A 137763-nucleotide genomic window follows, 5' to 3' on the forward strand; every position below is an offset into this window, starting at 1 on the left:
GTTTTACTAGCCAAGACGCTGGGCTATCCCCCTTCTGCTGGCTGAGAGACCTCTGCTAGCCCCCCGCCCCGACTCCGTGCCTCAGTCACTTAGGAAAGGGTTGGATTAGCTATTTCTGGAAATGGAATGCACCCTCAGGCTGGAGTTAGCAATAATAATGTTAATACCTGTATAGCATTAAGGGCTGTGTATCGAGGGCGGTGACTGGCACCTTCTAACCACTTATCACGGCTCACTTACTGTTTTGACATTCAAGATTCGCAGGCAAGCCTTACAACTACCTAACAAGGTAAGTCCCCTTTTGTAGACGGGAATACTGATGCCCAGAAAGGTTACGTCATTCGCCTAACATCACAAGCAAGCAAAGGGCGGAGCTGGGATCCCACCCCAGGTCTGTATGACTTCATGGTCGGTTTTTTCTTATTCCCAGTAAGGGCTCTAACCTGCGGGGAAAGTGCATTTGGGACTCATTAGCCCTAATCAGGACTAATTAAGAGACTCCTTTAAGCGGGGAAGCCACCTAAGTACAAGACGTCACGAAAGAACACGGTGACAACAGCCAAAGCGGGCGTGGGAACCCAACCACGCTCCCGCGAGCGGCAGTTTAACGGCTCCGCCCCCTGACCCGCCTCACTTCCGCTTCTTATTTGCATACTCAACGAACGGACGTCAAGCGTCAGCGTCGACGCGGTGACATCAGGGGGCGCCCCTACAGTGCCCCCTCCCCGAGCGTACGCACGTACGCACGCACGCACGGAGACGGACGGGCGGGGGAGGAGGGAGAGATCGGAGGCGCCCCGCCCAGTCCGCAAGGTTGCGCGTGCCCCGTGCGACCGCCAAGATGGTGGTAGGCGCGTTCCCTATGGCGAAGCTGCTATACCTGGGAATTCGGCAGGTCAGCAAGCCGCTTGCCAACCGCATTAAGGAGGCCGCCCGCCGAAGCGAGTTCTTCAAGACCTATATCTGCCTCCCGCCCGCTCAGCGTGAGTTTGACCCCACATCTCTCCAACCTTTCCATTCTCCAACCCCTCTCTGGTGGTTGCTCAGGGGATGGACTTCTGTTTCCAACCAATCACAGCCCGAACCGGCAAAGCTCTACAGCCAATAAGGAGGGTTCTTGGAAGAGGGGCATGCGGGTAGCCCAATAGTAAGAACGGCCGTGGGGCAGGGGGCAGGGCAGGGCGCCCTCGCCCGTGTTAGGAATATCAGCCAATAGAGGAAGAGAGCACGTGAAGACTGACGTCTAGACGAGCCCATAGTGTAGGGGGCAGTAGTAATATGGGCGGGACATTCTGGGACTGAGAGGAACTAGGGGCGGGGCCAAGGAGAGACTTGATCGGGTCGTTTGCCAGGCCGTCCTTATAAGTTTGGGTACCTAAAGTTTGCTTTCCAGGGCCTAGAATTCTTGGTGCTTTGGTATTTTGTGAGGCCTCTGCCAGAGGTGCAGATCTTAGAATGGAAAAGCGTCGGGTTTCACAGCTACCAGAGTGCTCCCCTATCACTTCTCTCATTTGACCCTCGCACTGTTACATCCCCATGTCAGGGAAGGGAGATGACTCCCCCAGTTTACAGCAGAGAACATTGAGGCCTCGAGACCAGAAGGGAACTGCCGAGGTCACACATGGGAGTTTGGGCCAGAGTCAGGACTTAAAAAACCCTGCCCTCTGGATTGCCAGCGCTAGTTTCTGGGTTCTCCCACTGCCTTTCTCCCCAACACTGTGTCTTAGCACCGTGGTTTAGGAAGTGGCTTCTTGGGTCAGACTGACATCGCTTCTAATCTGGGCCCCACGCCTTCCCGGCCAGGTCACTCAGAGCTTCAGTCTTCTGTGCAGTGGGCATTATATAATAGCAACATTTAATGGGCACTCACTTTGTGCCAGGCTCTATGCTGAGCACTTCACAGGCCTCCTGGCATTAAATCCTCACAAAATTATTCCCATTTTGTGGGTACGCTACGTGTTCATTTATGCTGTCAAGAACACTTCGGTTGTGAGGAGTAAATGGCTGTTAAATGTTAAGTCAGTCTGTGGTACTGAGAAAAGGCTGTTGTGTAGATGTTATGGATACAGAAAAGAAGAAAAGGCACAGAATCTTGGCCTTGGGGATTTTGCATTCTTGGGGCGGGGGCAGGGGGAGCCAGATCGTAAAATAAGTAGTTAAACTATGAATTCTAGTAGATAGCAGTACTTGCTCTGGGAGGAAGCATCAGGGCTGCAAAAGGAGAACTGTCTGGGGGAACGGTTGTAAGTTTAGAGAGGGCAGCAGGGAGACCTCAGTGAGAATATGGGGAGAGGAGGGAGCCAGCAGTGCAGGTATCTGGAGAAAGAACATTCCTGCACTTGCAAAGGCCCTGAGGTGAGAGTTTGCCTGATAACGTTTGACAAGCAGTGAGGAAGCCAGTGTGGCTGAGCAAAGAGACAGGGTAGAGAGGAAACTGAGGGTGGAAAGGTGGGGGCAAGTTGCTCAGGGCCCGTGGGCCACTGCAGTGCTTTGGTTTTCCTTTTGAGTGGGTGGGACTCCCTGGAAGGTATCAGCAAAGGAGGGGACAGGATCTGAGTTATATTTTAACAGGAGCCTTTTGGCAATCTTAGGGTAAAGGTGGCTGCAGGGAGGAGTTGACCACAGTACTCTAGGTAGAAGGTGAGTGGGGAGGAGGACTCCGTTTCTGGAGATGTTTCTTCACCTGGCAAACCCAGGGGCGCCCGGGTGGCTTAATGGGTTGGCCGTCCGACTTCGGCTCAGGTCGTGATCTCACAGTTCGTGGGTTCGAGCCCCGTGTCGGGCTCTGTGCTGCCCACTCAGAGCCTGCAGCCTGCTTCGGATTCTGTTGTCTCCCTCTCTCTCTGCCCCTCCCCCGCTCACGCTCTGTCTCTCTCCCTCAAAAGTAAATTAAAAAGAAAACAAAAACACTTTAAAAATGTCACACCCGCAGAGCAGTTGAAAGAGAGAATGGTGTAGGGGCACCTGGCTGGTGCTTCAGATGCTGGTCTCAGGATTGTGAGTCCTTCCGTGTTGGGTGTAGAGATCACTGAAAATAAGGAAATACACTTACAAAACAAAAAGCTTAAGTTATTTAAGAAAAAAAGGAAGAATGGTATGATCATCAGTTATATACCCTTTACCATCTAGTTCATCAGTTATTAGCTTTCCACAAGTTTGCCTTGTTTTGCTCTCATATATATATGCGTGTGCATATGTATACACACGCTTCTTTTTCTAAACAATTTGAAAATAAGTTGCGGACATAAATATTTTAGTCTGTGTTTCCTAACAACAAAGACATTCTTGTATATAACGCAGCACCGATGTCACAAATTTAACATTGATAACAATGATATTGATAGCAATATTACTTAATATGTAGCTAATATTTAATACGTAGCTCATTTTCTGATTTCTCCAGTCATCCCCAAAACGTCCTTTTTAGTGGTTTATTATTATTTTTAATCTAGGGTCTGCTCAAGGATCACGCACTGTGCCTGATTGTCATGCCTCCTTAGTCTCCTTTAATCTGCGACGTGGTTTAGCAATCCAGCCCACTGCCTGTCTTTGTAAATAAAGTTTTATTGGCACACAGCCACACTTTGCATATTGCCTGTGGCTGCAGAGTTGGGTTTTAGGGCCCACAGGTCTAAAATATTTATGCCGTGGCCTTTTCAGAAAAAGTTTGCTGATCCTGCTCTATAATGGCATTCTTTTCTTTTTTCTTTTCTTTTCTTTTCTTTTCTTTTCTTTTCTTTTTTTGTTTTCTTTCTCTCTTTCTCTCTTTCTCTCTTTCTCTCTTTCCTTTTTTCATGACGTTGACATTTGGAAGAATCCAAGCCAGTTGTCCCAGAGTGCCTCACAGTCTGGAGTTTTCTGATTGCTTCCTCTGATTTGATTCACACTGAGCATCTTTGGCAGGAACACCACAGACATGACAGTGTGCCCTAAGGACATCACCTCAGGGGGCTCCTGATGTCTGTTTGTTCCGTCATTTGTGATGGTAACTTGGATCCCTTGGTTAAGGTGGTGACCACTAAAAGAACCTTTCCTCTTCCTCTTAGTAATGAATAAATACCCAGTAGATTTGTTTGGAAGGCGGCGCTGGCACGATCTCCCCTGGATCGGGTGTGACATGACTGCAAGAGGGGGCAGGTTGGACAGAAAAGACCAGGAATTCAGCTTGGGATAGATTTAGTTAGAGGTGCTATTAGGTGTTAGAGTGCACGGACTTCTTCTATATTTACACTCTAAAAATCATGTCGTTTGGTATTTTCCCTTTGCTGTTTTCCCCTTGCCGTGGCCCCCCCAGCCTGTGTGAGCAGAATTTTCCAGATCCTGTGGCAGCTGTGCGTTCTCCTGGGTCAGGCCTCCGGGCGCTGACCAGCACATCCAGCATCTGCGCCTTTGGCTGAGATGCTTTGGACTCAGCAGGGTGGGCCTGGCTGTGTTCTCACAACGGAGGCCGGAGTGGTAGATGCGTACTTCTGAGGAAAGAACAGTAAATACAAGAAGCATAAGTCATCGATGATACGCTGTGTTGGGGAGGCAAGGATCTTTTTACTTTATGATTTTTTTACTTACTTACTTGGGGAGATAGAAGTTTATCGGACACACTGTAAGGGAGCAGCAAAAGAGACACCGTCTTCTCCGAGGCAGTGGTCGGGGGCTATAGCTAAGGGGGGAGAGGGAGGAGGTATGGGAAGGTATGGAATTTCCCTTTTTCGATACGGGTGCCCAGTTAAGTAGCCCATCGGTCAGCTGGGGCCTGTGGATGTTCTGAGGTGGGTCACCTCGTGAGCCTGTGTGCATTCAGTCCAATGGTCCCTGCGGGCCCTTTTCGCTTACTTGCTTTTCTACTGCTCAAGCCCGTTGCCTAAAAGCGGCCTCTCCATTCCCCGCTGACAGATCCACAATGACAGGTCTTTGGCATTTAGGGGAGAGGCCTCATCCTCAGTAGCTGCTTCAAGCTGAAGCGGGGTTGGGGGGCGCCGTCCCTGCCTACACTTGTCGGCCCATCAGGGGTTCTGTGCCGTTATGGACCAGAGCATGGTATTCGGTTAACATGCTGATAGGCGATTGGAGTGAAATTCCTCGGTGGCCAGGTCCACGGGATTTAGGGGGAGGGGACCCTCCAATGGTATGAGCCAGAATCCTTGTTGAACCGTGCCTTGTACATGGAATTGTTGGATTCACTCAGACGTGTAGCAACATGCTTTTCCCATAGATCAAGATGGTGGCCGGATCCACAGGAACAAAGGAAAAAAAGGGGGGGACCCAAAAGAAGCAAGGTGGCTGAAGTCAGCCCGGGTCAGAGACGGGTCCCCACCAGCCCATAATGTGTGTGGATTTGCCCTGGACGAGGTGCCACTGCAGTTGTGCTGGTCGTCGGGACTGGAGGCCTCGGGGAGCGGGAGAGCAGAGGAAAGGGGTCTTTTGCCCTCATAGGCGCGGACGGTCCAACCTGTCATCCCTCGGACGTTCCGACCACACGCGGGAGCCACCCTGGTCAGAGTTCTTCAGTTGTCTGAGGAGCACTAGGGTTAGGCCGCCGAAGGGCCAAAGAGAGAAAGGAGATGGAGGGAAGGATCCCTCTGAAGGGACAAAGGGGAAATCCCTCACCCTTTCGGGCAAGGGCAGCGTGGCTGGTTCCCCCTGGGGCTTCGGATCCTCACTGACCGTCAGTCAGTTCCCCAAGGAGGGTAGAATCGGTCCACGAGGGAATGTCCCAAGAAATTCCTGGAAAATCTGGATGGCAGAGGGTTCCCATGAGGGCCAGCAAATGTGGGGCAACCCGGTTGGGTGGAGGCCAGCAGCACCAGCGATGAAAGAGTTCACGCAAGTGGAACAGAGGAGATAGAGGTTTATTGAATACACTGCACAGGAGCAGAGGGCAGGACAGCAAAGGAAAGACTGTCTGCTAGCAAGGATCTTTTTATTTATTTATTTATATTAAAAAAAATTTTTTTTAAATGTTTGTTTATTTTCGAGAGAAAGAGAGAGCATGAGCAGGGGAGGGGCAGAGAGAGAGGGAGACACAGAATCCAAAGCAGGCTGCAGGCTCTGAGCTGTCAGCACAGAGCCTGACTCGGGGCTCAAACCCACGAACCATGAGATCATGACCTGAGCCGAAGTCGGTCACTTAACTGGCTGAGCCACCCAGGTGCCCCAAGGATCTTTTCAAGCAAAGATTTCTGCGGTGGGGTGAGGGAGAGGTCGAGATACGTACGTTTGGTGATTGGTGATGCCAGGCATGTTGGGAGCACTCTTGCAAAGTGTTCTGCTGACACTTCTGGGGGGGCCGCGGGGCGTCCCTGGGCAGTGGGAGAATCCCGGTTTGTTTGTGTTTATTCCTAAAATACTGGTCATTTTTCCTGGCTTACTACTCACAGTAGGCGGGATAACTGTCCCCTAAAGATGTCCACATCCTAATCCCAGGAACCTGTCGAATGGGTTAACTTCCGTGACAGAGGGGACTTTACAGGTGTGATTGAAATCAAGGGTGTGGGGACAGGGAGAGAGGGTCCTGCATCATCCAGGTGTGCCAGTGTAATCATAAGTGTCCTTATAGGTGAGAGAGGGAGACGGGAGAGGGAACGATTTGAATATGCTGCCTTGCTGGTCTTGAACACGGAGGAGGGGCCGTGAGCCAAGACATGCAGGCAGTCTCTAGAAGCTGAAAGAGTCAAGGAAAGGTACTCTCCCCTGCCGACACCTTGAGTTCAGCCTCCTGAGATGTGTTTCAGACTCCTTACCTCATAGGTCTGATGGGGAGGGTCTGCTGCATGCAGGAACACCCCTAGCAAAGGCCTGGCACGTTCTAAGTTCAATAAACAGCAGTGTGGCTCAGTGACCAAGCACCCGTCCTCTGCAGCTGGGCTGCCGGTGGGTGAGTCCCAGTTCTGCCACTTTCTTTGTGACCCCTGGCAAGTTATTTAGCTTCTCTGGGCCTCAGTTTTGTTGTCTGTATGTTGTATTGTTACAGCGGTGCCATGAGTTCATATCCACAGAGCATTAAACAGTGCCTGGCCCTCAAGCACTGCATAAACGTTTGTCGAGCGTATTGCTGTTTTTCCCGTCGCCATCATCATCATCATCCTAATGCTAAGCCTTCTGGTGGGATCCTTCTCACTGTGCGCTCCTGGCCCGCTGTCGTAGCCGAACAGAACGGTCAGGACTTCCTGCCTCGAGATGGTAGTGATCCCCCTTCCTCAGCCAGCTCTCACAGGCTTACCACGGGCAGAAGGATCTGGGCTTTCCCCTGCACGTTTCTAACTAGCACGGAGCAGTTATTATGTGTGTCTGGTTAGGAGCTGGGATCAGAGTTATCTGAGTAACGAAAAGTGAGTCAAATAGAGAGAGGGCTGTGTGGCTCAGGAGAGGGCCTCCTACTACCTAATGCTTCACAGAATGTTTAAAGCATTCTTTGAAATGCATGGGGTACTTGCAAGGAAGGAAATGGACTCCTCCCAGAGCAAGGAGCCAAGGAGGGGAGTTAAGTACTGAAGCCGCCTTATACTCTGGGGACATTGACAGAGTCCCGTGGCCCTGGGGACAGGAGCTATCCTGTGGGAACTCTGGGCAGGGGACCATCTTGTGCAAAACCAGATCCCAGGAAAGGAGTACCTTGAGGGAAAGGGTGAACTAGGAAAAACCCACCCTGCAGAGGAAGGCACAGCCTTAGGGCTAGAGGGAGATTTTAAAAAGTCTCCTGTGAGAATTTGTGGCCACTGATGGTCCCTCATGTGGGTTTGGGGCCTGAATCATACTCCTTGAAAGGCCCTGGAAACAGCAAGCTGAGAATGAACCCAGGCTGTGTGCGCCTGACAAGGACAAACGAGCCCTCCCTGGAGGAGTCCCCTTTCTGCCTGAGCCTTGGAGAATCCCTTCAGGTGGCGTCCTGGCACATCTGATAAAAAGTTACGTACTGTGTGGAGAACCAGGCACCACGAGCGAGATCTGGAAACATTGTGGATATCAGAACGATCAGATGTGGCTGTAACATACCTGTGTTTGTATATGAAAGGGACGCATTAGGAGGGATGTGAAAACATGAGTGCCATCAGAAATTACCAGGCAGTTGGAAAAAGAGCCAAATAGAGCTTTGAGAAATGACCCATACAGTGGACGTTCAGAATTCAATGCAGGCACTAACCAATCGCCAGATTAAACACAGCTGCCGAGAGGACTGGTATGCTGAAAGACATCTCAAGGGAAAAAAGTGAGTGGTGTGGAGTGCTCCCCTTAGCTGCCCAGGAGTGCCACCTGCAGGTCCTGAGTGGGTCCATCTGGGGAAGGAAGGGCTGGACATTTTTATTGTTACCGCTGTCCAGAGAGGATCCTCCTGTGCCAGAGAACATTTGAAAATCACTTCCCTGGGGTCTATTTATAATCTCCAGAGCACCACATGAGTTATGTTGCATGACAGCCAGGCTGCTACTGGTGACCTCCAGCTGCCGCTTTTATTATGCTGTCCCATTAAGGAAACATGTTGCACGTTCTCCGTGTGTGTGTGTGTGTGTGTGTGTGTGCGTGTGCAGTTACCTAGTCATGCATAGTGCTGACATATAATACTGTGAACATATACTGTGTGCACTTAAAAATGTTAAAAACTTGGAAGGTGTGAACTTAATATTTAAAAAATAAAATTTTTAGGGACACCTGGGTGGCCCATCGGTTGAGCGTCCAACTTCGGCTCCGGTCATGATCTCGCTGTTTGTGAGTTCCAGCCCCACTTGGGCTCGCTGCTGTTAGCGTGGAGCCTGTTTGGATCCCCCCTCTCTCTCTCTCTCTGTCTCTCTGCCCCTGCCCCCTTTGCACTGGCATCCCCCCAAATAAATAAGCATTAAAAAAATAAAAAGCAAAATAAAAATGTTTAGTTTATTCATGCCCCCCCCAAATATTTTTCCTCTTGCTAAAAATATTTTCCCTCTTGCTAAAAATATTTTTTTATACAGGCGTTGTTAAATACGTTTGGAAACTCTCTGTGAGAGTGTACTTTTGACATTCTTTGTGTGGGGCGGTCAGAGCTGGCAAAGACCTAACAGAAACACAGAGAGCCGAACGAGAGAAGTGTGCCGTCAGCTCTATTTAATCCCACTGCTCATCTTTCAGCCCCACCCTTCCTATGCAGAGGCATTTGTTGGATTATGCTTGCGCTCACATTGTTAAGTTTTTAGTCCATGGCTTCTGATCAGGAGTCTTTTTTAAGAAGCCGTTTTGTGAGGGCTGGTTGATTTGCAACCCGGGAATATTCCCGGGAATCCATTTGCCCGGGCTGCAATACGCTGAGTGGACAGGAGAGGGCGCCTGTGTCACCCTTTCAGCATCCGGGGTTGCTGACGGCACCTGCCTGCTGAGAGGGTAGCTCCTATAGCTGTCTACGCCTACAAAAGCCCAATTTCTTCTCCTTTTCCTCCTCCCCTTCCTTCATCTTGTTACTCTTCCTTTTCCTTCCTCCCTTTTCCCTCCTCCTCCTTCAAAACATAAACATGACCAGAAGTCCTGACATTTTCTTCCTATGCCCCAAAGAAACCTTACCTACTCTTTGTTCACCCCTCCTTGAGACTCTCTAGTCATTTCCTGAGAGGCCTATCCTGATGTCTCCGCCCCCCAGGATGTGCCTCTGCCCCTCACTGGAGTCTTACCCCGCTTCCAGCTTCTTGGCTTCTCCTCTTTTCCTGCTCTCCAGCTCCAGTTGGCCCCACTTCAGACCCCTAAGCCCCCATATAGCTGGTGATTTCCTCGGGAGCCCCCTTTTAAACAGTTTTTTAATATTTATGTATTTTTGAGAGACCGAGCGTGAGCGGGGGAGAGGCAGAAACGGAGGGAGACACAGAATCCGAAGCAGGCTCCAGGCTCTGAGCTGTCAGCACAGAGCCCGACGTGGGGCCCGAACCCACTAACTGCAAGATCATGACCCGAGCTGAGGTCGGATACCTAACCGGCTGAGCCACCCAGGCGCCCCGCTTCAGGAGCCCCCTCGCTCCCCCTCTGTACTAAGCTATCCTTCGGCTGCCAAACCCACCTCGGTCTTGCGCCCCGAGAAGATATTGTTAATAAGACAGTAAAGAATAACATAGGGGCACCTGGGTGGCTCAGTCGGTTAAACGTCTGACTTTGGCTCAGGTCATGATCTCACAGTCCCATGAGTTCGAGCCCTGCGTCGGGCTCTGTGCTGACAGCTCAGAGCCTGCTTCAGATCCTCTGTCTCTCTCTCTCTGCCCCTCCTCTCTTCAAAAAGAAATATACAAAAATAAATAAAGTAAAACACAAAATCTCATTCAAAAAAAAAAAAAGAGTAATATAAAGTAGGGGCGCCTGGCTGGCTCAGTTGGTAGAGCATGCGACCCTTGATCTTGGGGTTTTGAGTTCAAGCCCCACGTTGGGTGTAGAGGTTACTTGAAAACAAAACAAAAATCTTAAAAAAGAAAGAATAATGTAAAATAGCATTACTTATCACGAGCACTAAGGCTTAAACATGAACACTACCTTAGTGGATGAAGAAACTGAGCAGAGCTGCTCAGTAACCTGATGTCAGTTCATGCACAAGACTTGAATGCACCAGGTTCCCTGCTAGCCAGGAAGAGAAAGAGGAAATGGAGATGCGGAGAGGTTGAGAAACGTGCCCAAGGTCCCACAGCAAGTAAGTAGCAGAGGCAGGACTTGAATCCGGGACCACCCGACTCCAGATGGCATCCCTAGAGCGCTCTTAGTCCCTTTATTAGCTGCTTCCCTTGTGCCTCTGACACTCCCAGGCGCTGTCTGTACTAAGCTGAGGTGGTCTCTCCAGGCATCGGTGGGATCTAGAGGTGGGATTGTTTTCTGGGACAAGGACAGGCTTGTATAGTTCACTCAACAAATCTTTGCCTAGTACCTGCTGTACGCCAGGAACTATTCTAGCAGGTTTGACTAACTCAGCAGTCGACAGAGCAGACAAAAATCCCTGCTCTCTGGGAGCTGACATCTGAGGCTATTAATTACCTGCCTGGTGACTCCAGGGGTGCAGAGAGGTCCTTCTTCGCAGCAGTTCCGCCCAAATTCCCAGGCTGAATCGGTGGTTCAGGTTCGGTCACACCCCCATCCTTGAGCCAATCACCGCAGTCCGAGGAAGGCAGTCTGATTGGCCAGTCTGAAGGGCGGGGTTCACCACTACTGAATCCTTTGGACCCCGTGTTGGGGAGGTGGGATTCCCCCAGTCGCTTGGTAGACAGAGCCAGTCGTGTTTCCTCCGGTGACAGGTGCAGTGTGCGTCCCTGCGGGCCCCAGAGGCAGTGGTAGAGGATGGGGTCAGTCCGTGGGAGGAAGGTGCCGCCCCGCTTGAGGCACCACAAATCCCGTAACCCCTGGAGCAGTGTTGGGGTGGGCTTTCAGCTGGCTGGAACACATCCAGGGAAGGGCGTCCAGGGCAGGGACCGGCTCGAAGCTATTTACTCTTTATAATAATTTCTTAACCAATAGCAGTTTTCATTTATTATGCTTTCTGTGATCTCAACAAATGATATTAGCCACTTTATTAGGGAGTTTATATGATCATTCTGGTTTTATGAGTAGGGAAATGTCTCAGAGAGAGAAAGAAACAAGTCCCCTGGGGCAATACAGAATAAGAAATCAGCCCCTGGCCTCCCAAACTCCTCCTCTTACGTTTCATTATTTTAGTTTTTGCATGTTCTTTGTTAATACCGTCTCTGTAAATGCAGTGTACAGATCTGAAATGCGTAGTTTAATTAGCACCGATAAATGCATGTACCTATATAACCAGCTTCCAAGATCTAAAACAGTTCCGGGGGGCGCCTGGGTGGCGCAGTCGGTTAAGCGTCCGACTTCAGCCAGGTCACGATCTCGCGGTCCGGGAGTTCGAGCCCCGCGTCAGGCTCTGGGCTGAAGGCTCGGAGCCTGGAGCCTGTTTCGGATTCTGTGTCTCCCTCTCTCTCTGCCCCTCCCCCGTTCATGCTCTGTCTCTCTCTGTCCCAAAAATAAATAAACGTTGAAAAAAATAAAACAGTTCCGGGGCGCCTGGATGGCTCAGTCGGTTAAACGTCCGACTTCGGCTCAGGTCATGATCTCACACGGGGTTCACGAGTTCGAGCCCCCCGTCAGGCTCTGTGCTGACAGCTCAGAGCCTGGAGCCTTCCTCGGATTCTGTCTCCCTCTCTGTCTGCCCTTCCCCCGCTCATACTCTGTCTCTCTCAAAAATAAATAAAACATTAAAAAAAAAAAAGAGTTTCCATCACCCCTGGAAGTTCTTTCCTTTCCTGTTCTGTCACCCTGTATGACTTCTCTCACGATCATCATTAGCTTCATCTAAATGGAATCAGGTAATAGGAACTTAGTGTCTAGCTTTTACCCACATGATGCTTGAGCGATCTTTCAGCTGCGTGTATCAGTGATTTGTTTCTTTTCCTGCTGTTTTATGTATTCCTTTATTCCAATATATAAACATGCTGCACTTTATCCACTCTCTTAGTGATGGGCACTTGGATGTCCCTTTTTTGTTGTTGCTGTTACCAGGAAAGCGACTGTAAACCTTCTTGAACGAGTCTCCATAGGAGTATGTTTGCATTCCTTTCGGGGAGATACCCAGGAGTGAGATGTCTGAGTCGTATGATAAAGATAAAGGTATTCTTAACTTTATACGAAGCTGCCAAAGAGTTTTCCCGCGTGGGTCTAGCCGTTCCACACCCTTGCCAATAATCATTGTTTGCACTGCTTTAATATTAGCCAGCCCAGTGGGCGTCAAACTTTTCTCTGATGAACTGTGATGTCGAGTACTTTTTCATGCGGTAATAAACCCTTATTATTAGCGCACCCAGTTCCTGAGAATCGGGGAATTGGGGTGGGGCCTCGTTGAGTGCTTCTGGCTCTGAGTCTCTCAAGCGGAAGGCTGGCCAGGTGCTGGAAGGTGGGCTTCCTAGCTGACTCACTCACGCGGCCGCTGGTAGGTCTGTTTCTCACTTGCTGTTGGCCCAAGAGCTCAGTTGCTCTGCACATGGACCTCTCCTCAGGGCGACCCGTGATCTGGCAGCTGGCTGCCCCCAGAGAGAGTGATCCAAGAGTGAGCGCGTCCCAGACTGAAGAGTCAGTGTCTGTATAACGTAATTGTGGTTATAAAAGTGATCCACCACCAGCTGCGTCATATTCGGCTGGGCGCACAGACCGACCCTAGTGTCATGTGGGAAGGGACACTACGGGGGTGTAAATGCCAGGAGACAGAGATTATTGGGGGCTATCTTGGCGGCTGGCAACCACGATTCTATTACCACTGCGAATTAAAATATTGATTTTTAAATTTTTATTATTTTTTTAAAGTTTTTTGTTTTGAGAGAGGGAGAGCGCGCACACACAAGTGGGGGAGGGGCAGGGAGAGAGAGAGAGAGAGAGAGAGAGAGAGAGAGAGAGAGAGAGACGGAATCCCAAGCAGGCTCTGCACTGTCAGCACAGAGCCCAGTGTGGGGCTCAAACCCACAAACCACAAGATCATGACCCGAGCTGAAGTCAGATACTTAACCGACCGAGCCACCCAGTCTCCCCACAAATTATTGACTTTTTAAAAGACTGTTAAATCAATCTTATAGTCCTGGATAAATATGCCACTTGGTCATGGTGTGTTATCCTTTTTATATATTGCTGGCTTTGATTTGCCAAAATTTTCCTAAAGATTTTTTTTTTTTTTTTTACATCTGTGGTCATGAGTAATGTATTATGTAATTTTATTTTCTTGTAATGTCTTTGACAGGTTTTAATATCATGGTTTTGCCTACCTCATTAAACAATTGGGAAAATGTTCCCTTATTCTCTATTTTCTGCAAGATTTTGTGTAAAATTGGAATGATTTCCTCCTTAAATATTTGATATAAACGTCCATGTTGGTTTTCATTTTTCTTTAAGGGAAGGTTTTTAATAACATTCAGTTCCCTTACTAGTTATAGGACTATTCAGGTTTTCTACTTCTTTGTGTCAATTTTCATAAATTATGGGTTTTTTGTTTTGTTTTTGCTTTTATTTTAGAGAGTGAGAGAGTGTGTGTGAATGGGGGAGAGGGGCAGAAGGGGAGAGAGAGAGAGAGAGAGAGAGAGAGAGAGAGAGAGAGAGAGAATCTTAAGCAGGCTTCATGCTCAGCTCTGAGCTTGACAAATCTCCTCTTTCATCCTGGACAGTGGTATTTTATGTTTTTGTTTTTCTTTACTCTTGATCACTTGTCCTGCTAGTGGTTTATAAACATATATATCGGGGTGCCTGGGTGGCGCAGTCGGTTAAGCATCCGACTTCAGCCAGGTCACGATCTCTCAGTCCGTGAGTTCGAGCCCCGCGTCGGGCTCTGGGCTGAAGGCTCGGAGCCTGGAGCCTGTTTCCGATTCTGTGTCTCCCTCTCTCTCTGCCCCTCCCCCGTTCATGCTCTCTCTCTCTCTCTCTGTCCCAAAAATAAATAAACGTTAAAAAAAAAAATTGTATTATAAACATATATATCAAAAAAATCACCTTTGGTCTTGTTATTTTCCTCTCACTTGCCTGTTTTCTATTTCATTGATTTCTTCTGTTATCCTTATTGTCTTCTATCTATTTGCTTTGGGTTTAATTTGCCCTTTTTTAACCTTACATTATTGTATAAACATTTTTTAATGCATATTTATTTTTGAGAGAGAGAGACAGATACAGAGCGTGCATTGGGGGAGGGGCAGAGAGAGAGGGAGACACAGAATCCGAAGGAGGTTCCAGGCTCTGAGCTGTCAGCACAGAGCCCAACATGGGGCTCGAACCCACAAGCTGTGAGCTCATGACCTGAGCTGAAGTCAGTTGCTTAACCAACTGGACCGCCCAGGTGTCCCTAGATTATTGTTTTTAAACTTTCTTCTTTTTTTTTTTTTTTTAACGTTTATTTATTTTTGAGACAGAGAGAGACAGAGCATGAACGGGAGAGGGGCAGAGAGAGAGGGAGACACAGAATGGGAAGCAGGCTCCAGGCTCCGAGCCATCAGCCCAGAGCCCGACGCGGGGCTCGAACCCACGGACCGCGAGATCGTGACCTGAGTTGAAGTCGGCCGCTTAACCGACTGAGCCACCCAGGCGCCCCTAAACTTTCTTCTTTTCTATGTAAGTATTTAAATATAAATTTCCCTAGGGGCGCTTGGGTGGCTCGGTTGTGTGTCCGATGTGTCCAATATCAGCTCAGGTCATGATCCCCTGGTTTGTGGGTTTGAGCCTTGCGTTGGGCTCCGTGCCGACAGCTTGAAGCCTGGAGCCTGCTTCAGATTCTGTGTCTCCCTCTCTCTATGCCCCTACCCTGCTCATGCTGTTTCATTCTCTCTCAAAAATGAATGAATGAATGAATGAATGAATGAATAAAATTTCCCTCTAAGCACTACTTGAGATGCATCCAATAAAATTTGATGTGTTGTATCTACATTGTCATTCGGTTCTGTATATTTTCCAGTTTCTCCAGTGATTCCTTCTTTGACCCGTGGGTTATTTAGAAGTGGCTGTCTAGTTTCCAAATATTGGGGCCCTTTTAGATTGCTTTCTGTTATTGACTTCTGACTTCATCCCATCATGATCATCATTAATGCACATGATAGAAAAATTCAGGTGGACAGAAGGATCGAATATGGTGGAAAGTACACACGTTTCCCATCCCTGTCTGCCTGCCTGTCGCCTGTCTGTCTTGCTTCTCTCCTTTGTTCATTAGGAAATACTCGCTGAATCCTTACTACTTGGCAGGCCCTAGGGGCTGTATCCGTTTAGTAAGAGACCCAAGTCTCTGCCGCCCTATAGAGTTGAGATTCTGCCAGGAAACAGATACTAAACAAGATAAGAAAGTAAAATCTATTCTGTGTCAGGAGGGACTAAGTAGGAAAGAGTGAAGCAGGGAAGAAGGATTAGGTGCAACGGGAGAAGGTACACATGAGGTTGGGTTTAGGAAAGCCTCTCTGAGGAGGTGAATGTTTGATTAGAGGCTTGAGTAACGTGAAGACGTGTGAATATTTGGAGAAGTGTGTTTCAGGCGTAAGTCACAGGGAGTGCAAAGACCCTGAGGCCAGAGCATGCCGAGGGGGTTTCAGGAATAATGTGGCCGTGTCTGTAGCTGGGCCAGAGGGTGAATGGAAGAGTAGGAGGTCAGAGGTCAGAGAGGAGACACCAGAGGTCACAGCCACCTTCCAGAGGTATTGTGCGCACAACCCAGCCCAGTCTAGGTATGTGTGTGTTTAATTCACATAACTGGCAGTATATTAATTCGCCCTGTTTTGTGCCCAATTTTGTCCTTGTTTACAGCCTACTTTGAAAATCTATCCCACACTTTTCCTCACAGCAGTTAGTACATAGTGTGGATGTCCCAGGCCCCGTTGGTGGACATTTAGGTTATCTCTGGGTTATGCTTATCCAAAGAATGCTGCCATCAGCATTTTTAAGCCATTCCGGCTTATGTGGCACTTGGCAGGCAGACTCCGAGCCAAGGGACACGTATCCCTCATCCACCCCACCCCCACTCTCCTTCTAGAAATTCTTTCTAGATCTCCACAGTCTCACCCGACTTGCCTGATGAATATGCTCGGTTTTCCTTCCTTTCTTCCCTTTCCAATGACCCTGCTCTCCAGAAGATAGGGGAGAAGTAAAGTATGAACACAAGTGTCTTCTGATACATCACTAGATTCTACTCTTGAAAACAATGCTACGCTATATGTTAACTAACTTAAATTTAAATAAAATCTTGGAATGGGGCTCTTGGGTGGCTCAGTCAGTTAAGCATCCGACTGGTTTTTATTTATTTATTTATTTATTTATTTATTTATTTATTTGGGGGGTGGGGAGGGGCGGAGAACGGAGAGAGAGAGAGAATCCCAGGCAGGCTCTGCATTGTCAGCAGCACAAAGCACAATGCGGGGCTCAAACTCACGAACCACGAGATCATGACCAGAGCTGAGATCAAGAGTTGGATGCTTAACCAACAGAGCCATCCAGGCGCCCTGAGCATCTGACTCTTGATTTCGGCTCAGGTCATGATCTCACGGTTCGTTTCGTGGGATCGAGCCCCTGACGGGCTCTGTGCTGATGGTGCAGAGGCTGCTTGGGATTCTCTCTCCATCTCTCTCTGCCCTTCCCCCACAGGCGCTCGCACTCTCTCTCAAAATAAATAAACTTAAAAAGAAAATGATTTCACTTTAAATAAATAAACAAAGCTTTGGAAAGAAAAAAAAAAAAAGTCTTCCCCCTTTCTGATCACACGATGATGCTGATGCGTTACTCCACGTGTAGAAACCTCCAGGATCACAAGAGAACAATTTGAAATATCAATGACAGAAACACATTTCCCAGCCCACTGTAGTAGGGCGTGCATCTTTGGTCAAGAAAAAGAATTTGGGGGTGGGGGTGCCTGGTAGGCTTAGTTGGTATAGCTTGCGACTCTTGATCTCAGGGTCGTGAGTTCACGCCCCATGTTGGGCATCGAGCCTACCTAAAAAGATAAAAATAAATACATTTTTTTAATAACTGTAAGTTTGTACCTTTTGACTCCCTTAACCCATTTACTCTTAAAAAAATTTGTTTTTAATGTCTATTAATTTTGAGAGAGAGAAAGAGACAGAGCGTGAGCAGGCGAGAGGCAGGGAAAGAGGGAGACACAGAATCCAAAGCAGGCTCCAGGCTCCGAGCTGCCAGCGGGGCCTGACACGGGGCTTGAACCCACGAACTGTCGGAGCATAACCTGAGCGGATGTCGGTCACTTAACCAACTGAGTCACCCAGGCGCCCCCCAGATTTACTCTTTATGTTTAATAATTATGCATCAAATTGTGTAACACATGCTGTTTTGATCGCTGGTATACCAATGGTAATTATAATGATACCTCAGTGTGAGAGAAAAGTTTTCATTAATATCACGTTTTGATTCTAAGTTATAGACACATTTTTTGTTTGTTTCAGAGGAATTTAATAGGACATCTGAGCATAAAAACATGTTAGGAGAAAATTTTGTAGAGAAAGCGGAATACAGTGTAGACTGAACTTTCCAGGACAACAAGGAACTGTGTGAGCACAGCTGAAAAGCAGCTAGTTGGCGGATTTTAAGATGACCGATGGTGGCTGTTAAGGTTTCCGTGGGTTTATTAGTCCTCTGCCTGTGCTAAAAAGAACAGTGTAACAGATTTGTTTTAAAATGTCAATATCTTGGGGGGCGCCTGGGTGGCTCAGTCGGTTGAGCGTCCAACTTCGGCTCAGGTCATGATCTCACAGCTCGTGGGTTCGAGCCCCGCGTCGGGCTCTGTGCTGACCGCTCGGAGCGTGGAGCCTGCTTTGGATTCTGTGTCTCCCTCTCCCTCTGCCCCTAACCCACTTGCATCCTCTGTCTCTCTCAAAAATAAACGTTAAAAAAATTCTTTTTCATATAAAATAAAATACAATGCCAATTTCTCTCACATCCTGAGCCAGAAGTTCATGCTCTTCGCGGTTATTTTAGCCTAGGATGGAAAAATGGATATGACAGTCTTCAAAGGATGTCAAGAGTGTGCTAAGTTTTTTCTTTTTTTTTTTTTTTTTTAATTTTTTTTAACGTTTTATTCATTTTTGAGACAGAGACAGAGCATGAACGGGGGAGGGGCAGAGAGAGAGGGAGACACAGAATTGGAAGCAGGCTCCAGGCTCTGAGCCATCAGCCCAGAGCCCGACGCGGGGCTCGAACTCACGGACCGTGAGATCGTGACCTGAGCCGAAGTCGGCCGCCCAACCGACTGAGCCACCCAGGCGCCCCTGTGCTAAGTTTTTTCAAAAGTTGTTATGAGTATACAGGAGCAGCAAGACGCGAGGGTCGCTAGTTTGGCTACCCACGCAAGGGTGTCTCCCTGTGGTTATTCCTGGGCGTGGGTCTGTGGGAATGTGAGCTGGGATCCTGCTTTTCCACCCGGAGTCACCTCCTCGTCCAGTGGCAAGATCCCCTCCCCCTGCTCCACACACAGGGCTAGGACACTTGATCTTCTCCAATCCAAGAGTTGGAAATCAGTTTCTCATTTGTAGTTTTTTTTTTTTAATGTTTTATTGATTTATTTTGAGAGAGAGAGTGTGCACACACGCAAGTGAGCGAGGGGCAGAGAGAGAGGGAGAGAGAATCCCAAGCAGGCTCCGCACTATCAGCGTGGAGCCCGACGTGGGGCTCGAACCCACGAACCGTGAGATCATGACCTGAGCCGAAATCAAGAGCTGGACGCTTCACGGACTGAGCCCCCCAGGCAGCCCTCTCGTGTGTACTTTTAATATTTACTTCGTCGTGAACAAAGTTATGCGTCTTCTCACCTGGTTAAAAGTCATTTGAATTTTTCGGTAATCAGTCTCGTAGTATTGGCCCGTTTTTCTAGCAAGTGGTTGGGGTCTTTGTCTAATTAATTTGTAGGAGCTCTTTCTGTATGAAAGTTAGCAAATCTTTTTTTTCCAACACTGTCATTTGACTTTGTGTATTTTGTCTTTTTGTTGTTGTTGTTTACTGTGTAAAACTTTTGTGTTTTTTTTTTTAACCTTAGTGAAATCTATTCATTTTTTCTTTTATAACCTTTAGGTTTTGTGGCATACGTAGAAAGATTATTTGTTTCTAGATTGTCAGTGATTTCTCTTAAGTTTTCTTCTAGTAGTTTTATAGTCTTATTTGTGTACATACATGTTTAAGTTTTCAATGCATCTTGCAGTTTATTTGGGTATTAGGTGTGAGGTAGGGATCCTTCCTATTTTCTCTCATAGTTGGCTGTCCAGTTGTCCCAACAGCATTGATTGAATAATGCATCTTTTTCTCATGGAGCTGGTATCTTTCTATATCTCAGACTTTTCACTTTCGGTCTCATTCTTTCAGCGTACCTCCTGTGAACACTTTTTTATTCCATGCTGTGTGCTAGGTGCTAGGGACCCAGAAGTGAAACAGACCCTGTCCATACCTTGTTTAGTCATCTCTGTCTCATTCGTCCACCCCGCACTTCCTGGAATCTCCTCCGTCTTGGGTCCTGTGCTAGGTATTAGTCCTCAGGCAGTGATGATCCAAAGTGGTCAGTGCTGGACCAGGGGAGCCTGGGGCGGGAGGGTCCTTAGCCAGTCTGGGGTTTGGGGAGGGCGTCCAGGAGAAGCAGATGGCTCAGAGCTCAAGGAAGAGCGAGCCAGACAAAGTGGCAAGATGGAGGCACAGGTAACAGCACGTGCCAGGGTCAAGGTGTGAACAAGGGGAACTTCCAGGAGGCTGGCATGGCTGAAATGTAGGTGGTGGAACCCAAAGTGTCAAGGGAAGAGATTGGATGGCTCTGCAGGGACAGCTCCCTCAGGGCCCCATTAACACGTGTAGGCTTGACCCTGAGGGCGGCAAGGGCCCCCTGTGTCATGGTCACAAAAGAAACTGAGGACAAAAAGGAGTTAAAAGGAACTTGCTTTATTTTTCAAAGAAAGCTGGTTTCTGTGACGGTCGTTCCGTGTAGAAGGCCTATCTGTGTATGTCCTTCCAGCCTTTTTTCTGTGATGCTGGTGTCTCGTTCCACATATGCATGTTCATACCTTCATACCTCTTCTCTGCACTTGCCCTGGCGGGCTGCCTGCAGCCCCTGTCTCTTGCTGTTTGTCAAGAAGCCTCGCTCTTGTTTGCAAGCAACAGAATCGTGCTCGAACGGACAGATACCCAAACGCTCCGGAAGTAGATGGCTTCAAGCTCAGCTAGATTCAGGAACTCAGACAATGCCTGGAAGTCACTGTCCCATTCCCTGGGCCCTGTGTTTCTTTGTGCTGTCCTCTTTCTCAAGCGAGCTCTCTCATTCTGGGGAGGAGATGGCCTCAGTAGCTCAAGGTTCGTGTCCCATTCACGAAGCAAAGGAAAGAGAGGACCCCTTTTTCTGAAATGCTGGGGAAAATCTCTGGGCTCAATGCCAGCACCTAAAACTGGGAGTGGGTTTGGGCTTCTCCCAGAGGGAGTCAGGGGCAGTTTCCAGAGAAAGGGGAGTGAATGCCAGGCCAGCAAAACCAGCGAATACTCAGTTCATTGTGGCTTTGGAGGGAGAGAGGGGCGGGCATCTCTGTGTTCCTGAAGAGGGGAATAAGGGTCTAGAAGCCACTGGGATGGTCCTTGGCCCCCGGTCGTTCCCAGCTTCTGGGATGACCTAGGCTCACAGTTGAGGAGAACCCCTTTCTGTACCGCACTGGAACGTGTGGTTTCGCCCCTGGCAAATCCATGCAGGGTCACTGAGGTTCAAGGCCAAGGTCTAGCAGACCCTTGACCTCTGTGCATTAGCCACCAGCCCCATGCCAGAGGGCCCGGCCTGTGTTCAATATGGATCCCACCCTGAGCTGTTCCTGGAGTCCCCCTGTTTCACCCTCTGAAGTCTCCTATCAGGTTCAAGGGGTCCTGGGGGTCCTCAGCTTATCCCCACTCTCAGAGTGAACTGGTGCCTGCTGTCCTAGTCTCTCCATTCAGCTGCCTCTCGTCGCCTCCCCCAACCCCTCCATGGGTGCCTAGGTGGGCCTCGCTTCTGGCTCAGTCACCTCACGGCCATCTGCGTCCCCTAGGCGTGTCTGGGTTCCCTCTTCTTCACTTCCCTCCTGTTCCTTCTGTTCTTGTGGCTTCTAGCCTCTTTCTACCCGACCGCCGTCTTTGTGGGCTCGAGGAGAAAGCAGAGTGTTCACTCTAACAGGCTTGACCAGGGATCCTGGGTGCGGGGATGGCTTGTTTGTTGATTTTTTTTTTTTTTTTAACAACAGTCTTTTAAAAGGTAATAAGTTCACATGGCTTAAGGTTCAAAAGAGTCTAGGGCGCCTGGGTGGCGCAGTCGGTTAAGCGTCCGACTTCAGCCAGGTCACGATCTTGCGGTCCGTGAGTTCGAGCCCCGCGTCGGGCTCTGTGCTGACAGCTCGGAGCCTGGAGCCTGTTTCCGATTCTGTGTCTCCCTCTCTCTCTGCCCCTCCCCCGTTCATGCTCTGTCTCTCTCTGTCCCAAAAATAAATAAACGTTGAAAAAAAAAAAAAAGTCTGTAGGGTAAAGTCTCCCTCCAAACTTCCGTTCTCTAGGCACCTGTTCCCCCTCCATGGAGACAACCGCTCTTCTCTTCTGCCTTTCTGGAAAAAACCCAAAAACTGCATTTCCAAGCAAATGCTCATATGCACCCCCTCTTTTTTTTTTCTCCATGAGTGTAGCGAACAGTCTACAGTGTGCTAGACCTCACTGCTTCTCAGTGACCTCGTTATCCCGGAGAGAGTATCTGTCAGCACATGAAATAGGTCCTCACTCTGTACTTCAGCTGCTCACAGAATTACTGTAATTTCTGAGGCCATAGGTAGTCTTATAGCGTTTTTGCCAGCTTTTTTTTTTATTGTTGGTATGAATAATACTGTAGGTGTAACGTGCCAGGCAAGCCTCTCCCACCTGTGCAGGTAAATCTGGCTTCAGTTCCCGCAAACAGAATTACTGACTCGAGTGTGTGCAACACATTTACACTGACAGCAGCGAGTTTGAGAGGGTCCGTGTCCTCAACGTCTTGCCACCTGGAGGCTATTTCTTCTTTCTTTCTTTCTTTCTTTCTTTCTTTCTTTCTTTCTTTCTTTCTTTCTTTCTTTAAGTTTATTTATTTTGAGAGAGAGAATGCGGGTGTGGGAGGGGCAGAGAGAGAGGGAGAGAGAGAATCCCAAGCAAGCTCTGCACCGTCAGTACGGAGCCCGACGTGGGGCTCGAACTCACGAACCCTGAGATCATGACCTGACCCGAAATCAAGAGTCGGAAGCTCGAGGCGCCTAGGTGGTTCAGTTGGTTAAGCGTCCGACTTCTGCTCAGGTCACGATCTCGCGGTTCGTGGGTTCGAGCCCCGTGTTGGGCTCTGTGCTGACGGCTCAGAGCCTGGAGCCTGCTTCGGATTCTGTGTCTCCCTCTCTCTCTCTGCCCCTCCCTACTTGTGTGCTGCCTCTCTTCCTCTCAAAAATAAACAAACATTAAAAACAAAATTAAAAAAAAAAAAGAGTCAGAAGCTCAACCTCAACTGGCTAAGCCTCCTAGGTGCCTCAAGCCTATTTCTTTTTTAATCTTTTTACTTCAGACTAAATTTAGATTTACAGAAAAGCCGTAAAACCAGCACAAATGATTTGCGTTTCCCTGATAAGTGGTATCGAGCATCTTTTCATGTGTCTGTTGGCCATCGGTATGTCTTCTTTGGAGAAATGTCTGCCCATGTCTTCTGCCCATTTTTAAATTGGATTATTTGGTTTTTGGCTGTTGAGGGTTTCTGTTTTGTTTTTTAACAAAAGAAAAGACTTATTTTATATGCACACAGGAAGTGCCTCAGAATAGAAGTGAAAAACTCCAAGGAGCAGGTAGACCTGGAGGCTTATATACAATTTTAACAAAAGACGATAAATTGTGGAGAAGTAACTAGAAAAGTGGGGGAATTGGAGCTTGCAGAGGTACTGAATTGTGGGAAGGTGACTATATAGTGGAAACTAACAGGAGATAAGAATTATTTAATAAGGTTTGTTATTCAGACTCAAATAGTGCCTTCTCCAATGATGAGAATCTTCTTTAGTGATTAGAAGTCTTTGTCCTCGGGCGCCTGGGTGGCTCAGTCGGTTGAACGTCCGACTTCGGCTCAGGTCACAATCTCGCGGTCCGTGAGTTCGAGCCCCGCGTCGGGCTCTGGGCTGATGGCTCAGAGCCTGGAGCCTGCTTCCGATTCTGTGTCTCCCTCTCTCTCTGCCCCTCCCCCGTTCATGCTCTGTCTCTCTCTGTCTCAAAAATAAATAAACGTTAAAAAAAAAAAATTAAAAAAAAAAAGAAGTCTTTGTCCTCTTCCAAATATAGGAGGAGACACCTTCTGACATTCTCCCTTTCAAAAGTAGGATGTGGAGAATACTAGGTTGAGAATTAAGACTTGGCATTCTACAGCAGTGTTGTCCAGTAAGAATATACTGGAAAGCATACATGTAATTAAAAATTTCCTAGTAGCCACAAGTTTGGGAAGCTGGAAATCCAAGACCAAGGTGTCCACGGGGTTGGTGTCTGATGAGAGCTTTCCCTTCAGGTTGTAGGCAGCCATCATCTTGCTGTGTGCTCAAAGGATCTCACTGTGAGCTCCTGAGGGAGGGCAAGTTGTAGAAGTTCTTTATGTATTTTGGATACTAACCCTTTATTGGATATATCATTTGCAAATATCTTCTCCCATTCTGTGGGCTGCCTTTTAGTTTTGTTGATTGTTTCTTTCGCTGTGCAGAAGCTTTTTATTTTGATGGAGTCCCAGCAGTTTATTTTTGCTTTTATTTCCCTTGCCGCAGGAGACGTATCTAAAAAAACGTTGCTACGGAACCTTGACCCTTTTGAAGAGTACTGATTAGTTATTTTGTAGACTGTCCTTCAATTTGAGTTTGTCTGATGCTTTCTCATGATTGGAAAGAGGTTCTGCATTTTTGGCAAGGATGCCACAGGAACGATGCTGTGTCCTCCTCAGTGCACCACATCAGGGCATCATGATATCAATTTGTCTTATTTCTGGTCACATTGACCTTGGTCATGGGGTTCAGGTGGTGTCTGCTAGGTTTGTCCACTGTGTTACTTTTTTCCCTTTGTGAGTTAGTAAATATCCTGGGGAAGATATTTTGACTATGCAGATGTTCTGTTTCTTCTCAAACTTTTGCCCACTAATCTTAGCAACCCTCAGGGGATCTTTCTGCAGCAGTTTTTATTGTAGTATTTGCCTGGTGTTGATTTCTGTTTCCTTCCTTCCTTCTCCATTTATTAATTAGAAGTCTGGGGCGCCTGGGTGGCTCAGTCGGTTGGGCGTCCGACTTCCGCTCAGGTCATGATCGTGCGGTCTGTGAGTTCGAGTCCCATGTCGGGCTCTGTGCTGACAGCTCAGCCTGGAGCCTGCTTCAGAGTCTGTATCTCCCACTGTCTCTGTGCCCCTCCCCTTCTCGTGCTCGTACTCTCTCTCTCTCTCTCTCAAAAAATAAACATTAAAAAAAAAAAAAGTCTGCTATAAGAAAAGCTGTCCATTCTTCTTGGAGGCTGTTTTACCAGTCATCCTGCTGGCTCAGGAAACGGTGTTCTTGGAGGAAGTGGAGACTGGGTCTGAGTCCAGGCCTGGCCTGTCTCCAGGCTGTGGTCTTCACAGTCCCCGGAGGAAAGGGGACCCTCTGGGGACTGCTCATCTCCCAGGCCTCCAGGAGCGTACCCCAGTGTGTTTTCTGTCATGTTCCTCTACGCCACATGAAAGCTTTCCGTTTTGAGCTTCAGCAGCCCCACTCCGGGACTAATTATAACGACAGCAATGGCCACTCTTTACTGAAACCTTAGGATGGAGCCAGGCACAGGCTTACTGGATCTCACATAACCCTGTGGGTGAGGATTATTATTAAACCGCTTTATAAAGGAGGAAAGTGAATCTTGGAGAGGGAGTGTTGCAGTGACTCCAGCCTGGAAACCAGCATATTCTGCGTGAGGGAGCCCAAAGGAGCGCTTCCCACCTTCACCTCGGGCTACCTGGGGGCGCAGTCAGAAATCCAGGAGCTCTTGAGGCCCCTGTTGGTAGGTAGAGCTTTAGCATCGCACCCAGTTCTGCCTCCGTTCCCTGGAAGATTTCTCCACACCGCTGGGCACCCAGCCGAGGCCAAAACAACTGCTCAGTTCACCTATAGTGTCAGGACCCCTTTCCACTATCTGCCATAGAAAGCGCTCATCATTTCTGAGGTCCCTGCATCATCAGGGTTCACCTGTGGGAAAAAGAAAACATTCCGGTTCTTCTAAGAAGAAACTTCTCTCCTCGACATTTTATTATGAATGTGTTCAAACCATACAGCAACACTGAAAGAATTTGAAACTGAACGCCTTCATAGAGAGTGAGATTCTCTCACTAACGTTTTAGCATCCTTGTTTTATCACACTTTGATCCTTGGCCCATCCTTCTACCCATCCATTGATCCATCTTACGTTTTTTAAATATTTATTTCTTTATTTTGAAGGGTGGGGAGAGGAGCAGAGAGGGAGAGAGAGAATCCCAAGCAGGCTCTGTGCTGACAGCCCCAATGTGGGGCTTGACCTCACGAACCGTGAGATCCTGACCTGAGCTGAAATCAAGAGTCACATGTTTAACCGACTGAGCCGCCCTGGCTCCCCGATCCATCTTATTTTTGATGCATTTCAAAATAAATTAGGCAGGATGTAATTTAATACAGAGAGTGAGGTACACACAATCGTTGGAAGGACTGGATGAATTGGCTCTTGGCCGGACCTCCGGAATGACACTGCAGGACTGACCCACCATGGGAGCTGCTGCCTTGGAGGCTGCCCACTTAAATGTTGCATTGAAGAACACATCAACTTAATGCCATCCAGAGCCCAAAAAGCCATGACATCCACGATGTTGGTGATAAGACCCTGGAAATTGACCTGGGAGACTCCGATGTCCCCAGTCCACCCTTGCCAATAGAACTGAGAAGTAACAGTTGGGGGTTGGGGGCAGGGTTACCTTTCTCCTTCCATCTTACAAATCCTGGATGATGTATCTGATTGGTCACCTCTCACACATCCTGGACCTTTGTGGCGGGGACCTTGGTGAAGTATCCTTCAAAGGATTTCAGCCTCATGGTGTAGGAAGGCCCAGTCACAGGACTGTCACATGCAGAAACGGCAGTCATCTACTTCCAGCAGCTGGGTTGTCTCCTGGCTTCACGCTGCCCTCACCCTCAGTGCGGTGAACACCCTCGAATACCCACCTTTACCCTCTTGGGCCTGTTGCCTCTCAGGTGCAAGGAGGAAGACCAGGGAGAGGCCTTCGGCCCAGGAGAATTGCCAGGGAGGAGGAGCTACAGAGAGAAGTTCCTACACCACCTTGGGGTGAACTCGGCAACCTGGGAACTTCAGCTCATCCCGTTTACCTGCTGAGAGAAGGGCATCTCCTCTGCCACAAAGAATTCTGGGTAAGGGGTTCCAGAACAGCATGCTTCATCTTCCCTGGCTGGAAGCTTCTCTAGTTAGGTCTGTTTTGCAGACTACAAGGCGATCTACCCAAGAGTACTCTGTGGGAACCTATGGCCTATAATTTCGATTCTTGGAAAGAAAGAGCCACCGGGCCTGTCCCAAGTCCTCAAAAGTGGAAGGCTTAGGAGGAAAGAGGGGGCGTGGGGGGTAGGGGAGGATGCTTCCCGGGGCCCAGCAGTTCTTCCTGTTGTATTTCCTGCAGCCGTCATATTCTGACTTGGTATTGCCCTTGGGGATGACCAGGAGCTCCTTCGTCTCAGTTGGGCAGCCCGCTGGGAGCCGCCCACAGCAGCCCTGCATGCCATCCTTGGGGCCCAGGCCACGCTGTCTCCAGGCCTCCTGGTGGATCACCAGCACCTCGCCTGGGGCCAGAAACAGCTCACCCTGGGCTGCCCTAGGATCCCTCTCCCCTCCTCGCTCAAGTTCAGCTCTTCCTTTTGTTTAATAGTTTCCTGTTTTATTGAGCAGATCCACATTTCGCCCTTATATGCCAAGCCTAAGTATATGCTAGCCTTAATGTCAAAGTTTCTGAAATGTGGAGCTAAAATGTATCACTTGAAGGGTATGCAATATACTAAACCATCAGAGAATCTAGGGGTGACAGTTCCGTCCTACATTTACGCAGTTAGGGCCACAAATCAGCTCGAGGGAGAGGAAGATGTATGTAAAACCTTGGGTTGGAAGTAGAGGAAACCCCATTTGGGACCGAAGGGGAGAGGTCCTCGGTTGCTGATGGGACCTTGGTCCCTTGGTTGCTGGAAACCTCCCCTTGACTTCAGACAAACTGGAAGAGCCTGTCGGTTGGCGAAAACCACTGAATTGCACAAAATCTCCATCAGGCAGGGGCGAAGGGCACACGGAAGAACTGGCTCATGGGCGCGGCCAGTCCGCAGAGGGCAGTCGCAAACCCAGCCGGAGCCATGGCTCAAGTCCAGGGTCTGTAGGTTGTGAGAGCAGGCCGGAAAGCCTAGAGGCAGCGTGGTTAGTGCATTCCTCAAAAGTTCGTGCTTTCCAAACTCCTGGGATAGTTTCCTCAAACAGGGTCAAGTGCAGCTCTTATCCCCCTTCTGGGAACTGCTCTTCACCCCCGGCCAACACCAACTCCTCTTCCTTCTTGGCTGGCTTCGTCTACCCTGTTCTGTTCTATCCTCTTCTGTTTCTTTTATTTGTTTATGGCTTTATTGAGGTATAACCGACGTACAGTAAACCACACATATTTAACGTGTACAGTTTGTTAAGTTTTGGTCGACGTGCATCCTCATGAAACTGTCACCACACTCTAGAGAGTGAACATACCCGCCACCCCCAGGGTATTCCTTTGCCCCTTGTAATCCCTCCCCCCCCCCGCCCCCGGATCCCTGGCCGCCACTCATCTGCTAGAGATTAGTTTGCATTTTCCAGAAGTTTATATAATTGGAATTATACAGTATGTATTAAAGTTTTTTTTTCTGTCTGAAGAGATGCTGGTCATCACACACAAGATCAGTTTTACAACCTATGGTTGTAGACCTGCAGTTTCAAAACTCATGCTCATCAGCAAAATTAAAAGGCAACCGATGGAATGGGAGAAGATACTTGGCAAATGACATATTGGGTAAAGAGTTAGTATCAAAAGTCAATAAAGAACTTACCAAAGTCAACACCCCCAAAAAACCAAATAATCCAGTGAAGAAATGGGCAGACGACATGAATAGACACTTTTCCAAAGAAGACCTCCAGATGGCCAACAGACACATGAAAAGATGCTCAATATCACTCATCATCAGGGAAAGGCAAATCCAAACCACATTGAGATATCACCTCACACCGGTCAGAGTGGCTAAAATTAACAACTCAGGAAATAACAAATGTTGGCAAGGATGTGGAGAAAGGAGAACCCTCTTGCACTGTTGATGGAAATGCAAACTGGTGCAGCCGTTCTGGAAGGCAGTGTGGAGGTTCCTCAAAAAATTAAAAATAGAACTACCCTGTGACCCAGCAATTGCACCACTAGGAATTTATCCAAAGGATACAGGAGTGACGATTCGAAGGGGCACATGCACCCTAATGTTTATAGCAACGCTATCAACAATAGCCAAAGGATGGAAAGAGCCCACATGTCCATCAACTGATGAATAGATTAAGATGTGGTGTATATGTATCTAACGGAATACTACTTGGTGATGAAAAAGAATGAAATCTTGCCATTTGCAACCACGTGGATGGAACTGCAGGGTATCATGCTAAGCGAAATAAGTCAGAGAAAGATATCACACGATTTCACTCATATGGAGAGTTTGAGAAACTTAACAGATGATCATAAGGGAAGGGAAGCAAAAACAAGATAAAAGCAGAGAGGGAGGCAAACCACGAAAGCCTCTTAAATGCAGAGAACAAACTGAGGGTTGCTGGGGGTGGGGAAAATGGGTGACGGCCATGAAAGAGGGCCCTTGTTGGGACGAGCACTGGGTGTCCTATGTAAACGATGAATCACTGGTTTCTACTCCCGAAGCCAAGACTACACTGCATGTGAACTCACTTGATAAAAAAATAAAAAATAAAAGATTATAAAAAAAAAAAAGACCTGCTGCTGAGAGCATCTGGCTGATTCTTTTGGTGTGGACTCACATTAGGCACACACAGAAAGTGTTTGCTTAAACCTTCAAAGGGTTGATGTTTCTCCATCTGTGGTTGTACTCTTGAGTCTCCAAAGTAAATAACTACATTTAAAAAAGGAAAAAAAACAACTCGTGCTCAGACCCTTGTACCCCCCCGCCCCGCCCCGACCTCACGTGTTCACCTCTCCTCAGGATCTACTGGGGATCCAGCCTCCTAACCCTGATACTCACCTTTGGGTTCTAGGCTTACAGAGGGCAGGGGGGTGGCATGGGTCATCAGAGAATGGCCACAGCAGGAGGCAGAGGGCTTCAAGGGAGAGGGGAGGGAGGGCTGGGGACAGGGGTTCCCAGGTGAGCACAAAGTCCTACCTACCAGCTGAGCTGAGGAACCAGCGGGCCCTTGGCTCCGTGACCCCAGCTCTGGCAGAGGGCCCCAGTGCCGTGCTGGCCCACGCCCCGTCTGCAAAGCTTCCTGATAGAGATCCAGAGGTAGCTCAGATCCCAACTGAGATACTTCCTGATTAACATCCCAAGAGCCCAGCGGCCCCATGAGGATTATTCAAAGTGATCTTGTCACGTGGCCGTAAATCCTTTGGGTCACCAAATGGTGCCATGCACCACTCATAGGCCTCACCCTACAAGTTACCCGTAAACTCCCCCCTACCCCCTAGGCCCGTCAGTGCCGTAGGTCAACACCTCAGGGGTGGTGGGGGCTCAGCCTGCACCCCCCCCCCCCGCCCCCGACTCACGGCTGAGCGCAGAGCGGATCCCTGGCCTAGAAGTTGAAGGAAGCTCATTGCTAAGTAGGCCACACATGATGGGGTCAGGGGTGTGTTTTTCTGGTACCTTTCTATACTTTCTGTAAGTCCATACTTCCTTTCTTAGAGAAGAGATGATAAATTCCTAGAATCAGAACCGTGGTTCCAAGGGTGTGCAATTGGTGGTTTTTTTCCTAATTGTTCTAAAGTTTATTTCTTTTTTGAGAGAGAGCGCAAGCAGGGGAGGGGCAGAGAGAGAGAGACAGAGAATCCCAAGCAGGCCTCGCGCTGTCAGCGCCGAGCCCGACGTGGGGCTCGACCCCACAAACCATGAGATCATGACCTGAGCTGAAATCAAGAGTCAGATGCTTAACTGACTGAACCACCCTGGCGCCCCTTGTTTCCTAATTTCTAAAACTAGAGAATTGGGTGCCTGGGTGGCTTAGTTGGTTAAGCATCTGACTTTGGCTCAGGTCATGATCTCACGGTTTGTGTGTCCAAGCCCTGCATCGGGCCCTGTGCTGATAGTGTGGAGCCTGCTTGGGAGTCTCTCTGCCCCTCCCCTGCTTGTGCATGCTCGCTCTCTCTCTCTCTCTCTCTCTCTCAATCTCTCTCTCTCTGCCCCTGCCCTGTTGCGTGCACATGCTCTCTGTCTCCCTCTCTCAAAATAAATAAACTTAAAAAAAATAAAATAAAAATAGAGGAGCAATCCATGTTTATTGTAGAAACAAATTTAAATATAGATAAGAGAGAGAAGGGGAGAGTGCATGCACCCTATTTACCAGTGCTTGCTAATAACCAAAAGGTAATTTGGGGTGTGTTTCCGTCATTTATTTTTTTCATTCTCCAAACCTTCTGAGTACTCGCTCTGGGTCCAGTTTTGTGCTGGACAGCAGTGGGGACACAGCAACAACCAGACAGCCCCGTCCCTCTGTCCTAGGATTCCAAGTCCGTTGGAGGAGACAAAGACAGACTCGTCCCTAGACAGTGATGGCCCCAAGTGAGCGTAGCTGGGCTGGGAGAGCCCAGAGGGGCACCTGACCTAGCCTGGGGATCAGGGAGGGCTTCCTGGAGACGAAGCCTCTGAACTGAGCCCTGGGCTAAAGGAGCATGCATTTAAATTTGTTTTGAACACTGAAAGTTCTTCCACGTGTATTGAGGACTGGAAGTAAAAAATATGCTGAGCGTAGGGAACCTTTAGGTCTGTTAAGGAATCTGGACTTTATTTTAGAGTCCGTAGAAGCCAGTGAAGGATTTTAAGCAGGAGAGTACCTTGATTTGATATTCAGCTTCAGGTATGGAATGTGCATGAGGATGGGACCAGAGATCTGGGAGGTGGCTGGGCCAGGACAGAGGCCTGGAAACCCAAAGGCGGTGCTTACATTCCTGGCTTGGACAAGTTGTTCTGTCTTGTTTTGTTTCACTTGGAGGTGTAATTGACATTCAACATTACATTAGTTTCAAGTATAAGACATGATGATGTGATATTTGTGTTGCAAAATGGTCACCACAGTATAGTTAATATATATATTACCGTATATAGTTATAGAGTTCTTTTCTTATGATAAAAACTTACTTTTTTCTTATGAGAACTTTTACGATTTACTCTGTAAGTAACTTGCAGATTTGCGGCACAGTAGTATTAACTGTAGTCCCCATGCTGTAGGTTACATCCTCGTGACTTGTTTCTTTTATAGCTGAAAGTTTGTTCCTTTTAACTCTCTCCACCCATTGGCCTCCCCGCTGCCCTCCACTTCTGGCAACTACCAATCTGTTCTCTGTGTCTGTGAACTTTTTGTTGTTGTTGTTTTGGCTTTATTCCACGTACAAGTAAGATCATACAGTACTTGTCTCTCTGTGATGTATTTCACATCGTATAATGCCCTCAAGGAGCGTCCGTGTTGTTGCAGATGGCGATTTCATTCTTTTCTGTGGCTGAATCTTATTCTGTTGTCCATATATACCACACTTTCGATATTTTCTTTATCCATTCATCTGTCGATGGACACTTAGATGGTTTCTATATCTTGGCTATTTTATTTTATTTTATTTTATTTTTTAGATTTTTTTTCTAACATTTATTTTTGAGACAGAGAGCAACAGAGCATGAGTGGGGGAGGGTCAGAAAGAGAGGGAGACACAGAATCTGAAACAGGCTCCAGGCTCTGAGCTGTCAGCACAGAGCCCGACGTGGGGCTCGAACTCACGGACCGCGAGATCATGACCTGGGCCGAAGTCGGACACCCAACCAACTGAGCCACCCAAGCGCCCCTATCTTGGCTATTTTAAATTATCCTGCAGTGAACACAGGGGTGCATATATGTTTTAGAATTGGTATTTTTGTTTTCCAGAACTGGAATTGCTGGATCATATGGTATTTCTATTTTTTTTAAGTTAATTTATTGAGAGAGAGAGAGAGAGAACAAGTGAGGGAGGGGCAGAGAGAGGGAGAGAGAGAATCCCACGCAGGTTCTGCACTGTCAGCACAGAGCCTGATGTGGGGCTCAAACTCACAAACCATGAGATCAAGACTGGAGCCAAAGTCGGACGTTTAACCAACTGAGCCACCCAGATGCCTACTTTTAATTTGGTAGCTCTATTTTTAATTTTTTGAGGAACCTTCATACCGCTTTCCACAGTGGCCCATTTGTATTCCCACCAACAGTGCGCAAGGATTCCCTTTTCTCCACATCCTCGCCAACACTTGTTATTTCTTGTCCTTTTGTTTGTTGAGAGGGTTTTTTAGTAATTACTTAATGTTTATTTATTTTTAAGAGAGAGACAGAGACAGAGCATGAGAGGGGGAGGGGCAGAGAGAGAGAGAGGGAGAAAGAGAGAGAAGGAGACACAGAATCCGAAGCAGGCTCCAGGCTCTGAGCTGTCAGCACAGAGCCTGATGCAGGACTCGAACTCAAAAACCGTAAGATCATGACCTGAGCCAAAGTCAGACACTTAACAAACCGAGCCCCCCAGGCGTCCCTGTTGAGAGGTTTTCTGATGACTGAATTCAATCTCCTTACCGATGATCATTCTATTCAGATTTTCTGTTTCTTCATGTTTCAGTATTGGAAGGTTGTATGTTTCTAGGACTTTATCCATTTCAGTTTGTTCTGTTGGTTGACATGTAATTGTTTGGAGTCATCTCTTAGCCTTTGTATTTCTGTGGTGTCAGCTGTAACATCTCCCCTTCCGGGTCTAATTTTGTGTTTGCTCTCTTTTTTTTCTTGGTGAGTCTTGCCACAAGTTTTTCGGTTTGGTTTATCTTCTCAAAGAACCGGCTCTTGGTTTTCACTTGTCTTTCATATTGCCTTGTTAGCCTCAATTTCATTGATTTGTGTTCTGATCTCTGCCGTTACCTTCCTCCTACTGACTTTGGGCTCTGCACTTTTTCTAGTTCCTTGAGGTATGAACTTAGGTTGTTGATTTGAAAATTTTCTTCTTTCTTGCTGTAGGCATTTATCCCTGTGTACTTCCCTCTTAGAACTGCTTTGCTGCGTCCCCTAAGTTTTGGGACGTTGTATTTCCATTTTTGCTTGTCTCACGGTATTTTTCATTTCTTTTTTGATTGCTTTATTGGGTTGTTGGTTATTTAAAGTTGACATATTTATGAATTTCTCAGTTTTCTTCTTGTAATCGATTTCTAGTTTTATACCATTGTGGTCAGAAAAGATGCTTGATGGGGGGCGCCTGGGTGGCTCAGTCGGTTGAGCGTCCAACTTCGGCTCAGGTCATGATCTCGTGGTCTGTGGATTCAAGCCCCACATCGGGCTCTGTGCTGACAGCCTGGAGCCTGGAGCCTGCTCCAGATTCTGGGTCTCCCTCTCTCTCTGCCCCTCCCTCACTTGCTTTCTGTCTCTCAAAATTATAAATAAATTTAAAAAAAAAATTAAAAGAGAAGAAAAGATGCTTGGTATGATTTCAGTCTTCTAAAATTTGTTAAAACTTGTTTTGCAGCCTAATATATGATCTTGAGGGTCATAGGAAATGTTCAAGTTGCCCCTGGAGGTGGATGTGATGGAGAATGTTCCGTGTGCACTTGAAAAGAATGTGCATTGTTTTTAAATTTTATTTTTAAACTAATCTCTCTGCCCAACCTGGGGCTCAAACCCACAACCCCGAGATCAAGAGTCACATGCTGCACCGACTGAGCCCTCCAGGCGCCCTGGGAAGAATGTGTATTCTGTTGCTTTTGGATGGAATGTTTGGCTTGGGCAGGTTTTTGAAATGTGTTTCTGTTTTAAAAATCACTTTAATTACTAATGTTGTCAAAGGAGAACAAGTACTTAGTTTAAAAGAGTCAAATACATCTGTGATTTATGATAAAAAGTAAAAAACACAGGGGCGCCTGGCTGGCTCAGTCGGAAGAGCGTGCAACTCTTGATCTCGGGGTCATGAGTTCGGGCCCCATGTTGGGTGTAGAGATTACTTAAATAAATAAACTCTAAAAAAAGAAAAAAGAAGAAGAAAATGCAGCCATTTCCTTTTCCACCTCAATTCCTGTCCCTCACCAGGTAACCACTTTAACTCTTTCAGCTGATTTTGGTATCTGTCACCATATTTCCAAATAAGGTGCTTACACGTTGGGTTTTTAAAATTTTCCGTTTTTTATTGCCCGTTGACCTCCTAACACGGAAATAAGGACGTAGTGCTTTTATTCCCCCCATGTTTAAAAAACCGCTTCCCTCTCAAATAGTTAACAGTCGTCACCAGTTATGTCCCATTTAGCAGTTCAGTACTTCGTGTCCCTGTGGTGGCCCTTCCATCACCCCAGGCTAATAGCAGTAGGTACTAGTTAGTAGGTAGTGTGCTTTCGATGCCTCTCTCCTTGCTCACAGTTGAGCGATGGCCCCCGTGAGGAGCACTTTCCCTTTGTTTTACGAGGAAGCAGCCATTGCGTGTCCGTAGACGTGTTTCCAGTAGTGGGGAAGAGGTGCTTAGTCCCGTCTCCCGTCAGCAAGCTCCCGAGGCGCCTGGCCCCCACTGCGGAGGAAGAGGAGTCCTTGTCTTCAGCTGCACAGTTTCCTGAGGAAAGAGTTACATACCAGCCACCTGCAGTTCCATGCTTAGGAAAACACTTTCACAATAGTTAGCCGTGGCCAAGTGCTTCTTTTTAATGGACTCACTGGGGTAAGGTATTCTTCCGTTCCCTTGGAAAACTCCCAGGGGCTGCTCAGCCATTGTGCTGGAGTCTGAGGTGCCCGGGGGCCTGGAACTGTGGGGCTGAGGAGAGAGATCCAAGCCCACGAGCTGGGGTCGTGAGGGTCCGAGTTGCCCCCGGAAGTGGATGTGAGGGTTGAGCGAGAAGTGGGCCTTGGGCAGCAGTGCCCTGAGAAGTAGCCCCTGAGGCCAAGGAAAGGGATCTAGCAGGAGACAGATGGGGAGCAAGAGCCAAGAGAAGCAGACACCTCCCAGAGTGCAGGGCCTCGTTGTGTCAGGGGACAGATGAGATAGAAAGCATGAGGGGCGTGGGTAGAGCCGGGTGAGAGGGAGCCATGCCTAGGGTCCATGGCTACCTCCTGTGGACTTCCACCGATCAGCCCTTTCGTTGAATACCTGCTCTGTGTCCTACCCAGGGCTGGGGCCACTGCAGTGATGGAGTCAGCCCCCAGCCCTGCCCTCACGGGGTTCACGGTCCCACTGGGGAGATAGGTTCATCACCACACAGTGATTACCCAGAGTGGCCGGAGCTTTGTTTGGCAGGGAACCCAGGGGTCTGGGAGTCAGGGCAGGCTCCATGGAGGAGGGCATATCTGAGCTGAGATACTCTGTGGTATGGAGGACAGATCAAAGGGAAAAAGACTAGGACCCAGAGGGGCTCCTGGATGGCTCAGTTGGTTGAGCGTCCGACTCTTGATCTCAGTTCAGGTTTTGATCTCAGCATTTGAGTTCAAGGCCTGGAGGGGAAAAAACAAAAAAAAGAACCAGGACACAGAGACCAGTGAGAAGACAGAACACTATTTTATGTAGCCCAAGGGCAGAGCTGAGACCAGTGGGTAGGACATATTTCCAGGAATAAAATTCCAAACAGGAGTCAGGAAGAGGATGCTAGATTAACATTCACTGAATCGAGCAACTTCTCACTTAGTCTCTCATCGCCATTCTCCCCCCGCTGTCAGTTGGGTATTTTGGTCCCCGGTTTACTGATGGGGGAACCCACGCTCAGAAAGTGAGAGAGCTGAGATTTGAATCTAGATCTGCATGACTCCAAAGGCCTTCCTGCCATTTATTAAGCCCAGCCCTGAATGGACAGGTTTTTGCATGATCTCATTTAGTTATTTCGGCAATACTGTCCACAGGTGAAAGGGTCCTCAGTTTGAAGATGAACTAAGGCTTAGGGAAGAGCACTCCTTTGCCCACAGCGAGGTGGCCCAACGTGGCCTATGTCCTTCTTTATCTGGTGCACAAGCAAGAAATGAAAGCAGGGTACAACAACACAGCGTGGTGTCAAAGTCCCGGCAGGGTGACTAAGGGCTGATGAATAGGTTAGGCAAGTATTGCCTTTTCTGTCGCTAAAGCAACGTGTTAAAGGGTCTCCCCCTTGGGAAAAGCAGCATTCTTTTGATTCTTTGGAGACAGGCTAAACCTCAAACTTCAGTAAAAGTATAAAATCAGTAACAGACAAGAATGCTTTGACAAAATTTGAACACTCATAGCGGCATTATGTACAGTAAACTTGAGGAAACTTCAAGGAAGGATGAGCTGTTCATCCATTCATTAAACATTCCCTTGTGCCTTCTTGATGCCAAGTCCTGGGCTGGGTATTTCTGGGAACCTGCCTGCCCTTAAGGAGCTCACAGTCCAGTTTCCAGGCAGTGACAAATGAGTTACCCATGGAGAAGGGAGAACTTGCCAGAGGCCTCAAGATACACAAGGCTAGTTGAAACATATTTCTACAACCATTTTAAGAAGGACCATAAAAAAAAAAAAAAAAAAGGACCATCATAGTTTATTTATTTATTTTTAATGTAATGTTTATTTTTGAGAGAGAGAGCACAAGTGTGAGCAGGGGTGGGGCAGGGAGAGGGGGACAGAAGATCCGAAGCAGGCTCTGTGCTGATAGCAGAGAATCCAGTGTGAGGCTCAAACTCACAAACTGTGACATCATGACCTGAGCTGAGGTGGGACGCTTAGCTGACGGAGCCACCCAGCCACTCCAAGAAGCACCATCATATTTTAAAAACCATTCAACCCAGAACAAACAGTGTTGTGATGAGGGTTGCCCAGGGAGCTTGAGGAATCTAGAGGATATGTCTGACCCAGCCTAGGGATCAGGGAGGGCTTCTGGGAGGAAGGGACATTCCAGCTGAGACCTAAAAGATGAATTGGGGTGAGGTAAGAAAAGAGGAGTGAGGGAATAGTATCCCTGGCGGAGATGGAAGGGTGAGCAAGATAACCGTGAGCCCAGCCCTTGCAGAACTCATGATCCAGTGGGGAAGAAGGATCTTTCACCAGTAGCACCCAAGATTGATCAGGGCTCGGGTGTAGAAGCCCAGGAGGCAAGTCCTGCGAAGGAAACACCTTAGCTGCATCCTTGAGGACAACTAGGAGTTAGCAGACATGTAGCAGAGAAAAGCAACAAAATCAAAAGATGGTTCTTTGAAAAGGTTACTACCACTCAAGGGAAAACACACAAATTTCCATTAAAAGAAATGAAAGAGGAGGCATCAGTACAGATCCTAACTATAGGATGATAAGAGGATACTGATCCACCTTAGCCAATAAATTTAACAATGCAGAAGAAATGGACAGTTTCCTTGAGAAAACACAATTTGACAATATTGACACATGAAGAAATAGAAAATCTGAATAGTCCTGAATCTGTTAGAGACATCAAATCCATAATTAAAAACCTTCCCATAAAGAAAATGACTTTGCTGGTAAATTTTCCCAAACATTTAAGAAAGAAATAATACCATTATCTAAACTCTTCTAAATAATAAAGAAAGTGGGAACACTTCCTTATTTAATGAGTCAAGTAGAATACTAATACCAAAAACCTAATAAAGCTATTACAAGAAAGGAAAACTTTAGGCCAAGATCTCTTGTGAACATGGATTCCAATATCCTAAACAAAAATATTAGCAAATAGAATCCAGCAATATGTAAGATGGATAATAAATCACGACCTATTGGGATTTTTTCTAAGACTGCAAGGTTGGTGTAGCATTTGAAAAGCAATGTAATTCAGCTTAGGAATAGTAGAAAGGAGAAGAACCATATGATCATATTATACAGGGAAAGCATTTGATAAAATTCAACACCTATCATGATAAAAGCACTCCAAAAACTATGACTAGAAAGGAACTTCCTTAATCTGACAAAGTTTATATCATCAAAAGAATTCAATTTTTTAACACCATATTTATACTTAAAGATTAAAATGAACACTTCCCCCAGTGTTTTGACTAAGACAAGTATCACCTCTTCCAGTCAACATAATATTGGATGTTATAGCTAGTGTGAAAAGACAAAAATACATACATATATGTATATATTCACATATACACACATACATATATATATGCCTACATAAGGGGCACCCGGCTGGCTCAGTCGGTAGAGCATGTGACTCTTGATCTCAGGGTTGTGAGTTCCAGCCCCGTGTTGGGGTAGAGTTCACTTAAAAAAACAAAAAAAACAAAAACAAAAAAAAAAGCAAAAAACTAGTTAAAGGCGTATAAACTGAAAAAGAAGTAGAACTGATTTTTGACTGATGTGATGTGACTATGTGCATAAATAAGCCCAAAGAACCTAAAACAAACCATTAAAATAAAGACATGATTTGGGGGAAGATTGCTGGATACAAGATCCATATACAGAAATCAGTTATATTTCCACATGCTACAAACTAACAATTGGACAGTGGATTTTAAAATACCATTCACAATGATGCTCAAACTCTTCAAATATCTAGAAATAAATTTAACAAAACGTGCAAGAACTCTACTCTGAAAACCATAAAATCGCTGAAATTAAAGAATACGTATAAAAAATAGATAAAGGGGTGCCTAGCTAGCTCAGTTGATGGAGCATATGACTCTTGATCTCAGGGTTGTGAGTTCAAGCCCCATGATAGCGTAGAGAGTACTTAAAAATAAAATATTTACAAAAGCAAACAAACAGATACTACTTTATTCATGGACTGGAAGACTCAGTAACCTTGTTTTGAAGGCTCTCCAAATTGAACTGTAGATTCAGTGCAATCCCAGTAAACATCCTAACACGTGTTTTGTTGTTTGAAACAAGTTGATTCTAAAATTTACAGGAAATTTAGAGATCCTGGGATAGAAAATTTTCAGGAGGAACTAAGTTTGAAGGTTTACACTATCAGATTTCAAGACTTACCGGAAAGCTAAAGTAATTAACGCAGAGTCGTATTGGTACGACAAATAGAGCAATGGGATAGACAAATAGAGCAATGGGACAGAATAGATTGTGTAAAATGAGACCGACACAAACAAGTGGATTTCCAACAAAAGGAGTCCCGCAGCTCAGTGGGGGAAGGATGGTCATTCAGTAAATGGTGCAATTCCATATCCATATGGGAAAAAGCCTCGCACCGCTCCTTCCCTTGGATGTTGCCAAAGCCTGGAGATATTTTTGGTTGTCAAAACTTGTGAGGTACCACTGGCAAAATCGTCCCTAGCTGAGAACCACTGGCACATAGAAATGTAAAAAGTCCCAGAGCCGAGGGGCGCCTGGATGGTGCAGTTGGTTAAGCATCCGACTCTTGGTTTCGACTCAGGTCACGATGTCACGGTTCTTGAGTTTGAGCCTTGCATTGGGCTTCGTGCTGTCAGCACAGAGCCTGCTTGGAGTTGATTCTCTGTCTCCCTCTCTCTCTGCCCCTCCCCTGCTTGTGCTGTCTCTCTCTCAAAAATAAACTTCAAAAAAAAGTCATGAAGCTGAACTATTATAATAGTGCATTAAAAAAAATTTTTTTTTAATGCTTTATTTAGTTTTGAGAGACAGAGAGAGAGACAGAACCTGAATAGGGAAGGGGCAGAGAGAGAGGGAGACACAGAATCCGAAGCAGGCTCCAGGCTCAGAGCCGTCAGCACAGAGCCCAACATGGGGCTCAAACTCATAAACTGTGAGATCATGACCTGAGCCGAAGTCAGACGCTTAACTGACTGAGCCACCCAGGCGCCCCAAAGAATTTAGGTTTATGTCTTCTAAAGATACAACCAGAATTCAAGGACGCAGAAAGTATATTCAGATTTTCTGTGATCAGATAATAAAAATGGTGTTTCACTTTGTACATAGTGAACACACCAATAAGAGCCATGTCCTTTAGTTTGTATGTTATTGAATGAGCTGGTTCCTCTCCACGTTATTAAAATTCATTTGTTCATTACCAACATTTCATTTCATTTTGTGATAAACCTTTTCTCAGCTTTTTATTTATTGGTGACCTCGAGAGCATCATCAATCATGATTCTAGGCATAAGAGAAAATAGCTAATAAGACATCCCATATGAATTAAAAAAAAAAAAAAAAAAAAAAGGCAGTCCCCTGAACCCTCTAGAACTTATCCAGAGACAGCAGCAAAGGAACCCACTGAAGACAGTGAGCCGTGGCCCTTATCACACCCCAGGGACAGCCGCAGTTGCAGGGCCCCAGCCCTCCCTGGCTGCTCTCCCAGGCTGTGTGAGTACATCAGCTGATGGGTGAGGAGCCCTGCCTCCCCGTTTTCTGTCTCCTGGGTGAGGCAGTGTCCTGTGACTCAGCCGTTTTCACTGCTGGGAAACCTGCTACTGTCCGCACTCTACATGCCCATGGGCAGGGTGTGGCTGGCCCGACTGGTCCATCCACACAGTGGAAGACTACTCAGCGATAAACCGGGGGGGGGGGGGGGGGGGGGGGGACTGAAACACATGGTGATGTGTAGATTTCACAGGCGTAATACAGAGTGAAAGAAGGCAGAATAGAGAGTACAAACGATTTACGATGAAATCAGAATGGGACTTAGTATAGGGATAGCATCTACCACGGGAGATCAGAATAGTGGTATTGGGGGGTACTGACTGGAAGAGAGCCGGCTTGAGGGTGGGAGCCTGTTGGAGTACAGGAATATTCTAGATCTTAATCTGCATGGTGCTTACATATTAAAAAGTTACCCCGCTTGGGGCACCTGGGTGGCTCAGTCAGTTTAAGCGTCTGACTTCAGCTCAGGTCACAATCTCACGGTTCCTGGCTTCGAGCCCCAGCTGGGAGCCCAGAGCCTGCTTCAGATTCTGTGTCTCCCTCTCTCTCTGCCCCTCCCCTGCTTGCACTCTGTCTCTTTCTCTCTCAAAAATAAATAAACATTTAAAAAAAATGATCCCGCTCATGCCTGGCTGGCTTGGTCAGTAGAGCATAGGACCCTTGATCACAGGGTTGTGAGTTCAAGCCCCACATTGGGTGTAGAGATTACTTAAAAAAAAAAAAAAAAAAAAAATTCAATTATCATGCCCTACACTTACTCTTTGTGCATTTTATGTAAGTTATATTTCGTTAAAAAGGGAAAAAAAAATGAATGTAGTGAGGTCACCAGATTTTAAAAAAATCATTTACATAACAGTTGTATTTCTATGTACCAGCCCCAACCAAAGTGAAAATGGAATTTAAAATACCATGAATAAAATAATAAGTAAAAAGAAAATACCATGGATAATAACAAAAAAAAAATCAATGCCTGGGAATAAATATAATCAAAGAGATTTGCAGGGAAAGTTAGACGAAATGGAGACAGATACTACATTTATGGATTGAAAGACTCAACATTGGGAAGATGTCACTGTCTTGAAAATGATCCGTAGATTCATTGGAATTCCAACCAAAATCTGGGACAATGGCTTTCAACATTTTGACTGTTCCAGTTACACACAGAGTCACATACAAAACAAGAACAAAAGTTTTGTGAGACAAGGGCTCCCGGGTGGCTCAGTTGATTTAGCGTCTGACTCTTGATCTCAGCTCAGGTCTTGATCTCAGGATCATGAGTTCAAGCCCCACGTTGGGCTCCGCGTCGGGCAAGAAGCCTACTTAAAAAGTTTTGTGAGACAGTACTTGTCCTGACTACTTAAGATCGCCTTTGATGTTTTCTGTTATATTCTGGCAGGAGTGGGGGACGTTGTATCCATGAGTTTGGGAAGTGAAATTGTGTGGTATTGGCCTTTCTCTGACTTACTTCTCTAAAGCGTAATGCCCTCAAGGGCCATCTGATGGTTCCTGTCATATTCATGATCTTATTTTTCATGCCGTTCTGTGCGACCAAATTAGATTCCATGACCCACTAATGGGACAAGACCAGCGGTTTTGGAAATACCATGTGAGGGAAGACCTAGTTGTTTTAGAAAAATCATTGTCCAGCTGAGAGCTGACTGACACAGGGTGGAATTCTAAGGGGCTTGATGGAATGTCAGAGTAGAGATGCCATCCGACCTCGCTGCTGAGACCGTCTCCTCCGGGTGGCCCCCTTCGTGACATAGCCCACCAGGGGGGCCCCTCTCTAGATTAAGCACATCCCAATGGACAGTGTGTCCGTGATTGTCACATGGTATATGCTGTTTATTTTCACTCTTCTGACTTGGCACAGAGTATAGAAGGTTCTGCTGTAACCACTGAACCACTTGTGAGTCAAACCTGGATAACGCGGAAGAATGATCTGGCCTGGGGGTGGGGAGGGGAGCTCGAAAGGAGGGAGACAGTGATAAGCATATAGTACAAGAAGCAGGTACAGATCATCGTAAAAATGGAGAGACAGGGGACGGAGGAAGGACAGGTACGTGGAGACAAAGGTCTCATCTTTTATACTTGGGCTGGGGGGGGTTCAATAGACAATGCGTAAATAGCAGTGAATTTCCAGTTGAAAAATTCAGAAATAGAGGTGAGCAAAGTACACTTCTTACCAGATACCAGGGCCATGATGCCAGCAGAAAAAAAAAAGCTAGTTAGGGCGAGATCTAGGGGGCCACTGGGGTGGGCCTAAGGATCAGGACTTCTGACTTCTAACTTTATAGTTTGAGTACTTTATTTGCATGGAATGTGTTATTTTTATTAAGGAAAAGAATGGTCGTTTCTTTTTTTGTTTTTGTTTTGTTTTAACCGGCTCCTGGCTGCTGCCGTAGGTCAGCAGGGGGCTGACGCTGGGACAGGGACCCACTGTGTGTGCTTGGCCTGCTACTGGCCAGTGCGGGGGACACAGCAGTGGCTGTGATGGTCCTGGACCCTGCCCTCTGGGGTGCAAACAAGCGACTGGGTGACCAGATCATTCCCAGTTGTGATGGACGCTCTGAAGAAAATACACAGCGTGTGCAGGAGGGACAGAGATCCCTGAATAGGGAGGTCAGGGAGGGGACATCGGTCAGAGCTGGGGCAGAGCCTGGACCCGGACAGCAGATGAGGGTTTGGGAGAGACATTCATGCAGCAGACTAGACACTTGGCTGAGGGGGTGGGGGTGGGGGGTACCTGAGTCCCAGGTCTCTGGCCTGGTGACAGGATGGACCCAGGAGGAGGAACAAGTGTCTCTGGGGTCAGGTTTGCACACAGTGAGTGTGAGGTGCCTGGGAGACATCTGAGGGCCTGTTCTTTCCAACTACCCCTTCTTCCCAATTCTCCTTTCCCACATGGACCTCGTTTCCTGAACCCCAAGTCTGGCTACTAGCCTGAGAGACTGCCATCAGCCCTGCCCCGAAAGCCTTGTCTCTCTCACACACACACCCTGCAACTGAATTTCCTGTGCCTGGACGTGTGCCCCCACCCCTCGTGCCCGCTCCCGTTTGCACACCCAGACCCCCGCCCACTGACCCCGGTCCTCACGCTTGTCTACACTGAGATGCTGGGACGTTCGCCCAGGGATGCCAGCAGAAGCTGGTGCTGTCTCCTCACCACCCTCCGGCCACTGTGCTTCGTGGCCGGACATAAAGGATCACGTGACAGGTGCAGGCCCGGCTCCGGGGGGGGGGGGGGGCTGGGGTGTGGTCATCATCTCCTCATTTGACAGAGGTGGCCCAGCGTGGGCTGTCATCGCTGTAGGTGGCAGAGTTCCAGGTGGACCCCAGGTCGGCCCGAAGCTGGGAGGGGCCTCAGTGTGGGAGGGGTCGGCACCGCCTGGACTCCAGGAACCCCACACCACCAGGGTCTCCGTAACAAGTAGTAGTTAGTAATGGTGACTGCGGCCGCGGGCGGGTCACGGGAGGGCCCCGGGTGCGCTCCTCCTCAGATCTTACTTCCTGCTGGCTCCAGGCAGAGCTCGCCAAACGTTTTATGCTGCCCTACCTCATTTTTAGAAAATACTGTGTTTGCCAATCTTATTTATTTTTTGAGAAAGAGCACAAGTAGGGGAGGGGCAGAGAGAGAGGCAGGGGATCTGAATCGGGCTCTGTGCTGATGCAGGGCTCGAACTCACAAACCCTGAGGTCATGACCTGAGCCGAAGTCAGACATTTAACCAGCTGAGCCACTCAGGCGCCCCGCCCTTTTAGAAAATTGAAAGGCTGTATACCCTCTAGCGCATTTTCAAGGTGACAGCTAAACCTTGTCTTCCTGAATTCAAGTCGCTGCAGAGGATATAATTTCTGGTGTGCATGAATATTGATATTTCCAAACGGATTGGTGCCATCTTCCCTTCCAAGTATCTAATGCAATCCATATAACTGCTGTGATTTGCTGTCTGCAATTTCAGTTTAAAGGGGAAAAAAAATGAACGAGCTGTTCCTTTGCAGTCAGGAATTTCACATTATGCCTTGAACTTTGTCCTTGAACTTCTGTTTACACTTCCCCTGCAGAATTCTGTCTACCAAAGGATGTGTCAGCAACCCAAACACGCACAGAAATCCAAATTTTAATTGTCGTGTAGCTTCCGTTGGCCGAAAGGTTGTAAACGTGAAAATATTTTCCTGTGGATTTTTTAAAAAGACGAGCCCACAATTGACTCGAAACATTTCATACACCAGGCATTTGCACGGGTAGTTATTAAACATTAAAAATAAAGTAAGTGCTGTGTTGGAAATGAATCTCCGAGTGAGCTAGGCAGGCGTCCCCAGCAATTTCGTGTATCCTGGATGAGTGTGAATTACCACAGGAAGGAGTCAGGGTCCAGCGTCAATGCTGCCTCGGTTTTTAAGACTCAGATGCTGAGAATTTCCCTGCACAAAGCGGCAGCTAGGCAAGGAAGCTTTTGTTGCAGCAACACCCGCCCAGTCAACTCGCGAGCTTCTTCCAAGGTACGTGCCCAAAACCTCACCGCAGAGAGCGCACAGGACTGTTAGCTCCGTCCTCAGGGCTGGTGAAAAATCTAGGAGGAGAGCCACCAGACTTGCAAATTACCCCGTGGTCCAAGTCGCCTCGCATCCATTCCCACGTTTCAGCTGCCCTTTCTTTGGAGCCCGGGAGGGTATCCGCCCTTACGCTGCAGCCCTAACTCTAAATTTTGGGAAGATTCAGAAAGAAAGTGGGGTGGGGTGGGGGGGGGGGATGTGCCTTGCTTCTGAGAAGCAGGTTGGATGACTGCGTCCAGGGATGCTTGGCTGGTCTGCTGGTGGCTTGAGGGGAGGAGCAGAGGGAGCTCAGAAGCCTCTGGCAACTGAGCCTTTACACCTTCCCGGGACTTTGTGTCCTGGGAGCTGCTTGTAAGCCCACAGGGGCGCCGCCCCCAGGGTTTCTCATTCCTGGCTAGTTGGCAGAATCCTCTGGGCAATTCAGAAAGCCGCCTAGGCTCCCGTTCTCTGGGCTAGGTAGGCCAGCGCAGGTCTTGCTTAAAGCGATCCCCAGTGATTCTGGCTGTGGTGTGCCCATTGCGCCAACCTGGACACCGAAACGCGGAGGGGTGGGGCTTGTAGGGGGCTCCTGGCGCAGGACCTGACCCCTCTCTTCCCCCGCAGTGTACCACTGGGTGGAGATGCGGACCAAGATGCGCATCATGGGCTTCCGGGGCACGGTCATCAAGCCGCTGAATGAGGACGCGGCCGCCGAGCTGGGCGCCGAGCTGCTGGGTGAGGCCACCATCTTCATCGTGGGCGGCGGCTGCCTGGTGCTGGAGTACTGGCGCCACCAGGCGCACCAGCGTCACAAGGAGGAGGAGCAGCAGGCCGCCTGGGACGCGATGCGGGACGAAGTGGGCCGCCTGGCCCTGGCGCTGGAGACCCTGCAGGCACAGGCGCAGGCACAGACGCAGGCCGCGCCTGCGCAGAGCGCGCTGGAGGAGCTGCAGGCGCAGATGCGAGAGGTGCGCGCCCAGCTCTGCGCCCGGGATGCGCCCCAAGCAGCGTCCGTGCCCCAGGTGGTATCCGCGTCCAAGGCAGTGTCCGCATCCAAGGATCAGGAGTCTGCCGAAGTCTGAACTTGGACGTGGTTGTGTGTGCTCTGATGTGGCCTTCTCCCCACACTATCCCTGCCTGTGCCGGCCCAAAGGAAACCACCGGGATCTTGATGGAACTTGGATTCGGTCATCCCCTACTGATCAGTGGTACCTTCCACCGGGACCGGCCCCCAGCAGGTGAAGCTCCAGCAAGGCTTCCTCCAGCTCGTGGGTACAGTCCACAGCGCTCATCACTGCACCCCCACCCCAAACCACACAGACCTATGGGGTCCCAGCCTGGACAACGGGCTGAGTTTTCCGACAGGAGAAAAAAGGGACCCCCGACTTGAGCCGAATCAAGCTGTTTCCTCCCCACCCTCCCATCCCCCCAGTTACCTGAAAAGTGTCACCTTTCCCCGGGACTCTCATCCTTTTCGCCGGAACACCCCCTTCCCCTCATCAACAGGTACAGGCCACTATAAAGAAGTGCTGTGTCTTTCAGTGACTTTCTGTCCCCCTCATCTAAGGTGGGTTCCAGCTGGGCATCACCACTCTCTCTGAGGGGAAGAAAAGGGGGATCTTGGCTTGCAGTCGATCCACTGAATGTTATACGCCCCCCCCCTTTAACCTGGTCTGTGGTGCCCTGCCAAGACCCCAAGTGGAATATTCCAACAGATTCCCCCCAGCCCGCAAGCCTAGTCCACGGCGCAGCCCGCCCGGATGACTGCAGGGCCTTCCGTGGCAGTGCTCTCCCAACACCCCTTCCGTAGCGGAAAAGTCGACCCCGCCTCTGGCCAATCCAACTTCAGCCTGTGGACCTGCCTTCAGGGCCCGTGAGCCTTTCCTGCCGTCCTTCCCCACCTTCCACGCTATGTTCTTCAGTCGCCTGTCAGAGGCCTGCCAGCCATGGGCTAGATGATCACATTCCTCGGCTTCCATCCAAATCTGGGGACCTGGGTGCCCTTGCCCTTCTCCTCTGGGGCTCCGGGCTGGCCCACCAGCCCCCCTTCATGCGGTAGTACCCCCGGGCCTTCATTGCCTCCCGTCCCACCTCCATCCCACTGGTCTAGGCCACCAGTTGGTCTTAACCTTTATTCGTTTCCTGGGGCTAGCATACCCAATGACCACAGACTTGATTTGCCATCTCACGGTTCTGGAGGCCAGAGATCCGAAATCAAAGTGTCAGCGGGGCCACACCCGTCCGAAGGCGCTACGGGAGGATCTTCCCTGGCCTCTTCTAACTTTTGGTGACTTCAGGCATTCCTTGGCTTGTGGCCGCAGATCTCCAGTCTCTGCGCCCTCTTCGCGTGGCCTTTGTTTCCTCTTCTGTCTCTGGTAAAGACGCCTGTCGTTGGATTCAGGGCCCGCCCTAAATCTAGGATGACTTCACTTCAGGATCCTTAACTTATTTACAGAGGTGGGGTTTTTTCCCCCCCAGATATGCTTGCAGTCACACATCCCATGGTTTACTATGTGGACATGTCTCTGGGGGAGTCAGCATTCAGCCCGCTACACCTCCCCACCCCAAGAGAGCGCTGGGACTCTTGCCAGCCCCACAGGACGTTTGGCCTTCCCCACAAGAGTGATCGGAACAGTCCAGGAACCCTCCTTTACTACCTGGTGTCTCTTCCAGGAATCTCCCTGATGTGGGAGGGGTGTGGGTCCCACCAGTCCACCAGTCTGCCTTCTGCGCTTCAGACTGTAGATATTGTCTGGAATAATCTTCAGGGTGTGTCTGAGAACACAGGGACCTCCAAAATGAGTACAACGAGACGCGTTAGGATTAGAGAAGCTGATGTGCGTGCGTGGGCAGTCATCCCGTGAACCCTTTCCCAGACTGGAACCCTGAGGCCCAGGAGAAGCAAGGGGACTGGCCCAAGTCCCCAAAGTCCAAGGCGGTGAAGTAGTAAGAGCAGAGTGGGGGCAGGGGGTGCACAGGGAAGGGAATGGAGGGGGCTGCAGGATGCTTGAGGGTACTGATGCCGGAGGAAGAGAGAGGGGCAGGGGAAGGGTGTTGGTTAGGGCTCTACACAGAGGCCCAAAGCATTTCCCAGAGGCGGTGCTGAGGGTCGGGGGGCCCTCAGTTCCTAGCCACAGCGGCCCCAGAGCACACCTGAAATCTTAGCATTTAATGAATGGGGTTAGATCCAAGATCCATTTTACTTGGGCCCGGTTCCCAGAAGCCGTAGGTGAAGGGGGAGGGGCCGGCTTCCTCTCACCTTTGTCCTCCCTCACCTCGCTTCCAGGGGGCCAGGGACCAGAGTGGGGGCAGGGAGGGTGATCTGCCCAGGTAGAAAACCAAGAAACATGGGTTCTGAAGCATCATCTTAATTCTTTCTGGAAGAGGGGGAGAAGCGCATGTGGAGGGTGTCCCGGGTGGAGGTGTCTTTAAAATTGGAAATGGCCTTGGGCTCCTGGGTGGCTCAGTCCGTTGAGCATCCCGACTCTTGGTCCCGGTTCAGGTCATGATCTCGTGGTTCGTGGGTTCAAGCCCCGAACTGGAATTCTCTCTCTCCCTCTGTGTCTTTTCCCCTTCCCTGCTCGTGCTCGCTCGCTCTTTCTCAAATAAACCAATCAAAAAATCATAAAATTGGAAGTGACCTGAGTGGATAAAGGAGGAGAAGATGGAGAGAGAGACCACTGTGTGGAGGGGTGATGGGCAGAGCTGGGTGAGCAGCCTCAGTGCCTGGTTTCCATGGCTACTCCTGGGGGTCCACTCTGGCACTGACCCACTTCTGGAGCACAGGTTGCCGGAGGCAGGGACCGCGATGCTCCTCACCCCCCCCACACACCCATTATGTCAATAACGGTGTGGCTACTAACAGTATTTTTTTCATTTCATTCATGAGGACATTGAGGCACAGAAAGGGGGAGTCACCTGCCCAAGATCACGCAGGCAGGGAAGAAGCAACATGGGACCTGGAGAGGGGCAGTCTCCACCACAGCCCAAGCTCCTAACCCCTGCCCAGTCTTGACCCTGACGTGGCATTGCTGTCACAGCTCTGAGACTCAGCACTCAGCCCCGCATGCCTTCCATGTGGCCAGTCCTTGTGGGAGGCAGCGGCTTCACCCACTGTGTGAGTGTTGGGGGGCGGGTAGGATCAGGGTGTGTGGAAATGCAAGGAATCCCCTCTCAAAGTGCACGAGGCAGAGGCTGGAGGATTGGTCATCATTCTGGTTTCCTACTAAACTTTTGTGTACCTTTGCGACTTGGGGAGAGGGGTAGAATAAATATGCAAATGAGGTCGGTTGTCTTCAAGTTGATGTATTTTTTAATATATATTTTAAAAAAATCTCGGGGGGGGGGCGCCTGGGTGGCTCATTCGGTTAAGCGTCCGACTTCCACTCAGGTCACGATCTCGTGGTTCGTGAGTTTGAGCCCCGCGTCGGGCTCTGGGCTGATGGCTCAGAGCCTGGAACCTGCTTCGGATTCTGTGTCTCCCTCTCTCTCTCTCTCTCTCTCTCTCTGCCTCTCCCCCACTCAAGTTCTGTCTCTGTCTCTGTCTCTGTCTCTCTCTCTGTCTCTGTCTCTCTGTCTCTCTCTCAAAAATAAATAAACATTTAAAAAAAATTTTTTTTTAATCTCAGGGCACCTGGCTGGCTCAGTCGGTGTCGTGAGTTCAAGCCCCACGTTGTGTGTAGAGATTACTTAAATAAATAAAAGCTTTAAAAAAAAAATCCGTTATTCTGAGGAAAAAAAGTGTCTTTTTAAATTTTTTTCCCCACTTTCGCTCAGGTGTCCACTGTGTGCCCGGCCCTGTTCTATGTCGTGCCGAGGTCCCAGGCAGTGACCAAGACAGCCCAACCCTGCCCTCGTGGAGCTCACAGTCCAGTGGGGGGACCCGCCCAGTCAGACGTTTCTTTTTCCAATGTTAGCCTGCCCCGCGGTGATGAGGGAAGAAGGGGCCTTACTGAATCCAGACCCCTCCCACCTGAGGGACTCAGGACTAGGGTGGAAAAAAGCAGAAACCCATTTACACTGGCTTACAGAAGCCTCACACCGGGTCCCGAGGGCTCCGCCTCTCCCATCTGGCGGGCCCTGTTGTCCCCTGCCTTGGTTTCCCAGTTGGGCAGGCCCTTGCCTGGAGAAAGCCACCCCTAGAGAAAATGGACTTCGCTCAGCCCCTGCCTGATTCATGGGCCCACGTGACCATCTCTGTGCTAGCCACTGTGACTCTTGAGTGGCCAGGCCTGGGCCCCCGGCCCCAGTGGACAGCGGGAGGGGAGCATGCCCAAAGGAGAATGGAGTGGACATCCTCCACTCTGTCGTTAGACAAACGTTTACCGAGCACCTATTGTGTGCCTGGCCCCATTCTAGTAGCTGGGAACCAGCCAGGACCGAGATCAGGCTTCTCCCCATCACGGAGCTGACATCTAGTGCAGGGGATGAACAGTCAAGAAGTAAAGGGCTAGTCCAGTGGCAGAGTTCTGGGGTGATGGGGGTGGCTCATTTAAATCAGGGTGGCTCTTCTGAGATGAGCCCCAAAGGCAGCTGTAAGAACTCCACCGGCAGAGTTGAGTCTTTGCGATGGATATCCTGTGGCCTTCAGGGATGAAAGTATTTACCGCCTGGCCCTCGACGTGAAGAGTTCACTGCCCGCCCCCACCCGGGGGCTCCTGGCTGACTCAGTCGGAAGAGGGTGCCACTCTTGACCTCAGGGTCATGAGTTGGAGCCCCACGTTGGGCACAGAGGTCCCATAAATCAACACAAAAAGAGTTTACTGACCCACGGGATAGAGTGAGCAAGGGGAGTCAGGGGTGGGAGCGAAGGCTGGCACCTTGTCTCATTTGGCACAGCTCTGGAGGCCCGTCCCAGCTCTGGGCAGCCCACAGGATTGACTGAAGCATCGCGCCTCAGCCACGGCCGACCCAGCCCGGCTTCCCTCCCCTCCCATACAGTATGTATATATATATATATATATATAGTATATATATATATATATATACTATATATATATATATATATATATATATTTTCATCCCAGTGGGTACACACACAATACATATATATATATATATATATACTATATATATACATATATATATATATATACTATATATATATATATATATATATATATATATGTATTGTGTGTGTACCCACTGGGATGAAAATTTCACCAAATACCCTTAATCTGTGCAGTGCAGTCTGATATTTCGTATTGTATTTTCACGAAGAAAAACTACACATACACGTGTCACATATATACCTCGTATGTATCATAAACATATAGAACTTATCGTATGTAATATATAACACATATGTCAACGTCATATGTTAGATGTTATATATATTGTCAGAACATAAGTTTCTCTAAACAATAATTGCTCTTCCCATATGTGTTGCATTCTGGTACTTTTCTCTCGTATTCCGTTCCATAAAGAAAGGCATATGCATATGTATGTATTATACAAACCTACATAGAGTGGGCTCCTCGAGCCTTTGGCTTTTATTCCAGGCGAGGCACATGAGCCGCGGGGAGCTCTGCGCAGAGGAGGGACGTGAGCTGACCTGGGATCCCCCCCGACAGAGGCTCTAAGGGGCAAAGCTGGAGGTTGTCAGCCCAGCGGAGAGACGACCGTGTTTGTCCATGGTGGCGGGACCAGGCAGAGACGGTGGAGGTGGGCGGAAGTGGGGTTCTGAGCATACTAATATTTCAGAGGTGGGGCAGACAGGATTTGCTGAGCGATGGGACGTGGGGGCGCCACTGACAGCTTCAACGTTTTTGTTCTGTGCACCTAGAAGGGAAACGCTGTCATGTCCTAAGATGGGGAGGCCGTAGCAGGACCAGGCACGAGGAAATAGTCAGAGCCCCTGCCCTTGCCCATCCCCCGGTCGCTTTAGATTTGAGCGGCAGGTTTTTGCTATTCTGAATTGTAGCCAGCGAGGGCTGGAAAGGCAGTTCTCATCCTTGGTAACCTCTGACGTCACTGAGCTTGCCCTCGTGCTGTGTCACTGACCTTCTTTATCTCGACTCCCCCCATCAAGGAACGCTCCTGGTGTCCACTTGGGACCCCCCAGAGAAAGGAGGAAGTGGAGGTGGCGGGCTTGGACTTGGGACCCTGGTTTTAGAGTAAGATCCCCTCGCCCTGGAACGGCGGTGCTCAGGCCATGCCCCACCAGGTAAGGGCGGTCGTGACCTGGAGGGAGGCAGGTCACCGAGGGTTCTGTCACATCTGATGTGTCCACCTGGCTCAAAGGGCACATCCTCCCAGCTGTAACCACTATCCTGAATTCTGGCACTGTAGATTAGATTTGCCCGTTCCTGAACTTTGTATCAGTGGACTCTATGGAATGTTCCTTTTTTTTTTTTTTTTTTTTTTAATCTGGCTTCTTTTGCTCAACATAGTATCTGAGAGATGCATCTGTGTTGTTCTGTGTTGCAATTGTCTGTTCTTCTTTGTTGCCAGTGGGTGGGTTACCGGTGACCGGTTGGCCAGCAGGCAGGTCTCTGGGCTTTCCCTGTTAGGGGCAAAGCTCCTAGGACTGGTCTGGCACAAGGCTTGGGTGGGCATTGCGCTTGGGTATATGTAGGGGTGGGATTGCTGAGTCATAGCACGAGAGTATGTTTACCCTTTGGAGAAACCGCCAGTTTTTAAAAAAGTAATTGACCCTACGGTATGCTGTTCTCCTCCCAATCCTCCCCCACCCCAGCCTGTGTGAAAGTTCCAGCAGCTTCTTATCCCGGACAATGCTTCATGTTGACAGTCTTGCCTTTTTCCTTTCAGTCTTTCCTTCCTTCCTTCCTTCCTTGCTTCCTTCCATCCTTCCTTCCTTCCATCCTTCCTTCCTTCCTTCCTTCCTCTCTCTTTTTTAAAAATGTTTATTTATTAATTTTTTTTAATGTTTGTTTATTTTTGAGAGAGAGAGACAGAGAGACAGAGCATGAGCAGGGGAGGGGCAGAGACAGAGGGAGACATAGAATCTGAAGCAGGCTCCAGGCTCTGAGCGGTCAGCACAGAGCCCGACATGGGGCTTGAACTCACAAGCCGTGAGATCATAACCTGAGCTGAAGTCGGACGCTTAAGTCGGACGCTTAACCGACTGAGCCACCCAGGTGCCCCAAATGTTTATTTATTTTTGAGAGAGATAGACATAACGTGAGCAGGGGAGGGGCAGAGAGAGAGAGAGAGAGAGAAAGAGAGAGAGAGAGAGAAACACACAGCCTGAAGCAGGCTCCAGGCTCTGAGCTGTCAGCACAGACCCTGACTCAAGCCTTGAACTCGTGAGCCATGAGTTCATGGCCTGAGCCAAAATCAAGAGTCAGAGGCTTAACCAACTGAGCCACCCAGGAACCCACCCTTCCTTCCTCCCTTCCTTCCTTCCTTCCTTCCTTCCTTCCTTCCTTCCTTCCTTCCTCTCTCTCTCTTTTCTTCCTTCCTTTCCTCTTTCTTTCTTTCTTTCTTTCTTTTTCTTCCTTCCTTCCTTCCTTCCTTCCCTCCCTCCCTCCCTGCTTGCCTGCCTGCCTGCCTTCCTTCCTTCCTTCCTTCCTTCCTTCCTTCCTTCCTTCCTTTTCTTTTTTCTCTCCCCTCTCATTTTAACCCTCCTGGCAAGTATGTAGAGGTATTTTACCGTGGTTTCAATTGATCTTTCTCAGATGAGTAATGGTGTCGAGCATCTTTACATGAGCTTATCGGTGATTCTTAGTATTTTGTTTTGTGAAGTATCTGTTGCATTCTTTTGTCCATTGTGTAAGTTTCCTGTGGCTGCCGTTACAAACTACAAAGCTCGCTGGCTTAATACAATACGTCTGTATTCTCTAACCGTTCTGCATGACAGGAAACCGAAACCGGGGTCATCGGACTGAAATCAAGGTGTTGGCAGGTCAGTCCTCCCTCCCTTAAGGGGAGAACGTGTTCCTTGCCTCTTCCAGTTGCTGGTGCCCCCCTGCCCTGCCCCCACCGGCGTTCCAGGGCGGCCACATCCCTCTGGTCTCTGCCTCTGTCTTCACGTGGCTTTCTGCTCTGTGCGTCTGTGTCGTCTCTCCCGTATTTTATGAGGACACTTGTCACTGGGGTTAGGGCCCACCTGGGTAATCCAGGATAACCTCCCCATTTCAAGATCCTTAATTAACCTCATCACATCTGCAAAGTCCCTTTTGCCATAGGAAGTGAGACTCACAGGTTCTGGGCATTGGGATGTGGACATGTTGGGGTCCGTTACCCAATGTACCACAGCCCCTATTTGTAGGCTGCTCGGTCTTTCTCCTAGTGACTGGTAGGTGCCCTTCTTAGAATCTGCATACCACCCCTTGGCCCCTTGCTTGAGGTGGGGACACTTTCTGGCCGACCTCTCATGGGAGCCGAGGGGTAAGAAGCTTGGCAGGGGGGACATGGGCTGTGCTTCTGGACGGTCCCTAACTGGTTTGGCGTATTTTCAGCTGCTTATTGGACACTCGAATTCCTTTGAGAAATGCCTGCATTCCTTGTCCCTAATGCTTGTTTAGGGGGTCTTTTGTCCTACAAAAGTTTTTTGGTTTTGTTTTTGTTTTTTAGTTTTGATAAACCAGGTTTTCTCATCTTTTCTTTTATGGCTCTTACTTTCCCTCCCTTGTTCAGGAAGAGCTCCTTCACCCCAAATTATAAGCATCCATAATTATGGTTGCTTATAAGTATGGGATGATTATGACCCCCAGTTTGCAGAGGAGGCAACTGAGGCACTGAACTGAATCTCTTGCATTTCTCATTTATTGGGTCCCAGGCACCTTATGAAGGATTTTGCAAGAACCACGTCTTTGAATCTTTGAATCTCCTGGTGTTGGGGGTCCCCCGAACCACCTCAGGCTCAGTGATTTGCTAGAAGGACTCACCGGACTCAGAAAAGCTGAGTCATGTTGATTCCAGAAAAGGGATACAGATTAAAATCCACAAAGGGAAGAAGGTGCATGGGGTAGAGAGTCCAGGAGAGACAGGGTGCCAAGGGAACAGCATGTGCAAAGGCCCAGAGATGCGAGTGAGAAGGAAATTCGTAAAAACAATTTTTTAACGTTCCTCTTAGAGTGTGTGGCTTAGTGTGGCAGGAATGAGGGGTCGGCGACCAGGTTACAGAGGGCCTGGACCATGGAAAGGAGAGCAGGCACGGAAAGGAGGCCCTGCGTGACCAGAGACCCGAGGACACTGGTCTGTACTGGTCCGCACAGAAATGCATTCCGTTCCAGTCATCTCTTTGTTTCCCAGTCATTCTTTTCTGCATATTTCAAGCCACAGCAGGCTCTCTACAGAAAACTCACCAACACTGAAAAACATAAAATGGAATGATAAAAATCACCTGTAATCCCAGTATCCAGAGATGACCACCGTTAACTTCTAGCCACGTTTCCCGTCCTCTGCGCGCACGCACACGTGTGTGTAGAGGAAAAAAGTAATGCGTTGTATGTGTGTTGGTAGATATACACATATGTACAAAGTGAGAATTGTCCTGTAGAGTGCTCTGTATCCATCTTTTAAGTGATCAATAAAGAGTCTCAGAGGAGAGGGCTTCACCCTTGGCCAGGTGAGGGCTGTTTTTGTTTGTTTGTTTTTAACGTTTTTTTGTTTTGAGAGCATGAGCAGGGGAGGGGCGGAGAGAGAGGGAGACACAGAATCCAAAGCAGGCTCCAGGCTCTGAGCTGTCAGCACAGAGCCCGACGCGGGGCTCAAACCCACTAACTGTGAGATCATGACCTGAGCCAAAGTCGGACGCTCAACCAGTCGACTGAGCCACCCAGACGCCAGGCAGGTCCATTTGTGAGCTGGTCTCCAGAGGAACACTGGCTTCAGCAGCAGTTCTGGAGGGGAGGGTGTCCCCATAAGAGGTACAGAATGTGCAGACATGGCCACCATGGGGAGTGTCCCCGAGGGCCCTAGGGAGCCCTGCCAGCTTCCCCTTTTTGTTTCCTTTGTTAGTTTTGGTTATTGAAGAGAGTCCAGCGCAGGACGATGGCGTGGGTAGGGTGAAGGGGTCTGGGGAGGATGCCGAGGCCCCCAGGGATTGGACACAGCAAAGCCGATAGCATCCCAAGATCTCAGAAGGGCACCAGGAGTCCATCCCAGTTGAGTGGGGGCAAGAACCGTAGCCGTAGGTCAAGGGCAGAGCCGCTGCGGCCTTGCGGCACAACAGGAGAGATGTGCCCCACTGTGCCCTTTCTCCCATCGCCATCCTCCCTCGTGGGCGCTGCCCAAAGTGAGTGCCCGCCAGAATACAGAGGACCGCTTCGCCCAGGTGCCATCCCTGCCTCCTGGGAGCAGACAAAGATGGGCAAGAATGGAGAGAGCGAGGGGCACCTGGCGAGGCGTTTGCCTCGCAGACGTCCCCAGAAATCCCTTCCATCCTGTGTCCCTCGTGGCTGCTTGGCCACCCCAGAGGGGCCAGACCTCCCTTTACCCCACATCATGCTCACCTTCGGAGGGATGGAGCCTTCCGTGCAGGAATGGGAGCCCCAGGAGAAAGGGAGCTCCAGGGGAGAGAGAGGTGTGAGGGAGGGTGAAGGAGCCTCCAGCTGGAGGAGACCAGAGGAGGCTTGTGGTGGGAGACCTGTACCTGAGAAGATAAGGAGTGGGCACTCCCAGCCTGCATCTGGGTGCCCCTGGTTGATGCCTATGGCATCACATGGCGGCCACAGCACGTGGGGGGAAACAGTCTGTATCTTCTATTTGCCCATCGCCAGACTGTTAGGTAACTCCCTGAGTACTTGTAGGGTAATACAGAATTATTATGTTAATGTTTCACTTGTAGGGTAATACAGAAGGTATCTGTTCATGTTTTGCCACGAACAGAAGCCTTTGTTAAATTCATAAGGGATCAATGGATCTTTGTTATGCTACCAAGGTGACTCTGGGTGGGGCTGGTGGAAATACCTAAAATAAGATTATGACTGAGCCAGCCTGATTTTCTGGTTCAAGCACTTAGCCATTCCTCTTGCCTACCTGAGGGGCCTGAGTGCCCGAAGGAAAGCATTCTTTTCCCATGGAATCTGCGCAATCCCTCCTACACCTCACCTGCTGTGTCTCTTCTATAATAATAAAGCCGCAATGGTAGGTAGAACATTCTCAGGGTGTTCTCGAACCGGAGGGGGTTTGTGGGAGCCCCCCAGTTTGCAGCCATTTGGTCAGACGTGCGGGTGGCTCGGGAACCCCACTCGTGGCTGCTACCTGGAGTGCAGGCAGTCTTGTGGGACTGAGCCTTGACCCTGTGGAGCCCACACTAACTCTGGATGGTTAGACACCGTGCTTGTTGGCCAGCTGGGGATTAGTGTCAGAACTTCATGGCAGTACACCGTGCTTGTTGGCCAGCTGGGGGTGAAACAGAGCAGTACCTACGTGGGTTTCTCATCGCCAAATTACCTCTTCTTGCTAAATTGACAAAACATACAGCACATACAATAGATCATTGTAGCCATTTTAAGTATACAAGTCAGTGGCGTTCAGTACATTCACAACTGTGTGTAACCATCACCACCGTCTTTGTCCAGAACTTTTTTCATCATTCCCAGCCGAAATTCAGTATCTCTTAAACAACTGAGTTACTTTTTTTTTTTTTTTTTTTTCTCCCTACAAATATGGCCCCGTATTACTCTCTTCAGAAAGTAATTACAGGGACGGGCACCTGGCCGGCTCAGATGGAGCAGGATGTGACTCTGGATCCCGAGGTCGTGAGTTCGAGCTCCATATTGGTGGTAGAGATTACTAAGAAAAAGAAAATAAGAACTTAAAAATAAAAGTAATGGCAGGGAGAATGAACTGCTGCTATCCTGTGACTCTTTGAGGGGAAGGAACAAGATGTTCTTTTGGAGAAAAGTGAAAGGAGAGAGGGAAGGAAGTCTGTATCAGGTACGTTAATGAGCAGGTTACTTCTCTGGGCAACTGGTGCTTAATCGTGCAGGAGATGGGAGGCCAGGTACGAGACGCCTCAGAGTTTTCCCCCTTGCCTGTGGATCTTGAGCTTTATTTTAATTTTTTTTATTAAATTTTTTTAACATTTATTTATTTTTGAGACAGAGAGAGACAGCGCATGAACGGGGGAGGGGCAGAGAGAGAGGGAGACACAGAACCGGAAACAGGCTCCAGGCTCTGAGCCATCAGCCCAGAGCCTGACGCGGGGCTCAAACTCACAGACCGGACCGCGAGATCATGACCTGAGCCAAAGTCGGACGCTCAACCGACTGAGCCACCCAGGCGCCCCTATTTTAATTTTTTAATTTATTTTTTAAGTAATCTCCACACCCCATGTGAGGCACCCCGCTGAGTCTGGAGGTTTAAGCTTAGAAGATGGACACATCCCACACCACACAGTGGCACAGCAAGCCCCTCTCTTGCCCTGGAGGGCACCATCCTGGCAATTAGCGGGAAAGAACCTCCCCAAGAGCCATGCTGGGCCTCAGGGACCCTGCGCTAAATCTTTGTGCATCCCGTTGTTAGTTTCCTTTGTTTTAAATGTTTTAATTTACTTTTGAGAGAGAGAAAGAGATAGTGTGCAAGCAGTGGTGGTGGGGGGGCAGAGAGACAGGGAGACACAGAATCTGAAGCAGGCTGTAGGCTCTGAGCTGTCAGCACAGAGCCCAACGTGGGGCTCGAACTCACGGACCGTGAGATCATGACCTGAGCCGAAGTCGGACGCTTAACCGACTGAGCCACCCAGGCGCCCCGACAATTTTTCAAAAGAGATGTCAGGGATGGGGCGCCTGGGTGGCGCAGTCGATTAAGCGTCCGACTTCAGCCAGGTCACGATCTCGCGGTCCGTGAGTTCGAGCCCCGCGTCGGGCTCTGGGCTGATGGCTCGGAGCCTGGAGCCTGTTTCCGATTCTGTGTCTCCCTCTCTCTGCCCCTCCCCCGTTCATGCTCTGTCTCTCTCTGTCCCAAAAATAAATAAACGTTGGAAAAAAAAAAATTAAAAAAAAAAAAAAAAAAGAGATGTCAGGGAGAACTAAAATACAAAAAAAAAAAAAAAAAAGAAAGAAAGAAAGAAAGAAAAAGATAAAGAATATATAAGGAAAATACACCAAAATGTAAATAAATGCTGATGATTTCTGCCAGGTAGGTTTTATGATGGTCTCGATTTTCAAATTTTCTCCTCTGAATACTGAGGACTTGCTCAGTTAAATGAAAGAGGAAAATCCAAAATGTACATATGATCAGATCCAACAGTGTCATTTCCCGGAATTATTCTTAAGAAACTAACAATGGGAGGGGCGCCTGGGTGGCTCAGTCGGTTAAGCGTCCGACTTCGGCTCAGGTCATGATCTCATGGTCCGTGAGTTCGAGCCCCACATCAGGCTCTGTGCTGACAGCTTGGAGCCTGGAGCCTGTTTCGGATTCTGTGTCTCCCTCTCTCTCTGACCCTCCCCCATTCACGCTCTGTCTCTCTCTGTCTCAAAAATAAATAAACGTTAAAAAAAATTTTTTTTTTTAAAGAAAAATTGTCAAACCTACAGAAAAATGGAAAAAAACTATGCAATGAATCCCCAAATGCACTTGTTCACACTGTGTGCCCTGTCTGTGCACTTCAAATATCTTAGATCTGCATGCTTTTGTCTAAGATCATGCTGCTATTAAAACAAAAACAAAAACAAAAACAAACACCACAGGCTGGAGGGCTTAGACAACAGACATTTATGTTCTCACAGTTCTGGAGGCCAGGAAGGCCAAGATCAAGGTGCTGGCAGATTCGGTTCCTGGTGAGGTCCCACTTCCAGGCTTGCAGAAGGCTGCCTTCTCACCAGTGTGCTCAAATGGTGGAGAGAGACAGAGAAAGCCTGGGGGGGGCCTCTTTCTCCTCTTTTAAGGACACCAGTCCCCTCCTGGGGTCCCTGCCCACATGTCCTCATCTAGACCGAATTACCTCCCGAAGGCCCCACCTCCAAATACCATCTAGGGTTAGAACTTCAATGTATGTGTTGGGGGAGCCTACGAACATGTGGTCCATAACACTTTACATCTCTATCTGTGCCTCTCTACATACACAGATTTTTTTTTTCACTGACTCGTCTGCAGATGTCACGGCACTTTACGCTAAAAGGCTTAGGTGTGTGTCTCTAAAGAACAAGGACCTTCTCCCACATAATCCAAAATGCCATCATACACCAAGACAATTCTTTTTTCTCTCAATTTTTTAATGTTTACTTATTTTTGAGAGAGAGAGAGAGTCAGGGACAGAGCGTGAGCAGGGAAGGGGCAGGGAGGGAAGGAGACACAGAATTGGAAGCAGGCTCCAGGCTCTGAGCTGTCAGCACAGAGCCCAACACAGGGCTCGAACTCACGAACTGTGAGTGAGATCATGACGTGAGCCGAAGTCAGGCGCTTAACCAACTGAGCTACCCAGGCGCCCCACCAAGACAAGGCTTCATAATTGCATAATGTCATCTAAGAAACTGCTTGTTTTCAAATTTCTCCAACAATGTCAAAATGTCTTCTATAGATTTTTTTTTTTTCCTGCCCAACCCAGGACTCCATCGTGGCCCACACATTACATTTTATCGTTGTCTCTTTAATCTTTTCAAATCCAGGACAGCTCTACCTATTTTGGATTTGTATAACTTTGGATTTTTGCAAACTTCCAGCTCAGTTGTCCGGCAGAAAGCGACCCACACTCTGACTTCATGATTAGATTCAGAATGAACATTTTCAACAGGAAAACTCAGTGGGTGATGCTGTGTCTTCCCTGTAGGTGGTGACCACTGGGTTTGTCCACTCAAAAAGTGCCTTTTGCTCTTTTGTAATTAGTCGGGAAGTTACTTATTCATTGACGGATTCATTTGTTTGCTTTTATTTTTTAATTTATTCTCATGTTTTAAGTAAGCTCCACACTCAACATGGGGCTTGAACTCATGACCCTGAGGTCAGGAGTCGCATGCTCCACCAACAACCAGCCAGACGCCCCTATTTATGTTTTTAATAAATATTCCCCAAGGGGCACCTGGGTGGCTTAGTCGGTTGGGCGTCTGACTTGGGCTCAGGTCATGATCTCACGGTCTGTGACTTCAAGCCTCACGTCAGGCTCTGTGCTGACAAGCTCGGAGCCTGGAGCCTGCCTCAGATTCTGTGTCTCCCTCTCTCTCTCTGCTCCTCCCCTGTTCACGCTCTGGCTCTCTCTCTCTCAAAAATAACAAACATTTTTAAAAATTAAAATAAATAAGTAAATAAATAAATATTCCCCGAGCACCCACTCTGTACCCGGCCCATGCTAGGCGGTGCTGGAGGTACGGGAATGACCAAAACACTCTTGGTCCTGCGTTCTCGGGACTCCCAGTCGATTGAGGAGACAGGCCCCTCCCCAGGTAGTGACAACCCAGAACGGTTGGAGCTAGGACAGCAGAGCCCATACAGAGGGTGATGGACTCAGCCAGGGTGGTCAGGAAGGGCTTCCCACAGGAGGAGGCCTCTGAACCAGGACCCGAAAATTCAGGATGAGTGTGGGAAGGAGTGAGTGTTACAGGCAAGAGGAATGGCATATGCAAAGGCCCGGAGATGAGAGCAAAGTGGGCTCAACGCTGAATGAGGTTCCATTGGAAACTTCCAGAAAGTCAGCAATGGTATAGATCAAGCATGTGGTCATTTTATTTTATTTAATTTTTTAATTTTTATTTAATTTATTTTCTTTAACTTACATCCAAGTTCATTAGCATATGGTTCAACAATGATTTCAGGAGTAGATTCCTTAGTGCGCCTCCCCCATTTAGCCCATCCCCCCCTCCCACAAACCCTCCAGGAACCCTCAGTTTCTTCTCCATATTTATGAGTCTCTTCTGTTTTGTCTCCCTCCCTGTTTTTATATTATTTTTGTTTCCCTTCCCTTATGCTCATCTGTTTTGTCTCTTAAAGTCCTCATAGGAGTGACGTCATATGATTTGTGTCTTTCTCTGACTAATTTCACTTAGCATAATACCCTCCATCCATGTAGTTGCAAATGGCAAGATTTCATTCTTTTTGATTGCCGAGTAATACTCCATTGCATGTATATACTGCATCTTCTTTATCTGTTCATCCACCCATGGCCATTTGGGCTCTTTCCATACTTTGGCTATTGTCGATAGTGCTGCTACAACCATTGGCATGCGTCCCTTCGAAACAGCACACCTGTATGTATCCCTTGGATAAATGCCTAGTAGTGCAATTGCTGGGTCGTAGGATAGTTCTATTTTTAGTTTTTTGAGGAACCTCCACACTGTTTTCCAGAGTGGCTGCACCAGTTTGCCTTCCCACCAACAATGCAAAAGAGATCCTCTTTCTCCACATCCTCGCCAACATCTGTTGTTGCCTGAGTTGTTAATGTTAGCCATTGTGACAGGTGCGAGGTGGTATCTCATTGTGGTTTTGACTTGTCTTTCCCTGATGATGAGTGATGTGGAGCATTTTTTCGTGTGTCGGTTGGCCGTCTGGATGTCTTCCTTGGAGAAGTGTCTATTCATGTCTTTTGCCCATTTCTTCACTGGATTATTTGTTTTTTGGGTGTTGAGTTTGATGAGTTCTTTATCTGGTATGCCATTTGCAAATATCTTCTCCCATTCCGTCAGTTGCCTTTTAGTTTTGCTGACTGTTTCCTTCGCTGTGCAGAAGCTTTTTATTTTGATGAGGTCCCAATAGTTCATTTTTGCTTTGGTTTCCCTTGCCTCCAGAGACGTGTTGAGTAAGAAGTTGCTGCGGCCAAGGTCGAAGAGGTTTTTGCCTGCTTTCTTCTCGACGATTTTGATGGCTTCCTGTCTTACATTTAGGACTTTCATCCATTTGAGTTTATTTTTGTGCCTGGTGTAAGAATGTGGCCCAAGTTCATTCTTCTGCATGTCGCCGTCCAGTTTTCCCAGCACCACTTGCTGAAGAGACTGTCTTTATTCCATTGGATATTCTTTCCTGCTTTGTCAAAGATTAGTTGGCCATACACCTGTGGGTCCATTTCTGGGTTCTCTATTCTGTTCCATTGATCTGAGTGTCTGTTTTTGTGCCGGTGCCGTACTGTCTTCATGATGACAGCTTTGTAATACAGTTTGAAGTCCGACATGTGTTCATTTTATTTTATTTTATTTTATTTTTAAATTTTTTTTTCAACGTTTATTTATTTTTTGGGACAGAGAGAGACAGAGCATGAACGGGGGGAGGGTCAGAGAGAGAGGGAGACACAGAATCGGAAACAGGCTCCAGGCTCTGAGCCATCAGCCCAGAGCCAGACGCGGGGCTCGAACTCACGGACCGCGAGATCGTGACCTGGCTGAAGTCGGACGCTTAACCGACTGCGCCACCCAGGCGCCCCGACATGTGTTCATTTTAAAGCGTCAGGACTGTTTCTGTGAGCAACAAACCATTAGGTTTAGTTTATTTATTTATTTTGAGAGAGAAAAAGAGAGTGCATGCAAGTGGTCGAGGGGCAGAGAGAGAGAATCCCAAGCAGGCTCTGTGCTGATGGCACGGAGCCTGATGCGGGGCTTGGTCCCATGGACCACGAGATCAGGACCTGAGCTGAAATCAAGAGTCAGATGCCTAACCGACCGAGCCACCCAGGGGCCCTCTCTCTGGCTTCTTGCAGTGAGTGTGGCTCAGGGAGTTTGAGGAGCGTCCTTGAAGCCTTGCTCAAGATTTCAGGTCCGGAGAGGGAGCAAGGTGACTGAGCCTGGCCCGTGAGCCTGAGAGCTGGTTGCCAGGGTGGGAGAGCAGCAAAGACTCTTCTGGTGGCTGTAAAGAGAGGCCAGGTCCCCCCAGCGGCACTCACTTTGGCAGGCACTCTTGTCCCTTGTTAAGTCACCATTCCCCCCCCCCCGCTTCTCCGTCACGAGAACCCCAGTTTGATTGGGTGCAACCATGTAGCCAGCCAGGAATATTGGGCTCCCCTGCAGTGAAGGGGAAATCGACTCTCTGGGGTTTTCAGGAAATCCAGTGGCTCCCTCCTAAAAAGGGACAGCTCAGATGCACATGCTTTGTGACCACCCCTGCCCTGCCTACTGCCTAGAAGGAGGATATAGGTGCCCAGAGCGACCTCGGGCGTCTTTTGGGCATGTGACTAAAAGCCCCATAACGAGGGAGGTAAGGCTGGAGAGGGAGCCTGGGTCCCTGGGGACATCGTGTGGCCACGATGGCGGCCCCAGCTGCTGGCCTCGGGCCCCGTGCCTGTGGCAGAACAGTAATCCCCATTTGGGGAAGTCATGGGATTCTCCATTTTACACGCCGTTCCTGGCTGACGGCAGGGGCGCATCTTAGATTTTGGCAAACCGAACACCCCACAAATACCAGCATTCATTCCTGAGGCCACGGCTGCTTGGCCAGGGTCCTGCTCGGGCTCAGCAGGGAGCCTCCGTCATCAGTGCGTGACCCCGGCTCACGACGGGATCTGCCAGTCTCAACGGGAGATGCTCTGAGACTCTGGTGTTTTGTTTTGTTGGTTTAAACAGCTTTATTGAGGTAGGATCTACACGCCATAAAGTTCCTGTTTCCAGTGGACTCTTTTATTATTTTTAGTAAATTTACATAGCTGTGCAACCATTACCAAAATTCAATTTTAGAATATTTCTGTCATTCTAAAGAGATCCCGCGTATCCATTAGCAGTCACCCCCTACCCCCTTGACCGCCTACACCCCCCACCCTCCATACCTCTATCCCCCACCCTCCACACCCCTACCCCCACCCCCCCACCACTAATCTACTATAGATTTCCCTGATCTGAACATTTTGCATAAAAGGAATCATACACTATGTGGCCTTTTGTGTCTGTTTTCTTTCACTCAGCCTAATGTTTTCAAGATTCATCCATGTTGGAGCATGGATCTCTGCTTCACCCTCCTTTTTATGTATTAATAATATTCCACTGTATAAATACGCCAGATTTTGTTCATCCATTCGCCAATCAATGGCCACTTGGGTTGTTTCCTCTTTTTGGCTCGCCACCGCGAACATTTGGGCACACGCACGTGGACGTATGCTACTTCTCTTGCGTAGATACCTGGGAGTGGGTTCGTTGGGTTTTATGGTAAATTGATGTTTAACTTGTTAAGAAACTGCCACACTGCTTTCCAAAGTGGCCGCACATTTCGACATTCCCACTGGAGGAGGTATGTGGGAGTTCCTTTTGCTCTGAAACCTTGAAAGCTATTGGCTTTGTCGTTGTTGTTGTTGTATCTATTATAGTTATTCTAGCAGGTGTGAAATGGTATCTCATTGTGGTTTTGATCTGTGTTCCTCTAATGACTAATAAGTTGAGCATCTTTTCATGTGCTTATTGGCCATTTGTATGTCTTTGGTAAGATGTCTCTTTTCAAAGCTTTTGCTCCTTTTTAAAAAAAATTTTTTTTAATGTTTATTTTTGAGAGAGAGAGAGACAGAGAGTGCGAGCAGGGGAGGGACAGAGAGAGCGGAGACACAGAATCTGAAGCAGGCTCCAGGCTCCGAGCAGTCAGCACAGAGCCCGAGGCAGGGCTGAAACTCACAAACTGTGAGATCATGACCTGAGCCGAAGTCGGATGCTCAATGGACTGACCCATCCAGGCGCCCCACCTCTTGTTCCTTTTAATTGGGTTATTTATCTTCCTAATGTTGGGTTTGTTTTTAAAAAAAAAATTTTTTTTAAGATTTTATTTTTCAGTAATCTCTATACCCAACATGGAACTCGAACTCACAACCCCAAGGTCAAGAGTCCCACGCTCAAGCGTGCCTGGGTGGCTCAGTCGGTTGAGCAGCCAACTTTTGATTTCGGCTCAGGTCATGATCTTGCATTCATGAGTTCGAGCTTGGCAGTATGCAGAGCCTGCTTGGGGTTCTGTCTCTCCCTCTCCCTGTGCCCCTCCCCAGCTCACGCACTCTCTCTGTCTTCAAAATAAATAAATAAAACCTAAAAAAAAAAAAAGAGTTGCATGCTCTATCGACCGAGCCAGCCAGGTGCTCCTCCCCATTTTGTAGAAGATAAAACCAAAGCCTCATCAGTTCTCCCTCCCTCCTCCGCCATCTGTCCTGACGATGCTGAGTATAATTCCATGTGAGACTTTATACTTTTCCTAGATCTGCATGCGTCTGAAGCCAATGCATGTTCTTGTTTTTAATCATACTTTATGTGTCTTTCAGGACTTGTATGTATTTCTTCACCGCACGTTGTGTTTTGGCAACTTTTCTGTGTCGAAATGTATAAAGCTCACTCATTCTTTTTATTTTTTATTTTTGAAATTATGACATTTATTAGTAGTGAAGTATTTCAGAATTGTTGGTGTGTTGGCAAAAGCCTGCCTGTGGATGGAAGAGTCTGCCAGGAAAGCAAACATGAGTGATTTCACTGCTTTTGCTGGTTTCGTTGTTAACTACGTGCTTGACAACCACGGTTTAACTTACAGATTTTGACAGAAAATTCCCTTCCCTTCCATGTTAGGCTGAGTTTCCATTTGGAACCCTTACCTTTAAGGGACTGTTTCTTTAGATTTATGAATGAGGAGCGCCTGGGTGGCTCAGTTAAGTGCCAACTTCGGCTCAGGTCATGATCTCACGGTCTGTGAGTTCGAGCCCCGGGGCGGGCTCTGTGCTGACAGCTCAGAGCCTGGAGCCTGCTTCGGATTCTATGCCTCCCTCTCTCTCTGCCTCTCCCCTGCTCGCTCTCTCTCTCTCTCTCTCTCTCTCTCACACACACACACACACACACTAAATAAACTTAAAAAGAAGCTTAACAAAAAAGAAAGTAAACACCCACTCATGATTAAAAAAAAAAAACTCTCTGAAAACTAAGACTAGAGGGGACTTCCTTAATTTGATAGAATTCTACAGCAAATATACTTTCTTCCTTGATGTCTCAAAAGAGTCACGGAATAAATGGCAAAAGAAGTGGGAAGGAAAAAATGGTTCTTATTTTCAGCTAAGTAGGTACATACAGTTTAAAGAATCTACAAACTATAAGAGTAAGATCAACATAAATAAATAAACCTAAAAAAGAAAAAAAAAAAGGCTACCTTGTGGGGCCTTGGAGGAGGTAAGGGTGGGAGAGGAGAGGCCTGGATCAGGGCAGGGGCTGCAGGGAGGGAAAAAACTATGAGGAAGGCCCTAGGAGAGACACTTCCCGCCTGGATTTGGGCATCGCTGGGCCCACATTCTCAGAATTCTCACTTGGTTCACTTACCAGGTCACAGAGGTGATAAAGCTGAGTGGAGACTCTAAAACTTGTCTGCATGTCTGGATCTTCTAGAAAACATTTTTTTTTAAATAAAAGAAGGCTATATAAAGGCTTCATAGATACAAATATGTCTGCCAAGAACCTCTGAAACTGATAGAGAAGTTAAAGAAAGCTCCCAGAATGTGGAAGGAAGAGCAGGGATGGGAACCAGGACAGTGACATCTAGAGGCGATGAGGGTCACTGCAGGTGGCGCCTCAGACTTGGGCTGTGCTCCAGAAGATGTAACAGGGACAAGGAGAGCAGGGAAGGCCTAAGATGTGCAAAGTTAGGGGCTCATCCAGACCCTTCCTTCTGACACCAGCTGCAAGTTCCGGGAGGGGGGGCATAACAACCAGTACAGGTGTACAGGACAGGGTAGGGCTGTTGATGTACTTAACAAGTACATTAACAAGTACTTACAAGGTATATATTATTTACAATTACCAAGACTGCCAATAAGCAGTCAAAAATTAAAATCACTTGTAAGGGTGGCTGGGTGGTTCAGTCAGTTAAGCCGCTGACTCTTGATTTTGGCCCAGGTCACGATCTCACGGTTCATGAGTTCGAGCCCTGGGTCAGGCTCGGTGCTGATGGTGGGCAGCCTGCTTGGGATTCTCTCTCTCCCCCTCTCTCTGCCCCTCCCCCACTTGCGCCCACACACGTGCACTCTTTCTCCCCCGCAAAACAAACAAGTAAATAAAATCGCTTGTAAAAATTGACAGGGGCAAGTACGGGATGCAGAATATGTTATAAAGTCACATAATGGATGGGTGGCAGCAGGAAAAGGAAACATTTATTTTATTTATTTTCAAAAAATTTTTAATGTTTATTCAAGTTTTGAGAGAGAGAGAGAGAGAGAGAGAGAGAGAGAGAGAGGCAGCAGGAGAGTTGGGGAGGGGCAGAGAGAGAGAGGGAGACACAGAATCTGAAGCAGACTCCAGTCTCCCGGCTGTCAGCACAGAGCCCGTCGCGGGTCTTGAACCCATGAACTGCAAGATGGTGACCTGAGCTGAAGTCGGACGATTAACCAACTGAGCCACCCAGGTGCCCCTATTTTATTTTATTTTATTTTATTTTATTTTATTTTATTTTATTTTATATTTGAGAGAGAGCACGTGTGCACTGGAGCAGGGGAGGGGCAGAAAGAGAGAGGGGGACAGAGGATCTGAGGAGGGCTCTGTGCCCACAGCAGAGAGCCCAACCGGAGGCTGGAGCCCATGAACCATGAGACCGTGCCCTGAGCCGAAGTGGAAGGCTTAGCCGACTGAGCCACCCAGGTGCCCCTGAAAACACAATCGTTTTTGAAAAGTCAACTTAGCAAATCAAGAAATGGAGGTTTAAGCTTGTTATTTGGCATCATGGGGTTACACTGGAAGAAATAAATGCAGAAAAGACCAGAAGTGGTTTGAGTAAGAGCAGGCCTGAAGCCGGAGGTAGGGAAGGTGGACTTCTCTGTTTTTCAGTGCACCCCCTTCCATGTTGCTGAAATCATCCCCCGCCCCCCGCCCCCAGCACCACGCCCGCCACGTCCTTATGTTATTCTTCTAACTAAAAGGAAGGAAAGGCAACCAGGTCAGCGTGGCTGCTCCGGGGGATGGTTGCCCGACGTGATGTATAGGACGTTTGCAGAAATTCATTTCGTAATGAGCCCGAGGACGCGTCTTTTCCCCCATCAGTTCCTCGGTCTGTGGATGGCTAATAATCACTGCTAGGGTGACCCGCGTTTCCGCACCAAGTCTGTGCTTGCGTTGCGTTTCCAAACGATGGCAATGCTGATACTCCTCACTCACATGAATAAGTGATCAGGTAAAGACGTTGTGGGCACAGCCTGTGGCTCAAGCCCCGAGCTCTTTTTGAAGTCCCAAACCCCACAGCGAACACACCTCGGGAGCTCAGAAGTGGCCGCGCCACCTTAGGGGGAGGCGGGAGGGAGCCTGGCTGGCCCTCGGGGGCACTGGGAACGCGCTCAAGGAGCCAGCTTTACCTCTGCCCGGGCTCTGTCCTCTCCCTCCCCCTAGAGGTGCGGCCCCCGCTCTGGACGGCCCTTCCGGGGCGGCCTTTCTCAGCCCCGGCTGCTTGCCGGAATCTACTGGAAGCTTTCGGAAGATGCCCTCCGGGCCGCCCCAGGCCCGCTGACTGACCCGGCCCGGCGCCGGTCTCTAAGGCGCCCACTGCCTGGCGCCGGCGGCCGCGTCCCCATTGCTCCGGCTGGGACGCCGAGGCGTCGAGGGGCGGGGCCTGCAGCGGCTCCGCGGCCAAAGATCCCTCACCCCTCTTCCCCCCGCAGTGTACCACTGGGCGGAGATGCGGGCCAAGATGCGCCTCTTGGGCTTCAGGGCGGAAGCCGTCAAGCCGCTCAATGAGGACGCGGCCGCCGAGCTGGGCGCCGAGCTGCTGGGTGAGGCCACCGTCTTCCTCGTGGCCGGCGGCTGCCTGGTGCTGGAGTACTGGCGCCACCAGGCGCACCAGCGTCGCAAGAGGAGCGAGCGGCAGACCGCCTGGGAGGCGATGCGGGACGAGGTGGGCCACCTGGCGCTGGCGCTGGAGGCCCTGCAGGAGCAGGTGCGCGCGGCGCCTGCGCAGAGCGCGCTGGAGGAGCTGCAGGCGCAGATGCGAGAGGTGCGCGCCCGGCTCTGCGCCCGGGACCCGCCGTCCGCCCCCCGAGCGACGCCCGAGGAATAGGGGACTGTAGGGCCCCGGTCTTCGATGTGGCTGTTGTCGGGGCTGTGACGACTCTGACATGGCCTTCTGTCCACACGGTCCGTTGAGGAACCTGCCCAGCTGATTCCACCTGGTCCCTTTCGGGGCGGAAGGGAGGCTGGACTGGGGCTGATCCAGCCAGGCTTTTGGTCGGCCGCCTCCCTACTAACCTGGCCGGAGGTACCTTCCACAGGGACTCTGTTCCAACAGGAGTCCCTTTGTCCTATCTCCCCCCCCCCCTCCCCTCCCCCCATCTCTCCCCCACCCCCACCCCCAGGCCCAGTCCACGGGTTTAACACTCTGTAATGGAAAGAGATCGTGTCCCATTGGATCCCACCCACTCGCTACTAGGTGGGCCGGCGGGACACATGGACCCAGCCAGCTCATTCTGTCACACTTCCACTTATCTGAGTAGGGTCCCTCCCCACCCCCCATCCATTACACCAGAACGCCCTTTCCCCCTTCTTCATTGGTGCAGACCATTGTAAAGAAAATGCAAGCTCCCAGTGGGTTTACAGACCCGGTCACTTTCCATCTACCTCACTTTGGAGGGGACAGAGAAGGATGGGTCTTGGAGGGCCTTCTGCCCAGTGAGTCACCCTGTGGCTCCTGCCTTCAGTCCACCAACCACTCGTACCTCAGCAGGTCACCCCCTCAAGTGGATCATTCCAACAGATACCCCCCTCTTTAGTCTGTGGCATAACCCATGGTACAGGGTCTCCCCACCGCCTGTGGTCTGTTCCAACAGGACTTGGTCCTCTGGGACAGAAAAATTGGTCCTGCCTGGGGATGGGCCATTCTGTGTCGGTCTAAGGCTCTGTGTACCTGAAGTTCTGGACCTCCTGTTGTCCTTTTCCACTGTCCTTCCCTGCTAGCCCTTCATAGGGACCCACCCAGTCCCCTGCTACATGGGTCACTTGTCACATCCCATCCAAGCCTGCTCTCAAGTACTCAGGGATTCCTTCTTCCTTCTTGCCTTTGGACTGATCGCCCAGCCCACCCTCACCCTCCTTCACGCAGTGGGACCACCTGCCCCTCAGCTCTGAAGTCCCCCACCCCCATCCGAATGGAATATTCCAACCAGGCAGGGTTTTCTACCCCACCTACCCCCTGCCAACCCATTGAACCACTGAAGGGGGTGTGTGTGAGCTCTGTGACTTCTGAATTATATATTTTTTCAAGACTGTAAATATTTTATAATTAAAGGAGCTCTGGGGTAAAGAAGTCATCTTTAAGAATGTGTCAGAGAACCATGACGTACATCTACAAAATGGGTACAAGGCTCACTGAAATTAGGAGAGAAGCTGGGATGAGTCCCACAGGAAGGGCAGAGTCATCCCGTAAGCCCTTTCCCAGATGGGGAAACTGAGGCCCAGGGGTAGCAAAGGGACTTGCCCGATGCCACACAGTCAGTGAAGGACCATGCTTAGCTTTCTCTACGGTACTGAACTGTTTGGTGCAGGGGGGAAAGGAATGAGGAGGCAGCCCAGAAGAGGCTTGGGGACAGGAGGAGGCTGAGAGGGTATTGAGACCACCCAGGTGCAGGAGCCCCGTGGGAACCGGAACAGGAAGAGGAGGGGAAGGGAGTTTGCTGGGGGAGGGGCACATCCCCGTCTTCATCAGAGCGGCCCTTCAAATCACTCCAGAAACCTTAGCATTTATAAAAACTGGCAGATTTATTCCGTAGGGGCCAATTTTTCAAGAAGCTAAAGGTGAAGGTGGGAGAGGGGAGGTTTCCTCCCCTTTTCCTTTCTCCCTCCTTTTATTTTCCCCAGGGGGTAAAAATGGCCTGGCCCCCAAAACCTACCCAAATAAAAAAACAAAACAAAAAAAAAACAAAACAAAACTGAGGTTCCAAAAAGTTACAGCATCTTAATTCCTCATAGAAAAGGGGAAGGAGCCAAAGGGAAGGGAGTTCCCTGGGGTGGGGGGTGGAGGTGCCCCCAGCCTGGTGGGACACCCCCCCCTTAAATGCCCCAAATGGGACAAGCCTGGGGCACAGCATTTAAAAACTCCCCATACCCCATTTTATCAAAACCAAAGAGAAAAAAAAATTTCCCTTTCCCCCCCAAAAAACCTAAATATATATATATATATATTTTTTTTTTTTCTTAAAAAAACAAAAATTCGAAGGCATTAAGCGTTAAAGTGAATCTAGAACAAGGGAATGTGAGATTCCCTCCTTCCTCCCCCCTTACTGTGGGGTTCATTGGTACATCCCCAGCGGAGGAACCAGCCCCAAGGAGAGGGGAAGGACCAAAGGGAGCAAAGGGTGGGGGCCTCCCCAGCCAATCAGCAGCCAGTATGGGTGTGGGCACGTTGCCAAGGAAGCCACACCCCCTTGGAATTTTCCAAGTAGGATGGGGAGCGGGGACGACGCATTCCTGTGTAGTCTTCAGCCAATTCCAAGTCAAGTTGAGGCAGGGAAAGCAGGGTGACAGGCGGGGTGTGCAGAAAGGACATACGGGATTTTCGGGAGCCCTGTGGTCAGGGGGAACCCCGCTTCCTCAGCTCCTGGACAAATGCTGGAAGGAAACAAGGGGCAGAGGTCAGGGGCGGAGCCTCTTCCCCCTTCCCTTCCAGAACAGGGCTCTCTGCAAGGGATGCCTCCAAACTAGACATTTAAAATTTAAAAAACCGCCTCACCTTCAATGATTTCCTCTTTCACTTTCTGCAGTTCCTTCCTCACCTCTTCCAGAAGCTCCTGGAAATAATGGGGTGTAACCAGTCAGGAAGGGTACCTGGACTTGTAGAAATGAATCCTCCCTTTCTTAATGACTGAAGGGCCCGAGGAATAAGGTTCAAGGACCACACACACACACACACACACCCCACCCACACACACACAATGACATCACTGATAAAGCCATAGAGTGACTGGAGAATTCTAGGGGAAAATTCTGGATCCTTGGAGCCAGATGAAAAGTACTGGAGAACATCCAGTACCGGGGTTGGCAAATACATTCCAGTCTCCTGCCAATTCCAGTTGGTGATGGATGGCTGGGGCTGGTGTGCTGGAAAGGACTCTGGGTACTCCTCAGGAAGGAGCGCAGTGATAGATTAGTAAGGTCTGTCCGGGCACTGGCAGAGGAGGCTGTGGTTTCAGTGTCCTCCCGACCTGATTGAATCCCTCCATGTCTCGGATTGGAAAACTGAGGATTCAGAGGCTTTATCATGGAATCACAGGGCAGGCCAGCGGCAGCGTTTGGACCCAGATCTCCTGTCTTCCCGTGGCCCCTTTCTAGCCCCCGATTCTCACCCCTGGCCCCTCCCCTGAGCTACCTGTTTGACTCTCTCCAGGTCTGACTCATCACTGGAGCTGGGCGTAGAGGGGTGGGCCTCAGAAGTGGTCACGGAAGAAGAAGACTTCATCCTAGCGAGTCGGTGTGGTTTGGAATAGAAATGAGGTTAGAGAGAGGGTCCGTCTCCCCTGCTTCCCCTTCCAAGGGTCACATGGTGTTCCTTCCTACAAAGTGGGCAAATCCGACTATTTCCGGGGGGATGGGGCCCCAGCATTGATGGCCCACCTTGGCAAGGTTGTGCTGTTCTTTTCCCAGGGTCTCCGCACAGATTCTGGGGGAAAGACAATGAATCGGGAAGATCAGGGGCAAGGAAGGTCCTGCCTCAATCTCCACCCCCTAGCTTCATCAGCCCCTGTTCAAAGAAACGTCTCCGGAGACCACAATCCCCAGCAGTGTTGGCACAGACTCCCCCATGGAGGGGAGGGGGCGGGAGGGGCGTTCCGGGTGAGAACAGGGCATCCTGACACATAGCTCCTGTGGCCGGACCGGCTCACTCACCACTCTGGGCTGGGACTCTAGCCTCTGGCTCCTCCTGCTGGTGGGAAATAAAACTGTCATGAGACGGGCGGCTCGTTCTCCTCCTCCAGCTTCAAACCCCGCCCATTCCTAGCACACCCCCACCGCCCTCCCCAGTATCCCTACCCGAATGGTACAGCCTAAGGTGCACGTGGCAGGAAGAGCCCCTAACTCACATTGGCAGATTCATCCTTGGGGGGTTTCTCCCCAACTTGTGTGGCTTTCCTTCTGCAGGAGGGACAGGCAAAAACAGATGGCTTCAGCCCTCCCTCAGCCACTCGGTAGTTCTTAACCAGAGTTCTAGAAAGGTGGATTCTAAGGCGTAGAGTTCTGGAATTCTCTAAAACTTGAGTTTTAGAAGTTAAAGAGAGCGCTGTTCTCCAGCTGGGGTGCGGGCCTTACACTGCTCCCATCTGGGAAGCACAACGCGCTAAGGGTGGAGGGCTCTCTGTCTTCCGCTGCTTGGGATTCTAGGAATCTGAGTGTCCAAGATGCCCAGGCAGGATCTCCTAAGGGGAGACCTCCTGAGGTCCTAGAATTCTGGGTTTTAGAACATTCTAGAGGCCACCTGGGTGGTTGCAAACCTCAGCCATCTCAGGAGAATGGAATCTCCAGCATGAGATCCCAAACCTGGCTGTCAAAGAGGGAACTTTCACCCAAAGAAACAAACGCATTGGGAATCTGAGCCCTCCCCCAGCCCGGCCCTACTGAACTGGAATCTCCAGGTGATGACTGCTGGTCTCGGGAGCCTTCCAGAGCTTTCCAAGGCACTGACTGCTCCAGGCTCCAGGCTCAGGCTCACCTCCGGGCCAGCATGGCGTTCATTTCTTCCATCAGCCCCCCGCCCGTGCTCCGGCCGCTGTCTGCTTTGGGGGCTGAGGGCCCCCCTGAGGCCTCCTCCTGCTGGAGAAATTACAAAGAGGAAGGGGCTTTATGCACAGGCCTCTTGCCCCCCCCTCCCCCAGCCCTCCTGTGACACTCCCCCACCCCCCCCTCCCCCGGGCAACTCTGGCCTCATTCCATTATCCCATCAGGGCCCCATCACCCCACATCCTGCGGGACCTGGCCCCCTCACCTTGCTGACTTTCCTGAGTTTGGCTCCTGCAATGGCGGCCGCAAGGCCGGGGGCCCCAGTTCCGCCACCACTGGGGCCTTGTGCTGTGGGGAGAGGGGGCGCAGGGGGCGGGCCTCCCCCTGCTCCATGCCCTGCGGCCGAGACCCCTGAGGGGGACACCCCAGGAGGTGGGGGGGGACCCGGAGGAGGGGGAGGTCCTGGAGGGGGGGGCGGCCCCCCAGCTGGAGGAGCAGGTGGGCCTCCTGAAAGAAACAGAGAAAGAGGGTGCTAAGAGAGAAGCCTCGCCCCTCGCTGTCCAGCCGGCCCACCCCCCTCCTCTGGGGAGTCCCGCCTCCACGTCCCCCCAAGGCCACCACCAAGCACTCACCTGCATTGGAGACCCGGCGCTCCATGTGCTCCGGCGGGCCCGGGGGCTGCCTGAGAAGGGGCGACAGAGCTGCTATCACTCGGGGTCCCCGAGGATGGCCTGCAACCTCCCGGCTTCTCTCTCAGGTCTCCGGGGGGGGGGGGGGCTGACTGCCTTCCTCCCCCCCGGGGGCCCAGGAAAGAGTTGGGGGGAAGGGCAGGGACAGGGAGACCAAGATGTGAGGCTTCTAGTCATCGACCGTCAAGAACGTCTGAATCACAAAATGCCCAAGATCTTTTAAAACAACCGACTTGTGGACTCTGGGAATGTGGGGACCAGGATTTGACGGGGTCAGAACGTGCTGCAACTCTGGGTGTGGGAACTTCTCGAACTCTCCAGGAGGTGGGGTTTTCTGAAAGCCCTTCATTCTTAGCCCCCTGGGAGTAGGAACACTGGGGAAACAAAGTTGGAGAGTGCCGGACTCTGGGAGTCAGGGGTTCTGGAACATCCTAGAACGCTGGTAGTGGTAAGGCTCCCCACCCAGGGGCTGGCCCCACCTTTTCTGCTGTTCCACCTCCTCTGGGGCAGGACCGTTCTGGACAGACCAGGTGGAAGGTGCTGCTGGTGGTGGCGGTGGCGGAGGCCCCCCTCCTGGAAGGTGAGAGTGGAAAGGGTGGTGAGTCAACCCTGGAACTCGGCCCCACCCAGCAGCTCTCTGGCTCAGCTCTCCCAGGAATCTCGCCCGGAGGCTCTCGCTTCCTTCTTCCTCCAGGACCCCGACCCTCGGGCTCGGGTGTGGGTCGAAGGTCCCCCCACCAGCCTCCCTTGACAGAACTGGTTCGAGCCGGGTGCTGTGATGATGCCCAGCGAGGGCAGCGATGCCCATGGGGCCGTCACCTACCCCGTGTCTTGCGGACCAGAGTTTGCATGAACCCCGCCAATTCGGGCTGATTCCGGCGTCCAGGTTTTTAACCACCGTCACCGCCACTCAGACCCCAGCCCAAGAATGTCTTTCCCAGAAAGGTCAAGAGCCTCTTCCTCACCCGCCTCCAAGCCTCTGGTTCCCACAACCTGAACCACCCACCATCTTTTTCTGTGCCCCCAGACGGGCAACCCCTTCCCCCACTGGCACTGAGGTTGCCCCGGGAAGCGAACCCCTCTGCCATCGGGGTATCTGAAGTGCCACGGTGGCCGCCCCGGACGCCGGTCTCCTCAAGCCCTGCTCCTCAGAGTATTGTCTGTGCACTGGCAGCCCCATATTCACCGGGGCGCTTACTACAAATGCAGGGGCGCAGGCCCCACCCCAGCTGAACTGGAACCCGCGTCTACCTACACGCCTGGGGCGGATGGGGGGGGGGAGAGCAGGTCCACGTTTCACACTGATCGGAGGTCTTTTTCTTCATAGCGATGCCAGAAAACTAACCGATGACGTATCACTACAATGGGCACCTAGTGAAAGGGCACAGGGAGCCTTCTGGGGCCTGGAAGTATCTCCGTCTTGGTCGGGGAGGCGGTCACCTGGGAGTCGCGCGTTTTACACATGGGGGGCACAGAGGGGCCCGTGCAAAATCCTCACCGTAGAATCTCCACGGTAGCGGTGAGTTAGCAATGAATGAGAACGGGGCTAATTTGGGGCGCCTGGGGGGCTCAGTCGGTTGAGCATCTGACTTCAGTGCAGGGCGTGATCTCACGGTGTGTGGGTTCGAGCCCCGGGTGGGGCTCTGTGTGGACAGTTCGGAGCCTGGCGCCTGCTTCCGATTCTGTGCCTCCCTCTCTCTCTCTGCCCCTCCCCAGCTTGTGCGCGCTCGCCCTCTCAACAATAAATAAATAAACATTTAAAAAATGGGGCTAATTTGAGAGCGGTAAAGTGGCAGGGCTCAGCGGTCCCCTCTGCCCAGTTTCGAACCTTCCAATGCCTCGAGGGCGCTGGCCATGCCCGCGGCGAACTGTGCTGCGTCCTCCTTGCTCCCGAAGTTGAGGCCCCAGACCTGGCGGGCGTCGCGCCACTGGTGGAAGCTGGGGGTGGCCTGGTTATACTTGATACCCCGGACGATGGCACAGTTGATGACCACCTTGGCAGGAGGGGAAAGGCGGGTGAGGATGGTGGGGGCAGCGGTGGGGGGCAGAGCCCGCACGGGAAGAGGGAGAGGGAGGCGGAGGCTTCACCTGCTGGTCTGGCTGCATCTTCCAGCCGACAACCCGGAAGGAGTTGGCCGTGGGGTTGTGGTAGATCTGGACGCGGCTGAAAGCCTGGGGGCCCGTGCCTGCCGGCAGCCATCGCTTGTTGGTGTCATCGTAAAGCATCACGGTGGCCCAGCTGGAGCAGATCACGGTCTCACTGCGGGGTGGGGGTGGGGGGGGAGGAAGGAGAAGGGCGGGTTAGCACAGCCGAGCACGGGCCCTACCCTCCACGGGCTGGTCACCTCCATCCGGGTCTCCCGGGGAGATTTGGAGATTCACGGCGTATGAGGGGGAGACAGGCCTGCAGGGAGACCGAGGCAGAGACTGAGAGAGAGAAGCAGACAGGTGGGACAGAGACAGACTGAGTGGAAGGGAGACAGACAAAGAGGCCAACTGGGAACGTGAGGGAGAGGAAGAGTCAGACGGATAGAGGCAAGAGACAAATGTACTGACGGATGTGGGGAGACGGGCGAGGGAGGGAGAGCCAGAGACAGAGAGACAGGCGGAGGGAACAAATGGGAAGACAGGGGCTGGGGAAAGAGACAGACAAGCACCTAGTGAGTGAGGAGAGACAGGCAGACAGTCCGAGACAGACGGACGGAGATTCAGGGGAGCGGGTAAGAGTTGGACACGGGGGCTCAGGAGAAGCAGGACAGGGGGGACCCGGCAGGAGCTCTGCGCAGCACTGGGGACCAGCCCCCGCCCGGTGCTCTCAGACTCGGTTTCCCTGTCTCTGCCAGGGTGCTTGACCACCCCCCTTCCCCCACAGCCCTCACTCCCCGGCTCAGGTCAGGGGAGGAAGCGGAGGCTCAGGGAGGGGAAGGGTGAGGTCTGCGGTGTGGGCGGAACACGGACGCTAGATCCCAGGCTCTTCCGCCCCATCCATCCGGCCCCCGGGCACCAGCCGCCATCAGCAGACGCTCCCTGTTCTCTCAAGCCTATGTCTTGGGCAGTGATCCAGACAGGCCCGGCCCCACCCTCTAGGGCAGTAGACAGTCCTGTCCAGGGACAGTGCCAGCCCAAGGCCAGGCTTGGGGTGCTCAGAAGGAGCACCTGCCCTGGCCTGGGGGTTAGGGAGGACTTCCTGGAGGAAGTGACATCTGACTCAGCTTTGGCAGGGAGGAGTCAGGACACCGGTTCTGAGTTCAGGATCTGATATTCAGAGACGTGGGTTCAAATGCTCCCTGAGGCGCCTACTCCATGTGACTCAGGCCAGCACCTTCCCACCCAGGTACTCATCTCCCTTGCCTGCAAACTGGGGAAATGACAGTCCCCACCTCCCGGGGCAGTGGGAGGAGTAAACGAGTCTGGGCACAGACAGCCCTTGGCAGAGTGCCCGGCACGTACTGAGTGCTTAGTAACTGTCAGCATCCCTTTCACGGCACCCTGAACGGACACCCCTGGGGAGTCAGACGGCCACATCTCCCCGGAGCCCCCATCAGTCCCGGAGAGGTTCCATGCCCCCTCCCCCAGTGAGGGAACTCAGGCTCCCAGACGGGAAGTGACTTGCCCAAGGTCACACACAGACCAGAGGGAAGCACTGGTCCCCACCCCGCCCCACCCCACCCCCAGCAGACTTTTTCCTGAAAAGAGGAAGTTGGTGGTCAGGGGTTTCCGGGGAGATAAATTATACTTGGCAATGGTTCTGCCTCTGCCAGGGCTGGGGGCTGGGGCGTGACGCTGACGTTGTAAAAGACAGGGCAGGGAAAGCCCCTCAGCAGGCCCAGGCCCCGGTTCCTAGGCCAGGAAGCTGAGCCCCCCCCCCAACCCCCCGTTCCCCCTCGCACGTTTATGTAATCGCAGCGCCTCCCTCCCATCGGGCACTAGAGCCGGTCAGGCACTCTAAGCCCTTTGCAAAGGGACACCCATTCTATGCCCACGGCAGCCCGCCAAGACGGGCACTATTTTATCTTCATTTTGCAAGTGAGGACTATAAATGGAGGCCCAGAGAGGTGGAGTGACTTGGCCTCGATCACACAGCTGGTAAGCAGCAGAGCAAGGACTTGAACCCCCGCCACCTGGCTCTCAAGCCCGCAGTCGTAGCCACCGGGGAGACTGCGTGGGCCCCACCCAAATATCAGGTGCTGTTTCCAGACAAGTGCGGCCTCGGGGACTGTTTCTGGCTCCCGCTGCCCCTGGCAGAGCAGGGTTAAGGGCTCGCCCACACCTGCCACCCACACCCAGGGCAGACTCTGGCCAGGCGCCCGGGGCTATGGTTGCCACTCCACCCTGCCTGCACTTTGCTCTCCCAAGCAGCCTTGCCCTGCTGAGTCTCTGGCCCGGCTGGAGAAGCGGGGAGTTGACCCTCTCCAGGCCACAGCGTCCCCGTGAACGGCAGAAGGATCTTATTGAAACACAAGTCGCAAGTCGGATCGTGGCCCTTCTCTTCTCGGAAGCTCCCGCGGCTCCCGCAGAATAAAAGCCAACTTCTCTCTGTGGCCTGTCTGATCCGTGTTCACCTCTGATCTCATCCCTTCCCTCCCTCAAGCTCGCTGTTCCGGCACCACTGCTCTGTTCCAGCCCCGCTGTCAGGCCCTCCTTCAACATGCCAGACACATTCCTGCCTCGGACCTGTGCACTTCCTCATCCTGGGTTCTCGCCTCCTTCAGGTCTCCCCGTAGGATGTCACCTCTTCCGGGAAGCCCTCCTCAACTACTCCATCTGGAAAAACTCCTCCCTCTCATCCCATGTTCCCTATTTCTCAGCAGGGATCCTTCCTGACAGATCCCTGTCTCCTACCAAACTGTCAGGACAGCAACTCTTTTCGTCTCTGTTCACCGCTGTGTCCCCACAACCTATGTACCTGGCACGTAATGGACACGCAATGGTTGCCACATTCGCCAAGTAGTTGTTAATCGTTAAAGGGAAAACTCTTAACGAAGGCGCCCACCTTTATGGGTTAGCCTGCGTCCCCGACACTGTTGTAGGTACAGAGCCCCAATTTGCCCAATGAACCTTGGGACATGGGCTCTGGTGCTTTACCCGTTTTACAGATGAAGCACTATGGGCACAGAGGGGTAAAGACACTTGTCCCAGGTCATTTCGCAAGTTAAGCGGAGGGGCTCCTGTCTGTACCCTAGTCTACCCAAGTTCTTAGTCTCATTTAAAGAGGAAACAGCTAAGCTGAATTTTTTAAGAGGCAAGGTATAAAGTGGTGCATATCAGAGGTTTAAAAAAAAAAAAAGGTGAGAGGATATAAATACATCTGCACACAGGGTGGTGAGGTGATATAAGCAGGGGCTGCTTCTCAGGAGACTAACCACGGCAGGCCGGAGGGCCCCTGGGGGCCTGAGGAAGGATGGAGGAAATGGACGTTTAGGACGGTTTACCCTTTTGAATTGCTTATTTCTTTTTTCTTTTTCAACCCTGGGCTGGTGTCACCTATAAGATGCTGCTTCGTTACTCAAGTTCAAAAAATAAAACTGTAAACCAGGCAAAAAAAAAAAAAAAAAAAAAAAGCTGGAATGGAAAATCCCACAGCCCGGGCAGCAGGGAGTGAGTTTGAAACGGGGTCCGCCTGATTCCCCCAGTCTCCCGGGGTCTCGCACCCTTGATTTGACACGAGAGAGCCTTAAATCCCAGCCAGCCCAGGACCTATACCTTCCCATAAGTCCCTACATTCTGGAAAGTGCTAACATGTGGTGGATGACAAAGGGCTCAAGTCACCCCCGTGCTATGTGGCTTCACCTCTCTGAGTTGCAGTTTCCAGCCCTGGAAACCGTAACTCACTGGGTTTTCTCTAAGGATTCAAAGAGATAAGAAAAGACTTGAACTCAGGACCTGGGACTTGGTACTGGCTGAACAAGGGAGTCAGAACAGGAGCAAGAGGGCTCCTCGTCACTGAAGGCAATCACGCATAGTCACTCTGGTTTACTCAAGCCTTCCAGATTAGAGGCTTGCCCTTCCCTCCCCTGCTTCATTCCCCTCTCAAGATTCACCCCACAGCCTCCTTAAACCATAAAACTTGGAATCCAGTCCCCCCAGGCGCATACCACCTTTCCAAACTACAAACCTTGGAAGCCATCCTGGATGAGGAACCAGGTCTTTGGCTTGTGTGGATTCTTTCTAGTCCCTCCTCCCCAAAAAGCCTCAGTTTCCCATAAATGAACAGGAAGAAAGGGTTCTTTTTGCTTCTCTGCATTATCTTAAGTGTTCATACAGCAAAATCACGTTACTTGTATTTTTTTTTTAAGAGCATTAAAAGCCCTGAGACGGCCCTGAGTTCAAATCCAAAGTTGCCTACTTCCACAGACTTTAATAAGTGATTTACTTAAACTCTCTGTGCCTCGGTTTTCCCATGGAGGGGGGCAGTCATAATACAGTGCCCGGCACTGAGTAGATGTCTGATCAAATGGTCTCATTATTAAAAAAAAAAAAAAAATTTAATGGTAATAATAATTACCGTAACTGGAAGAAGAAAGAAATGGACCCAAATACTTGAGTCCCTTCTGCCCCGAGACTCTCAGACCTCTGCCCCCTTGCTCTGCCTTCCCAGAATTCCAGCTGAGTCTCGGATACGGCAGACACTCAACAAATATTTGTCAAACTGGGAGAAAAAGAACTATATCTTGTAATTTTCCATTTTTTAAAAAATTTTTTAAATGTTTTTTTTTTTAATTATTATTTTTTTTTTATTTTTGAGACAGAGAGAGACAGAGCATGAGCAGGGGAGGGGCAGAGAGAGAGAGACACAGAATCTGAAGCAGGCACCAGGCTCTGAGCTGTCAGCACAGAGCCCGACAGGGGCTGGAACTCAGACTGTGAGATCCTGACCTGAGCCGAAGTCGGACGCCCAACCGACTGAGCCACCCAGGAGCCCCGTAATTTGCCATTTTAACATCCTCTCTTCCGACTGCCCCCAAGACTCTCCCCAGCCAAACCAGACAGAAATCAGAAGATCCCAGTCCCCTCCCCTTCCATCTACCCTATCAACTTCTGATGGATCTCGGGCCAGGCCTTTCTCTCCATGAGCCTCAGTTTCTCCAGCTGCCCTCAGGCAGAGGCATGGGTCTTTTTGAATGCTAGCGGTCCTGGGAGAGGGGGCACGGCCCAGGAAGTTGGGTGTGGCCATCAGCAGGGAAGACCACCCCCCCCCCACCCCAGGTGGGACAGGCTTTAGTTCAACTTCTGCCCCCACCCCCCAGGAGGTGGGAGGTTTGGCCGCATCCAACAGTAGGGGGGGGCCTGTGGGAGGACCAAGGCCTCAGGGACTGGGGGAGGGGGGTGGGAGGCCGGCCCAGACGCTGCTCCTGCCCTTTTACGGTCTCACAGTGAGTGAGGCAGCACTAACTCGGACATCCGCCATCCGCCTTCCACGGGCCTGGGACCGGAAACGCGAGGGGGGGGCAAGGGGCGGGGCTGGGGGGGGCAGTGGGAGAGGAGAGTCCCCCGGGAAGAGGGTGAGGGAAGAGAGCCTGGCTCCCGAAAGAAGCCCCCTCTCCAGGGCAGACCTGGAAGACACGTTGCTACAATGGGGGTAGGCAGGAGATCTTGAGGGTGTCTGTGGGTTTCCCCTTGCTCCAAATTTTCCTACAAGCACTTTCACATGCGGAGGGGACTCTCTAATGGTCACCAACAGGAATGCCACTCTTAATGTCAGAGGGCAGGGGCATGGGGAACGTGAGGGAAGTGGGAGGACGTGGGCACCAGGGGGTTAATCCCCAGTCGTCCCAGGGGCCTCCCCCCTGAAGCCGGGGGCTTTGGGGGCAGGAAGTCCCCGAGAGAGTGGAGGAAGGGAGATAGTATTGTCAGGCTCAGGCCCCAAGGGAGAGATTATGGGGGGCCGGGGGAGGGGAGAATGGGGGGAGGGTCTACTCCGGTCCCCCAGCCCACACCGGCCCCGCCCTCAGGTGAGCCCAGGAGTTCTCAGGGAGGCCCAGGTAAGACAAAATCCCCAGGTCCTTTGGGCCCCCCACCCCCAGGATTAAATTCCTGGGAAGAGAGCTGGAGCTGTCTTGGAAGCCTGGGTCCCAGGGGGAGAGGGCTGTGACCTTGAGGCTTCACAGCGTGCCCCCTCCAACCCAACGGCTCCGGATGGCCGGGAAGGGGGGCGGTGGTGAGAGCAGGGGGAGGCGCGTGGTGGGGAAAGCAGCCGGCCCACTGCGCTCCTTGCCCGCCCCCCCACACCAGCTGTCTCGACAGGTGAGTCAGGAAGACAAAGGCCCCTCTTCCCCCAGCTGCCGCGCCCCCTCCCTCCCCAGGACCGCGCAGGTGGGGGCGAGGGGCCGCCCTTCTGGCCCCGGGCCCGGGAGCCGCCCTCCGCGGGGAGCGCTCGGGCTCGGTCCTAGGCACAGCTTGCTTAGAGCTGAATGTGGGTGGGGAACGGCGGGGGTGGGGAGTCCCAACCAGACCCCTCGAGGCTGCGCCTGGGTCTGTGGGTTCGCCCGCACCAACCTCCACCGGAGGATGAGGGCCCCCCAAATTCGGGGGGGGTGAAGCACCCCCGAAGTTAAGCGAGGTCCCACTGGAGAAGGCTTTTTCTAGAGTCATGTAACGAGAGACCCCCCCTCTCAAACCAAGGTCTACGTCTCGAATCTCTCTTCCAGGTTCCGGGGACCCCCAAAACCAGTCCCCCCCCCAATCCCTTCTGGAGCCCCAGTTGAGATTGTGGGGGGTGGTCTGAGCCCTGCCTAAATCCTGGCCTCCACGCAGGGAGTAGCTGCCAACTTGGAGGTTCTCTGAAAAAGTCTTTAAGAAATTCGGGAGTCCTCCGAGCGCCCCCAAATCTGAGGGCTCCCAGGAAAACCTCAGCGGCACCACCCCGAGCCTTAGGAGTCATGGCGAAGTGGTCAGTAACTGGAACTCGTCCAAGGGGGCTCGGCCTCAAATCCGAGGCCCCCAGTGCCCTGTCCCCAAATTCCAGCCCGGAGCAAGCTGGGGGAGGGGGACAAAGGCGGGGCGAGGAGCCCGCGCGGAGCGCGGAAGGGTTTGGAGGCAGTTCGAGGCTCACCTCATGGCTGCTCAGCGGGCGGGCGGCGCACCCACGGGTGGGTGCTCCCGGGGCGCCCCTGGCTCAAGGTTGAGGGGTTCGGGGCTGGCTCCAGGTTCTGCTCAGTCTCCCCCAGGGTCCCGCCCCATAGAGTCCGGCTTCCTGGGGGGAACGTGGACGGGACCGGGCCGGGTCCTCAGGCGCCTCCTCCCTCTGGAGGTTTGGTCGGGGGTCCCTGCGGCAGAAAGGGGGTGCGGCGTCCCGTCCCCGGCGCGCCCCCTCGGCCGGCGGCGGGTACAATGTTACTCTTACTACTGTACTTCTCTTCGCTACATTTCGTTCCAAAATTCCACTCCCCGCACCCACAATGCCCTGCGCCTTAAAGGGGCCGCGGACACCTCAAGGCAGTTTGGGGGGGGGGTGAAGGGCGCTTAAAAGGGCAACGCGGAACCCTAGACTTCCGCTGTTTACCTCTTCCCCAACGTTATTGCATGGGGATGCATGCCTAGGGTCGCCCCCAAATTACGGGGGGAAGTTTGGTGGAGGGTAAGGGTTCCTTCCTGGATCCCTCGTTCTCTCCCACGATGGAAATTCCTAGGAGGATCTTAATGGGGACACAATTTCTTCTCACCCTCCCCTTCGACTTCTCCATTTCTTCACATTCTGCTTAATGGAGGGGGCGGGGGGAGCGATCTGGTTAATCCTAGATTCTCTCAAATTTTCTCCCTTAAAGGCTACCTTCAGACTCCCAAAGTTCCCTTCTCCGCCAATTTATGAAGGGTTCCTGCGGGGTGAACCCTTTCCCCAGCACAGACGGGGGCGATGGGCCTGGAGGGCCCCATCCCTCTCACCGCCCCCCGCCCGCCCCAGGAAGGTGAGGAGGAAGTGGGCCGAGGGGGCGCGGCCGGCCGCTGACTCACAGCAGCGGGGTGGGGGTGGGGGGGTGCGGCGCTGGACCTGGGTGGGGATAGGACTCCCGGTTCCTGTGTGGATAAAGCCCCTGGCCCCCTCCCCACGCACGCCCCGCCGTGACTCAGTTTCGCCCGCAGAGGATGGCGGGATCATCCAGCAATCGGAGGGCGCGGAGGCAGGGGCACCCACCCTAGTGCTAGCTTCTGGGAACCCCCTCCCCCACGCGCCGGCTTGGGGCTCAGCCCCGACACCCTCCCAGGCTTCCGCAGCAGGTTCCGCAGGCCCCGCCCCACGTGACGCCGCTAGTGGTCACGCCCCTCCCGTAGAGCGCCACCTGGCCGGGGTGAGGTGCCTTAGGCGTGGGCAGGATGCCTGGGAAATCATCGGTTCAACGGTTACAAATGGGTAAACTGAGGCCTGGAGGTAAGGAATAAATCTGGCCCATAGCCGTCTTGCCTGAGCCCTCAGAGCCCACAGTGGTGTTTGGGTGCAAGGTATGAGTGTAAAACCAACGATTCTCGGGGCCCAGCCGACTAGATGAGGGAATCGGCTCTCCCAGCCTTTATGCTAGCCTGGTCCTCTCTACCCGGATGCTGTGCTGACCTCCTTCACCTCATCCTTCGAGGCCATGCTCTGACAGATTTCATCTCTGAAGAACTGAGTAATCTTCCCTTCTCTACCCCGCTCTGTGAGATCTTGAACGCTGATCCATCTAGGTTATAATTATTTCCCACTGTGTCTCCTAAGCTGCGAATTCTTTGGGGGCAGGCGTGGACTTGATCAGTTTCTGCCTCACTCAATCCAGCCAGGCCCAGAACAGCAGCTCAAACACATATTGATCCAACAGAATGGGAACCCTCGTTCTGTGTGACCTAGGGCAAATTTTTTCTCCTCCTGAGTCTCAGCTTTCCCATCTGTGAAATGGGAGAGGTAGCGCTTCTGTGTGCCGCCTGCAAACTTTTCTATAAAGGTCCAAATAGCAAATAACATGCCTCATCTTGAAAATGCCAGGTTCCATCCTGTCTCTAGGCTTTTGCCTGGCTACTCCTTCTGTCTCGGAACACTGTTCCCTGGGATATTTGCATGGCTGGCCTGTTCTCTGTCATGTCTCTGCTCATGCTCAGTTGCCCCCTTCTCAGAGAGCTTCCCTGATCCCCCTGTCTAAAAACCCAGGTGGAAAATTGAGTGGCTATGGGGTAGGGTAGGGGACCGAGAAAGACTTTTCATTGTATACCATTTTGTACCCTGTGAATTTTGAACCAAGTGAACTTATGACCCATTCAAAAATTTAAAAACCAAAGTAGCCCCCCCTCCCGCAGACATCTTATCACCTTGCCCTGTTTTATTTTCCTCGGGACACTTATCAGTGTCTGAGATGATATATCAATTCTCTTGTTCGCTGTCTTCCCACACACTAGTTGGTGGGTCCGTCAGGGGTGGGAATCTCAGTGGTTCTGCCTGGGTGATAGCTGTGAGCCGGGTCTTGCACACAGCAGGTACCCAATCCATATTTGCCAAATGAGAAGACAAATAATGTTGTTGTTGTTTTCTACAAGAGAAATTTATTTTGAGTTATATAATTAAAATTTAATAATAAATACTCTCCCCAATCTCCCCCTAAAACAAATGAAAAATAGGAAAGGAAGAGGTTATTGAACTGTGCGATCTTTTTTGTTCTTAAGTGTACTTATTTATTTATTTTTTAAACGTTTGTTTTTATTTGTGAGACAGAGAGAGACAGAGCATGAATGGGGGAGGATCAGAGATAGAGGAAGACACAGAATCCGAAGCAGATCCAGGCTCTGAACTGTCAGCACAGAGCCCGATGCGGGGCTCGAACTCACAGACCATGAGATCATGACCTGAGCCGAAGTCGGACGCTCAACCGACTGAGCCACCCGGGCGCCCCACTTATTATTATTTTTTTGAGAGAGACAGAAGAGTGCGTGCAAGTGCGGGAGGGGAAGAGGGGAGAGGGAGAGAGAGGGAATCCCAAGCACGCTCTGTGCTATCAACATAGAGCCCGATACAGGGCTGGATCCCATGAACTGCAAGATCATGACCTGAGCTGAGATCAAAAGTCCGACCCTTAACCAACTGAGCCACCCAAGCACCCTGAACTGTGTGATCACTTAAGGGTCCATTCAACCCAAAAATACTTCAAAAACATTGGATTTGGGGTGGTTTGATTTTTGTTTTTTGTTTTCAGATGGTGAGTGGAATTTCCCCTCTCATGAGACTTTCTGCGAGAGGGAAGTAGGAGAAGGGGAAATAAACATTCTGGGGTTCCTCCATCGGTTTGTCTTCCTTCCGCCGATCTGTGTAGCTGGGGAAGGGGAGTTTTCTTCCTTAGTGACCTTGAGGCCCCAAGTGGCAGAGGGTCCCCAGAGGGCAACAGGTGTCAGGCCTCCAAGTCCAAGGAAGAGTTTGAATGGGTGCCAGTGGGTTTTCTGGCCCCATTTGGGCCCTTCTGTAACACAAAAGGTGGGAAATGGCCAATAGGAACCTTTCCTTGGGTCTATGTGTCTGCTCCCCTGTGAATTGGAAGCCATGCTCTTGTTTTCCTTTGAGGGACTGCCATTCCCCATCTCTCAATCCATCAGGTTTGGGTGGAGTGGACCTCAGCCTGTGGCGCTTGGGGAGGGCATGTGACCCCAGCCTGGCCAATCAGAGACACACTGACTGGTCGGCCATGTGGTCCAGTGTGGCCAGTGAGTTCTCAGCTCCCGGGAACCTGGGGTACTCCCTCCGCTGGGGATGTTGGGCTCCTGGGCCAGGAGGCTAGTGCTGCAACTCTCTGCTACTGCGTGCGGAAGTCCAGGCAGAGCAAATAAAACTAAGAGATCGTTCCTGATAACGTTATCTGACAACTGGATGTAGTCATGCCTCGAACTCTTCAATTACTTGACCCATTAAGTTCCCTGTCTTGCATTCCCAGGTGGAATTGGGCTTCTGTCAATTACAACGCAAACAATGCTGACAAATACATCCTTCTGCTGCTGGGAAACTATCAACAGTCCTCTCCCCGAACTGCCTTCTCTGCCGTGCAAACGACTGCAGGCTTGAGCCCCAGCTCCCTCCATCCCATTGAGGTGGTGACTCCCACCCCACCCCCACCCCCGCCTTCGTTTATGTGGCTCCACCCACCACCTCTTGGGACAGCTCCAAATTCTTGTAGGCTACGTGGGACCAGTTCACCACTTCTCTCCTCCGAGACCCAGACCATCCTCGGAGACATCCCAGTGGTTTCTGCAGCACACCCAGTCTTTGGGGTTGGTCATAAACATTCCTCGAATTTTTCTGCCTTACTTATGGATGAAGGGGGTGGTGTTTGGGATGATGCATGGGGCTTTACAGAGCAATGCAGGGGACACATTTGTTGGGAGGAGGAGCAGTCTTCTCTGCTTCGGCATCACCCCACCCCCACCCCGCCCCGCCCCGCCCGTGCCCTGCCTCATCGTGTCTAGCACATTGCTTCAGGGCCAGAAGTGAGAATTTATTAACATATGAGGCAAGTCCCTTGTCTCCTCTGGCCTCAATTTCCCCAACACTAAAGGTAGGAGAGCTGCGTCACACGTTTCTAAGAGAAACATTCAAGAACAGAGGGTCCTTACCTGCCAGCGCCCTCCTGAGGCCTGGCAGAGCCGAGAATAAGCTTCAGCAATGACAGCGACCCTGGAGAGCAGAGAGAGACCCTCAGGAGGGGATCCTCCTTCTAGTACCCCATCCCCCCATTCCACCTCACCGCACCCCGACTCACTTGCAGTAGAGCCCTCCCCCAGGAGGTAAATCTGGGATGTCCTCTGAGGCCAGGGTCCTGAAAACCGTGTTCAGGCTGGGGGGCTCCTGAGCAGAGGAATACAGCTCTGAGAAGGAGGCAAGGATTATGGGAGTGTCCTTGCTTACCGGCCACCCCTCCCGCTATGCTTTTGGAGCCTGCTCACCAGAGACCCTGCGGCCCAGGGCTGCGTCCAGCGCTAGCTCCTTCCTGATTGCCTCCTCACAAGGCCTGGGGGCCCCGGGGAAGCAGACCAGGACGCAGGTCATGTTGTCCAAGCTGCCCTGGGGAAAGTGGAGGAAAGAGAGCCTGGTGGGACACGGTCGAATGCCCCAGCACGCCTCCACGCCCTTGGAAGCGGAGCCTCCCGACAATCTCAGCGTTCTAGTGCCCTCTTGCCCAATCTGGTTGGACACATTTCTCTCAAATCTTGCCCACCTGCCAGTCTAACCCAAGTCCTCTCCCCAGGACCCATCACCTAGACCACGCCCTCTCACTGTCCTAGCCAAGCCCCATCAGAGGACCACGCCCCTTCTCCGAAGCTCCTCCCACTCTGCTGTCTAGCTGCTCTTCCCCCTGGCACTAATCATACTTCAGGACCCAACTCCTAAATGCTAGGCAGTCCCATTCCAGAAGGCCACGCCCTTTCTCTCAAGTCCCTCCCACTTACCTATCCTGCGTTACTGCTCTCCCATCTTGACTCAAGGCGGCCCTCAGTCTCCACCCTCTCCATATTTTGGTCCTGCCCACTCCGGCAGGCCACTCCCTTTAGTGGAGTCCTAAACTCTGGTTGAGGAAGCCTCTAAAACTCCCTCCTCCTTAGATCCTTTAACTTCTTCCCCTCAATGACTCCAAGCCCCGCCCCGAGGACCTTGCAGAGACACGTGTCCAATAGCTGCGCGCAGAGAAGTTCCGGGGCCAGGCCCAGGCAGAGGCGCGATGCCACCAGTCTCGCCAGGGCAGCGCCAGACATCGCGTCCCACACACCGTCAGAGGCCAATAGCATGAATTCGTCCTCAGCCTGGCGAGCCAGGGCGGTCACCTCAGGCTCCGCGGAAACGAGCTGCAGCTCAGGAGGCCTTCCCGGAGCCTCTTTGTAAGCAAAGTCGCCCAGTGCCCGGGATACCGCCAGAGAGCCTTCGAGGCGCCGGCGGCGGATGGTGCCTCCCGCGTTGTGGATGCGCTCGCGTTCCCGAGGCCGGAGAGGCCGATGGTCCTCGGTGCTGAAGGCCACAGCGCCGGCGCGACTCAGCATCGCTCGGGAGTCACCACAGTGCGCCAGGTACAGAAAACGCGGGGAGACGAGCAACGCCACGGCGGTGGAGCCCCCCGGCTCGCCACGAGGCCAGAGCGCACGCAGGCGTGCGTCTGCGTTCAGGAAGGCTCGACGCAGCGCCCCGCGCACTCCCTCGGGCTCGTCGGGCGCGGTGCCCAGCGCCTCAAACACGTGGCCAGGCAGGTGGCGCGCGCCGAAGAGAGCGGCTCGCGCCCCGCCGTGGCCATCGAGGACCGCGAAGAAAGCCCAGCCTGGGGGTAGCCCGGGCAGAGCGAGCCAAGCGCAATGCGCGTCCTCCATGTGCGCGCGCCAGCCCTGCACAGCGCTCGCCCCAAAGCGCAGTCCCCAAGACGCGGCCGCACCCCCGTGTGGCCGCTGGAAGCATCGCGGCGCGTCCAGGAGCGACCGAGGCCCGTCGTGAGTCCTCCGTCCCTCCTCCTCCTCCTCTTCTGCCTCCTGTTCTTTGCGAGCTGACCAAAGGAGACATTCCAGCAGGCGGGCAAAGGCCGCCATCCTTCAGCCCTGGGATCAGGAAGCCTCCACCCTGCACCCGCCCCCCTTCGCCCCCCCCCCCGCCCCGCCACCACTCCATTAATCCCCTCCACTGTGAGATTTTAAACCACCTAAATCTCCTTCCTATGTCCTTGACCTGCACTCGAGTTACTAGAAGGGATTGGACTCCTGGGTGTGCCCTCTCCTGCACCTTCAAAGCGAAGGTTGGGATCTGGGTCACGGAAAATAATAAAAAAAATGAGCACTTACCACGTGCTACCACGATTTTGCATCCTCTCCGATTTAGTGAAGAGGAAACTGAGTCATAGAAGTAAACAGTGTTGCAGGGAAACGAATTCTAGAATCAGTGTTTTCTACTTTGGGTTTCGGGTCCCCAACCTTGCTCCCTCTAAGCTCCGCCCACTTCCGTGGTCCCGCCCCCAGCCTCAAAATCTTTAAATCCTTTCTTTTTTAGTTCGACCCCTCCACTTCTGGGTCTTGCCCCGGGACTTCAGTTGCTTCTTTTCCAGTTCGTGTCCATCCATTCAAGCACACAGCCTCAGTCATCCTAATCTTCTCCGTTCTAGCTCCGCCTCTTAACTACAGGCTCAGCCGCTACTTTGTGGTGAGCCAAAGCTGGCCTCCTCTCGGTGGGTTACGCCTACCTTCTGGGCCGTGTCCCCAACCCTGCATGTTGTTATGTATTTTCTCTAGGCCACACCTCTACCTCCTGGGTCTTTGACCCCGCCCAACTACCTGCATCATTCTAAATTAATTTAAGCTCCACCCATATCTGAGCTCCTCCCCTTTTCTCAAACTTTCTGAGTAGTTTCTCCTGCCCCCTTTCCCACTCCCTCTTAGGATCTCAGCTCAGACCCTGCCTCAGAGCGGTAGAATCTTTATACCCTCTCCTGAAAACCTCCCCTGGCTCCGCCCCAACCCACTCTGAGATCCACACCCCCATTCTAGGTTCCTTCATCATTTTCCCTCCTGAGCCCCTCTCACTACCCTATCCTCGGCTCCGCCTCTCTGCCGCTAGAGGCCGCCCCCTCTTCCATCTAGGCCCCGCCCTTCAGACCGCCTTCCGCGCCTTTTCCGCCGGGTGGTGTAACCTTCTAGCCCCGCCCCTTTCGTAGAAAAGCCACGCCCACCTCCACCTCCCCTGGCCCCTCGGTGTTTACCCGCCTCCCCCCCCCCGCCCTTCCTCAGGTCCCGCCCCTCTCGTCCTCTGGCCCCGCCCCCGGCCCCGCGCTGCAGTGCCTTCCCAGCCGCGGCCCCGCCCGCCCCCGCCGAGCGGAGCAGAGGGCGGCGGCGGCGGCGGCTGCTGCTGGAGCGGCCCGGGAGGAGGCGGCGGCGAGGATGGCGGCGGCGTCGTGGGCGCGGCGGAGATGAGCGCCCGAGGCCCCAGGCCCAGGGCGGCGTGGCCGGAGTGGGCGGGGGTCCCGATGCAGGCCCGAGGAGGGCCATGGGGCAGGTCCTGCCGGTCTTCGCCCACTGCAGTGAGTAGGGGGAGGCTCAGGCCGGGTGTGGGGCTCACAGGCCCGGGTGGGCTCCTCCCCAGTAACCCCTCGGTGCCGGGCCGCGGGAGAATTGGGATGGGGGAGGAGGCGAAGGAGACAAAGGAAGCTCTCCCCTCCCCCCGCATCCTAGCAGCGACGGGGGCGACCTGACCCGGAGGACCTGAGTGAGTCAAGGAGGAGGTGGGGGGCACTGAAATAGCTGGCGGTGGGGGGGAGCGCCGGGCTCTGGGATATGGCGCCGGACCCCACCCAGAGATGAGGACGCTCGCCGGGAGCTGTCCCCTCGCCCTGGTGCTGGCCGCAGGCGGCGGGGAGGGGAGTTGAATGGAGGGGTAGAACCAAGATAGAGAAGAGGGATCTAGCCCCCACATCATCCATCTTCGCATCCCACCTCCGTTTTCTGCCCAGACTCAGAGGCTGCCCCGACCTCGCCCAAATTGTCCAATATCCTGTTCCTTGGACACAACCATCCCTGGGTTGGGGCCAGGACTCCTGGGTCCTTAGTGGGCTTTACCACTGATTAGTAGTAACCCATTTCACTCCGAGCCTCTAATTCCCAGCCTCCGACTCCCCAGCTGCCAAAACGAGGTGGGAGCAGGGGGTATCTGATTTCGGTTTCCAAACAGCATTAAGCATCTCCTGTAGGCAAAGCCCAAGGCTAGCTCTGAGGGGCTAGGTTCCACAATTGAAACTGCCTTACCTGATCCCCATGATCTCTGAGGCCTGATCCCCACGATCTCTGAGACCCCACTGAGATCTCTAACAGTCCTCGTCTAACATTCTCTGTCTCACACCCCTGTGGCTCCCACAGCAGAGAATTTCAGCATTCTCAGACCTAGCCACTTGCATATCTTAGGAGTTCAGATGCCAAAATTCCAAGAATTTGTTATTTCAGCATTTTAGAGTAATCATCCCAACATTCTAAGATCGTGTCCTTACCTGGGCTTACAAAGGAAGGCCCTACATGATCCCCACCACGACCACCACTCTGCCTTCATCTCCCACCCAATCACTCTGTTCCAGTCATACCTTCACACCTCCCTGTCCCTCAAATATGCCCAATGTAGTGCCTGCCTCAGGGCTTTTGCACTGGGCTTTTTTCTCTGCCTGGAAGACTCTTCCCTGGACATCTGTATGGCTTCCTCACTTCATTCGTCTCTGCTCAAATGTCATCTTATCAAAGAAGTCTTCCTGGAGTGCTTGGCCGCCTCAGTCGGTGAAGCATGCAACTCTTGATCTTGGGGTCATCAGTTCGAACCCTACCTTGGTCGTAGAGCTCACTAAAAGAAAGAGAAGGAAAAGGAGAAAAGGAGGAAGAGGAGGAAGAAGGTCTTCTTGACCACCCTGTCTGAAATAGCACCCTCTCAATTTCTCTCCCCTCACCCTGCTTTATTTTTCTCTACACACTTAGCACCCAACATCATATATTTAATCCTGTGTTGTCTATCTCCCCCATGGAGTGTTATACGAGGGCAGGGATTTTGTCTGTTTTGTTCACATTTGTATTCTCAGCCTAAAACAGTGCCTGGTATATAGCAGGTGCTCAATAAATGGTTGTTGAAAGAATGAACTAACTGAAACTTCCTAAAAGCCCTAATTTGAAGATTCTAAGATTAAGACTCCTGGATATTTGAAGGCTGAGCTCCTGATAGCAGTATAGTAAGGTTTTACAGTCTGTATGCAGAATGTTCTAAAGGTCCTGTGATTCAAATATTCTAAGATTCCTTAACTCGGACCGTCCAAGTTTCCAGGACTGGCACACTTCTGTGATTTCGACAGGCTAAGCTTCTAAGAATCTTCGATTCTTTCCCTCTCGCAGAAGAAGCTCCGTCTACAGCCTCTTCTACCCCTGACTCCACAGAAGGTAAGTGGAGGGAGAGGACGTGAGAGCGGGACTTGAAGGGGCTCACAGTGGGGGGGGAGGGTTGGGGAGAGTGGGTCAGGGCCCTGCTTCGTGCAGCTTACGTCCCCCTTTGCTGACTGCAGGAGCGAACGACGACTCGGATTTTCGGGAGCTTCACACGGCCCGAGAATTCTCAGAGGACGACGAGGAAGAGACCACGTCGCAGGACTGGGGCACCCCCAGGGAGCTGACCTTCTCCTACATCGCCTTCGACGGCGTGGTGGGCTCTGGGGCGCGCCGGGATTCAGCTGCCCGCCGCCCCCGGCCCCAGGGCCGCTCAGTCTCAGAACCGCGAGACCCACCCCCTCAGCCTGGCCTGGGCGACAGCTTGGAGAGCATCCCCAGCCTGAGCCAATCCCCGGAGCCTGGGCGCCGCGGTGACCCCGACACTGCCCCTCCGGTAGAACGCCCCCTGGAGGATCTAGGGCTCCAGCTCGACCGGCTGGACTGGGCGGCCCGGGGAGCAGGGTCCGGGGAAGATTCTGCCACCAGTAGCTCCACTCCGCTGGAGGACGAGGAGCCTGACGGATCGGAGGTTGGAGAGGCTGGGAAAGGTGAGATGTCCGAGGTTCTGGGATCGAAGCCACCAGGGGTGGGTGGTCTCTCCTCAGGGCACCTCCAAGGCGAAAGCTCACACAGCATTCTCTCTCTGCCAGGACTGGACCTGCAACACGGGGTCCCTCAGTCTCCGCCTCCGGCAGTCTTGACTCCGCAGCCCAGCCCTGGCTCTGGAACTCCCCAGGCGGGTACCCCGTCCCCATCCCAACCCCGGGATTCGAACTCTTGGCCTGATGAGCCCTCACTGGCCCAGAAAGAGGAAGAGCCGTGGGGGCCTCTGGAGCGGGAGCCAATCACGGGGCAGTGCCTGGATAGCACGGACCAATCAGAATTCACATTGGAACCACTCCTTCTAGGTAAAGTAAAGGTTCTCTTTTGAATCACAGAGAGGGTAGGAGAAATGGAACTTAAAGGGACCAACCTTGCGAAGGAAGTGAGGAGGCGGAGAAGAGGAGGTGTGGATGTTGGCTAGGTATAATAAACTCCATCCTTTAAAAAAAAATTTTTTTTCCCCCGTTATCTAAGATTGCCATTGGCTCTTTATATAGTTCGCCCTCCCACTTGAGAAGTTAGCCCTGCTTTGAGCCTTAGGATTGGCTGATTGCTAAAAAAAAAAAAAATAATAATAATAATCATCATCATCCCTCTTTTGGAGTGCTCCTCCTAGAGGCTGACTTTGGACAGGACAGAGCCCCTGGGGGGGGGGGGAGGGGGAAGGCTGTCTTCTGGATGTGGCCGTGAGGCATTTATAAGTAAACTCTACGCCTTTTAAAAACTCTCCTCTTGCCTCACCGTATCCACTGGCCAGTGTAGACCCCACCTTTCTCTAAAATACGCTTAGTTTCCATAAACGCCATGGGTTGGTGATAGACATCACTGCTTTCGGGTGTGTTTACCAAAAGAGCCACCCCTTTTTGGAACTGTCCCCACCCCTGTGGAGAGCCATTGGCTGGGTCCAAAGGGGCCCCGCCCCCTATTCCCTCCCTCCGGGTTCCACCGAAGTGGGCAAAATCCCTGAGAAGTAGCGGTGTCCGCAGCCTCTCACTCACTCGGAGCGGAGATGGGGAGTAAAGGTGGGCTTTCGGAGCGGGCTGGGGGGACTGGGGTTGGGGGACTGTGTAAATGGGTCCAGATTCTCTCTTATGCCCCTCAAATCTGCCGGTATGTTTCCTACTGGTCCCGGATTCCCCAGCGCTGCAGGCTGGGGCTGGGGGGCTGCAGGGGTGTCTAGAGAGGGCGTGGAGGGAGCGTGGGGTCCTCTCTCCCCGGGGCAGAGGCTTTGGGGCCCAAGAGCAGGGAGGCCCCCTCCCCCAGCCTCAGGCCCAGGCGGTGCTGTCACTCAGGAGCTGGACAGGCCAGCACAGCTGTGAGCCAGGCCCCCTCCCCCCAGCGTGCCTAAACTTAGCCCCCGCCTCAGGCGACCCGGCCCCTCCTCCACCCACTGGCACAGGCCTTGGGGAGCCTGCAGGGGAGGGCCCTGCATTGCGGGTGGGGGGAGGCCTGCCCTAGTTAGAGGTAGATGGGAGACTATCTATAAGGAAGATACAGAAGTGAGGAGAGTCAGACTCTGAGGGGCACCAGTCAAGACGGGTCAGAGTTCCATCAGAGTGAGGGTGGAGGGGGTCTGGAAGGGTTCAAGGCTCAGATGGGATCATATTATTGGGAGGGCTGTTAAACGTTTAGATGGGCACAGTGAAACAAACGTTGGAGGGGCGCCTGGCTGGCTCAGTCGGTAGAGAATGCAACTCTCGATCTCCACTCTTGATCTCAGGGTCATGAGTTCAAACCCCACGTCCGGCATAGAGCCCATTTAAAAAGAAATCAATAAAACGTTGGAGTCTGGAAGTCATTGGTCAGGGCTCAGGTTGGGCTTGTGAGGTGAGCTTAGCATCTCAGAAAGGAGTCAGAAATTTGAGTTAGGGCTTAGAAAGGAGGATGTTGTGATATATATATCACAACACACACACACACACACACATATATATACACATATATATATGTATGTATTTAAGGAGGATGTTGTTATTAATGCATTTAGGACCTAGAGAAGGGTGTTTGTGGGAGTCTCAAGCAGCTATCACTTTATACTTGTCAGACTGGCAAAAACCATCAAAAGAACAAGAATAGCCATTGCTGGGCGGGATGCTGCAAAAAGATCACTCTGAAAGTTGCTCGTGGAAATGCAAACTGTTAACAGTTTTGCTCGTAAGCGATCTGATAATATTTACGGCGTTCAAAAATCCATAACCAGTCCATCCAGCCATGTCACCTCTGGGATTCTGTCTCAGAAACAGAACCTCCCTGCCGAACGTAAGAACATCTGTAGAAGGCTGGTGCGTGCACCGCGGTGGAGGAGTGAGGGTTAAGAAACTAAGTGAATGACCCAGCAATAATACATGGTTGAATGAAATGTATGATTGTGCAGCCACACTACAGAATCTCATGGGGCCCTTAAAAAGAATGAACTGAGGGGCACCTGGGTGGCTCAGCCAGGTCAGCAACAGACTCTCGATCTCAGCTCAGGTCATGATCTCATGGTTTGTGAGTTCGAGCCCCGCAGAGGGCTCTGTGCTGACCGTGCAGAGCCTGCTTGGGATTCTCTCTCCCCTCTGTCTCTGCCCCTACCCCTCTTGCACTCTCTGTCTCTCTCTCTCTCAAAATATATAAACAAACTTTAAAAAGAGAGAGAGAGAATGAATTAAGAGCTATTCCAACTGACTAGGAGGGAATTCTAGGGCAGGGGGAGAGAATGGGATGTGCGTAATACACAAAAGTATATATAGGGGGCACCTGGGTGGCTCAGTTGTTTGAGTGTCCGACTTGATTCCCACTCAGGTCATGATCCCAGGGTTGTGGGAATCCAGCCTCAGGTCGGGATCCGTGCTGAGCGTGGTGCCCGCTTGGAATTCTCTCTCCCTCTTCCTCCCTCTGCCCCTCGCCCGCACTCGCACGCGTTCTCTCTAACTAAAAAGCAAAACCAAAACCCAAAAGAAGGATATCTACGGTTCCATTTCCCATAAATAATGACTAAAAATTGTATCCACCCATAACATATGGGAGGGACGGAGACTGAGGGGACTTGCTACCTTGGGTTTTCCAGGAGACGAGGGGAAGCAGCTCCGAATCAAAGAAGACAACGGGAAATTGGGAAATTGAGTTCAGGCTCAGGCCAGAGGCGTCGAGACGTCGTGGTTCAGCCCCGAGTTGGGGAGGGGGAGGTCAAGCGATCAGCCAGGCCAGGTCCAAAGCCCAGCCGATCACCCCCTCTCCCTCCACAGTGGCGGACCTGCTGTACTGGAAGGACACAAGGACGTCAGGCGTGGTCTTCACAGGCCTCATGGTCTCCCTCCTCTGCCTCCTGCACTTTAGCATCGTGTCCGTGACCGCCCACGTGGCCCTGTTGCTGCTCTGTGGCACCATCTCTCTCAGGGTTTACCGAAAAGTGCTGCAGGCCGTGCACCGGGGCGACGGTGCCAACCCCTTCCAGTGAGAACCCCCCGGCCCTTAACCTCGACCTCGGTCTGAACCCCAGTGTTGGGCGGGCTGACCCTCGACCTCAAATCAGGCGCTGCTCGTGACCCATCCTATTCGTGTTTCTGACTCCAGCCTCATTCTGACCCTGACTTGCAGCCCTAACCTCCGATCCTAACCTCTTACCCTGAATCCTCCATCCCATCTCCTGACCCTGACCTTGACCCTAGCCCTCTCTGGGGCTAAAAGCCCTAGCCTTCTCCTCAACCCCTATTTCTTGCCCTTGTCCCGGCCACAACCCTCAGCCTGGGCTGCTCCGCACACTGAGTTGCCTTTCACCCCTTTGTCCTCTCAGGGCCTATCTGGATGTGGACTTGACCCTGACTCGGGAGCAGATGGAACGTCTGTCCCAGCAGATTGCCTCCCGAGTGGTCTCTTTGGCCATCCAGCTGCGGCATTTCTTCCTGGTAGAGGACATTGTGGACTCCCTCAAGGTGCCTCGAAACCTACACTCCCTCCTACCCCCTCCTGGGTTCCCACCATTCGCCTTGCTGCCCTTGGGGGGTAGGAGGGCCGTTGCTGGGTAAGTTCGCAACCTGGGGAGTGCCCCTAGGCTCTGCTGACCCTGACCTGACCCTCCCCCCCAGCTGGCCCTTCTCTTCTACATCTTGACCTTCGTGGGTGCCGTCTTCAATGGTTTGACTCTTCTGATTCTGGGTGAGCCGGGAAAGCTGTGGGGAGCAGGTGGGGAAGTGGGTCATTGGCGTTTGGTGGGGGGACAGGGTTCTAGATGGAACTGTTAATGTCTTAGGAGAACCCTGACCTCCATTTCTGTGCCTACAGGAGTGATCGGTTTATTCACTGTCCCCTTCCTGTACCGGCAACACCAGGTGAGTGTGACAGGACCTCGGTCGGCAGTGTCCCAGCCAAATATGGGTGGTCTGATGACCCCCACGCCCTCTGCCACAGCCAGGGTCCCGTGGACGGATGTCCCCGTCAGAGACAGGAGGACCAATTGGTGTTTCTGCCCCGAAAGAGTCAGGGTGTGACTGACACGCCCCACCCCAAGGCAGGTGGCCTAACTGATGTTTTCACCCTGAAACTGCCAGGGACTGACCTCGAGGTCAGTATCCGGCCAGAGGACTGTTGTCCGGAACACTGACAGAACCAGAGGCCAACCGACATATATCCTATCCGGAGACAGGCAGATGGACTGACGATCCCTTCTCCAGCACAGCTGACGACCAAGTGATACACGTGTCTGCCAGAGATAGTCCTAAGTCCCTCCCGTGCCGGCATCATCGAGACTCCGAAAGTCAGTAACACTGCGAATTGAACCAGCATTTAAGTCAATCCACGCAGGAACTTGGCAGCTAACGTTAGTTCCCTCTACTCTCACCCGACTCACACACAGACGCACTCACGTAGGACTCACTCAGAGATTCATAGTCATGCCCAGGAAGCAGACTTACTGGCAAATTCTTGTCTACCTGACATCATTCCCCACGCAGAGCTTGGCCCAACTGACGGACACGTCGGCTCGAACTTCTGATTTCCGAGGGTATGGTGCTAGGTTTCGAGTTGAGTAGTGGACCACCTTCCCCAATTTCTCAAGTGGAGGTGGGGGAGGAGGCAGCCTCCTGAATGAACTGGGGAGAAGAACCCCTCCAATCTCTCCTTCTTGGTCTCCCCAGGCCCAGATGGACCAGTATGTGGGATTGGTGACCAATCAGTTGAGCCACATCAAAGCTAAGTAAGGGCACGGAATGGAGACGGATGGGCTGGGGGAGGGGGAAGCTTAGGAATTTTCTCCCCCAGATATTACCTGTTCCTAAATCTCTTGGGGCCAATGCCCCCTCCTCAAAGGGAGACAGACAATCCCAAGGCAGGCCATTAGGTGAAGGGTAGGGGCTGGCTTTGGGCCCACAGCTAGCTCCCCCGTCCCGATTTCCCCTGAGTTCTCAGATTCCTATCGGTCTCTTGCTCCAACCTGTGACTCCGCTTGCTTCTCCCTCAGGATCCGAGCTAAGATCCCAGGGTCCGGAGCCCTTGCCTCGGCAGCAGCCGCAGTCTCTGGATCCAAAGCCAAAGCCGAATGAAAGGGGTGTCTCGGCCCTCGGGACGCCTGCCCCCATCCCCCGCAGCCCTCTGCCCAACTCCATCTCCCTTCCATCCCCACCCTCCCGCCGCCTCCGCCCAAGCCATTTCCCGGCGGGTGTCTGGATCACTCGCACCAGGGAGTTTGTGCAAATTGCCTGAGCGGCCAGGACTACATTTCCCAAGAGGCTCTGCTCTAGGAGTCCAGGAAAGGCGAGGCACCTTGGCCGCGGCGCCTGCTGGGAGTTGTAGTTGCCTAGATAGGGCGCCCGCCCTGCACTTCCGCGACCCCGCCGCTGGAGGCGCCGTCAGAGATTGGTGTCTCCTGGACGCCACTAGCCCCAAAGCCAGGGCTTTGCATGGGGCCCAGGGGAGGCCTGAGCTTGGATTTACACTGTAATAAAGACTCCTGTGGAAAACCCAAGGCCTCCTGTGCTTCCAGCCTCCTCCAGCTTTCACCTTCCTGCACTGAAAAGCACCTAAGTGATATCCAAGGAGGAATCTTCCCATCTCTCCAGAAGAAGCTCCCTCATAATCTGTTTATATTCTGAAATGATTGAGGGGATGATGCTGAGAGACCCTGGGTCCCAGGGCTAGCCAAGCCTTTGACAGCCACTTTCCCTGTCTCTGCTCAAGGCAGACATCACTAGTCGATCCCCACCCTCTGCCTGCGGGGCAGCCAGTCTCATCTGAGTCCCAGACCCGTGCCCAGCTGCCTTCTGGAACAACTCCCTCCACAAACATATCCAAACCTTTCCCTTGTCCTACCTGATGTCCAGCTCAGGGATGGCCCCTCTGCCACTTTGTCACCAGGCTAGAGACCTAGGTATGGTCCTGGATTCCCAGTTCCTGGCCCCCAACATCTAATAAGTCAGGAAGCCATGTCTTGTCACTCTCAAATGTCTCTCCTCCAGCTTCTCTATTCCACTTGCCTTGGGACCAGGTAAAAGGCCCCATGGCCTGCCTGGGCCTCGGGTTCCAAAACCGAGGGAGAAGGAGGCAGGAGACTGGACCCTCTAACAACCCACAGACCTGGATTTGAATCCAGGCTTCACTACCTCTTGGCTCTGTGACCTTGAGCAAGTGACTTCATCTCTTGGAGCCTCGGTTTCCTCAAATGAAAAACTGTCACCATAACCGTGCCTACATGCAAAGCTCTGGGTACAGGGCCTGGCATATAATAAATACCCAGTAAACACAAGCTGCTTGTTAGCTGTGACATTGTTTCCAAACCTCGATCATCCCCTCACGACCTTCATGATCTTTCTCTCACCGGTTCTATTTTTCATCTAATATTTTCCTTCAAATTGGTTAATTAAAAGTAAAACAAATGTCTTTTAAAAAAGAAATGTACTTCACCACCAAGGAAGTCAGGATCACTTGCCAGAAATAGAAGATAGCAGTAAAAATAAACATAAAAGTATTAACATTTAAACTGTTTGTTCGTGCATCACCCAAAATCATCTCATTTGCCTCTAGCGACGCATGTCACATTTTAGGAGATAGATAATGATGTTACGGGAGTAGTAGTTACAGCCCCAGTCTTCGTGTGTAGGGGTTGCCTAGCAGCAGCTCTAGACACACACACACACACACACACACACACACACACACACACACAGAAGGCTTAAGGGGGCTTCTCTTGAATATAGATTTGCCAGGCAGGGTCAACGTGTTAAATTTCCAAATTAAAAAATAGCGGGGCACCTGGGGGGCCCAGTCGGTTAAACGTCTGGCTCTCGATCTCTGCTCAGATCATGATCTCTGCTAAGGTCATGATCTCACAATTTGTGGGATCAAACCCCATGTGGGGCTTTGCGCTGATAGAGAGGAGCCTGCTTGGGATTCTCTCTCTCTCTGACCCCACCCCCATCCCCAGTTGTGTGCGCACGTGCTCCCTGTCTCTCTCCAAACAAATAAACGAAAACAATAGTTTTAAAAAAGCAATTTTTCTTAAAGATGCTTCTATTCATACTTTCCATAAGACAGTGTCGCTTTGTAAGAGGGACTGGTTGAAATTACGAGTCCAGAAATGGCTAAAGCCCACAGGCCCATCCTTGACACCTGCACTAGAAGCTGGCAACAGGTTGGAGATTGAAACAGCCTTTATTGAGTGCCTCCCAGCCTTTTATGTCCATCTGCTCATTGTGATTCCTCCAGTGAAATCAGATTTCCAGTTGGGGAAACTGAGGTTCAGAGAAGGATCATGATAATAACCTTTCATTCATCCTACAAACATTTACCTGTCTCCAAACATCTGCTAAGTTCTCAAGCACTCTTTAGGCAGTAGGGACATGAAAATAAACCAAAACAAAGCCCATAGTTTTATAGAACCGGTATTCTAGAGGGAGGCAGGCAATAAGCAAACAGACATAGAACATGGCACGTGGTGATTGGAGTGATGGAGAAAAGTCCATCAGGGTAAGGGGATAGAATGAAGGGTCTTTGCTATTTTAAACGAGCGGTCAGGGAAAACTTCACCAAGTGGTGGTATTTGAGTGAAGGCCAGCATGAAGGGAGGCAGTGAGTCATGTGGACGTGTGGAGGAAAGGAGATTCAGGCAGGGGATCAGCAAACGCAATGGCCCCGAGAAAGAAGTATGCCTGGTGCGGGCAGCAGGAGATCTAGAAGCCAGAAAGCCAAGTAAATGAGGAGAAAGGAGTAGGAGATGGGGTCAGAGGAGTGAACAGAACGAGAATATAAGGATTTGTAAGGCTATGGTGGGAACTTGAGCCCCAGGTAGGTTTCATATGGTCCGGAACGACAGTGTTGTCAAAGGATCACTGACTTAGATTATAAAAGGGTCGCGATTTTGGTCTTAGCCATTAGGATTCCCCTGGGGGATAGGCTGTGTGAACTAGGGTCCGATACCATACGTTTCTAAGCCTTGGTTTCCTTGGCCATAAAAATATAGGTGCAGAAATTGATGATCTCCAGTGGCTAAGCTCAATGGGGACAGAATTGCTGTCATTACGCTGTCTAGGACGGTGCCTGGGGCTTAGTAGGCGCTCAATAAATATCTGAACGAACAGGGCTCCGTAGGTCGTTGAAATTCCTCAAAGGAACAGCAGGTGTCGCACCAGCTCTATAACCGCCTCGCCGGAGTCTCTGGGGCTGGGCTAAGTCAAACTCAAGCTGGCATTCGTTCACTCGAATTCGGATTTTTTTCGGGGAAGAGTCTTCTGAAAGCCGAATTATGAGTTTCTCCTCTTAAAAACAAAACTAAAAACAAGAACAACAAAAAAAACTTCTCACTTGGAAAAAGGGGCTTCTGGCCCTTTAACACCTAGAGGTAAGTGGGCCGCGTCCTCGAACACCGCTTCCCAGAATGCGCGGCGCTATGCAAATGAAGATGGTTTCCAAAGGGAGGATGATTCGTGCCATGTAAGAGAAAGGTAACATTCTGGAAGGATATGTGCCCTAGCCGGGGAGAATTTATAGATACCAGAATCAACAATCTCACACCAGCCTAAAGTATGTGACCATAAGTCTAAAAAGATATGGATTCTTGGGTTTTATATAGCTGTGTGGAGGAACGTGTCTCTTGCCCGGATGATCCTCAGTGGTCTGGGGTGCAGGCTTCAAACCTGTAGCTGTCTAGCGACAGAGTGGTTCAATTCCACCTTTCGGGCGGTGACAACTTCCGTTTTACTCCCTTCAAACTGGATACTAGAACGGGCTATCGAGAGAACATCCCTCTACCCGGTGCCTAAAAATGTCACTGCAACCCTCTGCCTCACAGTTTTAACTTTCAGCACGCGGGTCTCTTCCTACGGTTACACTTTTGCCGGCTCTCTCCCTTATCACCTGCTTATTCCTCAGTCAGTCATTTGCTCACACATGTATTTATTAACCGGTCAAATATTCATTCATTCATTCATTCATTCATTTGACAAGTATTTGCTGGGTGTCAGGTCCTGCACTGGGCAGTGCTGGCGACACAGAGCTGATGGCAGTCCCGGCTCTGGTGCTCCCAGTCCAGTGAAGGAGACAAACATTAAGCGATCATTAATTACACATTTAATTAACAGCTACAAAGATGTCAACTACTGAGAAGGCAAGTAATGAACTTAGAGGCCATTTAGGAAGGAGACCTGGGTTCGGGTGAGGCGTCAGGGTGACATTTGGGCAGATCCCTGAAGGATGAGCAAGGATTAGCTAAGAGAAGGCGGGGATATCCCAGGGCAGGGATCAAGGTGGCCCCAATAATGCAGTGAGGATGGTGATATTTGCACCTTCACTCTGCACTCGGTGTTGGCATGCATGAGCTCACTGACTCCTCATAGCCCCATTCTGCTGCCGAGAAAACTGAGGTCTAGAGAGATGAAGTCTCTTGTCCAAGGTCACCCAGCTTTGGTAGGCCTCCAGCCCCGGGCCTCTCAGACCACTGGCCCATGCTAGTCACCACTGCCCTGTTCTTTCTCAAGCTAGCTTTTCACCATGTCCTGTCTATTCTGCCTCCTAATGTCTTTTCCGTCCTTTCCTCCTATCTCGTAGCCCTGCCCCTGTTCTGGGCTTCCCCAGCAGCACACACGGGTGTCCCCGCCTAGCCCGGGTCTCCTGCCCCTGTCTTGCCCCTTTGCCAACTACCCTCAGCTTGGTGGTTATTGCAGTCTTCCTATAAGACTCCTAGGTGGCTCAGTCAGAAAAGCATATGACCCCTGATCTTGGGGTCTTGAGTTCCAGCCCCAGATTGGGTGTAGAGATTATTTAAGTAAATAAATATTTTTTAAAAAAGAAAAGAAAAGAAAAAAATCAAGCAAACAAGGAACGGGGCACCTGGGTGGTTCAGTGGATTAAGTGTCTGGCTCTTGACTTTGGCTCGGGTCATGATCTCATGGTCTGTGAGCCAGAGCCCCATGTCGGGCTCCCTGCTGACAGCTCAGAGCCTGGAGTCTGCTTTGGATTCTGTGTCTCCCTCTCTGTCTTTGCCGGCTCTCTCTGTGTGTGTGTGTCTCTCTCTCAATAGGAAATAAACATTGAAAATTTTTTGAAAATGAAAGAAAGGAAGGAGGAAAGAAAGAAAGAAAGAAAAAGAAAGGAAAGAAAGAAACAAGGAAATGAAAGAAAGAAAGAAAGAAAGAAAGAAAGAAAAAGAAAGGAAAGAAAGAAAGAGAAAGAAAGAAGAAAGAAAAAGAAAGGAAAGAAAGAAAGAAAGAAAAAGAAAGAAAGAAAAAGACAGGAAAGAAAGAAAGAATCAAAGAAACAAGAAAGAAAGAAAGAAAGAAAGAAAGAAAGAAAGAAAGAAAAAGAAAGAGAGAGAAAAAGAAAGGAAGAAAGAAAGAAAGAAAGAGGTCTTCCTAAAGCACAAACCCACCCCTACCCTTCTTGTGCTCAAAACCTGCCATGACTCACCCCCCCCCCACCACCCCACCACCACCCCCCGGTGGCTTCAGGAGAAGATCTAAATTCTTAGTCTGGAATTTAAGACTGCAGAATCGGGTCTTCGCTAAGTGGCTTGCTTCTCTACACTTTTTCCTCCAGCCACTGTGAACCTCTACCTCCCTCAACGTATCAAGCCCTGTCCGCACTAACTGTCCTGTGTGCACACTGCGTCTTTTTCTATCCCCTTCTATGTCCTCTGTTCAGCCTCCAGGACTCAGCTCAGCTGTCCTCCTCACGGAAGTCTTTCCTGACTCCCAGATCAGGTTCCGCGCCCCATGGTTTCCCCCAACCCTGTGCGCTTTGGATCATCCCCGAGAGGTCTGTGTCCCTCACTGGCCTGGGAACCTTAGGAGGGGAGAGCCTGGCGCTGTCTCAGTCCCAGCAGTGTCCCCGGCCCTCCCAGCACCGGGCTGGGCACGCAGTAGGTACTTGGCAAATGTTTCAAATTGATTAATAAATTTAGGGATTCCATCACGACAACTTCTGCTTATTCCTTTACGAAGGCATCTGAATGACCTCTGGCCCCTCACTTAATTCCCAGAGTACTTGCTGCTTGCAAACAAGAGAGGGCTTGAATTTTGCACTGGGGATGGCTCATCTATTTTGGGTTCAATTTTAGGTGGGCCCCTGCACGTTCAAAAACGAAAAAATCATCATGTGACGCGTAAAAGGAAATTCGTCTTCAGTGGAAAGGGAGCCATGAATTTGTGGTTCCTATAACCCTGAGGACCCCCGATACTATATTTAGGTGATCTTCAGTAATTTGGGATGGATGTTTCGAGCTTCTCTACCTATTCGACCTTCGCTAAGGTCACCCCGAGCATATAGGGCTCTGCCTAAGTTCCTCGTTTGCCAGGAAGCCTCTGAAACATCCTTGGGCATGTCAGTATCTCACGCCTACTATTCTGCCTCATCCTCTCCAAGAGGAGGCGTGCCCTGTGGGAAGCCCTCTGGCTGTCTATCCTCCCGTGTCCTGTTGTCCTGCCGTAGACTGATTCGTAAGGATAAACCTCGTCTGCAATCTCAATCTAACCTCACCCCCTCCCGCCAAAGGAAGGCAGGTGATGGGTACCGGGAGCAAACAGACCCTGAAGCTTGGCAGATGCATTTTTAAGAGCTTTTTATTGGCGACAGTGCAGAACCATGGGGGGGAGGGTAGTGGCCCAGTGCCAGCCAGCCCCCAGCGCCCCCCAGGGTCAGGTGCAAAATACAAAAAGAGAATCACAAATACAGCAGGGGGTTGGGGGGCTGGGGATTCAGTAAGTTGTCGCAGGCAGGGGCCAGGCCCTGCTCACAGTCTTGCACTCACACTCAGAATCCTTAAGGATACAGATTGTAAAAGTCTATGATCCCTCAGGCTCACTCACCAAAAAGAAAATCTCATGTCCCCGACAAAACCCAGAGTCAGGAGACAGCCGGCCGATCGGGGACAGTCAGAAAAGAGACAGATGGAAACGACCAGGTGAAAAAAACACAGGCAGAGAAAAGACTGGAGTGGAAGAGACCCTCGAGAAAGGGACAACAGCCACAGACTGCCAGAAACAACCAGAGGGGCCGAGACGATCATTAGAGACAGCCTGAAATGGGGCCGACTCCTAAGTTTCCAGAAGCAGCGTTCTTCCAATTCAAACGGCACACTGCTTTGGGGCCCAACGCGACCTAGGCCGAGGTTGTAGAAGCGCTCACACGCTCACACGCGCACACATACACACACACACACACACACACACACACTCATATATAATATATTTATTTATACATAATAGATATAAGTGCCTTTTCGGAAACCAGGAAAGGGATAAATAGCCATGGGGCGGGGGAGGCGGGCGCGGGACGGGGCACGTGGAATGTTTTCCATGCAGCACAGAAGGCGGCGTGGCCCTCCCGAAGTTAAAAAATATCAATTTGCCTCACGATGAAATCCTCGCGAGGTGAAGCACAAGGAAAGGGGATTGGGGCGGGGGGCAAAACCAAGGATCGGGGTTGCGGGCTGGGGAAGGGAAGCTGGGACCGCGGGAGTCCAGCCCCTTCGAGTTTGCCAGTCCGAAAATATTGGGGGGTTGAGGGGCCAAAGCCTCGGCCTTCAAATCTTCTCCGGAAAAACACTGGGCCCCCTGGCAAACTCCCACGGCTCCCTTTCTAGAAAGGATGTAGGGGGTGCCGAGGGGAAGGAGAAGTTGGCGTCCTAGGCCGGGGTAGGGGGTCAGGCCTTAAATAAAAAGGCCAGGGCTTGGGGCTGGGGGTCCTGAGGACAGATGCCACGCGGATGGGTGGCTGTCACCCCCACTCTCGAATTCTGTCACCCCTTGAGTCTAACTCACTGGTGGGGGAGGAGGGAGGCAGCTGGGGCGGGGAGGGGAGACCAAGGAAAGGCTTTGAGGCGTGGGGGGCACAATCCCCCCCCGGAAGGGTTCTGTCCCACCGGGCTCCCCCCCCACAATCCCGCCAACTCATTTCACAGTATAAAGCGCTCCAGGACGGGCATCACAGCGCCCCCTGCCGCCTGAATCAGAGAGGCCCAGCAAGGAAGGCCAGGAGGGAAGGCTGAGCCAGGCTGGGAGGCTTGGGGTAACACTGTAATCCGAGAGGACGGCTGGGGGCTGAATGGGGGGAGATCCTTAAGAGGCCAGGAATTCAGATCAGAGCCACTTTTGCTGGAAGGGAGCGGCTGGACAATCAGGGAAGAAGGTTCACATTTCAGACTAAGTCTGGGTAGGAGGGCATCATAGGAGGCATCAACTTCCCTTAAAGGGAGGCTCAATTCAGAGGAGGATCTAACCATGTGGAAATGTTGGATAAATAAGCTAAGGTCAGGGGAGCAGGGAGAACCAGCCTGGTCACCCCCTGAAGGGTGGGCGTGGGAGACATTGTGGGGGAGGGGGGCGGTCTGTGGCATTTCCTTGTTGGGCCTCTCTGGAGAAGATTCCAGTAGACTCCACCCCCCCGCCCCCCCCCCCCGCCCACTACCAGCACCCCTTTCCCTCTGCCCAAAGCGAGGCGCCGCCACCCACCCACCCCTCCCCAGAGGTTGGGATGAGGTGAAAGGGCCAACAGGCAGCTGGGGGGTGTCCATTCCCTCCCCACCCCCTGCCCCCAAAGTCACCAGCTTTGTGGCCTCGCCGGGCCATAGAAACAAGAGGCGGCACAAAACACAAGGAGGTCCTCCTGTCCGATGACAGTGGTCGCAGGGAGTCAGACACGAGAGGCAGGAAGGCCACACGCCCGCTTTGTCTCTTCCCCTCTCTCTCTCTTCCTCCTCCTCTTCCAAATCTCTCTCCCTTGTGTGTGTGTTTGGTTTGTGTCTAAAGAGTTCACAGAGCAAGAAGGGAGGGCGAGTTCAGGGGGTCGGAAGGCTGGTCACTGCCGCTGGGGCGTTGGGCGCCGGTGAACGCGGAGACGTCCGGGCAGGTGAGGACAAACGAGGAAGTGTACGAAGGGTTAACAACGGGGAAGGGGTCACCGAGGACTTGAACTTCACTGTGTGTAAAGAGAGAAGCTGTCAGGTTGGGGGATGCGTCTTGGCCGGTCTGGAAGGGCAGGGGCGGTGGTGGTGGGGGCGGCAGCAGCCAGCTGAAACCATCTTCCTTAGCGGATGCTGACCCCGGCAAATCTCTCACCTCCGCCAGCGGGCCCGGCCCCGGCCCCTCTTCGTAGGGGATCTTGCAGCCCGGTTTGTGGGCCACCAGCACAAACTCCAGACGCTCCTTCTCCTTTTGGAGCTCGGCGATCTCCGACTCCAGCTCTGCCTTTTCTTCCTCCAGCTGATCTGTCTCCTGAGGTCCCCCGGCGGCGTGGAGGTGAGGGAAGAAGGAGGAAAAAAAGGCCCATGAACGACTAGAGAAGGTGGGTCGGAACCATGTCGCCTGAACTTGCTGCAGAGGCCCCCGGGGCTGAAAGGCAGCTCCTGATTGAGAGGAAAGACACCCCCGCCCCCCCCCCGCCACCACCAGCACCCCCCCCTCTCTGGACATGGAGTCCTGGTATGCTATGGATTTGGGGCATGGGTCTTGCCTCCCAGGAGCCTCAGTTTCCCCATGTGTTCAGTGGATAGTTGAGAAGGGGCCAGATGTATATGGAGGGCTCTGGTTTTGGGAGAGGCACTCAGAGGTTTGTTGAATGAATGAATAATCGGTGTTTTTAATGCCACCTGTTCCCCTCTGGTACCCCTCCCCCTCTGCCTCCCAGGGAGGTGACCAGGTAAGGAAGGCAAGGAGAGGATTCCCCCGATTTCCTCTAGGGGCAGCACGTCAACCCTGCAAGCCCACCTCCCGGACCCAGGTAAGTTGTAAACAGGGAGGGGGGGGGGGGCGGATGCCGCCTGCCCAGCATCTGAGAACTTTGGGTGCAGGCGGTAAGAAACGGATGTAGGATTAGGAGCATTTTGTTTCACGGACTCTCCAGAACGTAAAAGCGGGAAGGATCCCGGGAGATTCCAGGAGGGGGCTGAAGAGATGGAGACACCGAGGCAAAAATGGGCGAACGCTGGCCCCAGCCGCAAAGGGAGAAAGGGCGGGACCTCTGTTAAAGGTCAGCAACCGGGGCAGGCACGGGCAGGAGCTTGTGGGGGGTCTGCGTGTATGCCTGGGGTTACCCTGTCTGGCCACACCTGTACCTAATTCCTTACAAGGAACCTCTGGCTGTCGGCCCAGGACAAGGGCACAGGTGGCGAGGAGGGAGGACGGGGGGGGGGAGCCCCCCCTTCAGTGTATCCTCACCGCCCCCTCCCACCCCCCCAGGGACCATCCTCACCGCCTGGAGTCGGTCGGTCAGTTCCCGCCGACGGTTCCTACACTTAGCTGCTGCCAGTTTGTTTCTTTCCCGGCGAACCCTTCTCTTCTCCTCCTCTTCCGGAGTAAGCTGAGCAGGAGAGATAGAGGCCATGAGGTTTGGGGACCTTGTGCACCTCCTCCATCCACCCCAAACCTCCTCTTCTTGCGGGAGGCAGAAAAGGACCCTCTGCTAGGGTTTCTGTAGCCACCAGAGGCCTGGGTGGCCCCTCACCCCGCGGGCGAGAAAGTTGCTGCCTCTCTGGCTCCCTAGACCCAGTCCGAGTTGTGTTGCCGCTTACTCACCGTCTCCTCTCGGGGTCTCCTAGGCCGGGCTCGGGCCGGACGGGCAGGCCCAGGTCCGCTGGCGGTTCCGCTGGTGGAAGGCCCACCACTGCCACTGGCTCCGCCACTGCCGTAGCCACTCATGCCCGGCGTGGAGTAACTGGTTCCTGGCATGTCGTAGGGGTCGACGGCCGGGGGCTGGGAGGCCAGTGGTTGCCCCTGGGACTGGGCCATGGAAGAGATGAGGGTGGGTTGCACGAGCCACTGGAGGTCCTGGCTGGTTGTGATCGCGGTGACCGTGGGCACGAAGGAACCGGGCATTTCCCCGAGACCGGCGCACTCCTACGGGGTGACACATACACACACAGGCGTAGACACACAAACAGAGACACCGACACACACACACCCAACACACATACACACACCGACCCCCGTGAGTGAGCACAGGGCGAGCGGGTGTGGATGTGTGTGTCACAGGCAAAAAGCCACAACACCCACCCTTCCACTACACCGTGACGCAGTGGTTAATGAGAGGATTTCTGCTCAACTGGCTTCTACCTCCTCCTTCTTCTTCGGGGAAAGGTTGCACGGTTCCAGCGGGTGGTGAATCACACCCCGGGTTGGTGACTCTTAGGTGGGGGGGGTGGGGAGGAGGCCGGACACAGCCGGGTGACAGAACCCCCGGGAAGGAGTCACAGCCACACACACAGCCACAACACCCCACCCCCACCCCACAGGCAAGGGGAGGGAGAGGGAGAGGCCTGAGGCCAAGCCTTCCTCTACACTCACACACACACACACACCCCTCTGAGCCGGGGGGATGAGCGACTGGAAGGTCCATGAGACCTCCGTGCAGGGGCGGGGGTCTTAGTTAAAAGGGTGTTGGGGGACAGGCCTAGGAGTTTAGAACAACGTTTCAAGTAATTGTTTCTCCACGGGGTGAGGCTGACAAGTGACAGGTTACGGTGGACGGACAGGTAGAGAAAGTGACGACCCGGGCACCCTCAGACTGCCGCGGAGGGAGAAGGGTGTAGGTCCCGGGCCCCCGAGCCCGAGCCGCGCTCATCTACCCCCCCACCCCCCAAATGGAATCCTAGAACTGCTCGGAAGGCTTAACTACTCTCCCAGGGGGCGTGGTGAGGGAAGGGCTGGCTCGCTGGCCAATCAGAGTCCTGGAAGCCCAGAGAGGGCGGGGCTCCTGGAGACCACCTGGCTCGTTCCCCCTGCGGTTAGCGGTTCCAGTCCGGTCCTCGGACACAGCAGAGGGATCTGGCAGAGGGGCTGGGACTGTGTCTGTGTATGCCTGGAGAAAAGGGTGACAGTCACCCATGTCTCCCAAAGAAACCCCTGCACACAGGCACCCTCGGCCCCTGAGATCGGAGGGGCCGGCTCGCCGCAGGGTCCTCGCGGACCCATTGGATCGCAGAGAGTCGCTCCTGTCGCGACAGGAATCCCCTCGCTCTGCCTTTAGAGGCCCGTAAAAGAGACCCTAGCGCCAAGGAACCACGAGTTCCGGGGACAGAGAGGGGGAAGGGAACTGTACCCTACAAATAGGAAGGGAAAGTTGATTGGCCAAAACCCGCGCCGCGGCGGCCAATCGGAACGCCGAGCTGCCCCCTCCCTTAGCAACGTGGCCCCGGCGTTCCAAAATAGAACGCTCCGGGACGTCAGGGGCGGGGCGGACGAAGGGGGCGCCGCGCGCCGTGCGTGCCCCGCGTCAGACGGAGGATTCCAGCGCGTCAGCCGTTACGCACGGGTCCCCCGTTACGTCTCCGCGCAGGAGGCGGAGGCAGCGCCTCCAAGCGAGGGTTCGAGGCCAGCTTACCCGCTGGATCGAGCGCAACCCGATGCCGGAGTAGGCGCTCGGTTGGAGAAGGAAAAGGGAGGAGGCTACTGGAAGCTTCCCTGGGACTTCTCCACCTGCCTGACTGAGCTAGCTTCAGGTTGGGGACCTGGGTCGGGGGCAGTCCCGGAGCAGGCTAAAAGTTCGCAGCCCGGCTACCGCATACACGTTGCACTGAACGGAGCATTCTCCCCACCCCCAAAGCTAACCCCTCTGCGTTCCCTTCCTGCGATCCACGCACACAACCAATTGCAAACACGCCCCGACTCTGCAGTTTGCAAAGTGCGCGGTGAGCCTATTCTCTCTCAGATCCTGAGTTTTGATGCGTCTTTATTTGGGAGGGGGGATGGCGCGTTCCCACCCTGACTTAAAAAAGAAAGAAAGAAAGAAAGAAAACCCATAAAGCAGCACCCCAACCCTCTAGAACTTACCTGGGAGGCGGCGGCAGTGGGTGGACTGCCGAAGGAGTCCACCGAAGACAGATACTGAGACTCGGCGGAGGGTGAGGAGCTGCACCGGGAGCCGGAGTCGTAGTCTCCGGGGAAAGCTTGAAACATTTCCCTGGGCACAGGGGGGGCCCTGTGACCACGCTGAGGTCGCCGGGAAGCCAAGGCTATGGCCGGGTGGAAGAGAAAGGTGCGAGTCCGGGGTGAGCCGAGCGCGTCCCCAAAGCGCGCTGTCCGAGGAAACTCGGGATGGGGGCAGCGTCCCGCTCCAACAATGGCAAAGTTTCTGTGCAATTCCTCTGCGGTGCCCAGGCCCCCACAAGATGCCGCTGTGCCTCCTGAAAGTCCAGGCTCCGTAGGACCCAGGGGCGTGGGGGGGGATCGCTCCCCCAGAGGCGGAAAGCGCTGTCTTGCTGTATAGAATCCGCTTCGGGTGCGGTCTTCTCCACGCGTCCAGCGGGTCCCACGGGGGGAGGGGAGTAATAAAGAAGACAAAAAGAGTAAGTCGCTCCTCCAAAATAAAATGTAGAATTATCTAGAAGAATCCTCCCCAAAACTTTCTCTCCGGAAAAAAATAATAAAGCGAACTTCACAGCCCCCAAGAACCACAACAATCAAGTCCCCAAGTCTCAGCTCCGCCTGTCCCTGCCGAAGCCGTACCTCTCAGTCTTATGAATGAAGCCCAAAGCCGCCAGCCTGTATTTATTTGTCCGGGACCCGCCCCCCTGCTTACGTCACTCGTCCAGCGCTCCACAAACTTCCTAAAATCTCCGGTCCTGCGGAACTCAGCCCCGCGCCGTCCGGCAAGAGGTCTACCCTAGCCTCGATCTGTCCACCTGAATCACCCCCGCGGCCCTGGGGGTCGTGGGGGCTCCGTTCCAGGGTCCTCGGCGGGAGGGGATCCCGGCCCCGCCTCCCAGGAGTTCCTGTGACGCAATTAGCCATATAAGGAGCTCGGCCGGCGCGGCGGAGTGTTTGTTTGGTATCCTAGCAATTACGTCAGAGGGAATCCCTCGCTCGCTCGCGCGCTCACCCCGCGCGCCTGCGGAACCCACCCGCGCCTGCGCAGTGCCGCGCCGCCCCGGGGGCCGGTATTAATAGGCTCTTAAGCTAGCCTGGGGAAGACCCCGGTGAACGGGTACCCGTCACTTCTGGAAGCCCCTCACATTTCTCCCTGTGATGCAGCGCCCTCATTCAAGAGGAAGGTCAGACCCCCAGAAAAGGCCCTGGCTAGTGTGGTCTAGTCACGTAGGCGGGGAAACTGAGTCCCAAAACGGAGTGGGAGGGGCGGTGATGCTCCAGGTGAAAGTGGAGGAGGGGACGGCGTCCCGAGGCTCTTCGCTGCTTCGGCCGGGACTCGCTGAGCGGGCTCGGTAATGTTTTCTGTCTCTGAGCTTCGGCTTCAGTTTTCCCAGCTGGACAAAGGATGTGTGTTTTGGACCCTGCTGGCCCCGCATTCCGGCGTTTGGGAGGTATGCGGGTTTGGAGCGGGTAGAGAATGAAATTTAGGATGAAGCGTCTCCTGCCTGCTAGGAAATGGGTTCAAGAGTTTAATTCAGGTACTTGGGGGATGCCACAGCCCCCAACTCTTAAGCATCCACTGGCAAGGGTCCTAGCAGCTGCTTTACAAATTTCAAAGATCCTGATTCTTCCCTCCCAAAGCAGAGCCTCGCCCAGCCCTGGGCACAGAGGGAGAAGCGCTTTGAGACTATTGAAGCCCAGAGAGGACGGGACCCCCATCAGGGTCACAGGCAGGTCTGAAGCAGAGCAGGAGGGGGTGGGTGGACCCTGACTCCCAGGAGAGTCTTGATTCCCCGCTTCAATAGTGGGGAAGGAGGTAGGGAGACGTGGAAGGCTGGAGGGACACCGGGGCCAAGATGGGCAGACTGAGGTTTCCAGACAAAAGCCCAGCCTCAAGCCTACCCTCCACCTCCTTCCCCCACGCCCCCTCTGTCTGCCACCGGTCTGGAAGTAGGGACACGGACCAGGGTATGACACAGCAACCACCAGCAGGCAGTGACTCGGCCCCAGCATCAGACAGGGAGTGACCCCTCATTCCCTGTCCTGTCCAAGCCCCCCATCTCTCCCACAGAATAAAGGAGACGCACAAAAACCCTGCTACACAAAGACCTTCACACCCTAACAGGTGGCCCATGCAGCCACACAGCCACTGGCATGTACTCACAGGGTCATGTGGGTATTCAGACATTCACCTGCCAGCAGCAACACACAGGGCCACACACGGAAATAGCTCCACACACCCCCCCCCACCACCACCACACATATTGAAACACACATTGTTATGTGGTCACAAGCACACGTGACATTCACACCTTTACTATGGAGGCACCCGGATGTTCTTCTCACGCTAATAACAAGAGGTTGTTCTTCCCGAGCACTCGTATTAATTTCTTGCATCCTCACAACACTCCTCTGGGGTAGGAACTACCATTTAACCTGCAAGGAAAAGGAGGCCCAGAGAGGTGAAGTCACTTTCCTAGAGTCACACAGCAAATTAGTGGCAGAGCTGGGCCAAGAATGCAGCGTGTAGGCTTCAGAGCCTGTGCTTTTTTATTTTTTATTTTATTTTTTTAAGATTTTATTTTTTTAGGGGCACCTGGGTGACTCCATCGGTTGAGCGACCGACTTCCGCTCGGGTCATGATCTCACGGTTTGTGAGTTCGAGCCCCGCTTCGGGCTCTGTGCTGACAGCTCACAGCCTGGAGCCTGCTTCGGATTCTGTGTCTCCCTCTCTGTCTGCCCCTCCCCTGCTCGTGCTCTGTCTCTCTGTCTCTCAAAAATAAATACATGTCAGGGGCGCCTGGGTGGCGCAGTCGGTTAAGCGTCCGACTTCAGCCGGGTCACGATCTCGCGGTCCGTGAGTTCGAGCCCCGCGTCGGGCTCTGGGCTGATGGCTCGGAGCCTGGAGCCTGTTTCCGATTCTGTGTCTCCCTCTCTCTCTGCCCCTCGCCCGTTCATGCTCTGTCTCTCTCTGTCCCAAAAATAAATAAACGTTGAAAAAAAAATTTAAAAAAAAAATAAATACATGTCAAAAAAATTTATTAAAAAAAAAAAGTACAGGGGCGCTTGGGTGGCTCAGTCGCTTAAGCGTCCGACTTCGGCTCAGGTCATGATCTCACGGTTCGTGAGTTCGAGCCCCGTGTCGGGCTCTGTGCTGACAGCTCACAGCCTGGAGCCTGCTTCGGATTCTGCGTCTCCCTCTCTCTCTGCCCCTCCTCTGCTCACGCTCTGTCCCTGACTCTCTCTCAAAAGTAAACTTAAAAAAAAAAATTTAAAGAGAACATTTTCTTTTACCTAGAAGTTCAGTTTTTTTCTTCTTATTTTAAAAGAAATTAAATTTTTTGGTGGGCCTCTAAAATTATCATAGGTCCTCGTACTGTGCCCTCTGTGTCTAAGGAAAAAGTTGGTCCTGGTGACCACACACACACACACACACACACACACACACAGTGTCACTCAAACACACACACAAAGACATGCTCACCTTGCCCACGGGGAGCCCGGGGTGGGCCATGGCAAGTCTTTCTTCACGGGGCTCAATCCCAGGGAGCTTCCGGGAGGAGGAGGACTTGAATGTGGGGGAGAGGGCAAGATCTCCACTCTGGCTCCAGAGGGCTTGGCCCTGCTTGGGGAGGGGGCAGGGGAGCCCTCAGCCTTCTGCTCCCACTGGTGTGTGGAGTGGTCCTAGCTCCGAGCATCTCACAAACAGCCCTGGGGTCAACTCTGCCAAAGGCAGGCCTCACCACATCCTTCCATTCTTTCTTGGGCAATACCCTGGCTCCCCTGTTCCTCAGTTTCCCCGCCCAGAGAGCAGGAAGCCTGGATGATGGTGGGCTCCTTTCGGGAAGCCTTTCCTTTCCCTTTTCCTTTCGGGAGTCCTTTCGGGCTCTGAAATTTAATACTGAAAATGAGGAGGAGGAGGAGGAGGAGGAGGAGGAAAGCAAATACTTAGGAGGCTGTGCTTGGTGTTTTCACGCGCGTTACCCCAGTTAATCCTCCTAGCATGCCAGCCCCTTGAGGGGGTTGTGTTATTATCCACACCGTACAGAAAAGAAACGAAGGAAGGTTAAGCCTAAGGGCCATGTTTCCCAGCTGTTTGTGTGATGGAGAATCAGCTGGGAAATCTGGTTACAGCACAGATGTATTTGCATTTCTAGCAAGCCCCTGGGTGATGCTGAGGCTTCAGCCCAAAGAGAAAGGTCTGTGAGTGTTTCTGAGGCATGGGGGGGGGTGTGTGCAGGGGTGCGCGCACAGGTGTGTGTCCTGCTGTCGTGACTGTGACCTCCGTGACGGTAGAGCCAGGCTGGTCGGTGACTGCTGGCTCCTTGATACTGAGCATCGAATAGTGTTCCTGGCTAGCCGGGCCAGCTCCCCACTGAGCACTCCTGGAGGCCTCCGGGAGGGGGTGTCTATAGCATTTCAGGGAAGCCAAGTGGTCCAGACTGGGGACTCCCAATACCCCTGCATTTGGAATTCAAGCTCCTCGCTCACCGCGGCCCACAAGGCCCGTGGCATAACCTGGCCTGTGCCAACCACCTCTGGCTGGAGCTCTCTCCCCGTTGCTTCCTTAGCTCATAATCTCCTCCTCCAGGAAGCCCTCCCTGGGGCAGCCTCGCTCCCAGCTCTGCCTCTCTGGGCTCATCATCCTCTGGGGACTGGATCTCTCTCCCCCCAGGGGTCTGCACTGTTACGGAGGTCTGGGCCGTGGCAGTCCTGGTGTCACTGCCATGTCCCCAGCACAAGGTGCCAGGTACTCAGCAGGTACTCAGGACACATTTTTTTTTTTTTTACTGAACGAATCTTCACCGGTCCCTCATTTATGCATTCAAACTCCGACAGATTGTCTCCGACAGAAACCTATCCGGGCCCCTCTGTCCCTTTGCTATCACGCTGATTGAAGGGGAAAGATCTTATGGACCCGTTGACAGGGGCGGAGGCTGTACGTGGGTGTCGAGGCCTGGCTCCAGGTGTTGATGAAGGGTCAGCATGCTTGTCTTCCCTGCCTGTTTCCCAGGGGAAACGGAGCTGGGCGGGCGACCTTGGGTCCTTCCAGGGGCGGGGTGGCGTGGGGCGGACATGTTTTTCTCAGGGGTGGGAAGAAGGAGGCTTGGTTTACGGAATCCAACCCCGTGGAGACAGGAAGCCAGGCACGCGCCTTTCACTCCTGTGTGCCTGGATACACAGACAAGTAAGTAAATACACAGTCACGCACACAGAGCTACACAGACACGCTTGTGCATACATGATCACAAGGGTGCGCCTACGGCAGACCACACAGATACCGACAGGCACGCCCCTCTGTCCGTCCGCATAGACACACAACTCCACACGCACAGAGCGGCACAGCCAGGCACCCCCACGGCCAGGTAAAGCGGCGACCTCAACAGAAGTTCTCAGATGCCCCCATTTGTGCCGAGATGCTGCCACAGACGCACAGGCACAAAGAGCCTCCAGGGCCTTTGCTCAGAGTTGCATAAACATCGACAGAACGGTGGCGCCTGGGTGGCTCAGTCGGTTGGGCGTCTGGCTGCGGCTCAGGTCATGATCTCATGGTTGGTGGGTTCGAGCCCCTTGTTGGGCTCTGTGCTGACGGTGCGGAGCCTGCTTGGGATTCTCTCTCTCTCTCTCTCTCTCTCTCTCTCTCTCTCTCTCTCTGTCCCTCCCCACCCCACTCTCTCTCTCTCTCAAAAATAAATAAACTGGAGGAGTGCGTGGGTGGCTCAGTCGGTTAAGCGTCCGACTTCGGCTCAGGTCATGAGTCTCATGGTCCGTGAGTGCGAGCCCCGCGTCGGGCTCTGTGCTGACCGCTCAGAGCCTGGAGCCTGTTTCGGATTCTGTGTCTCCCTCTCTCTCTGACCCTCCCGCATTCATGCTCTGTCTCTCTCTGTCTCAAAAATAAATAAACGTTTAAAAAAAATAAAATAAATAAATAAATAAAAAATAAATAAACTGGAAAAAAAAAAAACAACCCTACAGAACAAGGCACCCAGGTACACAGAATCACACGCCCCTCTCCCACTACTGTGTATGCTCTCTCCCGTGCACGCTCATACTAGGGGCACAGTTCCACATGTGTGGGCAGGCAGACATAAGCAGAGGCCCCTCTCAGCTGCTGGCTTGTCTCCGGCCCTGGGCCACGGGTGCTGTGGACCCCCGCCCTGTGGGGACTAGCCTCTCATTCACCCCCACCCAGACTCGCACAGTGTACCGGTGTGGGTGTGTCACCGGCTATAGTCGCTCCAGGCTTTGGGTGGCAGGAGTGTTCAGTGAGGCTGGAGCAAGCCAGGAGAACTTCCTGGTGGAGGTGTCTGGACACCCACTATCCAGTCCTGAAAAGATCTAGAGGGGCGCCTGGGTGGCGCAGTCGGTTAAGCGTCCGACTTCAGCCAGGTCACGATCTCGCGGTCCGTGAGTTCGAGCCCCGCGTCGGGCTCTGGGCTGATGGCTCAGAGCCTGGAGCCTGTTTCCGATTCTGTGTCTCCCTCTCTCTCTGCCCCTCCCCCGTTCATGCTCTGTCTCTCTCTGTCCCAAAAATAAATAAACGTTGAAAAAAAAATTAAAAAAAAAAAAAAGATCTAGATAAGGAGGGAATCCCTGAAAGCGCTGTCTCCTACTGTGTACACAGCAGACCAAAGACAAGGGAAGCAGGAGAGACTGCGGGAAGCGAAGAGGAAGGACCAGGCCAAGGTGGCGAGGATCACTGTTCTGGAGACTTTTCCAGCCGGACTAAGGATGAAAATAATATGAGCAGGATTCATAATACGGCAACAGTCGTTGGAGAAAATTGACCACGTGCTACCTTATACAGAACCACTCTATTTTCTTTTTTCTTTTCTTTTCTTTCTAAAACTGTTTTTATGTATTTTTGAGAGAGAGACAGACAGAGCATGGGCAGGGGAGAGGCTGAGAGAGGGAGACACAGACTCGGAAGCAGGCTCCAGGCTCCGAGCTGTCAGCCCAGAGCCCGACGCGGGGCTCGAACTCACGGACCGCGAGATTGTGACCTGAGCTGAAGTCTGACCTTTAACCGACTGAGCCATCCAGACGCCCCTCCTTTTTATTTTTTAAGTAAGTTCTACGCCCAATGGGGGGCTTGAACTCATAACCCCCAGATCAGGATCGCGTGCTCCTCTGACCCAGCCAGCCAGGTGCCCCTAGAACTACTGTGTTTTCTTGTTTTTTTTTTTTTTTTAACGTTTATTTATTTATTTTTGAGACAGAGAGAGACAGAGCATGAACGGGGGAGGGTCAGCGAGAGGGAGACACAGAATCTGAAACAGGCTCCGGGCTCTGAGCTGTCAGCACAGGGGCCCGATGCGGGGCTCGAACTCACGGACCGCGAGATCGTGACCTGAGCCGAAGTCGGCGCTCAACCGACTGAGCCACCCAGGCGCCCCTAGTGTTTTCTTGTTTAACTCTTCTAGTAACACGAGCTGCGGGACCCTGGGCAAGTAACTTAACTTCTCTGAGCCTCCGCGTCCTCCTGTGTAAAGTGGGGATAACAACAGCACCTCCCTCCTAGCCTTGGTTTTCGGAGTAAATGAGTTTATATGCACAATCCTTAGAACAGTGCCTGGCAGAAAGAATGCTCCCTCTAAGCGTTAAGTGCCTAAGGCGATGATTCTTATTATCCCCATTCCCCAGATAAGGAAACTAAGGCCGTGAACCCTTAGGGAACCTGCCCAACTTGCAGGCTTGGGTGGAGTGAGGCCCAGGTGGCAACCCACTGAGGGAGGCTCCGCAGTCTTGGGGTGGATGGCGGCAGGGACTCCCCACCTGGGGTTCGGGCTGTGCGTGTTATGTGTGGGTGTGCGTGCGTGCGCGAATCGTACGGAGATCCCATAGCCCCCCCACCCCCACCACCACCCGAGGTTCTCTGCGCAAACACCCAGGCCCACCCCACCCCAGAAGGTCATCCAGCCGCTGCCCACAAGCCACAGCCTCCCGGTCACACCCACACGGGCTTCCTCCTTCTGGCTTAGGGGCCTCCCCGCCGCTCTCCTCCCCACTCTCTCCCTCCAGCACCTTGAGGACGCCCGCAGGGCCGGTGGTCTCCGGCGGTAGCCGCCCGGTCCCTGACTCAGGCTCCGTGCCCCCTCACTGACCCCGAGGCGGCCTGCCGGCCCCCGCGGCCAGACGGCCACGCGGGGGTGTCTCGTGGAGGGGGGTCACAGCGGGCCACGTGCCCGCGCCCGCGGTGGCTGAATTCCGCCTGTGATTCAGTCCGCTTGTCTGGGCTGCCGGGGGGTGCCCTGGCTGGGTGATGTCAGCGGCCAGGTATGCGGCCCGGGGTTTCTCTGAGGTGACTCAGGCGCCTGAGCTACCCTTTCCCTCCTGCAGACACGCCGGGCATCCGTCCAGGGCGGCAGCGGGGCGGGCAGTTGACACTCCCTTCCCGGCCCCTTCCACGCCCTCCGCAGCCCTGAGCTGTGGGAACCGCGGGGTGGGGGATAGGGCCGAGGCAGGTCCTGGAGGCTGGGGCCCCTCTCCAGCCCTGACAGCCCACCAGGCCTTCCCCACCTACCCAGAAGCCCCAGACTCAGGAGGCTGTGGCATGAAATTCACTCACTCATGTATTCATTCAGTGGCCCATTCAAACACATTTACTCGGCAGGTGCCCTGGGTCAGGCGCTCTAGGCGCTGGGGGACAGAGCTGGGAACAAGACAGACAGAAATTCGTCTCCAAGCCCCTAGCAGAGTCTACACTCTGTGCCTTCTTGTTATTGCTATTGTTGCCCCCTCCCCAAATCCCACCAGCCTGCAAGACTCAGCCTGGTTTCTGTTCCTCCCGCGGCTCTCCAGACACTTCCAGCTTCGTTCAATCCATTGAATGATTTGAACCTCCACACCTCCCACCCCCCAAACTCCACCCCTCCTCTGCCTTCCCCAGAACCTGGGCATCACAGTGATGATTATGACTGGGCCTCGCAGGCACTGAGTGCTCACCTCATACTTAACACACCAGGGCCAAGACTTAGGCACTTTCCGGTGCTCTCTTTATGAACTCATGCACTCCCCACAACAGTCCCATGCGGCGATCAGTTTTTTATCCCCATTTGCCAGATGACAAAAACTGAGGTATGTAGAGGCCTTAATGTCCAGACAGAGAGAACCACACGGGTCAGGTCCACAAATGTTGACCGGGACCCTCCTATGAGTCACACAGTGTGGCAGGGGCTAAAAATTAGAGCCACACGGTCAGACACAATGCTCTTTCCTGTGATCTGAATGACCACTATCCATAAGGACAGAACCATTCACACAGTTACACAGATCTGTGCACTTGACATGGACACACATGGGTCATTGATTCATCTACTCAGCTAATGATTACTGAGTACCTACTGTGTGCAGGGCAGCACTGGGGACCCAGCAGTGACCACAACAGCTCTGGGCCCTGCCTTCATGGGACACACAGTCCAGGGGGGTGACAGACAGTAGACAAACAGAAGTATAACTAGAAATTGTGATAAATGCTGTAGGGAGAACCCAGAGATCACCCGCTCACAAATACAGGTACCTGCATAGTTACACGCAGATGACATATACAAGAACCACACACACACACAAGGAACCAGAAATGCAAACCAGACGCAAAACCATATACATCCATACGTACTTATGCACTTACTGTTTCACACATGACCACATGCAGAGACACAACTATGCACACACACACACACACACACACACGTGAGCAGGGCTCCAAATACCCACGTATCCAGATACACAAATGCAAGCTGAGGAAATTCTCAGTCCGCTAGCTGCTCTCTCACACACAAAGGAAGCCCTCATGATCATGCTGTCACACGGGAAATACGGGACGGACACACTGTCACTGACTGGCAGAGTCATTCACCTATAGTCACATCCACTCACACTGTCACACACCCAATTTCTTCTCTCTGCTTGGAGATTCGCCCCAGCCCTGGTCACAGGAAGCTACTGGATTGGGGGTGTTGGGGGTATGTGTTGGGGATGAGTTATTAGACCCTCCCAGCTGTGGACAGCATCGCGGGCACAGGCTGTTAGGACCGCGGGCTGCCTGATGAAAGAGGACCGAGAAAAGACAGGCAAGAGAACCCCGAGGAGAGCGGGGAACAGGAACGGGAGGGAGCTCTAGGGCTGTAGCTCCCACTGTGTGTGCCGATACAGGTTTGTCTCCACTGGTTGGGACCTCCGTAACAACAGTGCACCCAGAAACCCCAGAGTCTAAGGCAAAAGCGGCAGGGCCAGAGAAGTGTGCTTGTACCTATTTTGGTTGTTATTGTTTGGGGGGAATATGAGACAGCCACGGCGCGGGAGACGCTGGACAAACAGACATGCCGGGGAGGAGGGGGCCCAGACGAACAGATACCCGAGCGGAGGCGGTCCCGGGTCAGACAGGAGGAGCAGGCGACAAGCAGACGGCGGCTGTCTAAAGGGAAACCGGCAATTTGGGGACCCGGTTCTCCCCCGCTCCCATCACCGCAGGCACCCCCACCCCGGTCTCCCGGTCGGCCCATCTGTCCGCCCGGGCCGGTCCTGGTTGCGCCCTGTGCGGCCGCGCAGCCGGGCCCGGGACAAACAGCCTTCCCGTTGCTAAGCGACAGCGTTCCACAGCCCTTCGCGTCACCGCGTCTGCGCGGGCGGGAGGGGGGGGGCACGCGGAGACGGCGGGCGCGTCGTTTGTTGACGTTGCCTGGCAACCACGTTGGTGCTGCTGGGCAACGCCGGCCGACTGTTCGCTCTCTTAAAGGGGCAGGAACATTTTACAGGCGCCGACTTGGCGAGACTGAGGAGCTGTAAGGAGAGGAGAGGGTCCCACTCCAGGCGTCAGGGAAGTGTCGGGGAGCGGAGGCCGGGTGAGGTCCTCCCAAGCAGAGAAAGATGAGGCAGGAGCTCTTGGTATTTGAACTAAAGTATTTGAGATGTCAGTGTTAGATGTTACATCGATTGCACGGTGCATAGATGCACTGCGGGCACGTCCCCCGGGGAATGGGTGGCAGCGATAACCATCCAGAGAGACCTGGGTTCAAACGCCCGCTCTATGACCTTGGCCTGTGACTTCCTTTCTTCGAGCCTCTTCCCTTCCTGAAATGGAGGTGATAACATCACCCACCTCCAGAGCTGTGACTGTATGAAGTCCTGTTAAGCACTTAGTACAGTGTTAGTGCTCTGTATATAACGGGTATAATTATGTTATAATTATATTATTTAATAGCTGGATTCTGTCCCTACCTCACCGGGCTTTGGAATAAATGAGATGGTGTTTGTAAAGTACTCCCTGTGGCACAATGCACTCAATACCCAGGGGGGCTGTTGTGTTATTACCGGTCTATTTCCTCCCCTCTGGAAAGAGGCACATTGGTAGTCATTGCCTTTCTCGGTGCCTTGGGGTGCAAAGGCCATGAAATCAGGCAGATATGGTTGGAATTCCTGTGCTGCTGGATCCTGGCTGTGTGACCCAGAGCAAGTGCCCTGCCCTCCTCTGACCTCTACTTCGTCCTCAGTGAAACCCATGATCTCTCACATCTCAGAGTCATTTCCAGATAATGGCCCTGGGTAAGGGGGTCCCCTCTTGTTGGGTGTGTCAGGTCAGTGCCCCATGTCTGCAGCATGACTCACGGGGCTATGTTATGTAAAGCTCCTAGATTCTGCACAGAGGGCAGGTTATATAAACGCATTTAATGTGCATCCTACATACCGGGCTTGGGGAGGAGACCTGGCTTGGTAAGCGTGCAATTGCCAAACTACGGCACAGGCTGCTTCTCGAAAGTAGGGCCTATAAAACGTGGGCCATGTGTATACTGTCTCATTGAAAAGCAAATGTTCCTCTCTTGGGGTATCCCTGCCCCTAAATGGCCGCCTCAGTCTCTGCCTCTTAATGTGCCTCTCTGACTGCATCTTTCTGACCCCTATCTCTCTCTATCTCTGTTTCGGTATTTCTGTGCATCTCTGTCACTGTCTCTGTTCCCCTAGGTCCCTTTCTGGGTCCCTGCCCTCCCCTGGCCCCCCCTCTTTTTCTGAGTCTCTGTATCCTGAGTTTCTGTTCATTTCTGGATCGCTCTCCGTATCTGATTTTTTTTTTTTAATTTTACTATTCGACTCCCAAACTTGTTCCCAAAGGGATTCCACCGATCGTGGACAGCACGGAGCCCCTCACAGCTGACTACCGTGTGATGTTGGGATGGGGCCTCTGCTCTCTGAACGGATGTTCTTATCTGTGTGCAAAATTCCACGGAGTGGGGCGCCTGGGTGGCGCAGTCGGTTAAGCGTCCGACTTCAGCCAGGTCACGATCTCGCAGTCCGTGAGTTCGAGCCCCGCGTCAGGCTCTGGGCTGATGGCTCGGAGCCTGGAGCCTGTTTCCGATTCTGTGTCTCCCTCTCTCTCTGCCCCTCCCCTGTTCATGCTCTGTCTCTCTCTGTCCCAAAAATAAATAAACGTTGAGAAAAAAAAATTAAAAAAAAAAAAATTCCACGGAGTAACTAGTAGAGGCCAACAGGGGTCCCAGTCACCCAGGGAGCTTTTTAGAGGTGGATTTCTCCAGTCCCACACGCGACAGGCTGCTGGTCAGAATCTCAGAGAAAGAGGTGGCGGGGATTATAACATGTGAGATCCTCCCTGGGTGTTTCTGATCAGCTACCCAGAACTGCTGACCTGGGGCCTCCACATACTCGATGTCACATTATAGGTGAGGTTCTATGGAGACACATGGCCAGGGACAAGCGTGATCTCCACTGCAGGTAGCGGATCCTGAGTGTGGAGATTCGAACGAGAAAGACAGAGAGGGGGAGAGGGTGGGTTCAGAGAGAGGCAAAGATAGCAAGACAGAGAGATAGAGACAGGATAGGGTCAAAAAGATAGAAAGAAAAATACGGGAACAGAAAGAGACAGAAAGAGACAGAAATTATATGTTTCGTGCACGCTGCCTGAAAAATGCATCTCTGCAGTGGAGGGCCATGTACCTGTCTGCGTGCGAGCGTGTGACAGCTTAACAGGTTGCTGCAGGCAGCGGCTGGGGTGTGCCAGGGCCAGTGCTGGGATTAAGTGTGGGAGGCAGATGCTGGACTGGGAGGTTCTGGGTGGACCCTCCCTGCATGTAGCTGCCTGCCTCTAAGCAAGTGTCCCGGGCCAGCACGGGTGACTGGCTGATAACCTGAACACCAGTCGGGCAGCATTCTCCCGTCGGGCCATCGCTTTCTCTACCCCCACCGGGTAAGGCCAGTGAGGGTCCTGGGGCTCACGCGGATGAGTTTGAGCGTAGCTCCAAGGCCCTGAGGGTGTTGTGAATTTGACAACAGCCACCCTGATAGAGAAGTGCCATGTTTGGAGCCCGACTGGGCTGTGAGTCCTTAGGCAAGTTGAGTGACCTCTTTGGGCCTCAGTTTCTGCATCTGTAAAACGGGGCAGGGGGTGATAAGTTCTCTGGAGATGTCGTGAGCACCACCTAACATAATGGTAACTGCTGCCATCTACTGAGGGCTTGTCGTGAATGTGCCTGTCAGCAAATTCTGCAGCTCTAAGTTCAAACACTTCCAGAATCTGTTCCCTGCTCCCCCTACTCCAAGTCATCATTGCCCCTTGCCTGGACCATTGCCTGGGGCTCCTCACTGGTCTCCCTGCCTCCCAAAGTCTATTCCCCACATTGGGACACAGGGATGCTGTTAAAATCAAAGGCTTTCAAGTCCCTCTTTTGCTCAAAACCCCCCCATGGCTCCTGACTCACTCAGAGTAAAAGTCGAAGGCCTCACCATGGCCCATAAAGCCCTCCCTGCACAATCTGTCTTTAATCCCTCTGACCGGGTTCTCTGTCTCTGTCTCTGTCACTTGCTCCCCTTCCCTGTTCTCTCTGCTCCCACCACACACCAGCTTCCCTGTTCCTCCAACTCGCCAGACCTGTTTCCACTTAAAGGCCTTTGGGCTTGCTGTTTCCGCTGACTGAGATGCTCTTAGCCCAGACTTCTGCCTGGCCTCCCCCTCACCCACCTCTGGTCTTTGCTCAAACATCACCTTCTCCTGTAGGTCTTCCCTTGACCACCCTACTGAAAATGGCAAAGAAAGAAAGAAAGAAAGAAAGAAAGAAAGAAAGAAAGAAAGAAAAGAAAAGAAAGAAATGGCAAATCCAACCCTCCATTTCTCCCCTCTCCCCCAGCACTTACTACTTTCCAATGCGCTGTATAGTTTGCTTCACTTATGTGTTGCTCACCGCCTCCCTCCACCCCCAGAAGGACCGGGATCTTTGTCTCCTTCACTGATGTATACCCACGACTTACAACAGTGCCTGGCATATAACAGGTATTGAACAAATAGCTGTTGCATGAATGAATGACGGATGGCATGTGCCAGAACTGTGCTACGAGCTCTAGGTCGGTGCATTAACTGAATCGTCATAACAGCCCTAAACGCTAAGTGCTACCCATTTTACAGACACGGAAACTGAGAGTCAGAGAGGGGAAGTCCCCGCGACAGAAATGCAAAGGCCCTGACGATTAGAGGTAGATTATCCTGCCTTCAGAGGCGTCCCTGCGGGCCTGGGGTGGTCTGTGTTCATCTCGCTCGCTATCTCTGTGTTTATTGTGGGGGCCCGTCCTTGCTCGTCTCCAGATCTCTCTTCCTCACTGCGTCCCAGACAGATCCCTGTGGCTTCAGCCTCCACGAATTTCTCCGTGCTTCTTGCTCCGGGGCCCCGACTCTCCAGGTCCGAGTTGCTGGCTCTCTGTCTCCGGGTCTCTGCGCCCTGCAGGCCTCTGGGAGGGTGAGGGCCCCGGGCTCCAGGCCGGGGCCCAGCCGCCTCGCCGCTACCCTGCCCCGGCGCGGCTGGGCTCGCTCGGGCCGCCCCAGGGCGGGCGGGGCCTGTTGCCCGGAGACCAATGTTTTGCCGCCGCAAACTGGGTCTCTGGGCCACCGCGGGGGGGCGGCCTGGGAACCCGCGCCGGGCGTGGGAGCGCGCCGGGGAGGGGCGCGGGCCGGCCGGGCCGGGGGGCGGGGAGAGGCCCGGAGGGAGGGGCGGCTGTCAGGAGGGAGGGGGTTGGGGGGGGACGCGATTGGGGGGGGGGCGATGAGGTTGGGATATCCGGACAATTTCGGGAAGACGAAGGGGGACTGGGGGCTGAGATTAGGGACAAGAAAGAGTATTAGGGGTCAGTTGGAGGGTGGTTTGGGGAAGATGGAGATAGTGGGGCGAGGTTGGGCCGGGGTGGGGTGGGGGGGGGTGGGGGGGGAAGGGAGGAGATTGGAAGAGCGGGGAAGGTGGAGGAGGAGTTTGAGGGATCCGGAAGAGGGGCCCTGGGATGGGTGAATGAAGGAAAGCATGGGAAACTGGAAGTTTCCAGAATCACAAGTGGCCGGGGTGAGGGCAGGGAGTTGGGGGGAGGCGGAGTGTAGATGACAGATATTTGGTGGGTCGGGCAAAGAGCCGGGTTGTAGGGGGTACAAGAACTGAGGGTAGAGAGTTTAGGGGAGCTAAGGATCCCTGAGGAGAAGGAGGGGGACGAAGCCGGCCGGAAACAAGGGTGAATCAGAGAAGGGGGCACCCCCTGCCACTGCAGGCTCCCGGCGGGAGGGGCCCCCGCCCATTGTCCCCGGACCGGTCAGGACGTCCGGCGACATCCCGGGGGACACGACGTCGGGTTGTGTAACACCGCCGGGGAGGGGCCGGAGTCTGGACTCCCGGTTCCTCTCCACGCCCCATCCCATGGGAGGGACAAGTGTCGGGATCCCCTAGCGGCTTGTGACATCACAAGCGGGCGGAGTCCACCAGAGGCGCGAACTCCTTTTCTGGTTCGCCCCTATCCCACTGGAGAAGCAAAGTCTGGGAGGGATCTGAGACGCTGAGCAGGGAGGGGTATCGCTAGGGACGCCTTCCGCTGAGGGGACCCGATGGCCACAGCTTTTAGGAAGGAGGATAAACTGAGTCCCAGTCTCCCTTTCATTTGATTCCGTCATTCAGTAAAAATGCATTGAGCCCCTACTGTGTTCCAGTTACTGTCCTAGGTGATAGGGACACAGCAGTGAACAAAACACGAGTCCCTGATCCCAGCAGCCTTGGGCTGATCCCTGCTTCTGAGCCCAGACCAATGCCACCCCAGTCACATCTCCTTGAAGCTAGACCCCCTTCACTGGACATGGCCCCAAAAGACAGATGTCACCTCCAACCTCTAGGCGACCCTTCCCTAGTGCACGGGGCAGAACACATCTCTCAGCTCCTGAGTCCCTCTGGTCTTTGCGTGGCTGCATCCCTGTCACCCTCCACTCCCACCCCATGGCTTGTCACTTCTTTCTATCCTCATTCCCCCCCCCCCCCCCCCCCGCCCAGGGCATGACTAGAGATGCTGATTCTAACAGGCAGTTGGCGAATCACTCAGACGTCATAACAGCCCGCTGTGCTATCACTGTGTCCCTGAAATGTCATCAAGCAGCCCCAGTCTCCTATAAACACCCCTGGGGTCCTGTGGGCCCGAGGAGGAGGCGCTGCCCTGGTGCCAGTAGTAACTCAGCCACGTCACCCCCACGGAAGTGATTTAATTCCCCCCAAACTCTTCACCAGAAGGCTCTGCAAGCCACCTTTCTGGCTACTCTCACTCCTCCAGGCAGCCCTCCTTGAACTCTCCACTGTGGGCACCCCCACTCCCATTGTTCCTGTTCCCTGGGCTCTGGACTCTGGCCTTAGGGACCTTCCCTCTCTGATCATTCCAGGTCCCATGCCTTCAATATTGAAAAGCCATCAAATCCAGGCAGGCGAAAGGACTTCCCTGCATCTCTCCAGGCCTTAGTTTTCATTTCTCTCAGATGGGCATAGCACTGGTACCTGGCCCGTATACTGAGCAGTGAGGTGATTGGAGCGACGGGGGTTTAGCACAGGCCATGCCAAAAGGTCTTTAAATCCAATTGGCCGACGAACAAAAGAAATAGTTAACGGTGAGAAGTGGGGATCAAGGGAAGAAAATGTACTTTTCCAAGGTATAACCTTTTGGTTTTGCCAATACACTTTCCAAAAACTAAAAACAAACAAACAAAACAACCTTATTATTGTTACTATTCAAAATTCACCATCTATGGACTGACTTTGAAACTTACCTGGGTGTCCTCCAGCCAGACCTGCTCCTTCCCCCTCCTAGGCTTCATCTCAGGGGGGACCCCACCATCCACCCTGCCACCAGGGCAGAGACTTGGGCCTCATCCCAAGGGTTCCCCTCCCTCCACAGCCTCTTGGCCACCAAGTCTGGTCCTTCTTGCCTCCTGTCTCTCTTATCTACCCTCTCCTCCTTCTCCCCTCCCCAGTCTGCCTCCACAAGGCTGGAAAGATCTTACTAAAGCATAAATCTGTCCTTGTCTCTCTCCCTGCTCAGAACCTGCCATGACTCCCTAGTGCCCGTGGGGCAGTAGTCGAGGCTCCTCACCATGGCCCACAGGACCCAGTTTGATCTGGTCCTTGAGGACCTTTCCAGCCTCTTAATTCCTTGATTCCAAATACATGATTCTTTATTTATTTTTTTTTAATTTTTTTTTCCAACGTTTATTTATTTTTGGGACAGAGAGAGACAGAGCATGAACGGGGGAGGGGCAGAGAGAGAGGGAGACGCAGAATCGGAAACAGGCTCCAGGCTCTGAGCCATCAGCCCAGAGCCTGACGTGGGGCTCGAACTCCCGGACCGCAAGATCGTGACCTGGCTGAAGTCGGACGCTTAACCGACTGCGCCACCCAGGCGCCCCCATGATTCTTTATTTTTTAATATTTTTTAAAGGACCTTTGCCTGGCGGTGAGGTCCCTCTGCCATCCAGACAGCAAAACAACCGGGCACCTGGCTGAAGCTGGATGTCCCCTAGGGACAGGGACTTTACCGCCACTCAAAGCCTCCCATCCACAGCCAAGCAGTTCTGCCGGAACCAACATCTGTCAACTACACCCTGCTTTCCAGCGCCACACAGGACAGGGCAGGTCCTCCGGACTGTAATGTTTCAGAGGCTAGAAGATGTAGGTATTTGTTGTCTTTGAACCTTTGGAAACTGCAGTGTAAGATTCCCTGAGGCTGATTCTTGGAGTCAGCACTGAGAGTCACAGGCTATCAGAATAAAAAGGCGACTCCGTGGATCCAAGGGCAAAGGGGAGTTCTGGCTGTCCCCACTGCCTGTCCCCAGGCCTGGAGCTATTCTGTCCAATCAAGGACTTGCAAAGGTGGAAAGAACTGTAGCGGATTTAGGACTGGGAACAAACAGTGAGTGCTGGGCTGTGCCCTGACTCTGATGACACAAAGACCCCAACATTGGTGACCGAAGACCTCCGTCTGGCCCCAGCCTGAATCCTAACGCTGGGCATAGGATGAGGAAACTGGCCCAGACCCAGACCTAAACCTACAGGCAATGTAGAAACAAACCAAGAAGTCAGAGCCTTACCCCGAACCCTCGACTTGTCTGTGTCTGACTTCCTGTGATCTCCCCACTCTTCCCCCACCCCCACCCCCACCCCCACCCCGGGGTCCAAAGGAAGGGCTGAGAACTGGGATGGCGAGCGGGGCAGAGACAGATTCAGAAAGGTGGGGAAGAATAGGGCCAGGGCTTTGGGATGGGTAGGCTGAGGGATGGGGATGAATACCTGTTGGGGACACGGTTGGGGGCCAGGGCTGGGAATGAAGATCGGGATAGGCAAAAGGGGAGGAGGGCCGGTGGTCAGGGATGAGGGATGGAGGGGAAGCTGAGGATGGACGGGGACAGGAGATGGGCAATGCGGGAGGCAGCGGGGGAGAGGCGAGGGTGAAGCCAGGCTGGTGACAGGCTGGGGGCAGCTGGGGGCAGCGGGGCGGCCAGGTCGCGGTGGGGGCGGGGTGGGCCGGCCGGGACTGCGCGGCGAGGCCCGGCGGAGCCCGGCACCATCCTCCGCCCCCCGCTGCCTCCCCTTCCGCTCCCCGGAAGCGCTGAGTCGTCCTGCCTTATCTGGGGGCCGCTATTTCGGGCTCGGCTCCGAGCGCGGCGACTATTTTTAGCCGCGCTCGGGTAAAAATGGACGCGGCGCCGCGCGGGTTCCCGAGGCCGTGCGCGCCCCCTCGCGAGAACTGGGGGCCGGGGGCGCGCGCCTGAGTCACCTTCCCGCCCGCCCACCGCCACCGTCCCCCCCCCGCCGCTCCCCGCGCGGCGAGGAGCGCGGCCCGTGGGTCCCGGACGCCTCGCATCCGCTCGAGCCTCCCGGGTTCCGCTCGGCGGGGCTCAGAACATTCCAGGAACATCGGGACGCGTCCACCGAGGCTCTGGCGGCCGCAGGCGGGCTTTGGGCAGAGGCGCCGCGCCGCCTGGTGGCCCCCGCGGGGATCGCAGGCGGGAGCCGGGCCGGGAGTCCACCCGCCCGCGTACCCACTTTATAGCGGAGGAAACTGAGCCCGAGAGGATCTGGGGTGGGGCCTTGCAGCGTGAATTGAGAGGTACGAAAGCTTCTGTTTCAGCTGGGATACCTCCCTGAATGGAGAACTCACCACCTACCAGAAGTAGTATTTACCTCATCACTAGCAAATATTTATCAAGGGCCTGCCGTGTGGCAGGTGGCTCCGTGGCAGGACACCGGGACACAGCAGTGCACAAGTCAGGGATCCCTGCCCTCGTGAGGCCAACGTTCTAATGGGGAGACAAAGTAAATGTTTTCAGATTGTGATAAGTGGTGCAAAGAAAGTAAAATGTGATGGTTTAAAAAAGGGGGGATGGGGGCGCCTGGCTGGCTCCGTGGGTAGAGCATGCGAATTGATCTCAGAATCGTGGGTTCGAGCCCCACATTGGGTATAGGTGTTACTTAAAATGTTTTAAAATAAATAAATAAAGGGGGATGTTTTGGCAAGAGTAGTCAGGGAGGGCCTTTCTCTGGGGGAGGTGACGCGGCTGCGTCCTGGATGATGAGAAGGGGCATCTAAAACGACCCCGTGTTTTAATTCGGTCCCCTCATCCCATTTCATAGGTCTGGAAGCAGAAGCCTCCAGAGAAACGGGTTGGGGACCAAAGCAGGCTCTGAGCTGGCCGCACAGAGCCTGTCGTGGGGCTGGAACTCACCAACCGTGAGATCATGACCTGAGCTGAAGTCCGCCGCTTAACAGACTAAGCCAGCCAGGCGCCCCAATATTGATATTGTTATTTTATTGTTTTTTTTTTTTAATTTTTTTTTCAACGTTTTTTTTTTTTTTTTATTTATTTTTGGGACAGAGAGAGACAGAGCATGAACGGGGGAGGGGCAGAGAGAGAGGGAGACACAGAATCGGAAACAGGCTCCAGGCTCTGAGCCATCAGCCCAGAGCCCGACGCGGGGCTCGAACTCACGGACCGCGAGATCGTGACCTGGCTGAAGTCGGACGCTTAACCGACTGCGCCACCCAGGCGCCCCGATATTGTTATTTTAAAAATAACAGCCGCTCGGGCGCCTGGCTGGCTCAGTCCGTGGAGCCTGTGACTCTTGATCTTGGGGTTGTATGTTCGAGCCCCACGTTGGATGTAGAGATTACTTAAAAATAAAACCTTAAAAAAGAAAAAGCTACCGTGCATTCAACACCTCACCTACTCTTCGCAGAAAAGTCTGCTAAATGCCTCGCCTGCGTTATTTCTCCGAATCCTCTCCCTAGACCTAGGAGGTAAGGTACCGTTCCCATGCCCCATTAACAGATGAGGAAAACTGCTTCCGTACCTCCCAGTTCTCCCAGCCAGGTGGGCGTCTGTAGCTTGCCAGCCTTCTGCCTTCTGCTTGTCCTTTGAAAAACCATCCCTTTCGAAATGTCAGTTCACCTGTGTATCTCACTCCGCTCTCCCTTTCCCGGGAAGGGAACATGATTCAGGCCCAGCCAGTCAGAGCGTTCCAGTCCTTCTGCCTTCTGATGACGGTGCTTGTCTCAAGGGTGGACATGTGGCCCAATCCAGTTTGTGAATGATGGAACCACTGGGCAGGAGACCTTTCTTCCCTCTGGGGTCACTAAGAGGGTGGGATGTGAGCCCTGAGCTGTTGGGGCCATCTCTGCTACCTTAAGGAAAGTCTTCTTGAGGAAAAAAAACCCGGAGAAATGTGGAACCTAGAGACTGGAGAATGACTTCATATCATCATTTGAGCTCCTGGATCAAGCCGTGACTGAAGCTGGTTTTACCCCTTGACTTTTTTTTTTTTTTAATTTTTCTTTTAGTGTTTTTATTTATTCTTGAGACAGAGAGAGACAGAGCATGAGCAGGGGAGGGGCAGAGAGGGAGACACAGACTCTGAAGCAGGCTCCAGGCTCTGAGTGGTCAGCACAGAGCCCAACGCCGGGCTTGAACCACGAACTGTGAGATCATGACCTGAGCTGAAGCCGGACACTTCACCGACTGAGCCACCCAGGCGCCCCAGACTTTTTTTTTTTAACATGAAACAATACATCTCCCTAAACATGTTTGCACTTGAAGCTGAGAGACTTCTGATTAATTCACTCTGTCTCTCCAAACTCCCTCCCAGAACTGGTCCTGACACTTCCACTGTCCCTGGTCCTTGGGCACGGGTCTCTGTACCTCCTGGAGCCCACATTCATCACACACATCCCCCCGTGGAGGCATAGACTGCTTCTGTGCATCTGGGCTCCGCCGATGACCAGGCACTCCTGTGGGGCCTGGGTCTGCCCGTCTCCACGTCCCTAGGCATAGACCAACATGAGAACCTGGGCAGGGAGGCCACTCTCCTGGGCAGGGACACTTTCTGTTCATCGCTGGCTGATGGTGAGGTTACCGTGCTGTACTCTCCACCTTCTCCCACTGCCAAGATTTCAGCCCTGTCTGAGCTCTGACAGCCTCCCGGCCTCAGCCTTGCTATCTCTTCTGCACTCTAGACCCAAGTGTCTGCAAATTCTTATATGCCTCCCCTAAGATGTCCCACAGGATTTCATCCCAACCTCAGCTTCCTTCCTGTGCCTCCTTCTGCCCAGCTCAGGCAGAGTCCCACCATTGGCCCTGTCTCCTGGACCGGAGGCCTGGCCTCATCCCGGATGCCTTCCTTCTCTTTCCTCCCACAGCTCGTCCCTCCTTTCCGTTCTATCATTGAAAGATTTCATATGTTCTGCCTCTTGCGCCTTCCTACTTGAGCCCCTATCCCCACTTCATCCTGCCCTACACTCCTCCCTCGTCCCTGCCCCAGTCCTGCCCCCTCCCATCCAGAAGGATCTTGCTAAAGCACAAACTTGGTCTTGTGAAGTCTTTCCCCTGCTCAGAGCCTGCCATGGCTCCCCAGTGCTCCAGTCCCCTGACCTACAAGGCTGTTCGTGGCCTGAACGCTGCTGCTTCTTTAACCCCATCTCTCACCCTCCCTTTCCCCAACACTCATTCACTCGGCCCTCAACCCGTCCCCAAACTGCTTGCCTTTTCCCAAACGCATTGCGCTCCGGCATGCTACCTGAAGTTGGACTTCGGTTCCTTCTGCCTGAAATACCTTTCCCATCCTTTTCCACCTAGTGAATATCTCTCCATCCTTCAAGGTCCAACTCAACCATCCCTCTGCTGAGAAACCTAGCATGAATCCCTCTTCGTAAGCCGGGCCCCCACCCCTAAGAAACCTGGTCTGTGTTAGCTCATTGTCTGCTGGTCAGTGTGCCGGGCCCTTTGCACATTCTATCTCACTGAGTTCCTCTAATAATCCTCTGGGGGCAGGAACAAACATTCCCAGTTTCTGGATGAAGGAACTAAGCGCCCGTGAGGACAAGTGACTCACCAAAGGAATCTCAGGCAGGGAAGGGACAGAGTCAGGATTTGAACTCTCGACGTCGAGGCAGCCTGGCTTGTCCAGTTGTGCTGAGCATTTTATCTCAGTTTTGTAAGTGTTTATTTTATAGCATTCTCAGTAGAAGCACACGCTCATACATACAATTGATGAATAAAAAATAAACTCCATAGGGGCGCCTGGATGGCTCAGTCAGTTGAGCATCTGACTTCGGCTCAGGTCATGATCTCACGGTTCGTGAGTTCGAGTCCTGCGTGGGGCTCTGTGCTGACAGCTCAGAGCCTGGAGCCTGTTCAGTTTCTTGTCTCTGCCCCTTCCCCACTCATGCTCTGTCTGTCTGTCTCTCTCTTTCCAAAATAAACATTAGAAAAAAAAGAAGTAAAAGGAAACAGGTGAAGATAATTTTTTCATGTATATTATTTAACCAGATACATGCAAAATGTTATATCAACACGTACTCAAGAAGAGTAATTTTTTTAAAAGTTTATTTATTTATTGTTTTAGTAATTGCTTTATCCGCCATGGGGCTTGAACTCACAACCCCAAGATCAAGAGCCATGTTCTTGGGGCACCTGGGTGGCTCAGTTGGTTGAGTGTCCAACTCTTGGTTTGGGTTCAGGTCGTGATCTCATAGTCATGGGATCAAGCCCTTCATTGGGTTCCTCGCTGACAGTGTGGATGGAGTCTGATTGGGATTCTCTTTTTTCCTCTCCCTCTCCCCCCGCTCACGTGTGTATGCACTCAAGCTCTCTCTCGCTCTCAAAATAAATAAATAAACATTAAAATGAAGAAAGAGGGCACCTGTGTGGCTCAGTCAGTTGAGCATCTGACTTCGGCTCAGGTTGTGATCTCATGGTTTGGTTCGTGAGTTCGAGCCCCAGGTCGGACTTGCTGTCAGTGCAGAGCCCACTTCAGATCCTCTGTCCCCCTCTCTCTCTCTGCCCCTCCCCCACTCGTGCTCGCCCTCTCTCTCTCTCTCTCTCAAAAATAAATAAAAATAAACATTTAAGGGGCACCTGGGTGGCTCAGTCGGTTGAGCGACTTCGGCTCAGGTCACGATCTCACGGTCTGTGAGTTCGAGCCCCGCGTCAGGCTCTGGGCTGATGGCTCAGAGCCTGGAGCCTGCTTCCGATTCTGTGTCTCCCTCTCTCTCTGCCCCTTCCCCGTTCATGCTCTGTCTCTCTCTGTCTCAAAAATAAATAAATGTTAAAAAAAAAATTACAAAAAAAACATTTAATTTATAAAAAAAAAGAGAGAGCTGCACATTTGCATGTACTTACAACTCAGCCAGCGAGGCACCCTTCAATATCAGCAATTAAAAAAAATTTTTTTTAGTGTTTTATTTAAAAAAAATTTTTTTAACGTTTATTTATTTTTGAGACAGAGAGAGACAGAGCATGAGTGGGGGAGGGGCAGAGAGAGAGGGAGACACAGAATCGGAAACAGGCTCCAGGCTCCGAGCCATCAGCCCAGAGCCCGACGCGGGGCTCGAACTCACGGACCGCGAGATCGTGTCCTGAGCCGAAGTCGGACCCTTCCCCGAGTGAGCCACCCAGGCGCCCCTAGCAGCAACTTTTAATGAGATAATTTACCTTCTTTTGTGCTGCTCCAAGTCTCCAAACTC

General features: G+C 52.1%; 7 protein-coding genes and 1 non-coding gene across 21 annotated transcripts; 5 read left to right on the forward strand and 3 right to left on the reverse strand.

The window, feature by feature from the left end:
- Positions 1–824: 824 nt before the first annotated feature.
- OPA3 (outer mitochondrial membrane lipid metabolism regulator OPA3) lies at positions 825–49052 on the forward strand. The gene is made up of 2 exons (XM_047077825.1): positions 825–983; positions 46159–49052. Exons 1-2 carry the CDS (start codon positions 842–844, stop codon positions 46614–46616), a joined length of 600 nt encoding a protein of 199 aa, XP_046933781.1. The 5' UTR covers positions 825–841; the 3' UTR covers positions 46617–49052.
- A 12704-nt stretch (positions 49053–61756) lies between these two features.
- On the forward strand, positions 61757–70341 carry LOC124511717 (optic atrophy 3 protein-like). The gene is made up of 2 exons (XM_047079091.1): positions 61757–61826; positions 69824–70341. The coding sequence occupies exons 1-2, from the start codon at positions 61757–61759 to the stop codon at positions 70339–70341; spliced, it is 588 nt and encodes a 195-aa protein (XP_046935047.1).
- Positions 70342–72016: 1675 nt separating this feature from the next.
- On the reverse strand, positions 72017–85071 carry VASP (vasodilator stimulated phosphoprotein). 3 transcript variants are annotated; one of them, XM_047077831.1, is made up of 13 exons: positions 84729–85071; positions 77765–77936; positions 77505–77670; positions 76156–76249; positions 75620–75669; positions 75253–75494; positions 74980–75077; positions 74354–74405; positions 74160–74196; positions 73887–73932; positions 73642–73732; positions 73006–73063; positions 72017–72884 (listed from the first exon to the last, which is right to left on the reverse strand). In XM_047077831.1, exons 1-13 carry the CDS (start codon positions 84731–84733, stop codon positions 72847–72849), a joined length of 1149 nt encoding a protein of 382 aa, XP_046933787.1. In that variant the 5' UTR covers positions 84734–85071; the 3' UTR covers positions 72017–72846. The 3 variants fall into 3 exon arrangements, with proteins under 3 accessions (XP_046933787.1, XP_046933786.1, XP_046933785.1); XM_047077830.1 differs by having other exon boundaries at positions 74160–74193; positions 74980–75080; positions 84729–85069; XM_047077829.1 differs by having other exon boundaries at positions 74980–75080; positions 84729–85068.
- Positions 83150–88927, forward strand: LOC124511019 (mycosin-5-like). Of its 7 annotated transcripts, none has more exons than XR_006961798.1 (4): positions 83150–83920; positions 84431–84566; positions 85441–85581; positions 88558–88927. XR_006961798.1 is itself a non-coding variant. In XM_047077832.1 (4 exons), exons 1-4 carry the CDS (start codon positions 83577–83579, stop codon positions 87833–87835), a joined length of 366 nt encoding a protein of 121 aa, XP_046933788.1. In that variant the 5' UTR covers positions 83150–83576; the 3' UTR covers positions 87836–87913. The 7 variants fall into 7 exon arrangements, 1 of the variants encoding a protein (XP_046933788.1); XR_006961800.1 differs by having other exon boundaries at positions 83150–83255; XR_006961799.1 differs by lacking the exon at positions 88558–88927 and adding an exon at positions 87351–87391.
- On the reverse strand, positions 88007–91241 carry PPM1N (protein phosphatase, Mg2+/Mn2+ dependent 1N (putative)). Of its 2 annotated transcripts, none has more exons than XM_047077827.1 (5): positions 90269–91241; positions 89564–89681; positions 89380–89465; positions 89234–89294; positions 88007–88089 (listed from the first exon to the last, which is right to left on the reverse strand). In XM_047077827.1, the coding sequence occupies exons 1-4, from the start codon at positions 91184–91186 to the stop codon at positions 89277–89279; spliced, it is 1140 nt and encodes a 379-aa protein (XP_046933783.1). In that variant the 5' UTR covers positions 91187–91241; the 3' UTR covers positions 88007–88089; positions 89234–89276. The 2 variants fall into 2 exon arrangements, with proteins under 2 accessions (XP_046933783.1, XP_046933782.1); XM_047077826.1 differs by having other exon boundaries at positions 89380–89485.
- A 1265-nt stretch (positions 91242–92506) lies between these two features.
- On the forward strand, positions 92507–101133 carry RTN2 (reticulon 2). Of its 5 annotated transcripts, XR_006961805.1 has the most exons (12): positions 92507–92664; positions 94505–94549; positions 94672–95142; positions 95245–95502; positions 98425–98632; positions 98973–99111; positions 99265–99334; positions 99461–99507; positions 99727–99932; positions 100032–100178; positions 100312–100370; positions 100635–100666. XR_006961805.1 is itself a non-coding variant. In XM_047077833.1 (10 exons), exons 1-10 carry the CDS (start codon positions 92631–92633, stop codon positions 100714–100716), a joined length of 1413 nt encoding a protein of 470 aa, XP_046933789.1. In that variant the 5' UTR covers positions 92507–92630; the 3' UTR covers positions 100717–101133. The 5 variants fall into 5 exon arrangements, 2 of the variants coding, with proteins under 2 accessions (XP_046933789.1, XP_046933791.1); XR_006961804.1 differs by having other exon boundaries at positions 99727–100178; XR_006961806.1 differs by lacking the exon at positions 99265–99334 and having other exon boundaries at positions 98973–99200; positions 99727–100178.
- A 3127-nt stretch (positions 101134–104260) lies between these two features.
- On the forward strand, positions 104261–104347 carry TRNASTOP-UCA (transfer RNA opal suppressor (anticodon UCA)). The gene has a single exon. It is a non-coding gene; the product is annotated as a tRNA-Sec (tRNA).
- Positions 104348–109127: 4780 nt separating this feature from the next.
- FOSB (FosB proto-oncogene, AP-1 transcription factor subunit) lies at positions 109128–114096 on the reverse strand. Its single transcript, XM_047077836.1, has 4 exons — positions 113425–114096; positions 111172–111492; positions 110849–110956; positions 109128–109872 (listed from the first exon to the last, which is right to left on the reverse strand). The coding sequence occupies exons 1-4, from the start codon at positions 113548–113550 to the stop codon at positions 109411–109413; spliced, it is 1017 nt and encodes a 338-aa protein (XP_046933792.1). The 5' UTR covers positions 113551–114096; the 3' UTR covers positions 109128–109410.
- Positions 114097–137763: the final 23667 nt, after the last annotated feature.

The sequence above is a fragment of the Lynx rufus genome, unplaced genomic scaffold, assembly GCF_022079265.1.
Source record: "Lynx rufus isolate CCGP_SWC_20201006 ecotype Redwood Valley unplaced genomic scaffold, mLynRuf1.p SCAF_16, whole genome shotgun sequence".
Taxonomy (NCBI): Eukaryota; Metazoa; Chordata; class Mammalia; order Carnivora; family Felidae; genus Lynx; species Lynx rufus.

Coding starts and splice junctions, on each gene's coding strand:
- OPA3 (XM_047077825.1), top strand. CDS start 842: ATGGTGGTAGGCGCGTTCCCTATGGCGAAGCTGCTATACCTGGGAATT. Junction 984..46,158: donor CTGCCTCCCGCCCGCTCAGC/GTGAGTTTGACC, acceptor CTTCCCCCGCAG/TGTACCACTGGGTGGAGATG.
- LOC124511717 (XM_047079091.1), top strand. CDS start 61,757: ATGACCAAAACACTCTTGGTCCTGCGTTCTCGGGACTCCCAGTCGATT. Junction 61,827..69,823: donor GGAGACAGGCCCCTCCCCAG/GTAGTGACAACC, acceptor CCGGTCTCTAAG/GCGCCCACTGCCTGGCGCCG.
- LOC124511019 (XM_047077832.1), top strand. CDS start 83,577: ATGGGGGGAGGGTCTACTCCGGTCCCCCAGCCCACACCGGCCCCGCCC. Junction 83,659..84,430: donor GAGTTCTCAGGGAGGCCCAG/GTAAGACAAAAT, acceptor GCCTCCACGCAG/GGAGTAGCTGCCAACTTGGA. Junction 84,567..85,440: donor TTAGGAGTCATGGCGAAGTG/GTCAGTAACTGG, acceptor TCTCCCTTAAAG/GCTACCTTCAGACTCCCAAA.
- VASP (XM_047077829.1), bottom strand. Junction 77,671..77,764: donor AGATGCAGCCAGACCAGCAG/GTGAAGCCTCCG, acceptor CCTCCTGCCAAG/GTGGTCATCAACTGTGCCAT. Junction 75,495..75,619: donor GCGCCGGGTCTCCAATGCAG/GTGAGTGCTTGG, acceptor TGTTTCTTTCAG/GAGGCCCACCTGCTCCTCCA.
- PPM1N (XM_047077826.1), bottom strand. CDS start 91,186: ATGGCGGCCTTTGCCCGCCTGCTGGAATGTCTCCTTTGGTCAGCTCGC. Junction 89,682..90,268: donor TGGACACGTGTCTCTGCAAG/GTCCTCGGGGCG, acceptor CACTTTCCCCAG/GGCAGCTTGGACAACATGAC. Junction 88,090..89,233: donor CCTCAGGAGGGCGCTGGCAG/GTAAGGACCCTC, acceptor TTTGTGTTACAG/AAGGGCCCAAATGGGGCCAG.
- RTN2 (XM_047077833.1), top strand. CDS start 92,631: ATGGGGCAGGTCCTGCCGGTCTTCGCCCACTGCA. Junction 95,143..95,244: donor GGTTGGAGAGGCTGGGAAAG/GTGAGATGTCCG, acceptor TCTCTCTGCCAG/GACTGGACCTGCAACACGGG. Junction 99,508..100,311: donor TCCTGTACCGGCAACACCAG/GTGAGTGTGACA, acceptor TGGTCTCCCCAG/GCCCAGATGGACCAGTATGT.
- FOSB (XM_047077836.1), bottom strand. CDS start 113,550: ATGTTTCAAGCTTTCCCCGGAGACTACGACTCCGGCTCCCGGTGCAGC. Junction 111,493..113,424: donor CCACTGCCGCCGCCTCCCAG/GTAAGTTCTAGA, acceptor GTCACCCCGTAG/GAGTGCGCCGGTCTCGGGGA. Junction 109,873..110,848: donor TGACCGACCGACTCCAGGCG/GTGAGGATGGTC, acceptor GGGGGACCTCAG/GAGACAGATCAGCTGGAGGA.